This window comes from Mixophyes fleayi, chromosome 5 (genome assembly GCF_038048845.1).
Source record: "Mixophyes fleayi isolate aMixFle1 chromosome 5, aMixFle1.hap1, whole genome shotgun sequence".
In the NCBI taxonomy this organism is placed as follows: Eukaryota; Metazoa; Chordata; class Amphibia; order Anura; family Limnodynastidae; genus Mixophyes; species Mixophyes fleayi.
In genome coordinates this window covers 51303900-51448078 of record NC_134406.1, presented here as the reverse complement: position 1 = coordinate 51448078, position 144179 = coordinate 51303900, and the positions used below count along the sequence as shown (strand labels likewise).

Here is a 144179-nt window from a genome sequence, read left to right as displayed (position 1 = left end):
GATATCTCTGTTCGTCCTTTCCACATGTAGCTAACATGTAGCAGCATACATACAATAACCGATAGTGAGCCAAAGCCCTCTATCGTTATGTAGTGCCTGCATATTCTGCAGCGCTGTACAGAGAATATTTAATCATTCCCGGCCCTGGTAGAGCTTACAATCTATATGCCCTAATCTTCAAGATAGGCAGCAAATATACAGGACAGATGTCTTTAAATATTTAGTTTGGACTGTTGTGTCTACACATGGACACATTTCCTTAAATAAATATTAATTATTATTAATTATAAACATTTGTTTATACAGTGTCAAAATATTAAGCAGTATTTTACAGAGGCTTTTTTTTTATTATTCACATCAGTTCCTGGGGTATATTTACTAAACTGTGGGTTTGAAAAAGTGAAGATGTTGCCTATAGCAACCAATCAGATTCTAGCTTTCATTTATTTAGTACATTTTACAAAATGACAGCTAGAATCTGATTGGTTGCTATAGGCAACATCTCCACTTTTGCAAACCCGCAGTTTAGTAAATATACCCCCCTGTTTCTGTGTAGCTTACAGTCTAAATTCTCCACCAAACAAACAATAATACTAACCTGCCAGTATGATATTTGGATTGTGGGAGAAAGTGGAGCAGCCTCAGGAAACCCATGCAAACATGGGAAGGACATACAAACTCCAAACAGATAGTGAATATAGAAAACGCTTCTCTTATGAAGTCGGTATAGGAGAGAATGTCACAATGGCTTTTTTCAAGCATTAAGAAAGCTCTCTGTTTAAGTTTCAGCCAATTTACAGCAAAAAACACTGAGAGATACTCACTATTTTGACAGAGCCTGGCCTTTGAGGATACCTTATATTTACTAATTTCTAGGTTTTTTTTGCATTCTGAATGGTAAAAATGTGGTTACTTTAAGCCATCTGTAAATTTAATGATTTATGGCATTGATGAGGGTTGGCCTTTAGCTACAGACTGCTGTGTAACATAATTGTTTAAATTAAATTTTCCCTCACTTAGTATTATTATTTATATGTCATCAACATATTACACAGTGCCTTACAGAAACTGTTATAATCAGTCCCTACCTCAGTGAAGCTTATGGTCTAAATTCTCTACCTTAAAAATCACGCTAAGATTGACCTGCCAGTATGTTTTGCACTGTGGGAGGAAACTGGAGTACCTGGGAAAAACACACACAAACAAAAGAAGAATATACAGACACAAGATATAGTGTTGCCTTGTTGGAATGGAACCCATGGCCCTGGAGCTGTAAGGGAGCAATGCCAACCACTGTGCCACCAGACACCCTATATTAAAAATCTGGAAAAAAAATATATAAAAAAAATGTAACAGTTTAACATTGTAATGTATTCATATAATTTATTAGAAGATCTGTTTTAAAGAAATAATACTACAAACGTCTCTAATATTATGGGCACCATTACAAACATACTGTAAGTGGTAGATATCGGTTAGATTGGTCGACCCAATAAACTTATTAAATTACGACCGTGTGAAATTTGCTGAATTAATTTCCCCCATAACTCAAAGTCTGCAGAGAACATTTCCCTGTGTGTCAGTAACTTTTAGGAGAAGAAAAGAACACAAACAATCTACACGAAAGATGGACATTCATGCTCCTGATGTACTCTCCCTCAATCCACCATTATTGGGATCAGTAAATGATACAGTCTGACAGAATTACTAGTTTACTTTAGCATTAAATGAAGGAGAAACACTGGAAAATCTGGTTACACAGTAATGAAAATACCCAGCGGGCACTTTATGAATTTAGTAGACCTGTGTCCAAGGCTAGTGCTTGCTCCACCACCTGTGTGATGAGGGAGGAATGGTGGGGAAACATATATTACAAGGGGGGAGTGGGGAAGGCATATGTGACATATATACTCTCCCACTGTCACACATACTCTCCCACCATTCTCTCCTCGTAACGTGTGCCACGAACCCCTCCCCCTCACTAGGTTCCTACCTGCTGGGGTCTTCATTGGAGGTGAGTTCCAGTTTTCACAGCAGTTCTCTCCTCTGCTGCTTCATGTGGGAATGATCTCTGTGCAGAACACCAGCGACTCCCACTGATGATGTCACCTATGCTCTACCACTGACCGCCCACATCATGGAGTAGCAGCGTGTGTAGTATAATGCAGCACCCTGACCCCGCCTTCACCGGACACTGCAGTAGGTTAAGAGCTCCTGGTACGTGTGGAATGGGAATGTAGCATGAAGCTGGACATATTTTCTGCAAACATTCTAACTATGCCGGAGAGTTCAGGCAGACTCAGGGCAGATGTCAGACTATACTGCTCACTCCTACTTGTTCTTGCAACTTTGACTATCTGCTGCTGATATCTTAACCTCTGTTGCTGCTTGGCCAGATCCTGGAATGTCGGGACCATGTTTGTAAAAGGTATAGATATAGCTATTTACTTCCCGAACTACTGAGGTCCCCACCAAGAGGAAGACGGAAACAAACAATGATACTCACCGGGCAATCGCCATCTCCTCCTGGCGGTCATCTGCAAGAAAGATGGGAGACACAAGACAACCCACTCACAGAGCAATCTACCGGGCTAATATGTACCTCCCACACTAGCTAGCTACAATAACAACAAAACAACAGAGCCCTGGTCCTAATAAAACACGACGTGACCAGACACAGCGCAACTTTTAACTCTTAGCACTAGGTGTAGTGCATTGCCCTAACTCAAATCCCAAAGTTCAAAGACACCAATCACAGAATACAGACGACAGGTAATAACAGATACCAAAAGCTTATCTTTACTGGGGGCCTGGATTCTGGATTCTAAAGGGATAATATCTCAAACAGCAAAAAGTGTCCACCACACAATGGCCAGAAAGGGACAGACCAGGTGCGGTCTCACAGTAACCGAGTACCTCCTGCCTGCCACCAGTCCAAATGCCAATCTGTTCTCCACAGGTCTAGTGCCTGAATTACATGCCCACAGGCTAATATTGTACTTTACTTGACCACAGGCTAATCCTGAAATGTTACTGGTGTCCACACGTTAATCCTGTTTTTAACAAATGTGCCCATATGGGAATGGGAATAAACCTAAATGCCCCGGACCTTATGCCGACTACTGCTGCATGGCCCTAGTGCCTGAAAGATGCCAAGGGCCTTGTGCCCAAAGTGTACATAGAGTGCAGGCATGGGCCTGGAACAGGGGCGCACAAAGGGTCTTACCTGACTCTAGCAGTTTCGTTGGCAGCAGTGGGGATCCATGATAGCTCTATTGTCTTCCCCATGCAGCTTTTTCTGTATCGGAGCTTCATAAGTCTTCTTGTTTGATCAGCTGTCCAGCTCTAGGGTATCCGTCAGTGTCTTTTGTCTTCTATTTTCCTCTTCGTCTGCTTCTTTCTTCTATCTGATGTCTTCTCTGCCAGCTTCTTTCGTCTAACCAGCATCTTCTTTCTTCATCCCGCCACCTTCCGTCTTGAAGGCCGACGGTTCTCCGATGCTTGACACAGATCTCTTTCCGCCGTCGGGCTAAACTTCCACTGCACAAAATGGCTATAAAATAACCGTCGCGTGGGAGTAGAGCGGTAATGTGGCAAACACTGATTGGCTTGCCACAGTGCCAGAAATTCAAATGCCCGGAGGTGAGCCCTAATTGGTTCAACATCCAGGTAACTGATTGGCTAGCAGCAAATTGTTTCTGTTTCACTCTAACCAGTGCAGGGGGACCCTGGAGGAAAGAAGTACTTACTGGCACCGGATCTCTGGACGGGTAAGTTTTATTTTCTTCACCATTGGGCACCAGCTCACACTACTACAACAGTACTGGCCTAATATTGGAATTCACATTACTTCGTGGATCACTATACTACTCAATACTCTCTACTATCAAGAGTAGTACTGGTTGATTTTGGGTACTCTGTTCCAGCATCCATACCTGGTACATCAGTATTGGACAAACCGATATTATCTACATTACCCTTACTTTCCAAACAACTTTGGCACCCCACATCACTCATCCCAAAATGTACATGCACCAAAATTCTTTCACATGCCACTCAGATCTACCACTTGCTCCAAAACATTGCCACATGCTCTCACCCCGTGTATCCCAAAATCCCCACATTCCCCCGTACCACTCAGATCTCCTCACAGACCTCTGTACATCTCCCCACAGACCCCTCCACATCTCCCCTTACACCTCTGCATATCACCCCTCACACCATACTAATCTGCACAACCGGAGCCCGCAGAGGGAGGAGGGAGAAGATGTAATCCAGAATGCACTGCACTACTTCCTCCCCCATCTCTGATTGGCTGTGCAGCGTGACCTCCCTGCAGTGTACAGAGGAGATCACATGACGAGGAAGCCAGATGCTCCTATTCACTCTAATTGCTAATGGAAGCAGCAAGCTGCGGGCGACAGGTGAAGGCTCAGCGGCTGTCTGTTGCCCACCTTTGTGGTAGATAGTATCCTATTGCTGCATTATCATGATCGCTTCTCTGCCTTTTGGCTAAGATCAAGTGTAGTCTCTCTTGCTTTTGTGAAATCATGCTGCATCTGGTTTCTTCTGGCACTAATGGTCCTTTTCAGGGCTTAGCAAATTTGCTATAATCATCTGGCAGAGAAGCAAGACAACGACGAGGAAGATCGACTTCGGGGAAAGAAGTTCTGCTAGATCCTGCCTACTGAAAGAAAACTTCTGGATCAACTCCAGCTGAAGAAGCCTTCTTCTCTTCGGGAGATCCTGCTCTGCTCTTCTCTGCTCAGTGTGAGAAGACATTGGGATCAACCCCAGTGAAAGAAGCACCCCTTCTCAGTGGAAGATCCTGCTCTTCTCTGCCCAGCTAGGAAGAAATCTGCATAGCCCCACCCCCTTGAAGAAGATCGCTCTCCAGACCAGCTTTTCAAGCCTTTCTTCCCCAGGAAGATGGCTTAAACTGCTCCAGCTCTTGCCTCCTCCACTGCTGCAGCTCCTAGGAAGAAGTGTGAAAGGACCCCTGCACCAAAGACTCTCCCTGAGGCCGTAACCTCTGCCTCCACCACTCCAGCTGCTTCAGGACAAGGGAAGCCCAGCCAAGATCCCCCCAGAGAATGGGCTGAAACTTTTGAGAAGAAGATGGTCCTTGAACAAGGCTTCTCGAAGGTTCAGCATCATCAAGTGAATCTTTTACATCACCTTCGCCTCCATAGCAAAAGATACTGGGAGGTGGTGCAGTCTGCAAGACCGGATTCAACATTTGCTCAAATTGTGGGTAACTGTCCCATCTAGAGAGAGGAAATAAGGGTGACAGTCTCCATGAGAAATCCTCATACCCCTGGCAAGGATATCGCTACCTTCTTGAACCGCTTCTGCTCCATGATCAAGGACCCCTCCAAGATCCTGGATTCCTGACAGGCAAGTGGTTCTTCATTGTCAGGCTGAGGATAAACGACTTTGCAACAGATGGTCTTCAACACCTGCCCTCAAGCTTTGCTGATGGCAAGCTTTGCTATGCCATCAGTAAAGCATCCTGAGACCATTCATGTGTGGGGATGCTTCTCAGCCAAAGGAGTGGGCTCACTCACAATTTTGCCTAAGAACACATGAATAAAGAATAGTACCTAAACATCCTCCAAGAGCAACTTCTCCCAACCATCCAAGAACAGTTTGGTGATGAACAATGTAATTTGTAGGATGATAGAGCACCTTGCCATAAGGCAAAAGTAAAAACTAAGTGGCTCGGGATCAAAACATTTAAATTTTGGGTCCCTGGCAAGGAAACTCCCCAGACCCAGAGGTCTTCAAAAAGAAGGTTCAACACTGCAAATATTGACTCTTTGCATAAACTTAATGTAATTGTCAATAAAAGACTTTGACACTTATGAAATGCTTGTAATTTTACTTCAGTATACCATAGCAACATCTGTCAAAATTGTCTAAAAACACTGAAGCAGCAAACTTTGTGAAAACCAATACTTGTGTCATTCTCAAAACTTTTGGCCATGACTGTACAAATAAATATACTTTTTCAATCAAAAATTGATGCATTATCTATTCCAGTATCCATGGTACTCAGGTTGTGTGACAGGATGGGCTTACTGTGCCACCTGGTGTTGGTCTTTGGAGAGGGAGGTCTTACACAGTTATCTGGGTTTTCTTCTTACATCAGTAACCGGCCATTACTGACCACTACTATTGGTGTCACCTGCCACCAAAAACTCGCCGTCTGCAAATGCCAATAACGCACTAATTGTAGGAGTCTCTTTCACTGGCACTTGGAACCGCTTAATTCTGGGTAGCTGGTATACCTGCTGTAGTGCTTCTTGCTGTGGGCTGGCTGGTTTCTCCTGACTGCTTACTTAGCATCACACGCCGGCCCGACGATTCGGCGGGCAGGTCCCGGCTTACCTGGTCAGACTTGCTCTCCGCTGGTCTCCGGCGTGTAGTGCCGCGGTCCCTGGTTAGCGCCATCTTGAAATCAGGTCTGCGCATGTGCAGACCCGTCTTTTGAAGCCTTCTATCCACTTTCATTGGCAGACACCCCCAGTGGCCACAGTATTTAAAGCACCCTTTTTCATTTGTTCACTTGCCAGTTCTTTGTTATCTCTCACCCTAGTTAGACATGTTGCTTCGGGCTCCCTGCAATCCTGCTGCTACCAGTTGCTATACTCTGCTGTACTCTTGTTATTGTGCTTCCAGACATTCCCAGGGCTCTCCTGTTGCTATACTCTGATCCAGCTCCCCTCCTGCCAAGATCCGTGGACCTCAGCATCTAGCAGCCGCAGACTATTGCACACTGTACTCCGTTTATTATGCCTCCAGGCATTACCATAACTATTGTGTATCCTGCAGCACACCACTACCAATTTATATCCTCTCCTCTGTTGTTTCTCCAGTGGGTTTCACTTAGCACCAACTAAGAGAACCGCAAACTGTGGCACAAAAGCAGCTAAGCCCACATCCCCTTGCAGGGGTCACTGGTGAAAACCTTTTGTGTCAGACTCCGCGCCTCCCAGTAGGTGGCGCCAAACTTGGTAAACCCATAAAAGGATTCTCTGACCTCTGAAGGTTCAGGACTAGTGGGCAGAGCGTTGAAACAGAGCCGTAACTTAGAATTCTACTGCCCTAGGCGAGAAAGACAAATGCTGCCCCCCTACCCCTCAATTTTAACCAAATTAACCTAAAATATTCCTAAATTGCGCCCCCCTTCAGCGTTGCGCCCTGGGCGGTCGCCCCTGTCACACAGTCCTAGTTACGGCCCTGTGTTGAAACAGTGATCCTGGGTTCAGCACAGGACAGTGGAGAATGGATTAGAGTGTAAGCTCTTATCTGTTGGTCAAAGGGTACTGCAGGCAATAGGCGTCAGGCAGAATCTTGAACCAGTGATGGTTAATTGTTCTTAAGCTGTCTTTGTAAGGACCGTTACACACTATTTAAAAGTACTAGTGATAATCGAGAAGTACAGATGACAGTGGCGCACGCAGGGGGGGTTTCTGGTTCTCCAGAAACCCCTCCCCTTCGCGAACCAACGGTACTGTACAGCAGCCGCGGCGCTGTCAAGGAAGCGTCCGCGGCAGTGCTGTATTGTAGTATAATACAGCACTGCCGCGGATGCTTCTTGACAGCGCCGCGGCTGCTGTAGAATTCAGACTCGCCGAAATAGAGCTGCAGCTCTCTCTCGCTCTATTTTTTTTTTTGGGGGGGGGGTGGCGGAAACCCCCCCTTCTTAATCCTGCATTCGCCCATGGATGGAATATATTTTCATAAGGAAAACACAATTTTCTTTATACAGTTCTAGCACATAACCTGGCAGGAGGTAATCCAGCCTCCTGCCCCTTTAACCAATCCAGACTGATTCATGCAGCTAGCATGTGAATCAGCCTTGAGGAATTTAACACCTTAAACATTGTTGCTAGTGGCAGGGGGAGTGCACTCCCCCCGTCCACAAACTAACAGGGAGAGGGAAGCTCAGACTCCTCTCCACCCCTGGAGCCACCAAGACTAGGGAGGCAGCTCATCGAGCGCCAGTATGGCTCTTTGCAGACTGGATTCACCAGCATCTCCTAGTTTTGAATCCAGGAGGTGCCATTGAAAGTCCCTCCAGCAGCCACTGCACTGAGGCTGCTTGCGGGGATGACTGTGCGGGAGCAAAAAGCCACAACTAGACCTCCATGGATGGATCTTCAGATCCGTTCCTTGATGATTCCTGGAGTACGCAAAGATGATTTACGCGCATTTTTCAACAAACGGATGTTACGCTCAGTATGCGTGCTTTCATTAATCAAGCCCAAAATTCCTTTGTTCCTTGGTCCTGAAACTGTGGAGACTTTGGGGCACATTTATCATTCATCGGCAGAATTGAGAAATAGTTATCAATCCTTATCGCATGGATAAGGATTGATCTATTTCTCAAATTTATTAAAAATGGAACACAGAAACAGCAGTTCCGAAAAACTGCTGTTTCTGTGATAAAAAAAATCATACTTACCCCCCTCTTCGGGACGCGCTGTCTCTAGGATCTCCTTCACGTCATCTTCGTTCCTCTTCTTCTTTCCATTGCGCATGTGCAGTTCCACAATTCTGCGAGCGGTGAGTGACAGGGAGGGATCATGTGATCCCTCCACACATGCACTGTCCAGCTCTGCTCTTCGGAGCAGAGCTGACAGCATTGGGTTTTTTCATTTCTGATAATGACAAGTTCCCGAAAAAAAATGTTTTTCCGGGACTTGTTAGATTGCGGCCGGGAGCAGTCACCATTCTGTTGAATGGTGACTGCTCCTAAAAACGAAGAGGAATGCAAAGCAGCAGATATCCATGATATCTGCTGCGATGCACCCTTAATAAATTTGCGGAGGACAGGAGGACACCTTAATGACCGGTTAAAAGCACTATCGTGCTTTATTAAATATGCCCCTTTGAGTAAAATGCGCAAATCAAATTAATTTCTGTACTCAGAAGACGTAACTTATTAAATGCTTGTGGATTTGCACAAACTGTCTAAAAGTAATTTGGAAAGAATTATGGGATGGGACAGTGTATTTTCTGTCAGGTTTTATTGTTCTTTGCAATATAATACAATAGAAGTAGCAGAAGAAAATACATTTTTTTTTTTTACTTTAATCAGCAAGGAAAAGAAAGCCATGTTGTCCTCGAAAAAAAAGATTTTTCTTGGGCAAACTATTAAAAAAAATTAATTTATCGTGTGTGAAACTAATGCATCAAATGTAAGTCCTAGTTGGGCAATAGAGTCAATCAACAGATGATGCTGCTTCTCTCCAAATACTTTAGGCAAAGGCATCACGAATATTGCAGGTCATCACGTATTGTGGTGATTGAGGTAAGAGGAGCTCTTGTGGCAGCTTTGTGCACTGCAGCTGTTAATGGGAAGAGCTCTGACGTCCCCTAGATGGGCGTGAGAGGAGTCATTGCTGCTGTCTCCATCTGCAGTGAGAGAGGACAGACGTGTGGTCACCATGAGCACACCGGCTAAAATCATTATCTGCTTGCTGAGAAATGATCTAAGGTTCCATGACAATGAGGTACGGAACGTGGGTGTTTCTGACACCTTGTGCTGTTGTATGTTCCTCTTATTAATTGATAGTCTCTCCTGCTGCAAGTACCCATATTATTTTGTTTACTCAGATTACATCGTAAATGTAAGTCAAGAACTCGAAGTTTGAAACGCAGGACACAGCTGCTGTACGATGTCTGAGCTCAGAGTGCAGTGTTTGCAGAGCTAGTTATACAACGAGTCTCAGTGGGGCTGGTTGTGTAATAAGTGTCTATTAGTGCAAGTATGCATTGGAGGGTTGTGTAAGAGAGGGGTGGAGCTACCTGGTATGCATGTGGATGTTGTTTTATCAACAAGGATTTGTTGTGTCCATGTTAAAATGATCATGGTAATAAAGATTGTAGTTATTACATTATAATGTGCATGATATGGTATAACTGTAAGGAAATGTTTTTGTTAATCTACTTAATAGCTATCAATACTTAAATTTTAAATAAATATATATTTCAGCATACATAATATAGAATTCGTTTTCACAGTATGGGAAAACTAGAGGAAACATTATTTATTTAATTTTTTTACATAGAAAGCAGTGTTGAAATACAATTGCATGATTCAAGGTTTAATGCTTCATCTTGTAGCCAAAGACTATTTCTGCCACATGTCCTAGTTTTCCAGAGTTGTTCAGTCTTTGAACCGATAGCAGATATTAAGGTTTATGTGGATTGCCAGAAACCTTGCACACAGACACTAGTAAAAGTTATAGAGCAGGGGTCCTCAAACTTTTTAAACAGGGCCAGTTCACTGTCCCTCAGACCGTTGGAGGGCCGGACTATTGTAAAAACAAAAACTATCAACAAATTTCTATGCACACTGCATATATCTTATTTTGAAGTGAAGAAACAAAACAGGAACAAATACAATATTTACAATGAAGTAAAGTTAAATCAACAAATTTACCAGTATTTCAATGGGAACTATGGGCCTGCTTTTGGCTAATGAGATGGTCAATGTCTGGTTCCAGTGTATGTGTGCCCAGGGTGTCTGTACCAGTGTGTGTACCAGTGTATCTGTGCCCAGTGTCAGCGTGCCAAGTGTAAGTGTACCCAGTGTGTCTGTACAAGTGTATGCGTGCCCAGTGTGTCTGTACAAGTGTATGCGTGCCTAGTGTGTGTACCAGTGTATGTGTGCCCAGTGTCAGCGTGCCAAGTGTCTGTACTTTTGTATGTGTGACCAGTGTGTGTACCAGTGTAAGTGTGCCCAGTGTGTCTGTACAAGTGTATGCGTGCCCAGTGTGTCTGTACAAGTGTATGCGTGCCCAGGATGCCTGTCCCAGTGTATGTACCAGTATATGTGTGCCCAGTGTAAGTGTGCCCAGTGTGTGTGCGCCTAATGTATATATCAGTGTATGTGTGTCCCTGTATTTCTTGAAAATTACTCACCTTAAGATTCCTAGCTGTTGTACAGGACGGCAGGGCGCAACCACAGGTCAGAAGAAGTGGGCCCCACCGCAGAGTTTGAACAGGAGTGGCCATCAGACATGAGGTAGGGGCTGTGCACTGTATCAATAGACTGCACAGTCCCCACTTTGAAAAGGAAGCAAGGAGAGACTAGGGCGCGCTGCACATTCATTCATTCATTACTTAGGCAAACTCCGCGCCCATCCTCCCGCGTGGTACACCCGCACCAAGCGCTGACGTGCGCGCTGTGTGTACTTGGGGAAAAAAAATGCTTGAGACTGCCTCTTGGCGGCGCTGCAGGGTACCCCTCCCTCCCCGACTGCCGGCACACACGCGGGGGGCCCGGGGCACGTGCCCCCTGTGTCCCCCCCCCTTAATCCGGCCATGCCGGCGGGCCATATAAATGTCCTCAGCGGGCCGCATGTGGCCCACGGGCCGTATTTTGAGGATCCCTGTTATAGAGCATACGACTTTATCAAAGATTATCTGCCATGCTAAGTTTTGGTGACAGACCAAATTGGATCAAAACTGTTGACATACCAATACTAAAAGATGTAATAGTCATGATCTGTAACCTGGTATAAAACAAATGTCTGGGAATGTTGATGGTCTGTTTCCCTCAACAGCATAATTCCATCTGGTATCCAGACAATGATCATCATGTAATAAATACAATGAGGGCGACGTAACCTGGGCAGATCTTCACATGCTAGAATGTGAGAGCCTTTAATCTGCCACAGGTTAAGACCACATGCATTCAATTCCAAGGGCTAAGCTGTTTTAGGTTGTACCTCATGCCTCTGATGTCAGTGGTTCCTACTGAATTAATAACTGTATTAACATGAATACTGTCATCCACAAAAGCGCTGTCTTCACTGAATTATTACATGGGTCTCAGTTTTGCCTATTTGAAGTGTGTGAAGTGTCTATTCAAGCGCTATTGCCACCTAATGTAGCTTAAGTAGGACCAATCGGAAGCAACGATGTCCTTGATTACAGCTTCTCCCCAACTGCCGCCCTTCTGTACGGAGAGGCCACTGGGGATTCGGTGTTGGAAGGAGCATATTGACTGCAGGTTTAGATTTAAACATAATGTACTGTATGTCTACTTTACATTTTTATATTCTTACATTGCAGGGAAGTCTCAGTTTTTTTGCTTTTTTTATTGGAGATAAGCTTTATCAATGATTTTATTGACTAATGAGTTCCTATAAATTGCAGTGTAAAGACAAAGTATTTGTGCATTTATATGCAAAGCCAGTGTTTCCCTATATTTTGCATAAAAACAAAAATGATAATAATTGCATTTGCATGCTTGCCCAGGTACAAATTTGCACCCTATAGCTGTGTTTGCTGCTGTCAATTCCAACGTATGCTATCCCTGAATTGAAGCCGAGGTATACATAATCAAAGGAATTCTTATTTCATGCATACATCGAACAATTGATCAATTAGAGAACAGAGAGAACACAACACCATCTCTTGTGTGTATAGAAACTGTTCTGTATATTACAATCAAGATTACACATTCTTATAGCACTCAGTTTTTCTAACATGCAAAAAAATACCCGGCATCATAAGTCTAAAATAATTGGGGCAATAAATCTGTTATGATTTTAGCCTTGCAAAGGGAATTTCAAAACACTACCAATTAAAATGGTATCTACAATAAACTATTTCTTACCACCTCTTCTCTTATCTACTATTTAAACATGTCCCACATATTCCCTGGAACATTACCACATGCTCATTATTTTTCTTTAATATACATTATATTTGAAGCAATCTTAAAGGCAGAATACAAACTTTTAAATGACTTCTATATTCTAATTCCTCACTTCTAACTGTAAATGACACCCATAGTGGGCACTACACCAGACTAAAACACAGACTTCTCTTTAATGGTAAATGTGTGCATTGTACAATGATTATAGTTAGTTACTTCCTGTGTATTGCAGCTGCTACTGTGGGCTCACATGAATGCAGATCACATCATCCCACTGTATTGCTTTGATCCAAGACACTATTTGGGAACTCATCATTACAACTTTCCCAAGACTGGGCCCCATCGTTTGAAATTCCTGTTAGAAAGTGTAAAGGACTTAAGGGTCACATTGAAGAAAAAAGGAAGGTATGACAACTGTTCTAGACCTTTATTTATATATTGTTATAAATACCCTATCTAAGTTATGTATTCCACATACATCTACTTTATCCCCACCGTGTTGTCATTGCTATTGTATCCACACAGCAATCTGTTATTGAGGAGAGGTCCTCCAGAAGACGTCATCGATGATCTAATCAAGCAAGTGGGTCCAGTGTCAACCGTCGCATTACAAGAGGAAGTATGTATAATATGCTGGATGCAGAATGGTTATCTGATGTCCTGGATTTGTTGTCTTGCATGAGCTTAAGATCTTTTACTTATCGTAAATTCAGACTCTTTGGTGTACTATTAGAGCTATTGTAATAGTGGGCTCTATGTGGTAGTTGCAGTTGTTTATAAACGAGCACAATAGGCAACACCTCTCCTAGTAGACAGAATTGTCCATTAAAGAGAGGAGCCACCTTTCCCTGTGTGTTACCCTGGGGGGGTATAGTGAGAAACTGTCCTGGTAACAATGAGATTACTCTTAATGAGGCCCACATTGGGCACTACAGATGAGTCACCAACGTGATGCACATCTTGTGTGCGCATCGATTGCTAGCCAATACAGAGTTCTATAATACTTTTAGTTTACATTAAGTTTTTTTCTCAGTACTTGCGCTCGCCTGTAACTGAGGAAAGGACACAAAAAGTAATTGTATTATAAAACATTAGAGCATATATGAGCAATAATAAAAGGCAAAATGTTGTACATTGTATTGCCTTGTTATCTTTCCATCGCCGATCTGAATACCCTGATTATATAGCAAAAAATGGAATCACACAGCAACATTAAAACTTGTGTGACTAATATATACTGGTGAAATGACATATAGATTAACTGCTGGATGCATCCTTTATAGTAGTAGGCATTAAGGCAACCTACTTCCATAGACAGGAAACTGTATGTACTGTCGGCTATGCTGGAAACTTTCCTTCAGTCGGCCAGCTAACAGGTGCAAACAATTTCCAGTATCTTGAATGTAAATATCCTTAGTGCAGAATGATGAAAGCCAGATGCATTACACTAAAGAGTAAGCTGTTTATGACTTTTTGTAGCACGCTATCATTGTTTGCATCCAAATTGATAACTTTGTTTTTTCAGGTAACAAAGGAAGAGCTTGATGTTGAGAGATCAATAAAACAAGTCTGTTCCCAGCATGGGGTAAAATATCTAACAATTTGGGGATCCACTTTGTATCACCGCGAGGATCTTCCATTTAGGCATATCTCTAGGTAAATGTTTCAGTATGGCAGGTGGGGCTGTCAAGCCCCTAATATTGAATGAAGTTGTCTTATCACTGTAAGATAGATCATTCTAACTGGGGTCTCCTCCACTGCCAATCTCCCACCGGTTGGTTCTACAGTCTCCCCTATCGGTAGAAAATAACAAATTACATTGTCTCTGCCTAACTGTACACAAACACTCACTATAGGGTGTCCCAACCTTGATTGTGGGTACGCCCTTACCCCAAGTAGAGCTTCTACCCTGCCAAATGTTTTCTGTAAGTGAGTTTTGGGTGCAGGAGCGGGTTTCAAAGATGAAAAACATATAGTTTTAAATATAACTGTGATTACTTGTAAATACTAGCATCAGCCATTCAAATAACACTTTTATTCTGTTTAAATTAAATCTACTTCCATGAATGTGACATGAGACACCTTGGATTTTTTTTGCATAGAAATATCCCTTGTTTTTGCTCGCACCCCATAGAGGTGCGACCAAAAATGAGCGGATATTTTTAATGTGTAAACAGTTAAAATGCGCAGCTGCGATGTTCCAGTGAGTAAGAACCTGCTCTCCCGTACCCATGTGACATTTAGCTCCTGATGGGCAGGTTTGTGTCCAGGTCAGACTGTCATTTCCCTCACCACGTCCTTACTCTACTAGGTCTATGCTTGCATACCCCTCCCTTCCCCTGTGCGCCCATCTAAACATAAGGAGTCTACATAGCACTTACACATTTTCTGTGGAGATGTTTTACACACAAGATCTTACTTTGACACCCAACACTACACCAGGCCCTGTCTGTCCTTCTTCCCGGTGACTTTCTCTTATGTCTTGAAGTTTACCTGATGTCTACACCCAGTTCAGAAAAGCAGTAGAGATACAATGCAAAGTACGGCCAACGCTTCAGATGCCGGAGAAGCTGAAGTCTTTGCCGGGGGGCCTGGAAGAAGGAACTGTCCCGACTGCAGATAATTTGGGGCAGCAAGGTGAGCGCAGTCTCTCAGCTGGTCATTACCCTTCTTGACCAAGACATCCAGGTTACAATTTTAGCTTAAACATACGAAGTTTTTCAATGTAAAAGTAATTTCTACGTTATTATATGCATTATGGTAATTTAAGTGCAAAGTATTTAGATAACCACAGCTAGAATCTTCAATAAAGGAAATATTTGAAATTGCAGATATGCTTCAACCCATAAACATGTATTTACTATTTTATTATGTGTTATTTTAAATTGTAAAACTTGGACAACGCTGTGTTAAGCATCTAGTTGCTTTACTAACGGACTGTTCTCCATGGCTGGCAGATCCTTTATCTGATCCGAGAACTGCTTTTCCCTGCAGTGGTGGTGAAAGTGAGGCCCTACGGAGACTGCAGCATTACTTCTGGGACACAGTAAGTGATAGAAACATGTGAGCGCAGAAGACTGTCCTAATGCACATGGCCATACTCTTCTTCTGTGTCAGGTCTACAGGCAGGAGACAACGGCTATGCAGTGACCTATGTCTGTATCGCGTGCTGTCACAGGGCTCTCCTATTTCCAGCACTCCCAAGTATCATATTCTTTGTTCAGTCCATAATCTGCCAGTTCAGTGAAACAGGTATAGGATCATATTCCTACTATTTCTTTGGCTGCTAAATGGAAATGAAGAGTCTGAGCTCTAGAAAAATCAGTCTAGTTAGCAGTCACAAAAGCCAGGACTGAGAAAATAGGGACATGTGCCTATCCCATGCTGTGCCCATGACCCTTAATAGCGCTAGAAAAGTAGCAGAATGATCCCTGAATGTTGTACTCCAGAGCTGGGAGATATGTCAGGAACGCAATTTAGGTATTATCTTGACATGTATTGTTGCTTAAATATCTGGTTAAACTCTCAAGGAACAAAACATTATTATTATTATTATTACTGATTTGTAAGGCGTCTGCAGAGATAAATGTCTACCAATGTAGATAAAGGGTAAGGAGGGCACTGCACGTGGCACAGCTAAGACAAGAGGAGCGCATGTGGCTCGGTGTGGAGATTGGGACAGTTGTGAGGGTGCATTAGTGTGAGAAGTATAGGCAGGAATGGGGCACATTCTAATAGAGAGATTAGACGCCTTGATATCCAAACTATAGACCTGTGTCCTCTATGGCCTGCCAAGGGATTGGAAATCCTAGTTGCATTTTGAAACATGTTATGCTACCTACAAAGTATGTATACCCACAGGTAGCGGATTATGGTGGGGGTGTGTGGGTCAACCCCCTGGGGCCCATGCTCCAGCTCCATCCACTTATCCATGTCCCCATCTGAACCTGATGAAAAGCTGGGAAAAGTGAGTGCGCGGACTAATAGCTCGGCCCTAGGCCGCGCACATTGCCAAAATTCCTTTTTTTTTTTTAATTTACACAAATTATCTAAATCCAGTAAATTTGATTTAGTGATTTTGCTCAGAAAATAGATATATCTTAAATCTAATTAATCTGTATACACACAGTGCTAAAAAATGTTTTTAATGTAATGGACAATTATAATTCTATATTATCAAATGTGGATGATCTTGTTTCTGAATATTCTTTGCAATTAGATCACGTCATTTAAGATCCTCTATGTGCCACATACAGCGATTGTTGTAACATCCCAGAATAACATTGCACTGGAAGTAAAAAATGAGGGTGTGTGGGCACCTCTTTATAGTTTAGGCTAAATTGCAAGAGGTATTTTCAACATTTGATCATTGATTTAGATGAACTGACTGAAGTTTTGGGATCTCCTCCTTTTTCAGTAAACTTATACAATTATTTATGTTCATCGCGTGCTTTCACATGGCCATTTGGCCCTCTTCCATTTATCTTAAAGATCCGTTAGAAGATGTTGGTTTGTGGCACATTGTGTGATTTTGTCCTCCTAACTCGAGTGATGTGATTGTCGTTTTATCTGCCCTCTCTTCTATTACCACTGTCTCGAGCTGTACTTAATATGTTTGCTCCATTAAGAACTTTGGCAGAGCCTACATCTTTTAAATATCAATGGAATGTTCTCGTAGCTGACCCCTGATCTCATTCACTTTAAAATTATTATAATCTTTATTAGACAGTAATCTGAAAGTCCAGATATGACTGATGTGGTCTATAACTACTTGGAGTTAGCTTATTTCTTTATATGTGTAATTCCATTAAATATTGTCTTGCGGTGACTTTTCTCTTACCTGAGCACTTTTTCATCTTTGGCTTCAGTTTTGGTGTAATGGCTATGGATTTTTACTTTGAGCCTTGTCTTATTTGCTATTCGTTTTTAAAACATTTTACTAAATATAGTTTATGAAACTGTTATATCTTTCTGCATGGTGAAACAATCTTGCCTCAAGAGTTTTCTCATAAGCTCTAGACCAGGCAATATAGTATTTAACTCATTAGATGAACACCACATATTTCCTCTTTTTGCCATCAGAGGGAGCCCTTCGATTTATAATTTGGTCATTTGATTGTAAAAAAAAATTTTCTTTTTTTTATTCTCTACAGAATCTTGTTGCTTCTTATAAAGATACTCGTAATGGACTTATAGGAGTAGATTATTCAACCAAATTCGCTCCATGGTAAGATTCAAACGATATAATGAGAAGAATAATATGAAGATGTAATACAAACTTTGGCTAGCTACCTTATAAAGTTAGCTGTGTTGGTGTCATTACATTTTAAACTCTATTTTTTGTACTTTTCTCTCCACTATTTATTTTAATGGTTGCCCCGTTTTAGTAAATCTACCCCAGTACTACTACAGAAACCACCGTACACCATAGTTGCCTACTCTCCCGGAATACGCCCGCATACTGCCCACGTCGGTGAAGTGGGTGGGGGCAGGGCTATCCACGACATTGATCCCGCCCCCTGTTGTAATAGGCCAAATTTGGTTGTTTAGCAGAAGGATGGGGCCTAATGACTAGCTTTCAGGTTGTTTGACTGACTTCTGGTTTATCTCCTGCTGAGTGTGTAATAGACGTACTGTGCAATGAATTTCCTTAGCTCTCTAACAGCGGACTGTAGTATGTGTCGTATGTGTTTTATTTTACATTCAGTTCAGCAGTTTTTTCTTTGTAAATAAAGCCCAGTGATCACAGCATATTTGTGACCTGACAATATTTATGATCACTGTAAGACTGTAAGATACAAAGGTTTTAAAACCAGTGCAAATTACGTATCTCGTTTTTTTGGTCCAGAAGAAGCTTCTTAAGGTACAAATCCATGTCTCAAACCTACCACAAAATACTCATCAGAATCTAATTTTTATAGTGCTAGTAGTAGTAGTAGTAGCAACAATATATGTCCATCACCCTTTGTTTACCGTCTTTACATGGTTTTTCTTTAACATTAAGAAGATCCTGATTTATGTATTTAATGTGTAGTGTACATGCAGAGCATTTTTATAGTCTCTTACATGTATACACATGTACCATGCTAGACAGTGGCTCGTATACATGTAGGTTTTAATACAAAGGCTGTCGTGTTAGTCATCGCTATTAGTCAGCACTTACACCTGTCCTGTAGCTGGTGCAAACAATACGGCTAAAAAACACATAAAACACATACTTCTAGAGAAACCCAGGACTTGACTTGTCCGCACCCTTATGGTCCCCCCTCAGCGCACCCTTATGGTCCCCCCTCAGCGCACCCTTATGGTCCCCCCTCAGCGCAACCCTTACGGTCCCCCCTCAGCGCAACCCTTACGGTCCCGCCTCAGCGCAACCCTTACGGTCCCCCCTCAGCGCACCCTTACTGCCCCCCCCTCCTCAGCGCACCCTTACTGCCCCCCCTCCTCAGCGCACCCTTACTGTCCCCACTCAGCGCACCCTTACTGTACATTGCCTACGTTCGTCTACCCCCTCCCTCCTCTGTTCCACTCTTGAAGTCCTAGGCAGTCGTAAGTATCATTAGCGTTCTGACAGTAATTGTATATTACGTTCCTTGCCGTCGGGTCTGTTTCTGATGACGCAGGGCTCTTTCATGCAAGATGCGGCACACAGATGGACTTGTCTGAAGCTGATGCAGGCTCTGTGTGATTCTGTATAATAATCGCACCGGGATCCTAAGACAGCTCTGTTCAGTGAGTCTGGTCTTGGTTGGCACCACTACCAGCTGCCACTCTAGGGCATTTAGCAGTCTCAACCACAACACACTGTAGTAACTTTGATGTGAGAATATGCACAATGTATAGGCTTTCCTATGTGAAATGAATGCTTCTTCCTAAATGTAAGGAGTACAAACCATAAAGCCCCTCTCCCTACCCACCCTGGGAATCATACATCAATTACGTTATAAAGATTGATGGCTTGTAATACCAACTCCAGGATACCACATGTCTCATCTCTTACTGTATTTCAGGCTTGCATTGGGCTGTATATCCCCCAGATATATTTTTGAGCAGATCCAGAAATATGAGAGAGAACGAACTGCAAATCAAAGTACATACTGGTAAGGAACAAAGAGCTATTTATTTCTCTTGCTTTATCATAGTTTTTCGTTGTTACTGTGATTATAAATGGTACATCCAGATAATCTGCTACGTGTAGCTTGGTCTTAGTACCTAAGAGAGTTTAGACCTCCGTAGTGGCTCTCGCACTGTATTGGGGTACAGATTATTCCTGCATGAGTACAGGTATTTTAGCCTGTGTCCTTAAAGGCTAATTTCACCCAAGAACTAATCGTAAGCTTTTTACCAATTGTTTCTCCCAATAATCAGGAGTTGTGTAGTTACTATGGAAGAATGCTTCATTCTATTGTATGTACGGTCTGAACCCTTAATCAGGCCCTGAGAAGTAGGATATTTGAAATACAGTTATGATGGTGGGGAAGATGTTTTTCCTATGCACAGCAGACGCCCTATCATTAAAAGTACCCAAACACTGCAATATTTTAATGTTGGCTTTATTGCTAAATGGTCGATTTGGTCACATGTACAGAAGGCCGAATTAGACAGATTGGGGTTGACCCAATTAGTTACGAGGTTAGATAGGAACTTCGCGGCAGGTGTCTACGTGGAATTTTTATGGTTAAAATTTTCACTCCTTGTTGCTCGTACCTCTTAGAGGATTTACCACCCAGGCTTACTACCAATTACTGCTTCAATTACTGCTTCAGGTTCCAGCAACATAGCCAGGAACTATAAGTAATGCTATGTTCAGCTGTACGTCTTGCCCGTTGAGCACAGGAAATCCTGTGATGTCACAATGGTGAGCTCATCATGCACTTTCCCCAGGGTGGTGTAAGGTGTAAGGGAGATCTGTATCAGATCCTCTCGTGTCTATCACCACACACCAGTCTGGTCACATTTAAATAATAAAAAAAAATTGTATTTTTTTTTTTTATTATTTTTTTGTGGTGATTTTCATTCTTTGGTTTTGTTAATTTGGCCTGCCCTTCACTGCTATACATTGCACTAATAATAAAATGATTTATTTATTTCTTTGATACCAAATTAATAAAACAATGTAAAATTTTACTTCACAAGGCAGTAAAATTATTTTCAGTTTAATCAACATATTGCAAAATTGTGTCATGTGGTCTGGTCATGAAGTTGTGAAATAACCTGTTCAGGGAGGTGTTCAAATACATCTGTTTAATATAGTCCCAGCTCCCTGTCCTGAAGGTGTTTGGGGCTAGAAGTAGATTTTTTTTTTTTTTACTTGCACAAATTTCAGGTAATTCATTGTGCAAAACCCTATAGCAACCAATCTTACATTTGTTTTTGAGGTGATCATAATGGGGCAAATCCAACCTACGCAATGAAACCTATTTAATTGAAATTAAATCAACCTGCTTTCTGCAGGCATATGAACGTGATACACTGGAGCATTTAAGATGCTTTGAATTTAATGTTAGGTAGAAAAAAAATAAACACAGCTACTATGCCGAGTCTGGTGATTTTTAAAGTAAACCCAACAGTGGAGGCAGACATTTTGTGGGCTGAACCTACATTCAGATTATCCACTCTCTAGGAACTAATGACCTCATTAAGACATGAGACCGCATTCTGGAGATATTGCCTCAACATAAAATGGCTGCCTCCTGTGTGTGTAGGTGATGGGTCCAATTTGAGAAATTGGCAGTATACGATATAATGGAAGCCAATGTTTCCAAGGTTATTTTTCCCACCAGTTGTAAAATGGCGTTTCATTTCTCTCTAGGGTGGTGTTTGAGCTTTTATGGCGAGATTACTTCCGTTTTGTAGCTCTGAAGTATGGCAGAAGAATATTCTTACTAAGAGGTAATGTGGGATACAAGATGCTTTGATTGGTATATTTCCATACTCGTTTGGAACGATTTTCCATGTACTGGAACAAAATGTCTGTAAATACACTTTTATGCATACTGGGGGGAAATAAACTGAGAAGAACAAGTGTTGATGTTAGTATTATACCACCCGTTATGCAGTGCTATACAGAGAATATTTGTCAAGACAGTTAATTCTGTTACCAGTAAATTGACCAACCAGTATGTTTTGGACTTTGGGAGGAAATTGAGCACCCAGAGGAAACCCACACAAACACGGGTACAACATATGAACTCCATGCAGATAAGGCCATGGCAATCGCAGCACTATGAGGCAGGAATGTAACCACTGAGCCACCATGCTGCCAAGCTGTTTCTCCGTTATCTGCTCTGATAACAACTGCTGTATGTCTACACTTGCTAACATGCTTGTGTATTTTGGAACAACCCCCTCTCTTTATTATGTATTTTCGACCCTTGACCTGAGCGGTAGATTAAAGCTTCTAGCAGGAAGTGTGTAATAAAAGTGACACTGGATTGGACCGGTGTCATACCACTGGTTCATAGTGAATTGGATACATGGCTGCATTCTTATGAGTACTGATGCCACTATATAACTGAAGTATCAAAGTTTGTTCATCTATGCATGGACTCTCATCCCCCCTCCGCCAGCACACACACACTTTATACATGTATCAGAAATAGGTAGACTATTGCTGATTATGATTTATTGGCTATTGTATTTGTATATGTTGCTTATTATGAAAAATGTTTTCTAAGCGTCTTATAGTGACACTTTCAAATATTTAGGCCTTCAGGATAAAACAGTACCTTGGAAGAAAGATTCAAAGTTGTTTGATGCCTGGAAAGGTCAGTGACTCACTTAGCATTCTTCCCCCTCTCACATGCAGATTATAAGAATTGTATGCATTATTTTTGGAATAACTACGTCAAAGCTTGTAACTGACGGCGATCTTGTGCTGTTCCTCATTATAGAAGGCCGCACCGGGGTTCCTTTTGTTGACGCTAACATGCGTGAGCTGGTCATGACTGGTTTTATGTCAAACCGAGGGCGCCAGAACGTGGCCAGTTTTCTCACCAAGGACCTTGGCATTGACTGGAGAATGGGTGCTGAATGGTTTGAATATTTGCTGGTAAGAAAAGAACTGAATTATTACAGAATAAAGTGGGGAGTTCAGTGTTCTACTGGTTTGTAACTACTGGAAGCTTATCCACATTACCTCTATAAGACTTTTCAGCAGTCCGTTATCACTTGATGATGAGTTTTGCTATGTTTACTCAATTAGCCAGGCTCAAGATCTATATTTTTTAGACCATGCCATTAGTTAAGCTAGGTACACACTACAGGGTTTTTGTCCAATAATCTGCTCAACCAGCCGACATACGACCGCTCGTTCGAAAGTCAGTCAGTGTGTGTAGTGACACGATGGTCGAAAGTCTGCCCAAATAGACGACTATCGCCTTATTTGGTTGGTCGTACCGTTCAATATTTTCTGATCAATCACCTAACGATCATGTAGTGTGTATGCACTCATGCTGACGATCTCCATAGAGTTTACAGAGTCGGGCTCTTTTCAGCTGATGTTAGCACTGAATGTCGGAGTGAATAAATGTAGAGAGTGCTGTAGAAGGAATAATTCATTTGTTCCTTCTGTGACAGAATATTTCGTTTCAGAGTCACAGAAGCTAACAAAATTCGTTAGGACATGTGGATAGCTATAACAAGGGGGTTTTAATCAGAGTGACAACGTGACAGTAGTGAATGAATGAATATTGTGCTGTCATTCTCCGGACTAGAGGACCAGATGAAGAGCACAGATCTGAAGGTAAATCGTGTCAGTGTGTTTACATGAATCGTCAGACTGACTGGACCTTCAGTTGTAGGTACAATCGGTTGAGATAGCACGTCGGTCTGAACAATTCTTCAGTGTGTACCCAGTTTTAGTCAATCCTAATACAGCTATCTATTGTTTGATATAAAGTGACAAGTATCAGGCCCTTGGGACCTGGGGAGATACTTACCATAAAACTGTGAATATGAACACTATTGTGCAACAGTTTATCCACACAATGTAACTATGTGTAAATATGGGATTGGAAGGTTTATTACATTGGCTATTACTCCCAGGTGGTCCATTAGACAATATAAGTGATAATCTGAGCTTTAGAAAGGAAAGATTATGCTTTGGAATGGTGCAAACCTTGGAGATCACATTGTTTCTGCCACATTAATTAGATAAATGATACCCGAAAGATATTGAAAGAAGAGAAGTATATTCTAGTAAATATCTCATACCAAGATGTATTTAAAAACATATCCATTTTATTGAAATCCTTTTAAAACCTCAATATTAAAAATCAAAATATAACATGTGTTGTGTGTTAAAATCTATAGGTGTTGGTGTACGAGGGGTTATTAATAATGAAATGATCAATCATTATCTGCATAGTAACCAATTTGATAATGATTCTATTATTGTTTTTTAGAACTAATTTCTATTTGATGTTACTTTTATACTGTATTTCATTATAATAGAATTTATATATTCCCAATTGCATTATATTTATGCCCCACTTTGAATTCTACACTGTGGCTGTTGTCGCTAAAGTAATCAGCTAGCTCAAGCTTACTATGATAAGTCCCAAGTGAGCTCCGGTAACCTTCACAATGATTGTTTAGAATTACTTGTTTCTCTTTCTCTACTGAGGCTGGGTACACACTACAGGCTTTTCAGCCAATTTTCTTGCCAATCACACGATAAATGACCGTTCGGCCCAATATTGCATTAGTGTGTACACTGAAACGATGGTTGTTCCAAAGCTCATTGTATTTGTTCATTTGATTTTTAAACCGGACTAAAAATCTCGTTCAACGATGGAGCGATGTCTTTCCAACTCTACAGTGTGTATGCACTCACTATCAGGATCTCTATAGAGTTTACAGAGTCATGATCTTTTCAGCTGACTGTTATGACAGATGAAGAGTACACATGAAGGGGCATGCTGATTGGGAGGGGGCATGCTGATTGTGCCCCCCTCCCCCCAAGTCGTTGGTAAAATCGTTACTGATGTGGCATCAGGAGAAATTTTCTGTAGTGTGTACCCAGCTTAAGTTCACAAAATAACATCCGACTCTTTTGCATATGGTTTGAGAGACAGAAGTTTCTTAGTTCTTCATATTCTCCCACAGTCATAAATACAGAACAGACAATTTTGGTTAAGCCATAAATTGACCTCTATTGTAGTCATTTTATTGAGGCTTTTTATTCTTCATAAGTATAAGGTATTTGCCGTAATTGAAGCTTTTAGCTTAAATAATTATCCTTATCTGATCCATTCATGCAGGGTCAGCATAAGACGTTAAGCAGTAGGGTGCCACACTTACCAGGGCTCCCCTGCATCCTCTTCTTTTCATTTTTTATATTTATCCCTCTGGTGCAGGCAACATATCTCTATGTTCCAAGTACCTGTATACAGAGCAGGTATCCGAACTAGCACAGAAGTAAAGGAGGGGGCGGAGGGTGCACTATGCATAGTGAAGCCATTTCTGTGTATGCGCCTAGTGTGGAAAATGGGCATCACGGCGCCTGCGCCAACTCAGAGGCTCCTAGCACCGGCTCTGCATTCATGGATAATGATCTCTTTCTAATATTAAAAATGTGACTGTCTTATATTCCGATTACCATACAGTATTTCAGATGTCCATGTATCACGCTAAGCTTGCTGCTATGAACATTGGCCCTGGACTTATTCAGCTGTCTGTGTATGAGTCTTTGTGATCTTTTGCTCCATTACAACGGCAGCCTTTTCTACAACTGTTATGTAGACTTGTGTTCTCTGTTCCAATGGTTTCTTATACTCTTAATGAACTCCACATTAATTCCTCATGTTGCACTGACGAGGATTTCCTCTAATTGGGAATTGTATTTCATAGAGGTACAGAGACGCTGAATTAACATTTTCTTATTTGTACATTGATTTTTCCATGGAGGGGCTTGTACTTTAATTGTAGTTAACTGGAGACATCCAGTGTTTAGTAAATCTCTATATGCGTAGCCCCAATGTAATAAATATACATTTATTTAGGTGTCATTTGCAGATTTATCACTGGTTGATTTCTCATTTTGTTTAAGCTTAGTCTGATCAAGTAAATGTATTCAGGGTGCTAAAGACACACACGATCAGTCTGTGCTATTCGTCTATCAGAATACAGAGTCTGTGCGCCACTAACTTGTCTTATATAAAGCACTAGTTACAGAGGTCTGATTGATTTCAGTCTTTATTATACAAGAGGATAGTGCTCCCATCTAACCTATGCATTCACTTGATCTACTTGTTCATTTCCATATATTTGGATATCATTTATCTAATTACTCTGGCAGAAACTGTGATCTCCATGATGTGCTCCATTCCAAAGGATAACTATGTGTTAATAGATCTGGTACACATCTTGGTACACATTCCAGTGGTCATTAGAACATGTTTGAAGCACCTGACCTTATGTTAATTGTAATATTCATCGTGACCAGTTTTGTCACCGTAAAGCTGCCCATAAATGGTTGGTCTGAGTGCTAAGTAGATCTCTATCCATGTTGGTGTGCAGAGAAATCAGATAGATGCAGGATACCATTATACCTAAATACCTTATATCCTTCTTAAACTGATTAACCATTATGTGACTATAAGTCACATCCATGATGCTGATGACAGGATGGGAACCTCATCTGCTATTCTGAGGCTCGTGAGATTGTCGGTAATTAAAGATTTTTCACAAGCTTTAAATTTATGATGAGAAATGGGGAAGTGGTGTCTCAGCCAGTGCTAAGTGACTGTTAGTTCTGTTTACATACTGCAGTAAAAGTAGGGAACCGATTCTACCTTGCATTCACACGGAGCATTGGATCCATGAGAAACATGAATATCTTGTTACAATAAATAAGGGTGATGCATCTCATACTCCAGTCCCTTTACTGTGCATTATGTTACCTGAGACTGGGGCTCAATATGTGCAGTGAGTGTTCAAATGGCCAAAATTTGCATTGTTTAATGCATAATACAATTTCACATTAAATTAAGCTATAGAATGAGAGCTTGCAGCATACATGTATAGTGATTGCGAGAAGTAGAACACCCTTTGTCATTTTTCACATGTCGTTATGGTACATCATGGAATCAAAAAAGGGGTGAATTAGATTTTTATATACACTTTACGTCATTATGCCTTTTCCCATTGGATCCAACTTGTATTCTTACCACACTTTTCACGTACCAAGAATTTACTAATGTAAACTGCAACATTAATGTTATTAGCTTTGATTTATATAGTGCCAGCGTTTTATGCAGCGCTTCACATAGGTCCCTATCCCAGGGGAGCTTACCATCTAATTCCCTAACACACACACAGGCCCGGATTGGATCTGTTCTAAACTTATGTCAGTAGTGGGAAGTGGAAGCAGACATCACTTCCAATTAAAATGACTATGGACCTGATTCATTAAGGAGAAGAATTTGAGTTTTTTTTACTTAAGTGTTCTGGACAAAACCATGTTGCAATGCGAGGGGTGTAAATTAGTTTATTATTTGGCACATAAGTTAAATACTGGCTGTTTTTTCATGCACACAAATACTTTATAGCTTATTTGTACACTGAAATGTAAAGTTGATATTTGTGTGCTACATGAAAAAACAGTCAGTATTTAACTTATGTGCCAAATAATAAACTAATTTACACCCCTTGCATTGAAACATGGTTTTGTCCAGAAAACTTACTCAAATTCTTAACCAAGTTCCTTTATGAATCAGGCCCTATATTCTTATGTTTTGTTCTGGTTTTTTTGTGTGCTTTATTTTCCCTTTATTGAAATAAATGATGAATGTATAAAATATTCTCGTCAAAGGATTTTACCAAGTTCCTCCTGTGATGGTGCTTGACAATCTCACCACTCCGTACAGGTCTCACTGTTGTTCCCTATAATTCTGCTTATCTCCTACTGTCATTCTTACAGATAGTGATAGACTCTTTCCCAAGATACTTTATTGTGAGATGATTAAGTGACATGGAGATATTTGTGTCTTCATGGTCATATTTCCCTCTCTCTTGCCAGACCTGATCTCTCCTTTAGAGTGCTGGCAAAGAGGAAACCTACACAACACCACAGTTAACTCATAGCCCGCACACAGAGAGAACTTAAAACTACGTGTATGATATACATTCCCTTGTTAGGCACAGTTAAACAATAAAGGTTTACCCCCTAGCTGTACACACAGCCAGCCTAGAGAGAGAATGTAAAACTATGTGTAGAATGTCTCCTACACAATGAAAATGTTTAATGTTACAGTCCATTTACGTCATGTGTGAAATCTCAGAGACCGTCCTTTCATGAGCAGGTCTATTCTTCAATTTTGTAAATTCATATTCCACTGGAACATTTGTGGTGACGACTCCTTCTTCTTTTCTTCTTTTCTTCTTTTTTTTTTTTTTAAAAAACAGGGTTTTCTGTATATACAAACAAAATCCTAATCTGCGCTCCCTAAGAAAGTAAAAATAGAAACAAGCTGCCAAATAGGAGAGCAGAGGAAACCCCAAATTTTATTTTTACTTTCCAGCTCTTTCAGATCTGAATTTGTTCTTTTTTTATTTTTCTATCTGTCCAGAAGCACTTGGAAATTATATGTATTGTTTTTTTGTTTTTAATACATGATTTATTTTATGTTGTGGTTTTATCTTTATTTTTATTTTTGTGTTGTCTTAGCGCCTAGGAGTTCTCTTTTTCTGTTAGGGTTTTCTGTATAATGTACAAATCTGTTCATACCTTCATTGAACCTTGACCCTAAACATGTTACTTTATCTTCCAGCTTCCTTTTGCTACTTTCAGCCATGCTTCACATCATCTGGAAGAATTGATGGTGTTTCTGCATCTATTGGCTGCACCACAGGACGTGCACTCTCCATTGGTCACCATTGTGTTCAGAGAGCTTCCCAGGGCAACAAAAAGAAAGACTTGTGCCGGAAGATACATGGCTGAAAGTACCAAAGGGAAGTTGGAAAACACAGGGAGTACATACAAACGCCTCATAGGTAGGGCCCTGGTAGGAAGCAATGCCACTTATTTAACATACATTGTAGAAAGGCATGCACAAATCAATACCTTTGATTAAAACACAGATAAAAGTACATAAAGCTAGCAATAAAACAAACAAACAGAATATAACCCAATATATTTATTTACCGTTGCATGTGGCATGTCATGGTGGACAATCCGTGTAACTGGTTGGGTGGCTGCCTGCTATCTGAGGACTGGTTTGCATAGAGAAACATGACTGCGTAAATAAGTGTGGCTTCTCCTATGTGTCTAGGTGGACTATGATGTTTGCAGTAATTATGGAAATTGGTTGTACAGCGCTGGACTTGGGAATGACCCGAGAGAAAACAGAAAGTTCAACATGATTAAACAAGGGCTGGATTATGATGGGAATGTATGTATCAAAGTCCTCTATACCCTGCATGATGATTATTTTAGAATCTAACATATAAGAATAGTCTTCTGCAGACCTATATGATCATATATTCTATGGTTTTATACACAAATTACATTCTGCATTTAATCTATTCTAATGTTACATTCAACAAATATGCAGAAACACTGATTTTTAAAATGAACTTATTTTTATTGTTGAACGGGCAAATTATTTACAGCGCAGCTTTTGTTTAGTTTTTAATTTTTTGTTTTGTTTTTATAAATATTTGAGCATTCCATACTCTGCTTTTATATTTTGCACTTTGTTTTAGGTAATTAACAAGTCTATGCAGTTCTCAGATGTTTGCATAGCAGAATCAGAACCAGTTTTGCTTTCTACGTTTAACTAGCCCCAGCCTCTGGCTGTATGCTGAGATTTGTATGCAGTGTCTATACACGCGCTTATTTATAGGATTACAAGATAATTTTACATTTTGAAAAGCTAAAGTTTTTATTTGTTTTTACTTTGATTGAATTCACCCTCTTTCTATAAAGGGCGATTACATCCGACTCTGGGTTACAGAACTGCAGCAGATAAAAGGTGGAGATGCGCACACACCTTGGGCGCTGAGTGCTCCCTCCCTAGCACATGCTAACGTAAGTCTTGGGGAGACCTACCCAGTTCCAATTGTCGTGGCCCCAGAGTGGAGTAGACACATCAACCAGAAGCCGGTAAGTCCCATTGCGGAACCCACCGTCTTGTTACAAGTGTTGAGAACCTGTATAAAGCCATACAGATTCTAAGGGCTAGAGTTACTAAACTGCGGGTTTCAAAAAGTGGGGATGTTGCCTATAGCAACCAATCAGATTCTAGCATTCATTTATTTAGTACTTTCTACAAAATGACAGCTAGAATCTGATTGGTTGATATAGACAACATCCCCACTTTTTCAAACCCACAGCTTAGTAAATCTAGCCCTAAGAGTCTTCTTTTAAATCTGGCCCTAAGAGTCTTCTTTGAGTACCATATCCTGCATATAGGCATTGGGCCAGCGCAGTGGCGCACGCAGGGGGGGTTTCTGGGTCTCCAGAAACCCCCCCCCCCCCTCCGCTAAAAATTGCCCTACATATCGGCACTGTGGTATACAGCAGCCGCGACGCTGTCTAAGAAGCGTCCGTGGCGGTGCGACGCTTCTTTGACAGCGCCGCGGCTGCTGTATACTACAGTGCAGCCGAAACGGAAACCCCCCCTGAAAAGTCCTCTGTGCGCCCCTGCAGCAGCCATACAATTTATAGTATCCCATTTATTTACTTATTTTGGAAGATTTAACAAAGTGCAATGAACAATGCTGGAGATGTTAAATTTTGCAGTCCGCCTAAAAACCAAATGCTGGTCCCTAATACTGGTTACAAGTTGTGTCAGGCGGGGGTATTCTAATTAGCTATGTACCACAAATAAGTACTGAAGATCATTAGTTCATGTATATCTTGTTCATGTGCAACATAAAAAAATAAAAGTAAAAATGTTAAAAACAAATGTGGTCGTAACTAAACCAAAAGTTGGGTCATATATCCATAATAGCAATAGGTTCATGCTGTGCAAAAAATGCTCAATAACAAGGGCGGGGTTTTGAATTAATTTTGCTATTGGCTCAGTTTTCCGATACCTGCGCCAATATCGCTGCGTGTGGCCAGAATAACTACTCTGAGAAGTGGAGCTAATCATTCATTATGTTTGTTTCTTTTGCAAATATCTAGTATTTGGCTGTTGCCTGAATGTTTTACTGCTCTGATACACAGTTCGCAGGCTGCAGTTCACGTCTAAACTCTATTTCAAACTGGTTTATACATGGACACCCAGAGTAATGGGAAAGCAAAAAAGTGTGATTTATAAACTACATTTTATACAGAGGTGTATTTGGCACCACAATCTATCGTCATCCGTGTCTGTCAGTCACTAAACTGTGCTTCTGCTCCTCTGTCAGTGACTTCTTGCTTATCTCCCTTCTTCTCTTCACATCACAACTGTGCCCCTATCACAGGCATCTCTACCCTCACTGATACAATTACACACTGGTCAGTGCCTGCCACAAGGTCAGCACGCTCGCTGAATATAATAATATGGTTAAACCCTAGTCAAACACGCCTTATTGCTGCAACATGGAGTCAATGTAGACTTTAAAATAGTATCCACATGAATTCTTATTGATTCTCTGAATTTTGATGCTGTCTTCTGGTAACTGCTTAAGAGATAACAGCATACCAGTGTGTGTCAAATTATTATTTTTGGGCTGCCCGTTGCCTCACTCAAATATGTTTTAATGAGCAGTGTTTTGTGATGGATCCTGGTAACTTTTTACACTAGAAAGTTTACACTTTGACTGTGTGTGTGTGTGTGTGTGTGCCATGTACGCTTGGACATTTGTATATTTAGAATTTAATTGAAGCATATTGGGCATCAGATTGATACTCATATTATATCATATTATACATCAGATAGAAGTGACAAGCTTTGCTAGCTAGCAGGAATATCCTTGTACCGTAGCACAATGTTTAAGGAACATTCTTTCTTGTTACCAGGAACTCTGTTTAATTTAAATGTCCATCTCTGAAGGTGTTTTGTATGTATGACACTAGCATGTATACAGAAACAAAAACATTGAAGTGTAAAAGCATTGCTATATACGGTAGTTCTTGCAATGTTTGTATAGGTGAACTTCCTCATACCAGGTAATTATGTACGAGCAGTAGTGCTTTCCGATAGTGTGCTAGAGATTTGTAGAACAGACCAGTCATCAGGGCCATTAGTAAGAAGTCAGAAGGGAACTGACTATCTACGTTTTTCAGTTATACAGGAGCACATGTCATGAAATTGGTTGTGATTCCTGATTAGCCTCTTAATTATGTTCTGCTCCTATCCTAGTCCTATATTACATATGGGCAATGTGAGAGTCAGTCAGGAGTCCATGCCTCCCACCCCAGTCATTTTGCCATTGTAAGTTATGCTTGATGATGGCCTACAGTAAATGTTCAGTGGGAGTGGACATTCCTTAGGCCCCACAGAGCACTGTAGCAGCTTCTTGGGTGATTACGGCTAAAGTAATGGAGCTGCCCTTCATCTTTTTATCTAGTTCAAACATATAAATATTTTGTTGAAGGTTTGCAAAGGAAACCTATAGTAACCCTTACTGTAAAATGCAGGTGAGGCAATATATTGTGTAATGTATATATAATTTACTCCTTTAAAGTAATGGTGTTATCTTTTATATTAATAGAGTTTTTTTATTACAGTATGTACCACCAACTAGGAGAGGAAAAGGCCCGTCAAACATACCTAAACAACACAAGAACAGAGGGATAGATTTCTACTTCTCTCGGAATAAAGATGTCTGATTAGAGTATTGGATGGAATTGGGACAGTGCAATTGTTTTCTGTGCTGATGAGTGAACCGGATTTGTGATAAGGGCACATGGGTGTCTAACTTATGTAAACAATAGGCATCTGCCAAAACAACTTAATAAAGAGAACAGGATTAACAGGAAAAATACCTAGAAAATGCCTTGAACACATGAAATGTACTTTCTAAATACTCATTGGAGGTCAGTGCCAAAAAACTGCAGCAGATGAGACCTGAAAAGATGCAATGGATCGTGGATGCATAGAACATCGTTTGGATAGATAAGAAAAAAACAAAAAAGAAACTATATAGCTTTTTTTCATTCAACAACTTCCCTTCATTAGTCAAAATCACATCTTCAACACTGGATGAACATGCCTGTGTGTGGGTTTATGGAATCAGACAAATTGAATGAAGTCGATAAAATTGCTGTAACATACTCAGGGTAAAGTATCTGACATTGCACATACTATGGCTAATGTTGGGTTTTCCTGACAAGCCTGACTCCGTCTCCATTGCTACCTGTTAGTATGATGAGCAGGTGACCACACACAGGCAGAGATCCTCTGATGACCACATTTACCAGCCTGCCTGATAATTATATTCCCAATTTCCATCAGATAAATCTCAGGGTTGATAACAATGTTGTGCTAATATCATATACTTGCCTGGCCAGCAGGACATGTTTAGTGGAAAAAAAAAAAGGTAGAACTTTTCATTTTGTGACGTGGTCTTTCTGTACTTTAACAGACATGTACAAAGTCAATGTGAAGGCAAATCAAACCGTTTCATCTAATGTTCAGTCAAGGTAACTTACACATGAGTGTTATGAACTACTTATTAGGAATACTCTGGACTTTCTACTCTGATTTTGTGTTTTCAAATGTGGGTAAATATGTTTCACTGATATCCAAAAAGAATGTTCACTCATACAGAGATTTAAAGGCACATTCTAACTACAGGGAAAAAAAACCTGCCTTTGCATACAGAGGACCGTGAAATTGATATGCCAGGTGGTTTATATGCTTTGCAAAATAAAATTACTTCTTTTATGCTGCCTTGTCTCGACTCTGCAGTTATTGACCTTAGGTTATATTCAACTTGAGCGCCTTCTACGTGTTTCTGAGACATCATTAGAAACAAGTTTAGTGCGTTCAGTGCTTGGTAAAGAACTACACACCCCATAATCCACTGCTCTGCATGACTGAGCTTCGTATTAGCTGCTGTAAAACATGTCCAAGCACTCCTCTTTAAGAGGGGAAGGTGAACTCTGCATTCAGATTACCAGACAGGATTATATAATGGCTTAAAACGCGAAAGGATCATAGATCACAATTTCATATACAGTGAGCACTAGATACCTCTGTAATCTCAGTGGGCAACTTGGGCTTACTGTACAGTGGTAAATATGATGCATAGCTAGAGAACAGAAGGAGTAGGATAAGGCAAAGTCATTGCAAACATAAATTTGGGCAAATGCTTGTTTTCATTTTAAATGTTTCTTGCTGTCAGCGAAAACTCAACAATCCTAATATAAAAATATTTTAACATGGAATATAATTACACATTTTAGATAAAAAAAAAAACTTACAAGAAATTTGTCACTGACAATAGAGATACTTTGTAAAAAAAAATAATATAAAAATAGGAATTAGGGCAAAATTAAAGAATCAAAATTTTCTAAAATTGTAATAACGTGAGGTTTATTGTACAGATGAGTGTGTGTGCTCATGTTAGACTGTTAGGGACCTAAACACTTCTGTTTATTGGTGTTAGAAAGATAAGTGCTTGTGTTGTCCAAAGTAAATCTATGATCACTTCTAGCTAGAATATGAAAAAATGCTGGTTTTTATTCAGGCTTGTGTAATTACAGTTATCCTAGCTATTAGGACTTGATTAACAAATTAGTGATCATTAGAAGGGATGTGGCCTTGAGGAAGATGAAATAATATAAAGACAGGAAATTTATTTCAGTGATTGCTATAACCATTTATTGAGAAAGTAGAATACACAATTTAAAAGCAGTCGGACCCCAGGGCATTCCCCAAAAAGTTGTGAGATTTTTTAATTCATATTATAGGTTATCCAACATGAAGTAGAATATAATATTTCTACATAGCTGAGGAAACATTGTTCAAGTTTTTCTAATCATTCAATTGCAAGGATGAGGTTTGGGTTTTTGGTCAGGAAACCACTGAACCATATGAGATGTTATCGCAAAAGTTAAAGAATTTAGTGAAAGCATTTCAAAATAAATTTCTTTATCTGACTATTCACCTAATTGTTTCTTTAAAATCATAAGATGCCTTCTAGTAAAATGTGGGAAGTTATAGAAATTTTCTTTAGAGGTATTATACAGTCATGGTAAAAAGTTTTGAGAATGACACAAATATTATTTTTCACAAAGTCTGCTGCTTCAGTTCTTATTATGGCAATTTGCATATACTGCAGAATGTCATGAAGAGTGATCAGATGAATTGCAATTAATTTCAAAGTCCCTCTTTGCCATGACAATGAACTTTATCCCAAAAACATTTCCACTGCATTTCAGCCCTGCCACCAAAAGGCCAGCTGACATCAGGTCAGTGATTCTCTCGTTAACATAGGTGAGCGTGTTGACGAGGACAAGGCTGGAGATCACTCTGTAATGCTGATTGAGTTAGAATAACAGACTGGAATCTTTAAAAGGATGGTGGTGCTTGAAATAATTTTTCAGCTGTTTTTGACTATGGTTATCTGCAAGATAACAGGTGCAGTCATCATTGCTTTGCACGAAAAGGGCTTCACAGGCAAGGATATTGCTGCTCCTAAGATTGCACCTAAATCAACCATTTATCTGATCATCAAGAACTTCAAGGAGAAAAGTTCAATAGTTGTGAAGAAGGCTTCAGGGCGCCCAAGAACATCCAGCAAGTGCCAGGACGTCATCTAAAGTTGATTCAGCTGCGGGATCGGGGCACCACCAGTGCAGAGCTTGCTCAGGAATGGCAGCAGGGAGATGTGAGTGCATCTGCACACACACTGATGCAAAGACTTTTGGAGGATGGCCTGGTGTCAAGAAGGTCCGCAAAGAAACCACTTCTCTGCAGAAAAAAACATCAGGGACTGACTGATATTCTGAAAAAGGTACAGGGATTTGACTGCTGAGGACTGGGGTAAAGTCATTTTCTCTGATGAATCCCCTTTCAGATTGTTTGGGGCATGTAGAAAAACGCTTGTCCAAAGGAGGAAAGGTGAGCGCTACCATCAGTCCTGTGTCATGCCAACAGTAAAGCATCCTGAGACCATTCATGTGTGGGATTGCTTCTCAGCCAAAGGGGTGGACTCACTCACAATTTTGCCTAAGAACACAGCCATGAATAAAGAATGGTACCAAAACATCCTCCAAGAGCAACGTCTCCCAACCATCCAAGAACAGTTTGGTGATGAATAATGTCATTTCCAGGATGATGGAGCACCTTGCCATAAGGCAAAAGTAAAAACTAAGTGGCTCGGGGACTAAAACATCGAACGTTTGGGTACATGGACAGGAGACTCGCCAGACCCAGAGGTCTTCAAAAAGAAGGGTCAACACTGCAAATATTGACTTTTTGCATACACTTAATGTAATTGTCAATAAAACCCTTTCACACTTATGAAATGCTTGTAATTTCACTTCAGTATACCATAGCAACATCTGACAAAAAGGTCTAAAAATACTGAAGCAGCAAACTTTGTGAAAACCAATACTTGTCATTCTCAAAACTTTGGCTCTCCAGGTGTATGAAACTACAAGTCCCAGAATGCCCTGCCAGCTATGGACTGGCTTTCTACTGGCAAAGCATTCTGGGGCTTGTAGTTTCACAACACCTGGAGAGCCACAGGTTGGCCAGGCCTGGCATAGTGTTAACACAAACCTGAATGTTGCCAGCTTTACAGAGGTGGCAGCACTTACTGATAAATGAATTGCACTTGATTAGCAGCACCTGGCTGGAATGACTTTCTTTATATGGAAGCAGTATGGGTGTACTTACTTTTTCACACATGGCTTCTTCATATTGGCTTGTTTTTATGCAGTCTAAAGAATTTTAGGACTTGTTGAGGATTAGATGATTTGTTAATTGTCGAATATATAAAAAAACACAGATTTGAAAGAGGGTGTACTTACTTTTTCACCTGACCGGATTATATGGACAGAAGAATTCTCAGCTACGTATATAAATATTTTACTAGGTGTGTATCTAATGTTAACCACCTAGGGAAATGAGCAGGAGGAGGTGAGGATTGGGATAACAGAAATAATACACTTTCAAACATAGGTTCAGCTATAAACCTCATCAATAAGTTGCTAAAATATACTTGACTGAGAGACAGGTTATGGGTAACGTTAGAAGCACCAGAGGGTTGGCGCTGGAGAAAATTCTCACTGAAACACAAATTACATTTTGTGAGTACAGTATGGTCATCAGCTATCACGTCTCACGGGTGCTAAACAAGTACAAAGACCCTGAGTAGGAAACTACTAAACTCTTTGCAGATCCCTAGCAGCACCTCAAGAGGGTAAGTGGAGTAAATAAACGAGAAGATCATGCATAGCACTTTATCACACTTTTTTATTTCTCCCATCCTGATCTCCTAAATGTGTTTATTAAGTTCTGATTTATCAGTACACACAGTAGTAGTAGTAGCAGCTGAGTCTGGGTTACACCAGGGAATGATCTTTATATAATAAACCTTACACCATATCTTGTCACTATATCCTTATAGCTGAGGAAGTCACAAATCAAAAGATCATGACTGGCTTTAAGGGTGTAGTCTAAAGCTAAGTTGGTTTGTACTCTTATGTGACCATGCTGTTCAATGTGAGTTATTGAACGTTTCTATGGGTCTGATGCTTAATCTTCATTGCATTTCTGTAGATTTCAGGTGGAGGACATCTGAGGAACTGTGAGTGTAAGATTCAGCGGGTGCATATGCATATTGTGGGTAACATAGGACACAAAGTAAAAAAACAATGTTAATCTTCTATACGGAGAGTCTTCTGCTCAACACCCCCCCCCCCCCCCCCCCCACACACACACCAAAAAATAAGACTGCTGTTGGGATTTCAGGTGGCTGGGTTTGACTTTGATATGGATGCCAGTGACCATTCTGGATTTATGCAATTTGGTGAAGCTGGAGAATCCATTCAAATGATCCAGGACTTGTAACTCTATGGAAGGTACCATTACTTGCATTGATTAATTCACAAAAAATCACATTGTAGGGTATTTAGTTATGTGAAAATGCATGTTCGTAAAGCAAATTCTCTCCTATTTAAAGTATGTGACAGATCAGAGTAGATCTGTAAATGTAGCATACAGAGCTGGTGACTCATATCAAATTATATATATATATATATGTATATTAAATGATATATTTGGAGTTAACTGCAGATACAGTTCCTTAATTTTGTTGTAAAGAATTGAAGTCACAAAAGTGCATCTCTGGGGTCGTTTTCTCCCAGATGAATGTGAATTTGAGAGCCTGTGGGGCTCTATCTACCACAAGCTCAGGCCCGGTGCTCCCATTAGGCAAGGTTAGGCACTTGCCTAGGGCGCCGGGCTCTGGAGGGCGCCACAGAATTCTGAAATACTTTAAAACTGTGCGGCGACCGCTGACCATACCTGTCACGGCCGCCGCACAGCATTCAGATGCACGGGGAGGAGGGGGAGAGGCTATTTTGTCACAACCGCCGCCTCTCTGCTCCGTCTCCTCCCCTCCACTTACTAGTGTCAGTGAGTAAAGGGGAGGAGACGGAGCAGAGAGGCGGCGGTGGTGAGACAAGGTAAGGAGAGGAGGGAGGAGGGAGGAGGGAGGAGGGTGGCGATTTTTGCGGGAGGGGGCGGCGATTTTTGCGGGGGGGCGCCGTTTTTTAAAAATGCCTAGGGCGCCGTGGACCCTAGCACCGGCCCTGCACAAGCTCCATGTCTCTAGCAGCTAAAAGTAGAGTTTTTAATAAATCATGGATGTATGGGAGAATTTGTTGTGTTGTTACGGTCTCCTCTGTCCTTCTAATCACTGCACTGTTTCAACATTACCCATCGTCAAAGAAAGCTATTTTTACATGAGGTTGTTGAAACCCATACCCCTCAGAATATAATTAAATCTGGTCACCCTTAAAACTGGTCACCTATAAAGCCCTCGCCATACATCTCAAACCTCATCTTGATATGTTCTCCCTCATGCACTCTTAGGTCTGCCTCTTACCTTTGCCTTCTCTCTGATTATCACCTGTCATTCCCACATCAAAGACTTCTCCCATGCTGCTCCCCACCTGTGGAACCCCCCATCATGTCTGACCAGACTCTTCCCCAGCATTCGAAATTTCAAACACTCTCTCAAAACCTTCCTCTTTACTAAAGCCTGTCCCCCTCCCACCTGATACTGCTCTCACTGGGTACAACCTGCTACTATTCCAATCTCCATCCTAGGCCCATTCCCTTCTCGTCTCTCGGCATTGCCCTATCCTTCTAGTTTGTACTCTCACAAGCAGAGCCCTCCTTAGCCTTTGTTCTCACATCTGCACCTTTTCATCAACTTATCGCTTTGTTCAACCACATAAAAAGTATTATGATTTTTAGTTATCTCCTCTTGCTCTTCAAGTTGGGCTGTGCAGCCTCACAACTCCACATCATCTGCTATTTTAAGAAAGACATAAGTGTATTTATGAATTAAGCTTCAAAGTCTGAAAAGAGGGTTTTTGACAAACAGTGACCTGGGGGTAAATGTATCAAGCTGAGAGTTTTCCGGAGGGTTTGAAAAGTGGAGATGTTGCCTATAGCAACCAATCAGATTCTAGCTATCATTTTGTAGAATGTACTAAATAAATGATAGCTAGAATCTGATTGGGTTTTCAAACCTGCCGGAAAACTCTCAGCTTGATACATTTACCCCCTGATCTTCCTACAGAGAATTGGTTTCTTCGGCATTGGAGGGCAGTGGATATCCCTGGAGCCTGTACTTCTGCATATCTTCTCAACATGCTTTTGCCATCTTGGAATTTCCATGTGAAAATGTGCGTGTAGATTAAAGAATGCCCTAGTTTCTTTGCTATATGTCAACAATGTTAATTGCACACATTTCTGATATTATTCTCTGTAACCACTATACATGGTTATGTCTGTTTTCCTTTACTTTATAAACACAATAAAACATTTTCTATGTTGAAAGAATGCACTAGTTTCTGTTTTGTTTCTCTGCTATTTTGAAGCTATTTTATTGTTAGTGTTAGAATTAGAAATTCTAGTTCGGTTAGTAAGGGCTATGTGCCATTATGTAGCCGCTTAGACTACACAATTTAGCTTTCTTAGAATGCAACCATACAGCTCAGTTGCTGGCTCTGCCCCTTCAAATGCTTGTTTTAATTAAATAGGAAATAATAAACCTGGTTATGTAATTATTTGTTAACCCTGCCCCCCTCTTTCACCCACCAAATGTAACACTGTCCAATGTATGGTAAACAGCCATTCAGAAGATACTCGGCTCCCTGGCATTTAAGCAACAGTTCATTCTCTTTCCACGGCTGACAGTAAGATCATCATTATTTATTTATATAGCGCCACTAATTCCGCAGCACTGTACACTCACATCAGAGCCTGCCCCATTGGCGCGTACAGTCTAAATTCCTTAACATACACACAGACAGACTAGGGTCAATTTGATAGCAGCCAAGCAGTTAATTAGCTAGATCAACAGGTAATCTGATATGGGCAGCACGGTGGCTAAGTGGTTAGCACTTCTGTCACAGTGCTGGGATCATAATTTCAATTCCCGACCATGGCCTTATCTGTGAGGAGTTTGTATGTTCTCCCTGTGTTTGCGTGGGTTTCCTCCGGGTGCTCCGGTTTCCTCCCACACTCCATAAACATACTAGTAGGTTAATTGGCTGCTATCAAAAATTGACCTTAGTCTGTCTCTCTGTGTGTGTGTGTGTTTGTGTGTGTGTGTATTAGGGAATTTAGACTGTAAGCTCCAATGGGGCAGGGACTGATGTGAATGAGTTCTCTGTACAGCGCTGCGGAATCAGTGGCGCTATGTAAATAAATGGAGATGATGATGATAATATGATAGGTAATTAGGTTAGAACTTCTAGGTGATATGCAATGTGTCTCCACAGTAATATGCTGGCTGAGATAATATATATCAATATAAATGTTATTGTATCAAAATGTATCACATACACAGATTGTGTAACACTGCTGATACAATGTGTCAAAATCTTATTGTTTCATGTAAGTGTGAAGTGTCATTCTCTGATGTTATATTGTAATCCTTTGGTTAGTGTATTCAGCCAAATATTGAGTAAAGCCATTCCATTGTATAATCAAGGTAACAGAGACAGTATGTCTAACAGTTAAAGTATCCACTGATAGACCTCTGCTGTAAGGGGGAGGAGTGAGACATTTGACCTTACTCCCTGTGTATACAGCCAAGAATATAGGGAGAGCAGAATGCCAAGAGAGCTATTCTTGCTTGGAGGATCCTGGTGTACAAGACATCAGCGAAAAGGACTCTGCAGAGGCATTGTGGTGCCGCTGGAGGAAACCCTACCAGGTATCCTCACAGGAAGGTAAGTAGAATAGAATGGTGTGATAAGAGACAATGGGGGGAATTCAATTACCGTACTAATGGTAATAGTGCACAGGCTGCGTTACTGTGCACGTGATTTTAACGTGGATTTCTGTAAAAACGAACCATACTAACGGTAGTAATGCACACTATTACTGTAGTAAGGGTAATAGTGCGTGGGCCACGTTACTTTCATAAGTCACGTGGTCAATTAAATTTCCCCCAAAGAAAGTGATTATATGGATATTAATTAGCGTGGCACTTTATTAAAATTGATTAGCCGGGACAGATGCTCTTATAGGATCCTGTGCAGGCAAATAATCTATAGTAAAGTGATCTCAATTATGATCACTTTCCTAGCAGGTTCTTAAGAACTTTGGACAATCAGCGACAAGAAAGAGCATGAAGCCTGCAGGAAGATCCCTCTCCTGTGATGCTCTCCCCATAGAATAGAACAGGGTGATAAATAGGGCATTTTCATAGTCACAAAGGGGCTGGGACTTAAGTAGATATCAGAGATATCTGCTGCGATCCACTAGTAATAAATAGCCTCTTTACTTTAATGCTGTAATGCCCAGAAAACTGTATTTAAACCTCTATGGACGTTCATAAGGAGGTCCCATAGTTTAAAATAACAGCCACATGTCCATGATACCTAAAGAAATGTCATCCTATACATCCTAACAGTAATACAATAGGCTGCATTTATTTTCAAAAGTTTGTCCAGCAAGTAGTGTTTGAATACTGATTTAATAAAATAAATAAATAAATAAATATAGATAGATAGATAGATAGATAGATATAGATATTACTCATATATAGTGTTGAAAAATAAACTCATGTTTATGGTAGTTTATATAGAGAATGAGAAAGGAGCCGCGTCATGCAGCAGTAAAGTTAGTCACAGCCCTGATAAAACTATTGCAACATCTTGGCATTGCTGGTAATAGAGAGTAATACGCAGCACACACAGAGAGACTTCCCTATGTACATCACGACTGCATCATTTCTCAAACAATACTTGAAATTTCTCGCTGACTTCCTGCAATTTGGCACATTCTATTTTACAGATATGGGGGGGGGTAGAAATTCACAAAAATATACACGTAGTTAAAACATACCTTTCCTTCTGTAAGACCCTATATATATTAAACACAACATTAACACAAAGTACACGTGGACAAATTAAAGTGGTCAATGAGTTTATATCCCTTCTTTGTAACATTGCAGTGCCCACACCCCCGCTGGCTGCTAGTGGGCGAGTCTCGCTCGAGTTTCAGTTCAGTGCGTGTAGCTGGGTGAGGTGTTAGTGTTGCTGGAGCTCCCAGTGCTGTCCTGGTCCCGCTGTCTGTGGGAAGTAAACCGGGGTGACTGTAGTTTGAAACCAGTTTGATCTCCAGTGATCTTGGAGTTGCAGAAGTGGCAGAATAATTGTGGATTGTATATTTCCTGCCATTAAGATCTATAAATCCAGCCCTGAGAATGGACTGTCAGCAGCCGGGACACCCTTGATCTGTATGTATGATCACCCCACTGGGTGCTGGATTATTGGGGGGCATCGCTCCAAGCAGCCAACAAGTGAGAGTAAGTACCATAAAACAGACCCCTTATCACTGAAGAGTGTCATATGCAAACTTTTGATCACTGAATCTTTTTTTGGGGAGCATGATATAAAAGATTCTTAAACGTTTTCTATCATGCTTCCTTATTTTTTAACTTTTTATGGTAGGATTATATAGCCCTCTTTTCTGTGCCATGAGTGGCATTACACATACTTTGGTGTGTTTTTTTTTTATTTTTTATAACTATTTATTTTGGAAAATAGCATTAACAAACAAACAAGAATCAGCAATTGGTATATTGCCAAAGAAAAACAACACATTGTCACAGAACAAACAATTGGTTGTGCCAATTGTTCAGGATACTGCAACATTTTCTAAGAATATGAGGTGGGGAAAGAGGGGGGGGGCACTGACATACTTTGGTGTTTATAGTAAATATTTGTGCTTACAGGCATTACGTTAGTGTTCCGTGCTTATTCTTACAATATATTAATCATGCTTTAACACTGATATTTAAATAATTATGTTAGTCAATAGGCCTTTCTGACAAGCATTGCGTCATTTTCAATGTTGCCTGCAGCATTTCATAAACTCCAGTGTTTGTACAATATAATGAGTGTGCATTAAGTACATAGTACAATTTGCTGTAGGGAGTCCTTGAGAACACGCTTCAACTGCAACTGAAAAATGTCAGAAGCTGGTTGCTACAAACAACACTGCCTTTTCTATGCAATTACCTGTAAAAGGGTTATGATAAATGTCCCCCTCTGAGTTGTGCCTAAATCATTTATTTCTAAATCAATTCCCTGGGATTCTTTGCAGTTATATATTTGTGTATTATTTATCATCATCATCATCATTTATTTATATAGCGCCACTAATTCCGCAGCGCTGTACAGAGAACTCATTCACATTCACCTGCCCCATTGGAGCTTACAGTCTAAATTCCCTAACATACACACACACACACACACACACACACACAGAGGGAGACAACCAGAGAGGGAGAGACTAGGGTCAATTTTGATAGCAGCCAATTAACCTACCAGTATGTTTTTGGACTGTGGGAGGAAACCAGAGCACCCGGAGGAAACCCACGTGAACACAGGGAGAACATACAAACTCCACACAGATAAGGCCATGGTCGGTAATCGATCTCATGACCCCAGTGCTGTGAGGCAGAAGTGCTAACCACTAGGCCACTATGCTGCCCTATTTAGCTCCCTAATATTCAACTTTTGCTATGTATTAATCTCTAATGCTTAAGTGATTGGCATGGGTGCATCCAAGTGTTATTGCTTTGTGTCTTTTTGGTGTGTTTGTAGTTTTCAGCATGAATCTTACTGTTCCGAAAAAAATAAATAAGGTTTCAATAAAAATCTTCTAACATTTATTGTCTCTTTTCCCAGGCTTTATGTTTCAACAAATTAAAGCAAACTAAATTGGAAACAAATGTTAAAGTCTGAGTAAACACAGTTCAAAGACTGAGCAGGGATTAAAAATAAATCTGAAACTACAAGTGTGAAGGTTTCCTGGTAGCCCGACAGATCCATGGCTTGTGGGACAAGTTTAGAGGATGTGGACATGTACTCAATTCCACTGGTGGCTTTGAATTATAATACAAGACACAAGCTGTCTTTATACCTAAACCCAGATGCTGTGGTGGCTGCTGGCTGGACTCATCTTGCAGAAGAAATGGAATATGGCTATTTAGAGATAAGGAATTTTGAGAGGGCTCCTAACCCAACCCAAGCACTCCTAGAAGATTGGGAGAAAAAGTGTTCCCGGGCAACTGTTGGAGGATTGCTGGATCTGTTGAAGAAAATTGAGAGGAATGATATTCTTACAGACCTGGTATCCTTAATAGGTATGTAGATCATGATCTGTCACTAGGAAATAAGCTGCCTGCTTTTATTTACTTAAGTCTTTTGTTTTGGTTAAATAGGGGTGAGCACCGCCATAGCATGTTGGTATCACTGTTGTCCTTGGGGATGTACACATTATAGTATTTTACCCTATACACACCAGAAGCACATATTTGTATACATTTTTCATGTGCTTATTCTACGGCACATTAAGTACGTAAGATAAACTCGCCTGAGTAGATGGGAGAAAAGAGGCATGCTACCTTTTGAGAAATGCACCATGCTCACGTCTTACAGGAAGGTTGGGAATGGAGCAATGGCACCCTGTGGGGGGTATTACATAAAAACGTATACAGGTGTTGCCCATAGTTATCAATCAGATTCTGATACCACCTGCCAGCCATGGGGAATAGGGAGCAAGACCCGGGGTCTTGAAGTAGGACTGTTTGGCAAAAGAGAGGGCAGCGTAATAGGATGACAGGATGAATATGAAATGGATAAAGTCTGCATTGGAGCGGAAGCCTCTCTGAAGATGGGGAGATGCCTACACCACCACCTTGGTGACCATCAGAATGCAGAGTTTGTCTAAAGGGATAGACCTCCAGAGGAGTGAGCAGCAATGGAGAAGGTGGGATCCAGGTTTCACTGAGGGCAAGTAGGTTGAAGGAGTCCGAGAGTAAAAGGTGATGGATAGGAGCAAGTTTGTTACAGATCTGGTTTTCCAGAGTGCTCCGGTAATTTGAAGGAACTTAAGAGGAGGGATAAGGTTGAAGGAGCATGGAGACAGGACAATAGTGGCAGGAGTTGGAAAGCAGATGGATAGTGAGAATAGGGCCGGGCGTAGGGATGGGGGCGGAAGTTCGTGCAGCTGGGACAGAAGGTGAGGTAGTGGGTATGGAATGTCGGGGGCTAAGGAGTGGGGAGGTTGTGGAAACTGGTAGGGAAAATAGTGAAGCTATCATCGAGGAAGGGGAGGGGGGGGGGGCAAAGAGGAAATGGGACCAGGTGGAATGGTTATCGGCAGTATAGGAGCGAGAGTATTCGAGGTAGGCAAATGGTGATGGCAGGAGGAAGTTAGTATTATTGGATACCAGAGGTGAGGGAAGAGAGGTGATGGAGAAGGGTAGGAGATGTTGAGAGGAAAACAGAAAAGGTAGGTAAGTCACATGTATATAATGTCAGTGGAAGGGAAAGGAGATGACAGGCCACTTATGGGAGTAGCTGTGGGGTATATTGCTAGAGAGTAGTTAGGCAGGAAGTCGAAGGGTAGTGAATGGAAGGCAACATTTGTAGCTCAGTAAGAAGCTGAAGAGGAGTGAGTGGAAAGCAGGTAACTGACTGATATGTAACTGACTGATATGTAACTGACTGATGTGTGATAGATGTACGATCAGAGAGATAAATGATGTGCGGTTTCTGCAAAATACTTAGTCGGCTCTTTCTATAAATACGCAGCTTTGAAAACCACATTGGCTTTCAGTGAGATTATCTGAAACTAAAGCAGCTAAAGCAGAATCATTGCAGCATTGAAACAAAAACATTTTTCTCTGCATTGTTTATAAAGTAAAATCATATACTACACTAGTGGACGGGTGCCTGGGATGTACTTCCTAATCACATGTCCTTGGATAATATGCAAATTCTGACTGGAAAATCAACAAAAGGGGAAAAGTGACACATTTTATTTCCTGATGATTATAGATCATTAAACACTATTTCAAGCCTGGCATTTTAGAGTCATTGATTTAGTCGAAGGAAATCTTTATCTATAATTTTAGATGCTCAGAAATGAAAGTTTACATTGTTAAATGCCTTTTTATAAAGAATAAATGTAAGCAGGCTTGGACAACCTATTGTTACAGCTAGCGTCCCAAACATGAACTGGTAAACAGGTGAGGTCCGGTAATCGGGCAGAGGTCAGAGCAACAAGCAAACAGGTAAGGTCCAGTATTCAGGCAGAGGTCAGGCCAACAGGCAAGGTCCAATGTTCAGGCAAGGGTCACAACAGGAGTAAGTCGAGGTGAGCAGACTATGCACAGGAACAACCTGGATCAGGTCACCAAAGTGGTGAACTGAAGCTACAACCGGCAGGGAGACTAAGCCTCCCTGCCTTAAATAATGCTGTCAGCCAATAGGAAGACAGCCAGGGAGCGCCTTGAATTCACCACAGGCGGTGAATAATGAATTAACATGCCCCGCACGCATGCACTCAGCCCTGATGCTGGAACGCAGCGAGTCTGGCAGGAGTGTCCTGGCCGTTGCCCAGGCAAACGGGATGCCCTGGCCGGATGTGACGTCCCGGCCGCCTGACAGGACGTGAACAGAAACAGCAGACGAGCTGTTACGAGTAGCGCGGCGACTCGTGACACCAGTACATTTAATTTTATTATTAAAGTAGAATCTATAGCCTCCATAAACACAGTGCACAAGGGCAGTTTTAGCGAAAGGTGCAGCGTCTGTTTTCTTTCTGGTAGCTGGAGAAGAGACACGAGATCACTGATCTCTATGCAATGCTCTTTGGGAAATGGATCACAGAGGAACATGGTGCATACACTGTTTTTCTCTGTGTAAACTCTGTGCATACAAGAGTTTGGCTAGACAGATTACAAAGTGTATTGCATGTGGTTAGGCACACTGAATTCTTTTTCATATGCCTACAGCTTCTCCACCAGACTCAATTTTAAATTTACAAGGAAAAATACTTACTTCGTGTTTTGGAGAATGTGTGCTATTACAACCCTGTATATTCCTGCATGCCTACAACTTTACATATAGATATCAATGTTGCAAATTGCTGTTTATCAACAATGTGTTTATGAACTATAAATCCTTTTAAATTGTTGATGTTCGAGTTTAGCGACCTCAAAGCATATTTAGTACATCTACTGTATGATACAGCTGTATTCACATGTGTACATGTCTGCATGAAGTTAGCCATCTTTGGGGCAGATATACATATTTCAGTATTCACGAGTGTGAAGGACCACAGTGAACTACATATTGATATGATGAACTGAAGTTCACAGTGGTCCTTAGAGACATCCTGTGACATCATCAAACTCCAGCTTTGAAGACCGATACCTGATTGGCTCTGAGCAATCACATGAGATTAGTGTTACAGGATCATGAACCCACTCCCAAGCTAATTTAAATAATGCCTAAAGCACTATTGCAGGTAGTAGAAGACGGGAAGGTAGGGTGTTACTAATTGTACTTTACAGTTGGCATTTTACTCAGACTCTTCTTTTGTTGTTTAGCGGTTTTTTGTTTTTGTTTTTTCATTTTTTTCACTTCTTTTTCATTATTTGCTATTGCATAATTATAATTATGTGTCTGTTTGTCTGCTTTGTATTTTTTTAGATTCAGACTGCAGGAAATATGTAAATAAACAGAGGGAGCGTAGCCAACCACCTCCACTACAAGATGACACCGTGGGCAGCACAGATATCGCGGGTATATGCTTGTATTTATTTTGTCCATATGAGATGAGCTGCTCACATTGGGTGCGGTCATAGTTTGGCACTTTGTTTTGTGTTTTGTTTTGTTTTTTTAAATGTTTTGAAATATGATAATATACAAATATGTAGAAAATAGGTTTAGAAAAACTTCCGTTTCCTCATGACATTTGCCATATTTATTGCACTTGGCCAGGGGACTTGGCAGCAGATGGGGGTCCCTGACTGTAGAGTGTGAGTGTCACGTGATCAACCCACATCCAAATCTGAGACCTCTTCTATGGCCAGGTACAACCATCTGTCACCAAGTCCCCTGGCCAAATGCAACATGTAGTTAATAATACAGGGGATTTCCTTACCATTTAGTATACTGCTTCTACCCTTGTGTCTCTCTGAGGTTGTGGTCCGTTAAAGCGAGAACAGTCTCCTATACGCAAAACAGACAACCATTATATTATCATCACCATTTATTTATATAGCGCCACTAATTCCGCAACGCTGTACAGAGAACTCACTCACATCAGTCCCTGCCCCATTGGGGCTTACAGTCTAAATTCCCTAACATACACACACACACACACACACACACACACTAACTAGGGTCAATTTGTTAGCAGCCAATTATTATATGTGCAGATCCCATATATTGGTGAGAATGCAGCCTATCTATTCACTTGGTTCTAGTGACATTATTGAGTCATGGGGCTCAAAGTGACGTAGTTCATTGATAGGCTGTATTCTTATGAATACATGTTTTGTATTTAGCAAATCACTGCACTTCAATGTAAGACTATTGTTAGATATAGATATATATAGCTATATTTATACTTTTGGCTTCTTCCTAATTCTTGTCACCAGTTTGCAGGAAGTAATGATTTTTGCTTGAGCAGTAGATGATATTTCACATTTACCTACAGGACATGTCCCTGAACAATTTGACGCTTTCATCTGCTACTGTGCCAAGGACATTCAGTTTGTTCAGGAGATGATCAGTCGATTTGAGCAGTCTGAACATAACTTGAAGCTGTGTGTGTTTGACAGAGACGTTCTTCCTGGTACATGTTTGTGGTCTATAACAAGCGAACTTATAGAAAACAGGTAGGTTTTGCATATTTCCACAAATATTATGGTGTTTTTGAACTATAGTGCAAGCCAGGACCATTTGCTTATTACTGAACTTATAGGTTACACCTGCCTGATCATTTGGTGGGTTTGTGTAGTAAATACTGCTGTATAATTTGGGGTTCACATACCTACATATTTTACTTCGCACCCTACGTGATTATTTCTCAAAAACACATCTAGTTATTCCTTAAATGTGCAAAGCTGCAACAAGATAAATATTCACTGTAAGGTGTAAAATAATCGGAGAAACCAATATATATATATATTTTTTAAATTGATTGATGTCTCTTTTGCAGGTGTAAAAAGATGGTGGTAATTATATCGGATGATTACTTGGACAGTATTGAATGTGACTTTCAGACAAAATTTGCTCTCAGCCTTGGGCCAGGTATGTTCTTACATCATTACATCTTAATTAACCACTGGGAGGTATTACAGAGAAATGTAATTGCTGGGGTATGAAATGGTATCTGAAGATGTTTAACTTGTGCTTCTTTATCTTGGTAAAACCGCTCCGTACTACCAGAAGTCTGAAACGTGGGCTCCTGCTGTGCCTTTCACTTCGCTCATGCCCAGAAAAGCTCCTTCTGCAATGTCTTATGTATATGTGTGCAATTTAAAATACTTTAAGATAGAACTCCAAATCTTATAGGATAATAGTTTTGCTGAAAATGGCAATTTGCCAGCTCAGTGGACATTAATGGTTTTTGCACTGAATATTTGATGCAATACAGAATGTTATATCCCTAAGTTTTCCTATTAGTCATCATAGCATGGGGGCTGTGGATTGCTCATTGGAACAAGGGCTCAGACATACGATTTTTGTTCTCTCATTTTAAATACGGTGTTTAACTTTCACTGAATACAGACGTAATGCAGTCAAACTTTCAGAACATTGATCTCTATGTAAGAGGGATGCACAATGTACATGATGTTTTTTTTTTGTTTTTTTTAAAGACTGTGATTGGTAGATGCTATAAGTGTGAACATGCTGCTTTTATCATCTTTAATTCCTTAGAAAACCTCTACACAATGGGCATTTGTTTTAGATAGAGATTAATGACTCCAAAGCTTGTCAGTGTCAAGATAAGTAGAATATCTTCTGAAAATTGTACTGTCTGCAGTATACCGAATTTGCAGAACATAACTGATTTAGAAATGACACAATACTTAGCATCCTGTGCTGTTGGACGTTTCATGATGCCTTTGTGTGTATTGTCCTTGATGCAGGTGCTCGTCAGCGAAGGCTGATTCCAGTGAAATATAAACAGATGACGAGACCGTTTCCCAGCATTCTGCGTTTCCTTACCTTGTGTGACTACACCAACCCCCACATCAAGGGCTGGTTTTGGGACAGGCTCGCCAGGGCTCTGAAGAATAAGTAGCAATGTGATTACAGCGATATACTCCGATGTCCTTTCCATCATATAATTATTTTTATTTATTTTTCGGGGGGGTGGGGGTAAACCCAACTCTACTTGGTGGAAGCTGCTATCAGGTCAAGTTCTCTACATGTATACACACAAACAGACCGGAGCAAGGCAGCTGCTATAGTCTTGTGCACAGATCCCCTGTTTCATGATATGCTTTTTAAAAATCTAGTTTCTTTTACAAATGCTGAGAGTTAGAGGTCAATATCCACACACCAAGTCACTCTCTTCCCTACTAAAGAGCAGTTTCCCATAGCGACAAAGCACGTTTCCTGACTTGCACTAGTTTGGTCAAAGCTATTAGCTGGCTACTTACAGTGGGTTCCTGAATATTGCACCTTATTAATAGATGACAGTGTTTCTTATTGAGATTGTGTTTAAAATCCTAACAGTACATTCCTGCATATACCCCTTCAACAATACTGTAATGAATGTATAGAATGCACAGATGTAAACTCATTTACTTCTGGGAAACTTGAAAAGTTCAATGTAACAGCTCTCTGAGGCACTTAAGTTCTCTGCGTCCTAGAACAGTCATTGAAAACGGCAGAGTGGCTGAGCAATTCCATGCCCTGCATTGTATAGAGTGATAGATTTAATGTATAGGGGGATATATATATATATATATATATATATATATATATCTCCAGAACTCCATGTATATAACAATATATACTACTTTCTCAGTGGCTGCCAGGTGCTTGGATAGCACCGTTACGGCCGTAGGGCAGTTTAGCACACACCACTGCACAAGATCTGTATACATTGTTATATCTTTGCTGCCTATGCAGTGTTACATTTTCAGTGAACGAGGAAAGCGAGGACCTGCTGGTTTCCTGGATTTTACTAGGATGGACCTTACATATCTTATATATGACCTGGCACCCACAATGATGGAAGTGATGTGTGGTTATTTTACTACTTTATATAATCTATAGCACCCAACTTCTCATTATTCACTGCCACTAACTCTTACGACCTGTTCTGCCTATGTATTTTGCTGTAAATTCTTTTCTACGTTGTGCATTTTTTCCTTATTTCTGCATTTATTTCACATGGATCCTTTTAGAGACGTCTATTTTGATTATGCAAATGCATTTTCCCTGTACTTCTATTATTGGCAAATGCTGCCAGGTTTAGTAAATTTAAATGAAATTGTAACTTTGATATGGTGAAATAACAATCTAGTTTGCTGCATTGTACAGGTCTGGCGTTTAAAGGGCTACTAAACATTTTGTGAATAGTTGTAAGTTTTCAATATGGGCACATTCTGAAAAAAATTTACACATTTATTGATTAACAAAAATAAAGGGCGACTTATTTTTTAAAAAATAACTTCTGTACAAATGTTTATTTTTTATGTTTGTATGTATTTTAAAATAAAAAATTAAAAAAAACCAATACTTGTGTCTCTAATATTGATAATGTGACGTTCTCCTAGCCATCTAGTAGATCTGTTGCTTTCTAGTTATTGTGACAGTATCTTTACACATTTTATACATTGTCATTCATGAAAGAGCAATATTATTCATATGATGAATAAACCATTGATCTTTGCATTGGGTAGATGTCACAATTTGGTTCTGACAAGCTAGATATTTTCTTGTACTGTATACAGCAGTGTTTCTCAAATCTGGTCCTCAGGAACCGCTAACGGAGCATGTTTTCCAGGTCTCCAATCAGGATCACATGTGAAAGAATAAGTACCACCTGTGGATCTGTTTATAATGTCAGTCCATAATAAATACACCTGTGCTGGTGTTAGCGGTCCATGAGGAAAGGATGTTAGCGATCCATGAGGAAAGGATATGAAAACAATGGTGTATATTATATACACAGGAGGCTTTTGTGTACTGTGGTTTTTGTACAATCAACAGGAGCTGTGCACACCTCTCTCTATTCATTTGGCTGGTTTCCTCCAAGTCCCCCACTGTTGCTCAGCACTGACATCTGGTGGAGTAGAAAGAGATTTCAGCGCTGCAGGACCCAACGCGTTCTACCTCTTCAAGTAGCTTGGACACAGTGGGGAATGGGGTTGTAGTAGACGTAGCTCCTGTGAATTCGAGATTTCACGATTTGTCCCTGCTAGTTCTTGCCGACTCCTGGTTGGCCATGAATATTTATAATGTGTTAAATGTGGGAGCGGACTCCCATCAAAGCTGTGTCTAATTATTACATGTACACTCCATGCTAGCTATGATATATTTATCATATCATATGAGACATAAGACATAATCAATGGTCTTGGTTATTATATTTACCAAGGTTTCTGAAGGTCTAGGGCTACCCAAAGTGAAAGTCTCCCTCTCACAATCCTGTATATATTTTTTGTTGATCTTATCATCTCCTTTTTTTCAGCCTATAACATTACCCGTTACTTTTTTCTGTTATAATAGTTCTGTTATAAAGTGTTGAGCTGTGACTATCCAGTATATTAGTGACATAGTAGGTCATGTTAAGGGGTTGCATATTATGGAAAACTCATTTTCTCACAGGATTTTATGGGCTTGTTCACCTTGCGAAGTTCTCACACCTTGGGTACAATTCCATTCTGTTGTGGTGTCAGGGTTTTGTACATGAAGCATGAGTGGACCTGAATGTTATAGAATAGATATGGAAGAATTTTTTTTTTTTTATCTGTTTCTCCATACTCTGATGCGCTCATGTATCTAAACTAAGTGGATTATGTAAGGATTGAAATCCCCACAATACTATCAATCCATTGGGAACTCCGTATAGTGGAATATATCTCACAAAGAGCAAATAAACTTGTGTGAACAAACTTTAAACCTAAAAGACACATCAAGCTGTGGGCCCCATTTAGACTCTGGCGCAAATCCAGCTAAAGGGTGTAAATTTGCACCTGGGCAAACAATATTATGATGTAAGGGGTGCAAATGCAATGATTTCTACTTGCAGGGAAAATACTGTCTGCTTTTACATGTAGCACACAAACACTGGTTTAAAGTTAAGCTAGGATGTGCTCCCTTCTCAACTCTAAATTTTTGTCCACATTTTACATTTGACCCATAGTTTTCTCTAGGTGCAAAAATGGACCTTTTGCTATATTTACTCCTAATGTAAGCCCAGTGTGCAAAATAGCTAACCCCTGCCATCTTGATTACTGATTTCTGCTATACATTTCAAGGTACAGTGAACATCATTTTAATAAAAAGTAGCTGGCTGAAGATTTTATAGATCATGCTCATTTTATGTTGACGTGCCCCTTTTTCACCACAGTAACCATAATGGCTACACCTGACCGATATGTAAAGCAATATCCATTTGACTTATAAAAAGAAGCCATATGACTGGTACATATGCTACAAATTGCTATTTCCTTCAATTAGTGCCCTCAACAACCAGAAAGAATGCTTTCTGTACTTCTATGAACTCTCTAACATCCAATTGTCATAAGTGAATGCCAGCTGACAAGTGTGGAATAAGAGGAAAGGCACCCAGTGCTGTGATTTGTAAGAATGCTGGCTGCCTCTCCTATTCTCCAACAGCCGGCTGATCGTTGGAGACCAGAGCAAGGCAACCAGCATGTCTACAACTCAAAGCCCCTGAATTTCTCCTCACTCTGAAGTAGGTTTTCAGTGCAGCCAGATTTTGCACTGGCTGCATGAAAAGAAAATTCTGAAAATCTCATCACAACCTCCATCCAAAATAGGTCCATTAGTCCATTAGGATGGTGTTTGAAGTCTGTATCCGTGAGTACTGATCGTGTGGTGTAGTGATATATTGACGTAATGTCTGTTAGAGCTGCTTTCTGCTGAATGAAACGGAGGGCAACGGCCTTTCTCTGCAGCCGCCAGAAAGTACATACCCCAAAACACAGTATGTTAGACAACTAAGTTGCAAAAATTAAGTACAATACTTTCATTATTGGTAGTAGTTACATATGGCAACTGTGTTCATGCAAACGTGGAATGCTTATTTGAATGCAGCTCCCACAAAATAAAGATCTCCCTAGAACTAGTTATTTGTTTTCTAGCAATAGATATTCTGTTCTTGGGAACATTTTCTCGAAACTCATCACCTGATTCAATGTCTTGCTAGTTTCCATAGAGATAAGATAGTTAGATTTGAATAATAAAAAGTAGAGAAATGTGCTTTGTAATTAGATATTACTTAGTAAAGCCTCCATTATGTTTAACCATGTCGGTAGAACATTGTGAATCAACCAGGCTAAATTGTCACTGAATGTAGGCCATTTGTACCAATTACCTGCTAAGACAGCCCTTCATATATTTCTAGTCTCTTATGAATATTATGAATAATGCATATCAAATAGATGATATTAGGACAAGTTCTGGGGTTGATTAAGTATATTATACACCGTTCAGCAACAACATTAAAACCACCTGCCTAATATTATGTAGGTCCCAAACAGCTCTGACCCGTCGAGGCATGGACTCCACAAGACCAATGACGGTGTCCTGTGGTATCTGGCTCCAAAACCGTAGCAGCAGATCTTTAAATCCTGTAAGTTGAGAGGTGGGGCCTCCATGGCTTGGACTTGTTTTTCCAGTGCATCCCACAGATGATTGATTGGATTGAGATTTTGGTAATTTGGAGGCGAAGTCAGCACCTTGAACTCTTTGTAATGTTTTGCTAACTATCCCTGAACAATTTTTGCATAGTGGCAGGGTGCATTATTCTGCTGAAAGGGACCACTGCCATCAGAGTAAACTGTTGCCATAAAGGGGTGTACCTGATCTACAAAGTTTAGGTAGGTGGTATGTGTCAAAAGAGCATCCACATGAATGCCAGGACCCAAGGTTTCCCAGTAGAACATTGCCCAGAGCATTACACTGCTTGTGCCGGCTTGCCTTCTTCCCATGCCTTCTACCAACTGCTGTTTTCAGATCTCTTCACAGATGTTTTATGGGCTTAACATCTGGACAACTGCTGGTCACTTCAGAACAGTCCAGTATCTTGTCTTGAACCATCTCTGGGTGCTTTTTGAGGAGTGTTTGGGGTCATTGTCCAGCTGGAAGACCTATGACTTTGGACAGAGACCGAGCTTTCTGACACTGGGTTCAACATTACACTCCAGAATTGCCTGGTGATCTCCATATTTCATGTTGCCTTGCACACATTCAAGACACCCAGTGCCAGATGCAGCACAGCAATCTGAAAACTTCACTATTCCTCCTCCATGCTTCACTTTAGGGAAGGTGTGCTTTCAAAGCTTAATTTTGGTTTTCCTAAACATATAGATGATGGATGTGATTCAACAAAAAGCCTTAACTAGATCTCATCTGTCCACTGGATATTCTCCCATAAGGAATTTGGCTTGTTCAGGGGTCTTTTGGCAATTGATCATGGTGCTTTCTTCACCATTCAAACATTCCTGTGCTGCAATCATCAACCAGGTCTTCTCCTGCAGTCACGTTCCCAATAACATTACGTGCGGTGGAAATGGGAACATCAAGTTTCCTGGAGATTGATATGTAGACTTGAGATTGTCCATGGAACACTCTATGCATATGGTAGGATCTTGCACATATCTACAAACAAATAAATGAAACACTTGACAAATGTTTATACTCCTCTAATGAGTGTAGTTGGGTAATGAGCACTCAGCGAAATATAAACGGAAGGAACTCTTACTCTAATCTTTGCCTGTAAGTCATAGCGTTCAGTCCTCCCGATACTTCCCGGCGAGTCCGCCTGTGAAATGGGGCTCTTTCCTAAGTTTTGCCTTCCTTAGTAGTATCTCTTAGCCTTCGTTCCATATTTTTACCCAGAACTGTATCTGAATTCTGAAATCTGTCATTAAAGCTTAATTTAACTATAAATCATTTGATATAACAGGCAGTGTGGAATCCAGACATTCTATGCAAAGCCAAAGGTAGAAATAGTTGATTTCAACTTTCGTGTAAACAACCTTCTTTTTCAGATTGTGTATTTCATACTTAAATACCTAAAGACCACCAAATCATTGTATATTTTTCCTGTCACATATCAATTGCAAAAAATATATATGTTTATTTGTAAACGTATTGCAGGAAAACAAGATAAACAAGCCGGAACTATGAGATTGCTGCACTGTGAAAATTAGCTTTGTTACAAATATTCCTACAGCACACGGACAATTCTACACCCAGACAGTAGGGGGCGATTTATATCTATCTAATACTAGTGTTCGACGTCTTGCCCACATCAAACATGGCATCCGGTGACGTAATTATAGATAAGCGACAGTCTCATGCTTCTCACGGCTTAAGGCTTTCAAAGGTAAGCAGATCAATGGCTAACTGGGGTTCGTAAGGAAATCAAATCCACCAATGGCGTGTCTACGCGCTTACGTCACTACATAACCTCTCACCACTCCGTCTGGCCGGATGGAGCGGCCATCTTGAGAGGGGCAGTGAAGACGTTTGTATCATTTTAAACTTCCTTTGTATTATGAAAAAGTTAATAAACTATTTATACATTCTGCAGGTGTAAGATGAAGAAACGTAAATTCAAATTCTTTACCTAAAATTTTCATGTCTCGTTTTCCTACAAAAAACATCACTCTCAAATCCGACGTGCAAATCAAAGTAACAGACATAGGAAGCTTGTACCCTTTCTGCTGCTGTGGAACTACAGGTACCAGCATGCACTGCTTGCAGTTCTCTGAAAGCCTGGAACTTGTGGTTCCACAACTGCTGGAAAGTCACATGCTGCTTAAATTATCAGAATTGTGCATCATTTATTTGAAAATACAATTGCTATTTAGGGTGTCATTTTTAATTATTTGCAATCTTGTAAAGTACTTTGAACTAACAGTTTCAGATATTTGTTAAGAAAAGACAATTGCATTATGATTTGTGGTCAGTTATGTCAGAATGGTCTGATTTGCCAAACACAGCAGGCATGGGCACCTTCACATATAGGAGATTCAGTTTGTCGCATGGTCTCTCGGGAACGTCGGAGACACCTTGCGTCAGAGGTTTTTACAGAAATTTCCGCTCATTTTTTCTCATGCCCCATAGAGGAGCACAGAAATATGAGCGGAGATTCCTAGCCTAATGGCTGAGACTCAGCGCAGCGGACAATGCGGTGATGTCCGCATGCCTCACCGCTGGTAATTGAATCGTCCCGATAGTAACCAACTAGATTCTATGGGGGGTATTCAATTGTTAGCGAGATCCGCTAAAATCCCGCGCTCGAAAAATACCGTTAATACGGTAATATTGCGCGTAAATACCATTAATACGGTAATTTACTCGCTGGATTGCAGCGCTGCGAGCTGAAATCCAGCAAGATATTACCGTATTAACGGTAATATTTTTAGAGTGCAGGATTACTGCACATTAATTTATTCTGATTATAAATGAGGAGGGAGTTCTGTTGTTGGGGAGCAGCATTTGAAAGTCTTGGTGGTAAATGTATCAAGCTGTGAGTTTCCAAATTGTTTGAAAAGTAGAGATGTTGCCTATAGCAACCAGTCAGATTCCAGTTATCATTTATTTAATACATTCTACAAAATGACAGCTAGAATCTGATTGGTTGCTATAGGCAACATCTCCACATTTTCAAATCCACTGGAACTCTCAGCTTGATACATTTACCCTCTGGAGTGAGAGATGGTTATCAGAGAGAGGGAGAGGCATTGGTCAGAGACAGAACAAAAAGGGCGAGAGGAGGTGTATTTTGTGACTGGTTCACTGCTGAATAGAGGAGAGGAGCTTTGAAGATGAGGGGGAGTAGCTTGAATTGAATTCTGAAGGTAATGGGGAGCTAGTGTAGGGATTTGTAGAGTGGTGCAGCGGAATCAGTCTCACCGCAGCATTTCCGACAGATTGTAGAGAGAAAGATGGGTGAAGGGAAGGACAGATACCTGGAGGTTGTGGTAGTCAAAGTGGGAGATAATGGGTAAGGGTTTTGCTAATGTCCTTAGTGAAGAAGGCAATGTTTCAAAGCAGAAGGTAACAAAACAGCGCAAGGGAATGGATGTGTGAATTGATTTGAAGCTGAAGGCAGAGTCAAGGACGACATTAAGGCAATGGGCTTGGGGAAGAGGGGAGAGTGTAATGTCAACTGTGATGGAGACTTAAGGAGTGGTAGTAGGGACGGACTTAGCCTTTTTGTTTTTTAGGGAGAGAGCGATTTAGCATAGCCAAGCCCCTTCTTCGTTCTGACTGGTTGGCCCTGCCCCCTGCTTTGGTCGAACCTCTCAGCTGTCATGCAAGGCTATGTAGTGTGCTGCTGGGTGTGATCGTGGCAATCCCCCTGAATCCGCCACTGACTGATAGTGACACTAGAAAGAGAGAAGATACAGAGCTCTGCTGAGATGCTAATAGGCAGTTGGACACATGGGATAACAGAGAAGGAGAGAGGGGGGGTTGATGAAGATTTGTGTGTCATCTGCATAGAGCTGGTAGTGGAAGCAGAAGGACTGTATTAGTTCACCAAGAGAAGAGTTAGAAAGAGAAAGGCAGCGGGCCGTGAACAGAGCCTTGTGGGACCACAACAGGTCATTATAATAAAAAGATGGATACATTTGTAGTAGAGCAAATCAAAGTTGGAGCTAGAATTTCTACATTGGCAGTATGTGAGAACTGTTGCAGGTGGTGGGTCTGAAACACCAAATATTATGTGTATTGGCTGGAACTGTCTCGTCTAGGGTTCCAGTGAGTGTAGTGTTGTAGAAAGAGACTGCAGCATTAGGGCGGGACAGTGTAGAAATGGAAGAGAGGAGTTGTTCAAGTGAGGCCGAGAAGAGGATCATGTCAGGTTAGGTGGTGATGTGTGCGCAGGGATGGGGGTGCAGAGGAGGGGGGCAGGAGGAAAGATGATGAAGAAGGAAAGGAGGTTGTGGTCAGAGAGTGAGAAGACTAAGCTGGAGATGGCACAAAGTTAAAGTTCAAGAACACTAATTTCAGGGCATGTCCATTGCAATGGGTGGGAAATGATGTGCAGCCTGGGGACAATAGTAGTTGCGTGTACTCTGAGCCCATAGGCCTGGAACTTGATCACACAGTAATATTTATATATGTATATTTATATATGTCTATTCATCAATCATAATATCAATTACTTTCTTTTATCTTTTTTATATATGCGCATACAATTGCTTGACTCAAAGTTGATTTTTATTTCAACATTTTAAAGCACTTGATCGCTTTGACCACTGTTTGCACTTGCCTGGTCCAATGTGATAGGCCATGTCCCTTTTTGTGCACAAGAAATCAAATATGGTGAACAGATGAATACAGTTCAAATAGTGTGTCATTGAAACATATTTAAACAGAATGCGACCTACTATGTAACCTAGTGGTTCCCAAAATTTTTCAGTTTGTGGCACCCTTAGAGTCTCCATAATTTTTTCAAGGCACCCCTCCAAAATAATTACCGAACAGTCCCATTTTAAGTAGTTGGGCCAAATTAACGTAATAAGTATTTAGGTCAGGACAGAAATACTTAGTAAGTTGTTTGCAAAAATAATACACATAAATCCAAGGGGAAAAAATATTTTTATATATTTTTTTAAATTATATTTTTGTCAAAGAATAATTTACAGCTAATATTAAGAGGAATAAGATCAAACAAAATAAAACAACATGTACAAAAATCATCACACTGTGCGCCCCTTCACGATCACAAGGTGCCCCGTTCCTCCTCACACTCTGTGCGCCCCTTCATCCACACACTTTGTGCCCTCCTCCATCCTCACACTCTGTGCGCCCCTTCATCCTCACACTCTGTGCCCTCCTCCATCCTCACACTCTGTGCACCACTTCATCCACACACTTTGTGCACCTTCATCCTCACACTCTGTGCCCTCCTCCATCCTCACACTCTGTGCCCTCCTTCATCCTCACACTCTGTGCCCTCCTCCATCCTCACACTCTGTGCCCTCCTTCATCCTCACACTCTGTGCCCTCCTCCATCCTCACACTCTGTGCGCCACTTCATCCACACACTATGTGCCCTCCTTCATCCTCACACTCTGTGCCCTCCTTCATCCACACACTCTGTGCCCTCCTTCATCCACACACTATGTGCCCTCCTTCATCCTCACACTCTGTGCCCTCCTTCATCCACACACTCTGTGCCCTCCTTCATCCACTTCATCCACACACTCTGTGCGCCACTTCATCCACACACTATGTGCGCCACTTCATCCACACACTATGTGCCCTCCTTCATCCACACACTCTGTGCACCTTCATCCTCACACTCTGTGCCCTCCTCCATCCTCACACTCTGTGCGCCCCTTCATCCACACACTTTGTGCACCTTCATCCTCACACTCTGTGCCCTCCTCCATCCTCACACTCTGTGCGCCCCTTCATCCACACACTCTGTGCACCTTCATCCACACACTCTGTGCCCTCCTCCATCCTCACACTCTGTGCGCCACTTCATCCACACACTCTGTGCCCTCCTTCATCCTCACACTCTGTGCACCTTCATCCTCACACTCTGTGCCCTCCTCCATCCTCACACTCTGTGCGCCACTTCATCCACACACTCTGTGCCCTCCTTCATCCTCACACTCTGTGCACCTTCATCCTCGCACTCTGTGCCCTCCTCCATCCTCACACTCTGTGCGCCCCTTCATCCACACACTCTGTGCGCCACTTCATCCACACACTATGTGCCCTCCTTCATCCACACACTCTGTGCCCTCCTTCATCCACACACTCTGTGCCCTCCTTCATCCACACACTATGTGCCCTCCTTCATCCTCACACTCTGTGCACCTTCATCCTCACACTCTGTGCCCTCCTCCATCCTCACACTCTGTGCGCCCCTTCATCCACACACTTTGTGCACCTTCATCCTCACACTCTGTGCCCTCCTCCATCCTCACACTCTGTGCGCCCCTTCATCCACACACTCTGTGCGCCACTTCATCCACACACTATGTGCCCTCCTTCATCCACACACTCTGTGCCCTCCTTCATCCTCACACTCTGTGCCCTCCTTCATCCACTTCATCCGCACACTCTGTGCCCTTCTTCATCCACACACTCTGTGTGTTCCTTCATCTACACACTCTGTGTGCTCCTTCATCCACACACTCTGTGCCCTCCTTCATCCAGACACTCTGTGCCCTCCTTCATCCAGACACTCTGTGCCCTCCTTCATCCAGACACTCTGTGCCCTCCTTCATCCGCACACTCTGTGCCCTCCTTCATCCACACACTCTGTGTGTTCCTTCATCTACACACTCTGTGTGCTCCTTCATCCACACACTCTGTGCTCCTTCATCCACACACTCTGTGCGCCACTTCATCCACACACTCTGTGCCCTCTTTCATCCATACACTCTGTGCCCTCCTTCATCCACACACTCTGTTCCCTCCTTCATCCTCACACTCTGTGTCCCCTTCATTCTCACACTCTGTGTCCCCTTCATCCACACACTCTGTGCACCTTCACACACTATGTACCCCTCTTCATCCATGCTCTGCCCCTCTTCATCCTTACTCTGCCCCTCTTCATCCTTACTCTGCCCCTCTTCATCCTTACTCTGCCGCTCAATTGCTGTTTTCTATCACCATTCCCCCCCTTTCTTTTACTTACCATACTTGGCCTCCTTTCTTCTATTTCTTCTGTCTTCTTACCAATCCAGCGGCGCCTGGGACCCAGCATCTTCCTCTCTCCTGACACTTCTCACTGAATATGTCGGACGTGACGCCCGACATTCAGTGAGAAGCGAGGAAGGGCGCCACGGGATTGGTAAGTTTTTGTTGTTTTTTTATCTTCCTGGCCGCGGCACCCCTGTGACAGCGCCGTGGGACCCCTGGGAGCCGTGGTGCAGACTTTGGGAACCGCTGATGTAACCTATTCACAAAAGATATAGGTGGTGGTCATAGCTATCATCTTTATTTATTTTTTAAACTGAGACACCCCTGTGCTTCACTACCCCCATGCTTAATATTGTGCTGGCCTGACAATGCTGGAAGAACAGAGATGCTGAATTAACTTGTCACTTGTGGATTTCAGTTTCTCCTTTATTGCCAAATCAGCCTGTGCAAAAGTCAGAATTGTGTCCCTGGCTCTGTAAGCACAGGTATGGGGCGTATGTATCTTAAGTTTTCCTGGTTCCTCTGATTTCCACAGCCAGCTACTGAAACAGGCCAGCCATGACTGTTAGATTATTGTGGGGGGACGACCTGTAAAGGTGGGTAAGAGAGTAATGAGCATAGTTGGTATACAAATATGTGAGCTGTCTGACATATAGTTCTATTAACACTAAGCTGGCCATGTGGCACTCACACTTAATCAACTTGCCCATCACTGGTTTAAAGCATAAAATTGGTCTAAAATCTTAGAGCACTGATTCCCATAATTTCTTTGGAATCAGTATTTCACAGTTACTTATGGGTTTTCATATTTACTTATTGGTAAGTGTTCTCTTATTGATTATTATATATTTAGATTTAACTTGGACTAAAAAGAGTTAGAAATTTAGAACATCACTGTTCAGTGAGGATCATTTTACACTCATAATATCATAGAAAAAGATGTGCGTAAATAAAGGGTATTTACATGTAAGTGTTGAGAAGTATATAGTCTTATGCCCCACAATAGCGTAGAAAAAATGTAGAGATGTGCACACCGGGAAGTCACACTTCAATGCAAAAAACACAGCTAAGGAGCCTGGAATATGGTGAAACACACAATGTTTATTGCTGGAAGGTACAAACTGGATGGTGTAGGAATGAAGATTGCAGGGAGATGCAGAAAGCAAATACCAGGAATACAGCTGATGCAGGTAATATGAAGAGATCCCAGGGAACGGTTGAACCAGGAGCACAGTAGGGAACAACATGGAACAGCAACAACAATGACCAACAACAGGAGAGGAAGAGAGGCAGGTAGGGAACACCTAGATGCAAGAGATAATTAGTGAGACTGGTTACTCCCTAGTAATAACAAAGGAAAAGGCACAATAGCAGCACCTCTGGTGTACAGAGGTACTGCCAGAGAACATAATAAAACAAGTCCAAGGTCCTGGAGGCAAGAGCTGCCAATAAGCAGCATGCAATGCAGAGGACTGTAGGCAGATCCTGACAGTACCACCCTCCACTTTAGGGCGGATTCCATATGCCTGTATTACCAGAAGCGATTAAAATCATAGAAAACATAGTCCACAATGGGGGGGTCTTGCAGAGAAGCCCTTGTCCACGGGTGGGAAGGCGAAAGAAGACATGCCAGAGCGACGTTGAAGTACTACAGACCCTCCTGTACTCTTTCGCCCTCTCTTTTTGCGGGATCTCCTCAGGATAGGAGCCTGAACCAACTTGGTGGAGCACAAAGGTAGTTCTTGAACTTAAGGGATGGATGATACTACCGGATGCACAGATGTTTCGTTAGATGACATTACAGAAGATGGAGTAAACTTGCAAATTACTGTCTCAACAAAGAGTTACAAGTCCGATAGGATAGGATGGTTAGTCTCTATATAGGAGTTTACCAATTCCATGGCTTCCCCTCTAAAGTGAGATGTCAAAAACACTACCTGTCTCTTTGGGTCACTAACGAGACTAGGTACAGAGGAAATATATGAAGCACCAAATCTCAGAAGAGAACTAAGTTGGGAAAGGTGCCCCTCAAAGATAGTTGACGGCTCAGGCTAGTGACCCTCGGCATGCGATGGCTCGGGCTGAAGACCCTCGACAGGAGATGGCTCGGACTGGGCAGACTTGGAGAAGGGCCCGGACTGGGCGGATGACTTGGAGAAGGGCCTGGACTGGGCTGACGACTTGGCAGGAGGCCCGGACTAGGCCGACGACTTGGCAGGAGATCCGGCTCTGGACAGCACAGTGAGAAGCCTCAGAGCGGGCAGCACTGAGTGTTAACTCGGGCTGAACCTCGGCATGTGTCAACTCGGTCTAAACCGCGGCAAGCGTCAACTCGGTCTGAACCACGGCAAGCGTCAACTCGGGCTGAATCGAATTGGGGGGCAACTTGGGCTGAACCGAATTGGGGCGGCAACTCGGTCTGAACTGTCAGCAATGTTTCTGGAGAGGATTGGAGGGACAGGACCCTCTCTGGAGCTTCCTGTAGAGGAGGCACCCTCTCGGAAGCAGGCTGTAGCTCTGGAACTGGATGCAGCGACTGGTGACTCTGAACTGAAGGCAGTGGCTGGCGACTCTGAACTGGAGGCAGCGGCTGGCGACTGAACTGGAGGCAGCGGCTGGCGACTCTGAACTGGAGGCAGGGGCTGAAGACTTGGGTGCAGAGGCAGTGGCTGAAGACTCGGGTGCAGAGGCAGATCATCATCATCATCATCATTTATTTATATAGCACCACTAATTCCGCAGCGCTGTACAGAGAACTCATTCACATCAGTCCCTACCCCATTGGAGCTTACAGTCTAAATTCCCTTATATAGACACACAGTCACACACAGACAGACAGAGAGGGAGACAGACAGACAGAGCCAAGGGTCAATTTTTGATTGCAACCAATTAACCTACCAGTATGTCTTTGGAGTGTGGGAGGAAACCGGAGCACCCGGAGGAAACCCACACAAACACAAGGAGAACATACAAACTCCACACAGATAAGGCCATGGTCGGGAATCAAACTCATGACCCCAGTGCTGTGAGGCAGAAGTGCTAACCACTACGCCACTGTGCTGCCCAATTTGGGTGCAGAGGCAGTGGCTGAAGACTCGGGTGCAGAGGCAGATGCTGGAAGCTCAAGAACGGAGACAATGGCAGGAGACTCAGGACTGGAGACAATGGCAGGAGACTCAGGACTGGAAGCTGAGGCTGGCACCTCGGAAATAGAGGGAGAAGCTGGTACCTTGGAACAGGGGGCAGAGGATGGCGACTCAGAACTGCATTACACCTTGGAACTGGAGGCAGAGACTGGCGCCGCAGGACTGGATAGCAACTCTGGACAGGCGCCAGGAGCTGGCACCTTGGGACAAGCGGCCGAAACTGGCATCTCGAAACAGGCAGCTGGAACTGGCACCTGTGGACTGGTGGTAGAGACTGGACTTTCGAGACAAGCAGCTGGAACTGGCATCTTGAGACTAACAGTCGAAACTGGCGCCTCAGGACAGGCGGCTGGAACTGGCACCTCTGGACTGGCGGCAGAGACTGGCATCTCAAGAAAGGCAGCTGGAACTGGCGCCGCAGGACAGGCAGCTGGAACTGGCAGGCTAGGCCCCATTCCAGGGAGCAGAACAGGCTGTAATGTGGGAACAGAAAGTGAAGCAAATCCAGAATGAGGAGGGGAATAAACAGAAGATGGTTCTGTAGGTTGTCGCGGTCTGCGGAGAGGACAGTCTCTTGAAAAAAATGTATATTACTGGCACAGTAGAGATATAGTTTATTAGTTCCTCTGTGCCACCACTCCTCTTCGGTCAGATGGGAGCGTGGACCACCTGTGAACCTGGAGTTTGTTACACCAGTTCTTGGTAAACAGTAAATTTGTAGCAGCACTATTAAAAGATGATGTTTGCACTGATTCAGCAGCAGAGATGGTTGGTTGAGGCAAATCAACAGTATTAGAATTGTAAGAAACAAAATATGACAGTCTCCTGAATGGGTCCATAAGTAAGGCAGAAAACTGAGCCAGCTGAGATTATAATAAAAAATGATATCTGCTTGTAGAGTCTGTAGCTGAGGTAGCTCAGAGATTTGTAAAGCAGATATGTAGCAAGAGGGGACAAATGAAAAACAACTGTAGAAGGAGTCCCAGGGGAAAATCTGAAGAAGGAAGGCAGGTATAAGTAGGTAACACCCGGGTGCAGGAGATAATTAGTGAGACAGGTTAACCCCTAGTAATAACAAAGGAAAAGACACCATAGCAGAACCTCTGGTGTATAGAGGTACTGCCAGATAACATAAAACAAATCCAAAGTCCTGGAGGCAGGAGCTGCCAATAAACAGCATGCGATGCGCAGGGCTGCAGGCAGATCCTGACATGTGGCTTGACAGTGGTCATAGTAAATGCTAAAGTCTCATTACGCTCTTTGTATACAATGTAATTAACTGTCATATAAGTTGCATTTTCTATATAAAATAATTGTGTATTGTTGCACAAGCCCACCAGCACCCACAAATATATTCCACTGCTGATGCATACACTTCTAATTGTGTTACAATTACATAAAATTTCCCTTATTGTACTCAGCCTATACTTATCCTCCCCTGTTCTACCTCTCCAGGTGTATAGAGGTGCAAGACAACGATTTGTAAAAGACTATATATGGATGTATGCGGTTACATTTTTGTTGCATATGCGCAGTATAGAAATGTGTAACTTAAGCAACAAAAAACTGATATATGCGTATCTGTAAATGAGCCCCATCATGTGTTTTCTTCATGCACAATGCCTTACATAGACCTTATGTGGGTACAGCTCGAGTGGATCACATAGAGAGCTTTCAACACTATTTATCATCTGTACTGAATTTTGTACCTTTATTAGGCTGGGTACACACTACAGTGTTTTCAGTCAATTATCGGGCCATTCACCCAATAAACAAACGTTCAGCCCAATATTGCATTAGTCTGTATACTTAAATGATAAACGATAAACGTTCCAATGCACCAACCACCGGTTGATTTGCTTGTTCACCAGAACTAAAAATCTCGTTCAGCTACGGAACAACGTCCTTCCAATCCTGCAGTGTTTGTGCACTCACGATGAGGATCTCCATAGAGTTTACAGAGTCATGATCTTTTCAGCCGACAATTAGGACAGATGAAGAGCACAGATCTGAAGGTAAGTCTTGTAAAACATGTATAGTGTGTACGCATGAATCAGCATGCTGATCGGGACTTTTTTTTATGATTTGAGTAGCTATTTGTATTGCGTAATGTTTTGTTCTCATTGCTGTGTCCCAGTCTTTCAGCATAATTTTCATATTTTTAGGCATACAGTGATTACATTAAAATTATAATCCAAATCAGTAATACAAAGCCCTTAATAAACTTGAGTGGTTATAATGTTTTTTTTCTTCTTTTATTTCCCTCCTGTTTACACATGGTTTACAAACTGTGCACCTGGATCACCGACTAGATTCACATATAGTCCTAAACTTAGGACTTCCCTACCTGTCTGCCAGTTCAGCTAAATTACTTAATGTCACATAAAGTATTATACAAACACCTAATATATTTAGTACTTCTCAACTTATCTGTTTCACTGAACATAATTTCAGCTATAGATCATATATACATCATCTCCTTGTATTATAAATACAAGGAAAAACATGCAGGTGGCTCTGTGACCCCGCCCAAGGTAGCCCACTACGGGACCATCCTGGGGCAGATGCCATCTGCCCAGCCGGCCCATGCCCCCAAAATGTGATGTACTACTAATTACTGTAGTAGTACATCACATTTGTATGGAATTTTATCTGAAATGTAGCAAGGCTGGTACACTTCCAGTGAATAACCTGAGATAACAGAGAATACAATACAACATTCCATTTCTTCTACATCAAACAAACCACTTTATAAGCCTAAACAAATAACTGATATGTTTGTGGAATACTATTCCCACCTATACAACCTTGAAGATAATCAACAAACTATTATAGTGCCAACTTCAGATAAGCGTTTTCTTCTGTTAATCTTCCATCTTTGTTTAAATTCTCTATGGACTAAATCAGAAATACTTGTTTATTGCTTAAAACTTGATAAAGTCCATAGGCCAGATATACTAATAAATCCAGATTCCGGGTGGGTTTTCCGGACTCCCAGGAGTATATGGCAGTCTTCCGCATCTGCCCACTTTTTAGTAAAGTGGGCAGAATTAGGTCGAAAATGCCGCGATTCTCCGGGAATCGCGGCATTTGGCCCCGCCTCCCGCTGTAAAATGATGCGTTTTCGTCATTACGTCACGGCGGGTCCAAAATGACGCGATTTGCGGATCCCCGCCCCCCGCATGCCCACCTCTCCCCGGCAGCTCCCGGATGCCAACTAGAAGTTGGCAAGTATGAGCTATATATGAAATTAACCTTGCAAAAATATGGCTTTTCTGACCCTTTCATATATTCTATTCTGAACTTATATTTCACTTCTTCAGCTACTGTAATATCTCAGAATTTAGCTCTAAATCTTTTCATATTATTAATAATATAAGCGAGGGTTGTCCTCTCTCCCCTTTAACGGCAGTGAAGTCTATACTTTAAGTGATTAGAGATAATCCCTTAATTAAGGGAACACTTATTAGAGACTTACTTATTTTCAGATACTGGGGGCCTGATTCATTAAGGCATGCAAAACAAAAGTATTGTTAGTTTTAGAAATGCACGTAATTCAGACATACACAAGCGGATCTGAGGAAGCATTTCTCGTTGAATACAGGTGTAAGTACGCTTTGCATATAAGGCACTTGCTGTATTGAGACAGACACAACAAACTGATGGATACGTATAATGCATATATTGACTCTAAAGTCCCAGCAGACCGCACAGAAAAAAATAAAAATCCAAGATCTATAAAAGATATATAAATAACATTATACGAGTATGACTATGGGATGGAGAAACCGATTCCCTGATCTAATATCACGCTGGCTGACCACCCACGGGTGCCTTCCTATGTCAGGGAAGTCTACCCAGTACCTTCTAGGATTCATATAGTCACTCAGGCAAATGCAGTTACAAAAATACAACAGTACATTTATATTCATACAAACAACACTAGTATATTATGTACACACAGTAAATAAATGCCAGGCAGGTTTACCACATCATCTGTCCCTTACCCCAATAGCTTATAGAGTTATAGTCACCTGGCTGTCCAGACTTCACGACCCATGGATCTCTCTCAGCTGCATATATAGACTCTAGTAGAGAATGACAACTCAAAAACTAGATCTTGTACCTTTTCATGAATGAAATCCCAGACTGAACACCCCCACTCCCCTGAAGTGGCTCCTTATATATTGGGTTTAATTTCCACAGTCTTTCCCCTCCCTGGGCAAACCCCTGGGTCTATTCTTCTTAACCATTGGTCAATGCTGGACTAGGGGGAGTTGGAGAGGGCAGTGAAGATGAGCTGTCCTTCCACAGAACCTCCCCTGTTAGATGGCCTGTCTGAACTAGCCTGGTGAGAACAATGGACATTAGTTTTCCCACTCCAGCACCTGGCAACCTGATCCCTACCCATAATCCCCCTAACTTAGATTGTACGCTCCTCTGAGCAGGGCCATCTCTCCTCCTGTTTCCACCACTTCTAACTCTGCTCTCCAGCTACTTAGCCCTCCTCCTCGAGGGTCCTCCACCCCACGTCCACTCTCGCTCCCTCCTCCCCCCTGGGGGTCTCCCTGTCTTCCGCGCCCTCCTTCTTGGGCCCCGTCGTTTGCGGATCCTCCCTCCCCCTTCCCCGCCCTCTCTAGCTGTGCATTGAGCGTACTGAGTTGCTGTGTTTACTGTACTGTGCTGTCTCCCATTGTATTGTGATTTTGTTTGTCTCTGTACGGCGCTGCGGATGCCTTGTGGCACCTTATAAATAAATATTAATAATAATAATAATAATAATAATAATAACTTCACTTTAAAGACAATGAATAACCTTACTGCATGTCATCAATATACAATCTACTTTATAAAAGCCTAGTGGCGTGTGTCTGTGTGTGAAAAAAAAACAACCAAGCTGCAGCGCCACCTGCTGGGCGAAGTTATACACTGACCTACTAAATTCTTAGTGTGTGTGTGAAAAAAAACTCAGGAAGAGCTGAAATTTGGTATACTAAGATGTTTTTAATTTGTTAATTTAATTTGTTAATTGTTAAAAGTGTTTATAAAGATTTTAAAAATATATATATATATTTCTTGAAGGAGAAGTGACAGTTGGGAGTGGTTGGTGGTTGCCGGGGGTGACAGTGGGGAGTGGTCGGTGGTTGCCAGGGGTGACATTGCGAGAGGAGTGTGATACTCAGGACCGCTGAGAGAGATCCCTGTGTCTGGATAGACATCTGGATAGATGTGGCGATAAAGATGAAGGATGAGGTGATGGAGAAAAATTATGAGGTGGTGACATGTGGACAAAACCACGTTAAAAAAGGGTGCTTACGTCGGGAAGTAACGCTCTTCCCCTGAGGAGGCCTGGCCTAGCCCCAAATGCATGACAAGAACCTTTTTAACACCTTAAGTAGCTTGATTTGACTAGAATGCATGAGTATCATGCACGGGTTAACTTGTACACAATATACATATTTACACTGAGCTACAGTGTCCCCTTAGCCACATGTTATTAGACAATGCAGTTGTAGTCTGGTGAGCTGGGGAACAAAAGCATGGGCTATAAAAAGTACTTGCTATAATCCACATTATGTGAGAAACGAGAAACAGAATGGTCACAGGGTTATCACACTCGTTTTGTCACACTAGGCAGCGAGCTTGGGTGGGATTTATGGTCATATTATCAACAGAGATAGAAATGTCAGGTATGCTCTTGTTGTTGGGTTGGAATATTATTAACTCTGTTTTAGAAAGATTAAGTTTGAGTTGGCGAGAGGACATCCAAGATGATATGGCAGAAAGACAGTCAGTTACACGGGACAACACAGATGTCGAGAGATCAGGAGAGGATAGATAGATTTGGGTATCATCCGTATAGAGATGATACTGAAAGCCAAAGGAACTTATTAGATTTTCAAGAGAAACGGTATAGATAGAGAACAGCAGAAGACCTCGCACTGAGCCTTGTGGTACTCCAACTGATAAAGGAAGGTGGCCCCAGAGAAATTAACAGTGAAAGAGCGATTAGAAAGGTAGGATGAGTACCAGGATAGAACAGTGTCTTGAAGACCTAGGGATTGCAGCGTTTATATGAGCAGAGAGTGGTCAACGGTGTCAAATGCATCCGAGCGATCCAGGAGAATTAGTAGAGAGTAATGGTGTTTAGTTTTAGCAGTGATCAGATCATTGACAACCTTAGTCAACGCAGTCTCTGTGGTGTGTTGAGAACGAAAGCCGGACTGAAGAGGATCCAACAGGTTGTTTGCAGAAAGAAAGCGTGTGAGGCAACTGTAGGCAAGTTTCTCTAGAAGCTTGGAGGGGCACGGGAGCTGAGAGATGGGATGGTAATTTGAGAGAGAGTATGGGTCGGAATCTTGTTTTTTTAGAATAGGAGTAATCACTGCATGCTTGTATAGTGATGGAAAGATGCCAGTAGAGAGTGAGAGATTACAGATTTTAGTTAGAGGTGAAATGAGCACAGGAGACAGGGATCTACCAATTTGCGAGGGAATAGGATCAAGAGGACAGGAGGTAGAGTAGAAAGATAAGAAGAGAGTAGAAATTTCCTCCTCATTTGTGTGGTCAAAATGAAGATTGAGTGTCAGAGGGTAGCGGGAAGGAATTGAGCTGATTGCTTGTCGAGGAAGAGGATACCATTTTTAGTCTGATCTTATCAATCTTGTCCTTGAAGTAGGAAGCAAGATCCTGAGCACTGATAGTATATGAGGGTTTGGGGTGGGAGGATTGAGAACATATTTAAATGTATTGAAAAGGCGTTTAGGGTTATAAGCCTGAGTATAGATAAGAGATTGGAAGTATGTTTGTTTTGCAGTGTCCAGAGCATTTCGATAGGAGCGTTAGACAGAAGTATATGTGAAGAAGTCATTAGAGGTGCGATATTTGCGCCAGTGACGTTCTGCTTTACAGTAAAGTTTTTGAAGATTTTGTGTTGCTTTAGTGTGCCACGGTTGACATCGAAGTCGACGTGTAGTATGTAGTGTCGCTGGAGCCCCTTGATTAAGGGTCGTTGCTAAGGTTTGGTGAAAATTGGGTACTGCCATCTCAGGGGAGGAGAATGTAGAGATAGGGGAGAGAAGGTGTTGGAGAGGTGGAAAATTGTTGAAGATTAATGGAATTAAGATTTCTGCGGGTATGAGGAGGCTTGGTAGATTTAGACAGTAGAGAGGTTAGAGCAGTGGGGGTGATTGTGTAGCTGATAAGGTGCTAAGAAAATTAGAAACTGAGCATAGTCTAGAGAAAACAAGATCAAGGCAGTTGCCATCCTGATGAGTAGATGATTCAATCCACTGGGAGAGGTCAAGTGAGGAGGTTAGAGAGAGTAGTTTGGAAGCAGCTTTAGACGGTAGGCTATCAATGGGGATGTTGAAATCACCCATGATGATGGTGGGGATGTCTGAAGATAAGAAGTGAGGGAGCCATGCAGAGAAATCCTCAATAAATTGTTGGTGTGCTCCAGGGGGACGAAAGATCACTGCAACACGTAAAGAGAATGTATTAAAAATGCGAATAGCATGTACTTCAAAAGATGTGAACGTGAGTGATGGGACATTTGGTAGAACTGTAAATGTGCACTGTGGGGAGAGAAGTAGTCCATCCCCACCTCCTTGTCTGCCTCCTGGTCTGGGGGTGTGGGTGAGATGGAGGTCACCATGTGAAAGGGCTGCAGGTGAGGCAGTGTCTGATTGCATGAGCCATGTTTCTTTTATTGCCAGAAGGTTGAGTTTTTTTGAGAGGAAGAGATCATGAATGGAGGTAAGTTTGTTACAAACAGAGCGTGCATTCCAAAGGGCACATTTAAAGGACTTTAGAAGAGAGGGGAGACAGGTGATGTGTTTGAGGTTTGATATAGAGCGGTAGTGCTCTGATGTATGTGTCTGTGAGGAGTGTGGGGGACCTGGATTAGGTGATATATCACCAGCTAATAGAAGCAAAGAGAGAGAAGAGGATTGTAAGATGTGTGACCTTTTATTTTCTGGCGACAGGTGGAGGCTGTACTTGTTAGAGATAATAAATAGGACAACAGTTAATGGGTGTTAACTAGAGGTGAGTGGAGTAATGCAGGTTTAATGTGGACAAATGTTTGTGTTGGAGGAGGGGTGAAAGAGGACACAGTCCTAAAGATAATGCCATGAAAAGAGACCAAGAAAAGCAATTTGTTAAACATTGTGATAAAAGGAGTAAAAGCAAAAAATTTTGTGGATTTTAAATAATTACCTATTTGCAGTGTTCCGTATAGATAGACAAGTAATGCAGAAATAGGCTGTGGCAGATGTAGCTTATTCCTGGAAGTAAAATGAAGTCAAATGTAGTCCAATGTTTGTCCAACTGTGTTGTCTAACTGTGCATTTTCTTACACTTTGTGAGAAAACCCATTTAGTGTAGAAAACACACACACATATGTCTCACCCCACATACCTCACCCCATAGACTGAAATGATCTACTGAACATCTTTTCTCCCCAAGGCTGGAATGAAGGATATGAGATTACACTTGTTCTTTGATCTTACGTCCTATACTACATCTAATGAATGATTCTTTACTACATACTACTTTCCACATATTGCACAAACTTGTTAGACCTTTTTACTGGATCTTGCATATTATGTGTATTAACTTTTTTTAGTCAAGTAAAACCTCTTGTTCACTTTTTGACATTTGTAGTGTATTGATTTTAAAAGTTGTATCATATACTGTTCTTTATTAAATTGATTTTATTATGTATCACATATTGTGGTTGTTTTATGTATACTATATGTAACCATCATTTTTATACAGATATTTTTTAATATTAAATATCCTAAAGGAAATTTATAACAAGCCGTAACAATTTTTATGTGTGTATGAAGGTTGTATGGCACACCAGGCATGTACGTGATGGAACCTTAGTTAAGTTGACTGCCGCTGTTTCCGGTTAGATGTTCTTCATTCGTCCCTATTAGAACAACGGTCCTATTGTTTACTATACTACTATTACCTACCCCCATTTCCTATACACAGCTCTATGTGCAGAGCCTTCTTTGTGGGCCTGGCAGTGATGCCGCATAGTGAAACTACTGTTAAGAGAACTTTTTCTTTCCATACCTGCATCCCATACCTTGAATGGAATGGGGAAATAAGAATTGTGCTTTCCCTACCAGCCGCAACGACTAGGCATCCTGCTTGGATGACCAGGATTCCAGATAAGCACAAATTCATTATATGTTTGTGAGTGTATTCATTAATACTTTATGTTAAATAGTTGCATAAAATACTTCACAATGTTGTTGTTTATCCCTGTTTTCGGAGATAAACAGAGTGGACCTGGAGCAATACAGCGTTAAGGATTGATACCTATTTCTATCTGGTATGAACACGCACTAGTATTTTTGGTATTTCACTATTTATATGAGAAATACTACACTGGTCATTTGTCTTTCTGTTTTTGGTATTCACGTTCAGTCATAAGATCCAGTGATCACTGTTTCCATGGTGACTCGGAATATATAGATGTGCCCTGTTCATCCATATATCCGGTACGCATATAATTAAACACCTTGTTGGTAATCTATACCTAATTACTACACTATTAGGTGTCCTGTTCCTTCTCTTCCATTTTTTTTTTTTTTCATTTCTTTTTTTTTGCCGGACCTACCACCCAGCTCTTTGAAGGACAACAGTCGCCTTTTACAAGTGTTCTATGGTGTATACTTTAAGAACTGTTAATTAAGTGTAATATTGGGATGACCACCATTTCTTTATTGCTATATATGTTTATAATAGAAAAAAAAGTACTCAATTATTGTCACCTGTTAATAATACAGTCATTAATAAAAGACAAGTTCTTTCACCCCTCCCCCCATGAAATAAATTTTTCAGGATGTCATGGATGCCTACTGTACATACAATGCATTTTTACAGTTGTTCCTGATTGAAACCACATGTTCTAGCATACATATGCCACTGTCATCACTATCAATCGGCACTTACACCTGACCTGTAGCTGGTGCAAGTGAATAGCATTAGTGGCCATGCCTTGCACTACAAAGTTTGTTTTCAAATCCTCACAGCGTATATTGAGAAAGTGAAATTAGCAGAGAGTATTTCACTTTTCTGGTCTCATGATCATAAACCACAAACTCTGAGGGTCTGTTTCTGGAATAAACAACACTATAGAATACAAGGGATTAATTTAAACCACAGAGTTCTGTTTTGTTAAACCATGTGACTTGCTCTTTTCAAAGATGATATGGTGAAAAAAATGGTTCTTTAGAGTAGTAAAACAACAATTTTGGATTCAAAGAATTTTGGCGAGAACAGAGACTTTTCATATATTTCGATACAAAAATCAGGACGTTTGCTGATAGGAAAATAAATGATAAGAGAAACAATAAATAAAGTAATTTAAAGTGGCCTATAGCCTTAAAATGACAATTGTTTAACTTCAGCAGTGTCAGTCATCTCTATTAATGTTGTGAAGAGGCGTAGGTCAGACCTACCTTGCTAGGTCAGAGGCAGATAGGAGGGTGCGAGAGGGAGTGTATCTTGTGAGGAGGTCAGTGATGTATGAAGAGGAGAGTGTGGTGAGGGCTTTGAAGGTGCAGGGTTCTCCCCAGAAAATTTTGCCAGTCAGGCGACATTAAGAAGTAGGTAGGGGAGTTATTGCCCACACCTGCCAGGACTGATTAGACTGGTGGTCAGTGGTCTAACACACACTGCTGGCTGTAGTGCTTACATAGTGCCTGTTCGAATACAATGGTTTATTCAAAACAATGGTTTATTCTATTATAACAGGAATCTGTTGGGCTCCAAGAGTCGGGTGGTGAGTAACAACAGCCGGGTGGAGCACCCAGAAAATATGTGCTGGGGAGAACACTGAGGTGAAAAGCTTGAATTGAATTCAGGAGGACATATGGAGTCAGTGTAGGGATTTGCATATTGATGCAGCAAGAAAGGAAGATCAGTCTCACCAGGGTGTTTAGTACAGTAGAGTGTAGAGGGAAAAGATGAGTTTGGGGATGGCCAGATAGTAGGAGGTTGCAGTAATAAAGGTGGGAGATAAATAGAAAATGGATAAGGGTTTTGGCATTGTCCCGAGTGAGAAAAGGGTGTATACTGCCAATGTTTCTAAGGAGGAGGAGACAAGGCTGCACAAGTGACTGGATGTGGGGAGTGATGCTGAGGGCAAATTCAATGATGACAAAAAAGCATCAGGCTTGGGGAACGGGAAAGTGTGATACAGTGACGGAACTACCATTGGTGCGGTGCCTCCCCGCTTCTCTGCACCAGGGCTCACAGCTCGCTAGTTCCGCCTCTGGTGTAATGTTGTCAGTCGTGAGGGAGATTAGAAGAGGGACATAGAGCTTTATTTTGTAACTATTTTGTATAATCACTGTAAGTTTTTATCAGCATATATTTAATAAATTCTGTGACTGTTACCGATGCCAAACGCTTTGCTTCCAAATTAGACCGCGGTCTAATTTAGTTTTAGTACTGTTTCAGGCTTTCAGTAGAACTTCTCTAAATTGTGTTTTAATATCAAAGGTTAACTGAAGCCCAAGGTTTTTTTTAGAACCTTAGAAGTTGGTGGTGGTAGCTTAAGTGCATTTAAATAGTGAAGACATGCCAAGTTTTAAATGCACCTAAGGAAATATGGATCATTCCAACACTAGGGTACATCTATTAATTAAAAAGGAAAGTAACATACCTACATAATTTTGCAGAAAATAACTGAGATAATCAGTATGTCTTATATGTGTAAAGGAAGTATTAGGGTATTTCCAAAACTTGAAGCATCATGCCTAAAATAAACTAAACTACATTAAAAAAAAATTGTCTCTGGTATTTCCTTCTCCGAACGGTCAGGATGTGATCATATTAGCTCCTTTATTTTTCTGTTTCTGCAATTTTCTGGAAAGTATCATACCTACATTTTTAAAAAATATTTATTTTTTACTAGAGGTTACTGTTTTGTCATTAATGACTATGGGCCTGATTCATTAAGGATCTTAACTTGAGAAACTTCTTATTTCAGTCTCCTGGAGTTTTCTGTTTTGCACATAAGTTAAATACTGCCTGTTTTTTCATGTAGCATGTAGACTGAAATAAGACGTTTCTCAAGTTAAGATCCTTAAGGAATCAGGCCCTATATTATTAACAGGTAACATAATTACATTTTTCTTTTCTGTGCGTTCTTTTGGGACTTTATATTCATCTATATGGACAAAAATATCTGGCCATACCTGTTTATTATTGAATTGAGGTGTTTCAATCAGACCCGTTACCAGAACAAGAGCAACTCAGCCATGAAGCGGAAGACCACTTAATATCACAGAGCGGGGTCAACGACTGCTAAGGCGCATGGTGCATAAAAGTTGCCAACGCTCTGCTGATTCCATATCTTAAGAGTTCTGAACTTCCACTGGCATTAATGTAGGCCAAAAAACTGTGCGACGGGAGCTTAATGGAATGGGTTTCCATAGCCGAGCAGCTGCATGCAAGCCTCACATCACCAAGACCAATGCTAATCGTCGAATGGAGTAGTGTAAATCACACCGACACTGGACTGTGGAGAAGTGGAAACGTGTTCTGTGGAGTGATTAATCACACTTCTCGGTTTGGCAGTCAGATGGGCGAGTCTGAGACTACCTGACTGTATTATGCCAACTGTGAAGTTTGGTGGAGGAGGGATAATGGTATGGGGCTGTTTTTCAGGGTTTGGGCTAGGCCCCTTATCTCCAGTGAAGGGCAATAATAATGCTTTAGCATACCAAGTCATTTTGGACAAAGCTATGCTTCCAACTTTGTGGCAACAGTTTGGTGAATGCCCTTTTCTATTCCAACTGTCAAAGTCATATAATTGGATGAAAAAAAGTATATTGGTTAATATTGTTTTATAGTGCGATTGCACTCAGTATGCCACGCTACACGGGGCATGGCGCTATCACGCGGTAAAATACGCACGCACATACTCGCACTACAACATTTAGTTATTTATATATTTCAGATTTATTAAGGTTCCAATCCACATTCATTTATTAGTAAAATGTATTAGATTGTATATTTATTCATATATAATACTGTAGTAAAGGTTTTTATGGTTCAGGTGTTTTAAAAGATAAAGAGTTTGGTCTCATATTACAGCTTATTTCACCAGCATTAACCCGGTGTGGACGGAATAGCGATCGCATCTAGCGATTGCAAGATACAAGCAATTTGAGATTAATGCTAAATAAAAATACTTTTGTGTGGGTCAGTTTGAACTGGTCATTCAGAGTCAAATCATGGGAACAATAGGGTGGGGGATGTTCCCCTCACCCTCTGTAAGGATCAAATAAACTGACTTATAACTTGCAAGGAACTGGAATGCCATTAAGCCAGGACCAATGAAGACCTTACTAAGTTTTATCTGGACAAGTATATACAAGCATGCTGGTTTTTGGTCTCTCTCTCTCTCTTTGAAGCTGGAAATGTGACCGCATGGCTGCATTCATTGAACCTGAGTGAAACCTATAAGGAAGATGTAATGTATTCAGTGTTTTTATACTTTCCTGCTTTAATTTAACATCTTTAATAGCTATCATGTATCGGCTATATTGTACATATTTATTGAACTGCTAAACAAATTGCTTTTGCTAAATAAATTGCTTGCGCTTCGGCAACACAATACAATCGCTTGGGCAATGCTTATTTGAAAAAGATAGAATTACTTTAATACAACACAACTGTGCCCCAGTGCACAAAGCAAGGAATGCAAAGACATGGTTTCATGAGTTTGGTGTGGAAGAACTTGACTGGCCCACATCTCAACCCCATCGAACACCTTTGGGATGAACTGGAACGGAGATTGCGAGCCAGGCCTTCATGTCCAGCATCAGTGCCTGACTTTATAAATGCTCTACAGAATGAATGGGCACAAATTCCCACAGAAACACTCCAACATCTTGTGGAAAACCTTCCAAGAAGAGTGGAATCTGTCATCGCTGCACAAAGAGAACCAACTCCATATTAAAGTATATGTATTTGAATACAATGTCATTATAGTTCCTGTTGGTGTAATGGTCAAGCTTCTGAAAACTTTTGTCCATATAGTGTATGTATTGGATTTATACTGCAGTGTATTGTACGTTTTAGTAGAGCGTACCTAGACCCATATTCATCAACAGACTTATCTTTACATCCACTGCTTGTTGAATACGGATGTGCATATGCCAGATTTATGTGCATATATAAAGAAACGCACAATACATTCTTTTTGCGTGCATTAATGAATCAGGCCCACAATGAATAATGTTTCCTAACAGATGTCAGTACTGGGGGGCTCACTTTTCAGGGACAAGTAGCGCAAGGCAATTGGTCACAGTCCGAGAGAAGTAGTCACGTAAATGCCTTATAAATAAGAGCAGTATGGAAGCAGTTCTATTCTTCACTTGTATCTTTATCTAAGAGGGAAGTATCTAAGAATATTCTCAGACAGCAGTGGTATCCTTCATAAATAAGCAATGGGGCTCCAGAAGCCAGACCTAGATGGTGGAACTAGCAAAGATCATGTCCTGGGCGAAGAGAACTCTGAAGTTACTCTCAGCGTTACATGTAGTAAGAAAACAGAATTTGTTAGTAGATTACTTTAAACAAAACCTGATTAATCCAAGAGGTTCAGGATGTGTTCCAGCTATTGATAACAATGTTCAGCCTTCCAGTGAACATCATGGTGACAAGAATTGCGAAAGTTCCCAGGTTTTTCGCTCGCCACATGGATCTAGAATCAGAGGGAACAGGTGCTCTGATGGTTTCACTGGCATTTCCTCTTATCACTTGCATGCTAAGAAAGATCCAGCTTGAAAGAGCAGAAGTAATGGCAATTCTTCTATTCATGGAACATCCTTGCCTCTTCAGTCATATTTACTGCACCAAGGCCCAATTCTTCATCTAAATCCAGGGAGGCTGTCTTTGAGGATGTGGAGAATGAGTAGGAGTTGCTCAGGAGAAAGGGAGTATCAGAACAGGTAATCAATACCCTGTTACAGGCAAGTAATTCTTCCGATACTAATTCCAGGATTTAGAAAAACCTAATTGCATTATGTAGCTCTAGGTTAAATTCCACAGCTCCTTGACTTCCTCCAGGATGGTTTTGTTAAAGGTCTTGCTACATCCACACTTAAAGTGTCTTACATTGAGTGTATTCTTACATTGAGTGTATGTGAATTACCAAGTTAGCCTCACAAGATTTGCTTGTTCAATTCTTCAAGCAGCAAAGATGATTCTTCCCTCCATCAGGACCTTCTTGGCCTCATGGGATCTTGAATTAGTGCTAAATGTATTGATGTCTGACTATTAAAGAGCCACAGCAAAATGTTTTGTTGAAATGGATGACACTGAAAGGGGTTTTCCTGATAGCATTTCCTTCTGTTTGCAGAGTTGTTGAGTTGGCTTTATAGTACAAAGAGCCTTTTCTTAATGTGTATATAGATAAGGTAGTGCTTACAGCTAATCCAGAATCTCAAGCTAAGGTCGTGTCTATGTTCCACATTAATCTTGTTTGAAAATGAAGGGAAACTGTACTCACTAGATTTGGTAAGAACAATCTCCATCTACCTGTCTAGGACCGAAACACTCAGAACAATAACAGTTCTTTGTGCTTACAGCTGGACCTAGAGGAGGTTATGCTTCTCCTTAATAGACCATCACCAAATGCGGCAGACTTATAACACTTAATGGCATTTATGGAGATTTTTGTAAAAAAGGCTATTGCTCATCATTACATAAGAATTGACTATAAAAGGCTGGAGTTCCCTATCTTCTCAGTCTCAGTCCACCAGAGCCATAACCGCACAAATACAGTTCCGATAGATAGTCATGGCCAAATGTTTTTAGAATGACAAGTATTGGTTTTCACAAAGTTTGCAGCTTCAATGGTTTTAGACCTTTTTGTCAGATGTTGCTATGGTATATTGAAATAAAAATTGCAAGCAGGTCAGAGGCTTTTATTGAAAATTACATAGAGTTTATGCAGAGTCAGTATTTGCAGTGTTGACCCTTCTTTTTGAAGACCTCTGCAAATTGTGAGTGAGCCCACTCCCTTGGCTTAAAAGCAACCCACACATGAAAGGTTCTATACTGTTGGCATGACACAGGACTGATGGTAGCGATCACCTTTCCTTCTCCGGACAAGCTCTTTTCCACATGCCCCCAATCTGAAACGGGATTCATCAAAGAAAATGACTTCACCCCAGTTCTCAATCAGTCCAATCCCTGTACCTTTTGCAGACTATCAGTCTATCTCTGGTGTTTTTTCTGGAGAGAAGTGGCTTCTTTGTTGGCCTTTTTGACACCAGGCCATCCTCCAAAAGTCTTTGCATCGCTGTGCGTGCAGATGCACTCACACTTGCCTGCTGCCATTCATGAGCAAGATCTGTACTGGTGGTGCCCGGATCCCGCAGCTGAATCAACTTTACGAAACGGTCCTGGCGCTTGCTGGACGTTCTTGGGCGCCCTGAAACCTTCACAACTTTTGAACTTCTCTCCTTGAAGTTCTTGATGATCTGATAAATGGTTGATTTAGGTGCAATCTTACTATCAGCAATATACTTGCCTGTGAAGCACTTTTCGTGCAAAGCAATGATGACTGCACGTGTTACCTTGCAGATAACCATGGTTAACAAAGGTAGAAAAATGATTTTAAGCACCACCCTCCTTTTAAAGCTTCCAGTCTGTTATTCTAACTCAGTCAGCATGACAGTGATCTCCAGCCTTGTCCTTGTCAACAACCTCACCTGTGTTAACGAGAGAATCACTGACCTGATGTCAGCTGGTCCTTATGTGGCGGGGCTGAAATGCAGTGGAAATGTTCTTTTTGGGATAAAGTTCATTGTCATGGCAAAGAGGGACTTTGAAATTAATTGCATTTCATCTGATCAATCTTCACAACATTCTGGAGCAAATTGCCATCATAAAAACTGAGGCAGCAGACTTTGTGAAAAATAATACTTGTGTCATTCTCAAAACTTTTTGCCATGACTGTAGATAGTGCCAGCATAGTCTGCAGCATTTTACAATTGGGACCACACAAAGTAATATGTCTGGAATCTGGATAGTAACAGACCATGGGGTAAATGTATCAAGCTGAGAGTTTTTTTGAAAAACCAATCAGATTCTAACTATCATTTATTTAGCAAATTCTACAATGACTGCTAGTATCTGATTGGTTGCTATAGGCAACATCTCCACTTTTCAAACCCGCCAAAAAACTCTCAGCTTGATACATTTACACCTATGTGTGTATATATATATATATATATTATAATATCTCTAAACTATCTGCACAGTACCATGGAAATGTCCCCATTTTTTTTTTATATTGACTGTACCATTTTGCATATAAGATACAACTTTCATTTCGCTGTTTTGGCTGTGTTGTTTTTTTTTTTAAAGAGGGATATTTAAACGAGAAAACCAGACATTTTGCCCCTATTCAGCGACCATGGCATGATATAAGTTGTAGTATAATAAGATCTGAACTGCTTAGCAGCAAAGTGTCCCTAGAAATTATACGCAAAATACGCAACAAAGGGATTAAAACCTATTAATATACCATGGTGCCTTCTGGTGGCAAACAGACCGTTGTGTGACGGATAAGTGTAAATTATCGGACTGGGCGAAGCAGGGAAATTAGGGACCTTCAGGCAATTGTTTTGTGTTTCCTCTCAGCAAACGCAGAATTCCTAATTTGCTGTGTGGTGAGGTCAGAGCTGCCACACTCAAGATGGCGGCGGCGAGCGGACGCCGTCGCGCTGTGACGTCACGCGGCCCTTGGCACGGCAGGCCGGGCAGGGGAAAGGCAAAGTTTGGCAATGTGAGTGCTGTAGAAGAAGTGAGAGTGAGACACTGGGGAGGGGGAGAACACACATCGACCTCCGGGAACTGCCCTCATCATCTGGCTGTGGAGCCTACCCCACACGTGGATTATATCCCCCCCAGCCACAGACACTAATAGCTGCTGAGTCCGACAGTCATCATATACCCCTCTACGGAGGCAAGAGTCATGACAGAGCCGGACCTCAGCTCCTTGCCATGGTCCATCAACAGAGATGACTATGAGCTGAAGGAGGTGATCGGTGAGTACTGGATGTGGATACATTAGTATGTAGGCTGATAAGGCAGAGCTATATCAGTCCCGCATGGCCTGCTCATCGCTGGCTCTCAACAAATGGATACAGTTACTACTACATTACTATGTTTTATATAGGATAACAAGCCCTTCGTAATCTAGGAACCGCTCCACCTTTCACATGGTGTTATAAGAGCTCTACTGTGTGACAGATGACCTGGCACCGGCAGGTTGTGTGTGTGTGTGCTTGGAGTTGTCAGACAGTGCAGTTGTGGCAGATTGTTGGCCTGTGTGTGAGCAGCAACACTGTGGGGTGTGACAGTCAGTGTGTGCTACAGATCTGTAATAAGGGGTTTGCTTCGATGTGTGTATTTATTATATACAACACAGATTCAATGTGATCTAACAACCTGGACCTGTTAAGAGCTGGGCCAAGGAGTGGCAAAGGTGTGAGTTTGGCACATGATGAATGTGCTCACAGTTGCTTATGGTACAAGTTGTATTTGCTATTACATGGTATGTTTCTTGTTTTTGTGTTGACAGAGGGATTTTATTCGTTGGCATTGATTTTATTCATGTATTTATTTTGCCAGTTTAAATATGAAATTGAAGAAGGGTGCTAGAAGATGTGGGTGTGCTAGCTCATGTAATTAGGATAGCACACATTGTGTGTGAGAGAACTGTCATGGTATAGACAAGTTGTATGAAAACAGAATGATGTGACTTGATAGGTGCTATTGAAAGTATAATATATGGTACAATGAGACCTTACACATTGTTTGTGTTGAAGGGTTGAGATTTTAAATAAGGAAACTAGACACTGTTGATAGAATTTTGTGGTGGGACACATTACATTTCTTTTGTGTGTAAATGGTAAATATATAGACATCGGAGTTTGCAGAGGTGCCTTATGTCTGTGGCATGTTAGTGGTAAAATAAACTGTTTGATATGACATTTAGAGGTGGCAAATTTGTATGTGATAAGGATTGCAGTGCCTGTGCTTGAGGTCTGTGTTTCTGTAGTCGAAAAAAGATAAAGTCCTGGTTATATTGTGTATGTGAAGTTTTATGTATGGGACATGTCTAGTTTTGCTTCCTGGTAGGCTGTTTTCAAACACAGCAAATAAAATGCAAGATGACATTAGTACTCCTGCTCGACACCACTTTTTTTGTTGTCATACTACTACTGTTTTCTGGCCAGAGTTGTTGTTGTTTTTTTCTGATAAGCTGTTATTTATATTGTTTTAAGACTATTATCTTGTAAAGACAAACTCTCTGTAAAACAAATCTTTAAGTACTGTCTAAATTGTGTTTTATGATTCTAAGCATTAACCATTTCTCCTTATTCTCTTTTGTTGGCCTCTCCTTTGCATTCCCAGTTTTTATGCAGTTATTTCACATATTTTCTATTCCATTTGTTCTTTATTCCAGCTCCATTTTCTATTCCAGCCTCTCACTTTGACTTTGCTTCTCTCCCTTCCACACCCCCTCTCTATTCCTTCATATCGGTGTGATCTAAGTTTCGTGGCCTGACACTTGCTCATTTACAAACATTCTCTATTACATTATTAAATGATTATATTTGTTTGAAGAAAGCCTCACCCTATCTATTATTGTACAATTAATATTGTTGTCCTTGGGAACATGGGATAGTATTGGTTATGGTTATTCATTTAAACATTACATATAATTGAACCTGAAGTGATGACTATTTTATATCTTATTTGTCATTAAGCTGCTTGTTCAGTTGGGAGGAGGTTAATTATTTCTCCAGATTTCATTAATAACTTTCTCTTCCTGCCCTCTGTGGTAAGTCTCCTTACACAGCTATTATCATTCTCTACCTACTACAATTTTTTTTTCCATTCAATTCTCAAATAATCCCCCTCCCTTCCCTAAACCTTCCCTGGCTTGTTACAACTATTAACTTGAACCTTGGTCAATGGTTCCTCAGCATTTTGGTGGGAAAGGTCTGATAATCCCCTTTCTAATGTCATAACATACATCGATGTTAAAATACAACACTTACTTGACCAATCATATATATAATCTCTCAACTATCTCATTCTGTGTTCGCATCTATAACAGCAGTGGACAAAATAATGTAGAATTCAGGATCAGGATTTTTTTTTTTAGTTTCTAGGCTCCTGGCATTTGTGCAGTCCTGGTATATAATGTAATACAAGCACACTGATTTAGCACAAAATATACGCACTGGCAAGTATTCACACAGATTATATTTGTGGAGCTGGGTATTTTAACTGCACAGCATATCTTCTGCCATTACCTTTCTTTGCCATTGGAAGACAGATGAGTTTGAGTCAGGGAGTGGAGAGTTGCTGGTCATTTCTCCTCATGGCTTGTACAATGTTTCTCTATTGGCTGCACTATAAAACAAATATTGTTGTCTGCGCTATGTTGTTGTGTGCTTGTAACCGAGTTATTAATGGTAATTGGTAGTTTGATTATATTCAACATCACAGGAATGATACAAAATACATAAATTATTCATTGACTCAGATAAATGAACTGGCTTTTTATTTATTAACCTGTGACTTTGGGATTAAATTGATAGCTTAAATGAGTTCTATTTTTTTGTGTGACTTGCATAATATAATAACAAGTAAATATTAACATTAAGCATGTAGAAACGTGTTCAATCTTGTCTTTCGTTTTTAGCCACAGAGGTAGCGTATCTGTCATATTTTTTGATCTGGTATTAAATGCATTCAAGGAAACTTGCTGTGCACAGCACATTACTAGATAGCCTACAGAGGGAAAGTCTACTCTCTAGTAATTGTATGTTGGACATGACTCAAACCAGAATATTAAATATTTATTTATTATAGTTTATTTGTACAGTCCACATCAGTCCATGACCCATTGGAGCTTACAGTCTAAAGTCCCTACTACACAAACACACACATACTCATTAGGGTACATTTTTGTCCGCAGATAATTAACCTACTAGAATGTTTATGGACTGTGGGAGTAAACCAGAACACCTGGAGGAAACCCATGGAAGTGCGGGGAGTACATATACATTATGTTGGTACTTTTGGTGTATGTGACATTATCCTTCCTAGAGAATATCCATCAGATGACTGTGGTGGAAAATCCTCTCTGTCTCAGTCCATAATGGCGATTTGTGTGTAGGAGTACAGCTCTCGCTGCAGTAATAGTGCAGACTTAGGAGATACTGTACCTGTGACCTCTACACGGGAAGAAGTTCTGATTCCCCAACTCATGCTGGTATAATATTGTAACAGAGGCCCCATTCTGGTGCATTATGGTGAATTAGCCACAGACTTGTATAACATGGTCATGATTTTGGCTGTGCACTATATAGTTGCTTACATGTAATGCGGTCATTGAGTATAATCTGCTATGTTAGTGCCAGACAAATCCCAGGTGGCCAATACTGCTGGTGACTAAATATTGGATTCATTTCTATTGATGTCAATGGATATATTTTTTTCCTCTGGCTCCTTTAAAACATCCTGTTAGCTCCTAGATTTGACTGACTTGCTCCTGAATACTACATTGTTTTGTTCGCTCCTGTACTGTTATTCAATCAGTGGATTTGTCTAACCTATATACTCTCTTCCAAAATACTTTTTACATGTAGCCCGTACATTATATGTTATAAAATAGCTGGCTTCTAATATTTAGCTCAGACTCCTCTAACTTTTAGTGATATTTGTCCAAGCCTGGTACAGATTAAAGGTAATCACTGAGAAGGGCTTTGTTTATTGGAATTTACCTTGCCTTTGGGGATTGAAGGCCCTAAACCCGAAAATCACACTGTCATAGCGCAAGCAGTTTGAAACAAGCCGGAATCCATGCGAGTCTAAAAATACGCCATCATTATCATTAATATATGGAAGGATTTACTTTAAATAACCTCTTACCCTAAACTTCTTATTTTTCATTGTGTTAAAATACTATTAATGTATGTTTTTTTTTTTGTCAGCTTCCAGAACTCCGTACGGTTGCCATTAATTTTCCCCTCCTACCTGTAACTCCTTGGGTGTTATTTCAAAGCGATCTTGTCAATTTTATATAGTTGTGATAATCCTCCCACAAAACAGTATATTGAGGTGTGTCTTTTGATGTATGTGATATTATTGGAGTCCAGAAAATATGACCGTGAAACATGTAGTGCTCACAGTAGGCCCAGAGGGTTAGCATACAACTGTGTCTAGCATATACATCCCCCTCTGATAGAGCAAAATTAAGCATAATATTTAAGGTTATAATCCCTTTAATACACAATTTTATGTTTTTCACTTTTGTCAGTGCCTGACATTTTCACTGAGCAACATTAGATATATTGCGGTTTCTGGTGATATCTGAAATTACTTAGGTGATGATATAAAAGACAATCGTTATATATGCAATAAATGGGAAGACTGGTAATTTTTTGCAGCAAATGTGGTAACCTTTCCTAGCAATTATATGCTCAGGACACCTGTAGGGTGTTTAAAGAAATGTTAGAAACTATAGTAATGGCAGCAAACTAATTTTTAGCAGATTATCTATATGTTGTGGTATCAAGGCTTCTCTTCCTTTTTCTGAGGAGGTTATATAACCAGGAGTGACTGTCTGATGCAGATTTAGTGAAGCTATGTCTGTCCAGCTGTTGTGGAACTATCAGTCCCAGCATGCTTCGTTAGTCTTTGGCTGTTGGGTCTTGCTGGGAATCACTGTTAGCCTACCTATGATGTAAGGTGAAGAATAGAGAAGACTCACTTTCTTTGAAGTTTACAGTTTGCACCCTATGAAAACCATTTCCAAAATATGACACATCCTGCTTTTTCTACTTCTCATTATTGCAGCTTGGATTGTTTGTTTTGCACACAATGTTATTGTTTTGTTGTAGTTTCACAGTGTGGATTTGTGTGTACAGAGTGAGCCAGTGTGTCACTGTTTGTAAATGCATTTCCCACACACACTCCCTCAGTGTGCATTCTTCATAGACCTTGCTTTTGGTTACTTAAAGAGGAAGTGCATGGAAAATAAAGTTTAAGCACTTAGTGTCCAGGTTCCAGCGCTGGTCCCTGGTGCATCAGAGATAGATGTTCTCTCACAGCAAGGAGCATTAAACCTTAGTTCCACAGGCAGAAAAGCTCCCTTTTTATGTCAATGCCTGAAACTGATGAGGGCTGTAAATCAGCATTATCTATGTCAGATTTCTCATTAAAGCTCTTTCAAGTCTCATCAAATGCATACGGTGGGCAAATATTGACATCAATTTTACAACCCCTGCATAACAGCCATTTTTTTGCTGATCATGTAAATATCTCTTCACTTGAATAGCTTGTCATTGTGGCTGTCAGGAAGTTGCAGTACAGAGTATGTCATACAATATAAATCATTAAGACATAATTGAATTTTTTTTTGCTGGCGCCTAACTTTTGGGAGTCCTTTCTATTGATCTCTGTGGGTACAGATTTTCCCTGGTTCCTAAAAAGTTCATGCTGAGTCCTAGACTTATTGGCTCCTAAACTGTACGTTATTTTGCCCTGCAGTACTGTAACCCATAGCAACCCATCAGCAAGCTGTAATACACAACTCCCAGTGATGTCTTTGTTTTTGAATCTGATTATTTGGAGGGGTTACTGATACAAGAGTAGCGCCAGAGACCTATGTTGTGCAATTACTCTGTTCTGCTCCCCTATTTGTCATGGGAGGGGGCAATACTAGATGTTTTGAGAAATTGAAATAGGACTTTCCCAAACAATCAGATGAGTTTTAGCCATAGATGCTGCCTTCTGTACCTCAATCTGTAATTTCCATAACACACTGCATGAAACCACTAAGATACTTACAGAAGGTCTGTCTCACTTGGTCAGATTCAATAAAATACACTCAGACAGATGCCCCGAATATCATATAGGAGAGTCCCTCCTTCCCCCCCATCTAATCTGGACTTTCATTTTTGCTGGTGGCATTTGGAAAACGGTTAGTTGGTTTTATTTGTGGATTGCTGGGACTGCCCATACTGCTTGATCCTTTGCCTCTTACACCAGGGTGTATATTTACTAAACTGAGGGATTGAAACAGGGGAGATGTTGCCTATAACAGCAAATCAGTACATGCTACAATATGACAGCTAGAATCAAAGTAAATGATAACTAGAATCTGGTTGCTATAGGCAACATCTCCACTGTTTCAAACCCGCAGTTTAGTAAATATACCCCTAAGACTTGTTGATGAGACAGTACTCACAAGGGCTGAGAGCCAACGACTTCGGTTTCTGTATTTAAGTAATAATTTGCTACTTTGGAAGGAGTCTTATCCAGCCTTGCACATATTAGTAGCGTTGTGCCACTGTATATATTAATTTATTATAATACAACATGAAGTGTCCTTTAACCACCTTCTTGTTTAATTTTGGTGGTTCTTCATCCATTAAACAGTATTTAACATTACATAAGGTTCATTGGACGTCCTACCCCTTTGGTTGCACTTTTTCACATTTAGTAATAACATTGCTGACTGACTTTTACTATGTTGATTAATGTTTGAGCTTCTTGCACTGTAATTTGGTTCTCTTCCTATTTTGTCATTTGCACTTACCTTCTGTTATTTTGCATTGTGAAGCTATTTTTGTTGCGCTTATGACAGTAATTTCACATCTGAATGCCATTTTTTTTTTTTCAACAGACTTTATGTATTATGAAGTATTGTTTAGCTTCTAAAGCTGAAGGCGAGACCGATGTCTGGTTTCTGCAGCCGCCTTCCCTTTTAGGTGCCATTTCATATTTTCCCATAGGGAAGAAATACCTATTGGATGCTTATCCATTATCCATAAAGTCCATGGGCAACTCTGGGATTTCCAGATTACTCTTTCTGATGCATTGGTGCTATATAATTTGATTTAAAGAAGTATTTTAAATGCCATGATGCTATAATCACAGTATTAGAAGTGGTGAATTCATGTTGGGGAATGCAATGTACTTGGTCTACCTAGAGACTTTGTATAGGGGTACCCATGTCATTTAGGGTGGGAGACCTTGATCCTCCTTTTGCAAATCTCTGCTGTACTACTTACTAAGCTATATATTTTGTTACTATCCTTTTGTTATGTACCACTTATTCAGCAGTGATATAATTTTGTGTAATATGCCAGTACCCCTATTACTACATTGATTAACTCGAATATATATTGTATGCCCCTGCATAGAGTGGCTGATTTTACATGTTGGTGATGCTCACCTGGTATCTGTCAGCCCCCTCATAATTGCATCATAAAGTCCTTGAAATGACCAAATTCTTTAAGACATTTATATTTAATGGCTGCTTCCTATAAACAGCTTGATTATTTTTTTTTTTTTTGTCCCCCTATCCCCCTTTAAGCGGATGGAAAATCTAGAAAAAAAACACTGATGCCTACTGTCGCTGCACAGAAGGGTTTTTTCTGGTACAGGGGGTGGGTGCAACACACCTTTCAATGGTCCTTGTTCTCTCCTTTCTGAGTCCCCTGGCACATTTCCAGCACGGCTCCCATGACAGAGATCGCAGCAGAATATCAATAAGGCTCAGAATTCAGGCCCCTTTGGAAGCAGAGAATCTCAGGAATTTCCTCAATGTGGGGCGGGGCTTCCTCTCTATGAATTCATGCATTTCAGTGGAGCACAGTGGCTGAGTTTGACTTCATCTTAAGAATTCAGAGTTGACAAGACCCCTGACTTAACCATTTAGATGCCATGGCTTGCAGCCAACCCTCCACATCTTTGAAAAAAAATTGGACAAAAAAGTAAACCGGCTATTGATGCTTTATCGATCTTTATGTCTTAAAAGTAATTTAAAGGGCACTAACCTCAAAATTATTTTTTTTTTATTAGCATTATGTGCAGAAAAGTACATTTGGAAATCCATTTTTTTTTTTTTACATTTGTGTTCTGTCTATGGATGAAGACGTGTCTGTGGGAGATAGTGAGAGTGTATACACAGAGCAGACAGCCATGAATGGTTCTCAGTGGTTCCTCCTTCTGCTTCCTTATTCCATATCTCCCATCCTCCTCTCCTCCGAAACAAAGGTCTGATAAGAACATAAGATCATTGTATCTGCAGCAAGGAAGAGGAGAGGTGCATATGGAGTTGGGGAGCAGGAATTATTAGCACACACGTATAAATGTCTTATCTTTATAAGATAAAAAGAACAGAGGGTGCGGTGCTTTAAATAGGTTGATTCATTGCTGTTTGTAGTAGGCTCTGTCACAGAACATGTAGCCTTTCTATGCACATTTTTATACAAGGATATTTCTTTATTATACTGTTAGATTTATCTTATGGAGCAGCTTAAATCTCTTCTAAGATCAAGTGCAGTACTGTCCTAGAGGAGTAAAGCTGGGTACACACTACAGAAAAATCCTCCTGATGTGATATCTTTAACCAATGACTGAAAGCCCCAATCAGATTCATGTGTACACACTTACATGATTTACCTCCAGGTCTGTGATCATCTGTCATAACCATCGGCTGAAAAGATCGTGTCTCTGTAAACTCTATGGCGATCTGCCTACACTGCTGGTCTACACTGCAGTGTATACAGTGCATACACACTGCAGAATTTGCCCGACGATGTTCCATCGTTTATAGATATTTGTAGTCCGGTTATAAAATCAAATGAAACGATACCATGTGCCTTGGTACGGGAATACATGACCGTGGGAGCGTACACACACACTTGTTTGTCCTGGCCTTTTGGCTGGGTAGATACATTGTTACCAATCTGTCCGAAAGGCTGGGGCCATATTCTTGGTCACTTATTTATCGTTTTACTTTTCTCACCAATTGTCACTTCCACTTATTTTTTTGTTTGCTTTTTTTCCCACTTGGATTGGAGGGGTGCAGTTGACCCTTATGGGCTCCACTCTCAGAGATCTAGGGGAGGTGGTGTGTTCCCTGCGGCTCCCACCTGCCTGAAACCTCTGAGGATCCCCCTTCAGGGAAGGAGAGCGAAAGATTTAGTCTCTGGGTGAAGCCTCGGTGGATCTCGGGGGAATGGGACCCTCCTAGCCTTGCGGTGAAGGAGGTTCTGAAGACCCTTGTTCCCTGTAAAGCCTTATGTTCCAAGGTGGTCGGGGATAGAGGGGCCCTTTCTCTTTTTAGGAGAGCCCGAAGTACTGCAACCCAGAGTAACTTTTTATGTGTTTGAGCTCTACAATTTAATCATCTGATACATGTTTTTTACTGTGTTTTTAAACAAATAGAGAGGAAGGCTTTGCACCATGGAAGGGCCTCTGTCTGCATTTGATTCTAGATGCTGATTAGTCCCATGCAGATCAGGTAATTGGGAAAGTAAAGCTGCAGGCAGACCATACGTCTGACACTGTTGAGAGGAGCCTAATAGGATGGCTGATGACTAGAAGCATACCGGACTTGGATCTTATGAACTTTAAATCTGATTATAGTGTGCTATACACACAAACTCTGTCTTTATTTGAAACCGGTTCTCTGCAGTTACAGCTCCCAAGCTCAGCATTCTAACGCTCTGTGTTCCTGCAGCCAGAACTGGGCTATAGTGAAACACTACTGGGCCTGCTGTAACATCACATGGTTTCATAATGCAGTACCTCACCAGGAAGCAGCGGGCTGCCATTCACATCACTGCCAGGTGTGGAGGTGGCAGAAGGGAACATGCTCCAGTCACCAGGGCATGGTAGCCCCTAGAAGGTTAATATATACAGGATATCTGGTAGTTATTGTCACTACAAAGTACAGATATGAAATTTTATTATGTAGAGTGTTTGGGATTTAGATCTTTTTCTCTGTATGTTGGAGCACAATGCTTAAAATAGACTAAAATACATTTAAAAAATGACCACTGTCTTTCCACACACACTGGCATTCCCTTCAACATTTCTGGGCAGATCTTGTTCTAGTAACTGTAAGAAGAAAGGGGTTTAAGTCTGTGGAAATGACATTTGCAAACAGCAGCAATAATTAACTTCTTTTTCTTTCTAATAGTAGTTTCAGGTTAACAGGTTTCTGGATATGAGAATCCATACATGCAGGTACACAATATATGGATGTGAAGTTAGCAATGAGATCCTCAATTCTCTGCATATTTGAGTTTATTGACATAGTAAGAAGGGCTCATACTTGCTTGGCCATTGATTACTATGTAACGGCTTACAAGGTGGCCCTTATATCATGGGAGTGGTAAAATATGGCTTGGCTTTACAATGCAATAATATTCAAATGTATCTAGAAATACCATTGGGGAATTATAAGTTATTAAGTAGTGCATCAATATATTGTTTTGTTACTAAGCTGTTTTTGACATTTGCAATGTAAATTTGTCATGTGTTCAGCAGTGCAGTAGAGGTTACTGTGGGTAGGGTCATAAACTGGATAAAATATAGTTTGAGAATGGTGGCGTTACCCTTTATCGTATGCACACAAACACTGAATATTTCTGTCTTTGTGGAATTGCCTAAGTTTAACCCGATTCCAGAAATGACTCACTAGGGGACCAGCATTCACGTGATTTAACCTGCCCCCCTCCCCTCACTTGGTGCTGCTTACTTGCGCCTGCGCAGTTCTAGTGTTTGCGATGTCACATAATGAGCACACTGCAGTCATGCAATCTTTATAGATTAATGATTGTTGAGATGATGTCATTCTAGCAGCTTGACTATATACAAAAATCTGTTTGGACAATGTAAACATTTCATATACTTCAAAAAGGTAAGGTGTGGACCCCTGAACAATGGTATCTTGTCCTCCACTAATTTAAGGGTTTTTCAAATGGGAAGGCTCACCTGTTGAAGCAATGAAATTATCATAGAACTAGGCTTATTCCGCTAAATTTTAGAATACCTTTTATTCACTGTTGATGTGAAGCATGTAGGGTATTGCTAGGTCTAAACAATATTGAGTTTAATCCTTCTGTGCTGGATAGAAATGACCGTCAATCTATTTGTTTTCATACATAGTTAAACCATGATTTATTTTGTATTTTATAATATTGTAATTTTTACTGGAAGGCTGTTTGTTCGGAAACCTGTAGTTTACCAGCAGTGTAGAGGATTGTTTGACCAGGCGCCAGGTAATCATTGTGCCTAAAAACTGGGCCATAGTGCCTGACCACTAGGGAACAGCGCTCCCTGAGTGAATCAGTAGAGGGAGCAGAGAGACTTTTGATGAAGATAGTAGTGAGAGGAAGAAGTGGACTGTGGTGACAATAGAAAGATGGAAAAGAGTTAGGATGTGGATTGTAGTGTAATGCCTGTAAGATTAGTTGTGGTTTGTTTTTTTTAGTAATATTTTTACATCCTGCTTACTGATCACATTGTAAATGTTTCCAAATTCTGTGTCCTCTCTGGTATCTTATCTACGTTTTCACTTTAGATAAACTGAGTAGATACATTGAATGATAGGATCATGCTTTCAGGAAGTGATCTTTCACATTAAAAGAAATAAAGAATATTTACAAAACTGCTTGGTGTCCTAAACACTGCTTCAGCTCCTGAGGTGCTTTCAGGCTATGTTAATGCCTTTAATGCTCTGTAGTTTTGACATTCTGATAAAACCTTACAGTGCTGCAGGGAGTTTGCATAATTTAACTAGTGGAACTCCAGCTTTAATATGTTGTTTGTAGCTGCAGGGAGCAGTAATGCTGTTTTCTGTGAGTTCAGCAATCATTATTTTTATTCCACATCACATGCCCGGCCCTCCTCCTCCTCTTTCCTCTGTGTTCTTTCACAAACCCGTACTTGTGGATAGTCAGCAGCACATATAAGAATGTATATCTGACGTATATGTTGGACTGCAAACCTACTCTGCTTTCTGCTCCTTGCAGACCGTTGATATCAGTCCTGTCATGTGGGTTGGGTTAGAACCCTCCGTTCCAATGAATACAATGACTGTGTACATTTCAGTACAAGTCAGTATAAGATGGAGTACAGCTCGGGGCACCTTGTGAATAAAAAATGATGTTAGTGAAAGAAAGAAGGGTGCTGTTAGGGGACTTAAATATGAGATTAAGTGCATTGATGTTCTCATGTTAATATCTCTAGCGTAACTCTTTACCTGCCTGAGCACCACACTAAAGGAGGAGTGCGCAACATTGGAAAAAAAAGACAATAGTTGGAGCACTTAGCAAATGATGTAACTAAATATTTGGAAGTAGGCGTAGTGTGGCTTGATATACCTGTAAATACCAAAATGTGTATGTAACTTACCTAGGGCTATATAGTTCTATGGGCAAAGATGAACAAAGTAATAATGCAGTCACCAAGTTTTTGGGTACTTTCCACAGATCACTTGGAGGAAAAAAAAAAAAATCAAAGAACTTGCTGGTTTATTAGAAATAATTATGCCAAGCCCTACAGTCCGCATACAGTGCACAAGTGCCGCAGAGGAAGAGCTTGGTGTTTCTCAACTGGTCTGCAGTGCAGCTGCTGTTCTTACTGATGACTATGAAATAAATCATACTCTGTGCTTGAGTGGATGTGCTGAGAATCACATATGAATGTCAGGCACTATATACAAGCCTGGCCTTAGAAACATAACCTAGTATACACACTTCCACTAATGCGTATATACAGTGCATATATTCATATATATCATTCATATTTCATCCCTTACAATAATTAGCATTTAATTAAACTTCTAAAAATGCATTATTTAAATACTTCCTGCACACAAGGCCCATATACATGTTATATGAACCATTGAGTGCATGTTTAAGGTGTCTTCTACGCTTATTCAGCAGTGCTTTGTGTGGGTATATGGTCAAAGAATAAACAGAAAGTGTCCCATACTTTGACAAGGTGTGTCTATATGTAACGTTAAGTTATTCGTAGAGTCACCGGTTCCCTATGCTATATCCGAAGCCTGATTGATTTCTTCTCAGGAGCAGGTTGTAATGAGCAGATGAAACTGGATGTGTAATGACTCACTAAAACACCATCTACTGACTTGAAGGAATTCATCTAGAAAATGTTACAATTCTGGCTTCCTTCATCTGTTTAAGACAGGTATTGCAGTAAGATTGCGTTTGCAGACAAACATTGGTTTTGCACAATTAAGCAACTGATCTCTCATGAGATGTTTTTCTTCTTGTACTGGAAGAGGTAAAATGATATATGTGGTATTGTTTCCCCTAGTGCGAGTTATACAGATGTTTGAAGTCTCCATGGAATTCTTTTACTATATAAAGGCACAAGGCTGCTTTTGCTACAGTCCTTTTTTAGTTATTTTGCCAATTAATATCAGTGGTGCACTGTGGGGTTAAAAATATGTATTTCTCTAACTCACCCTGGACAAGTAATGAAGGGGTTAACTTAGCTTTGCTGACATATCAACTGTCTTTTTGCCATGGTCAGGCACCCTACAGTTGAGTATGTCATGTCTCATAGGGTTGCTATAGCTAGTGACTGAGCTTCTCGGCACCATTATCAGATCACGTGTCGGATAGAGAATTATGAGTGTCCATACTGAATTTCGAGCACATAGAGCTATTTTTTCAAATAAGAAAAATGTCCACATCAAAACAATTTCTTTTATCATTCCTATTTGAGCAAGTCCCTGTGCATATTTATATTTTTGGGAAAATGAACTACGCCTAATACTTCAAACAGAAAGGTTTACTGGTGAGAAAAAGATAGAATGGAGTAGTGCCCCAAATAATCAACATTTTATAGTGATGTTTCATATATACAAATAGGTAAATGTATAGTTTGTATAATAATTTCTAGCTATTCCTGAATAGTCTATGAATTACACCCTGATGTGAATTTTCCACCTATTCACATATATGTTGCCTTTCTGAGTGACTTCAGAGGAAGGGTGGCAAGGGCCCTCCTTTTTTAAAACCATTTTACCTGGAGACTAATTCTGATTGGTGGTATGATCCATATTTCTGCATTATCCTGCAACAGGGATAAGAAATTGAGAATGATTTTTTGTTTCTGTATTTTCTACCTTTTATTTTAAGAAGATGGTTTGCATAATATTGTAATTTTATCTTATTTTTTATATAGTTTAAACATTGTGACTATTCTGCCATATTAATTTGTACTTAATTATGTTCTGCGCCTGTGTTCTTACTGAATTCATGTGCTGATTAAGTTTGGTCATTTATAACATTACGTAACTGAAATACGGGGTATTGGTTGGTTAATGATATTGCTGATTTGTGTTTGTTTTAATTTTAGTTTGAGATAGGTCATGGAGCCACCAAAAGCTTTCTGTAAGAGTTCTGCTCTTGAAACAGATCTTGGTGGTGGCAGTATTTTGGAATTAATAGAGAGCTTGTGATTTAAAAAGGGCATTGTGATCATTGTTACCCATCCCAGATGGGTTTGTTGTGATTAACCCTTTGCCTCACACACGTCATGAAGGCTCAGATGATTACTGTTAATGACATGCACTTAGAGAGAATTCATATTGAGGTAAATTACATTTACAATTATTCAAAGGCAAACCATAGTCTGCTATTACATTGAACATTTTGCTCACACACAATGGAGACAGCCAATTTTTGGCTAGACCAATATTCCTTTGTGTATTAAATCCTCAAGTCTTCAATAATATCACTAGTTTCTAGTGAATTGTTAAGCTGGGTACACACTGAAATTTTTTTCCGACCGACGTGCTATCTCAAGCGATTATACCTACGACTGAGGGTCCGATCAGTCTGACGATTCATGTATACACACTGACACGATTTACCTTCAGATCTGTGCTCTTCATCTGGTCCTTTATCTGGTCCTCTAGTCCGGAGAATGACAGCACAATATTCATTCATTCATTCATTCATTCATTCACTACTGTCACATTGTCATACTGATTAAAACCGCCTTGTTATAGTTATCCACATGTCCTAACGAAATTCGTTAGCTTCTGTGACTCTGAAACAAAATATACTGTCTCAGAATGAACAAATAAATTATTCCTTCTACAGCACTCTCTACATTTATTCACTCTGACATTTAGTGCTAATATCGGCTGAAAAGACCCCGACTCTGTAAACTCTATGGAGGTCGTCAGCATGAGTGCATACACACTACATGATCGTTAGGTGATTGATCAGAAAATATTGAACGGTACAACCAACCAAATGAGGCGACAATCGTCCATTTGGGCAGACTTTCGACCATCGTGTCACTGCACACACTGACTTTCAAACGAGCGGTCGTATGTCGGCTGGTTGAGCCGATTATTGGACAAAACCCTGTAGTGTGTACCCAGCTTTAGGACTGCAGTCTGATAAACATTAGTTCAGTCTACAAAATGGCTGCTTCTACCGTGAGTAGGAGACAGTAAAGCTAGGTACACAGTACCGTTTTTTCAACCAATTATGCCAATCACATGATAAATGACTGTTAGGTTCAATATCGCATTAGTGTGTACACTCTCACAATCCTGTTTTATTTTGTCAAAGCACATCATATTGTTTGATTCGATTTTATAAACTAGCTAAAAATCTAATTCAGTGATGGAACGATGTCGGGCAATTGTGGAAGTTTGTACGCACTCACGACCAGCAGTGTAAGCAGATCTTCTTAGAGTGTAGTCACAATCTTTTCCGGAGATGATAATGACATGATGATCTCTGATCTAAAGGTAAATCATGTAGGTGTGTACAAATGAACGGCATGATCATTAGATTTTCAGTCGTTGGTAAAATTGTTACAGAAATCGCACCTGCGGTAATTTTCTGTATTGTGTACCCAGCTTTACTCAAGTGTAAGATGTGTTTCACTTCTGAAATCTCACTTAAGGTAAACAGTAGAATGTGGAGGCCTAATCAGGGCCCATCAGGTCTAGTTAATTAATGTATCTATCTTTTAAACCATGATAAACCAATAATAATTGATGTAAGCACACAACAAAGAAGCTGTTTATTTAGAATTTTTTTTCACTATTACTAAAATCCAGACAGTCGAGTTCCAGGATTTACAGTTTGATTTTAACCAAATAGTTGTACTCGAGCTTTCAGCAAAATTCTGAAATTACATGTGTAAGTATTTCTTATTATGAAGTGTAGACTTAGTCGGTATAAGTAATAACTTCTAGGGTTTTACAGATACTAAAAATACAATTTCAAGTATACGCAGTTAATGCGCTTCTCTTCTGGTAACTAATGCCAGAAAAACGCATAAACCCCCCCATTAAACATTGTTTGGTTTCTTATAGCCACATTCCCACGAATAATTTTAGCTTTTTACCATGTCAACATCTATTTCTGTTGCTATCAGCACAATAGTTTGTATTGGTAAAAAATGGAAAGCACATAGGAAATGTGTACGAACACATCACTAAAACGAGTTATTTCCCAATGCTTATGTGTGATTGTTCCCATAATAAGACTGGAAAACAGGTGATCACTATTGTATTGCAGCACTAAATACATTGTCACCCTGTATTAAGAATGAACTTAGGGCTAGATTTACTAAGCTGCGGGTTTGAAAAAGTGGGGATGTTGCCTATAGCAACCAATCAGATTCTAGCTGTCATTTTGTAGAAAGCACTAAATAAATGAAAGCTAGAATCTGATTGGTTGCTATTGGCAACATCCCCACTTTTTCAAACCCGCAGCTTAGTCAATCTAGCTCCTAGTGTTTATTACATATCTGATGTGCCATGCTCCAGTGTTGCACCTGTTCTTTAAGCTGGTTCTGAAGCGCTGCAGCCATAACTCGCTGTCCTATTGATTTCTGCTACGGCAGTCCTAGCATCGCAGTGCTAAGTGGAGGGCAGTTTGGTTTGCACTTACTGGTCTGCGGGTTGCTGCTACTCACCTCCAACTCCTGGCAGTCTCCACCAATGGGTCTTGGGATTACAAGCATTCATTACAAGCATTCATTTTATTTTTACTACTCTGCACCGCACTGATGAGTTTCAGCAGGGATAGCATATGTAACAAGTTGGTAAGAGATGCAACTTAGTTTATTTTCCTTTTATTTTTTTGTAAGCTACTTCTGCTCACACCCGCACAGGGGGTTTAACTCACCACTCAGACACTAATGTTTAGTGAACCCCAGCGATCACTGGCAAGTTTTGTACTTGGTCTAGTCTCAGTCCATGTTTTTCGTAGCTTTTAGAGTATTCTGTTTGTCTTATTAGGTTTCCACATGCTGTTTATTGTAAGCAGCTAATGAAAACAAAATGTATTCATTGCCACAAAGGTTTCAGTGTGAGCTGAGGGCATCTCTTCTTCCACTCAAAGTCAGATATTGGTTAAAGGGCATTTAAAAGTCATTTTGTAACAATGACAAATCTATATGCAAACATTTTGTAGCCATAACGTTACTTAACCAATTAATGACCTCACGACCAAGCCAAATTTTTATTTTTGTGTTGGAAATAATTAAAGCTTTGTTTGGTAGATTAACTTTTATATTGTTATATTTGGGTTAGATAGTGTTTTATTTTGATAGACTAGTTTAGTAATTATTTTTCTAAATACATTTTCTTTTCTTTTCACTTAATATTTATATTTAAATTAAAGCTCTGAAGAATTCAGTGTAGATTGGATCTATTAAAACTGTTTGTACTAGATCCAGTTGACCGCAATCCTATAGTGCTTGTATTCAGGAGAGACCCGATACAGGATCTTTACTGTTCCACTTTAATGAAGTTTCAATCCAGTATTCATGTGAAGGAAATAAATTGAGAGTTCAGCATTGCCCACCTCACATTGATATGCAAATGTTATCTAGATCTCCAAATTTACGTTATCAGCGCTGAGCAACAAATATTTTATTCTGAGCTTGCAAATAAGCCCCTCCAAAAGAATAGGGGAATCCTGCAAATTGAAGCTAAAATGTAAATCATAGGGTTCAAAACTCAAATTTTGTTGTAGTTGTTTATAAACAAACGATAATCATACCTCATAACTATCTCTATTTTCAATCCCAAATGATCTGTCTATTGCTCCTGTTTTTGCGCTAACTTATGGTTACATAGGGCCTGTCTCCCACTTAAGTGGGAATTCATTGGAAACCTGGAAGGACTAAATGGAGGGAAGGACTTTCTGAGAGAGCTTCTAAAGACCTTGTACAGCTCGATTAAGAAGGAGAAGTTACAGTGGACAATAAATGAAGAAGAGCTCAGGAGATCACTTTCAGAACTTGTGGATCTGAACCCTAAACACCAGCTTCCACATTGTGTATTTGGCTATGTGTAACAGAATGTAGTTATCTGTCCTGTGTGACTCTGTACTTTGATATCAGCCTTGGTGAGTGCGGACATCTATGAACCGCAAGTAAGCCATGCATCTCTTTCTGCAAACCTGTAAGTGTCCATCTGGGGAAATGTATAACAATGGAAGAAAGCGGGTTGGTAGGTTGTTTGCAGACGATGCCCAGTTCCAGAGCAAAGGTGATGATGGCGCGGATTTCTTTTTCTGTGTAAAAATACATGACCATTGTCCAGGTGCAGGGACACAAAGGCATGATTAGAGGGAGATCTTCTGAGATTATAACCGCTTCGTTCTCAGTTACTGATACTAAGAATAAGATCACAGCTGCTGCACGGTGGTTGAGTGTCAAGGTAGAGAACCAAGTATTCTGCTTGTGATTATAGCTTCGTAGCATGGAATATAAACTACAGATGGAGGCCTCCAACCACAATCCAATCTAGGCCACCTAGATATTGTGTCAATAAATATTACAGATCATCAGTGCATCATTTTATTATGATGATTTAGATTGAATGCTGCTTATTTTGTTTTACAGTAGAATGAACACATTATGTTATATATGTTGATTTGCTTCTGCAGCAAGTTGTTGACCATAGAAAGCTCTTGAGTCCCAGATTAAAGGGACCAGCATGATATTTGCCCAATTACCCCTTATAAGGTGGAGGCTATGTGTAAACTCGGGGAGTTGTCTGGTAACATTTTGCCAGCATGGACATATGTTTGGCCTTTTTTAGGCCCAGCCATATGCCTCTATAATGCTGTCACTTTTATCCCTTTTCACTAGAAACTGCCCTATACTATTTGTGAGCGGATGATCATATGCAGTAAAACTGACTGGAGAAATCTAGGAAGAAACCAAAGAATTATATAAAAGAGAAGATAAATAATGGCAACTGTACTGAACATATTATTCAGCAACTGAAATATCGTCTTGGAAAAGATGGCCAAATCCTAGTCCTCTGAAAATGCACAGTTGTGTTTTCATGCTGTTGGGAAATATTTTTACTTTAAGTGTTGTACTCTGCATGTGAGAAATACATTTTGTAAATAACTTCTTTCAATTGTGCTTAAACGAAATATTTATTCTTTGCTTTGGTTGCCATAGAAATCTCCACACCAGAGTGGTCAAACTGCCCTTTACATAGCTTTTTGTTAACTGCTATTCTTGTCAATGCAGATGCGCTAAAATATTACTTTTTTTAAAAAAAAATAATTGGCCTCATTTAGGTCACGCACTCGATGTGTGCCTGGTGTTTTGAGACACAGAAAATATGAAAAAGGTGTCACATCAAAATCCAACATCTTGCAATTTCAGTGAATTCAACTTTTCAGTTTTTGATCACCAGACAACAGCTCTTGAAAGATCATTTGAAAGAGTAGACTATCCTCGTTCAAATGAAGGGGCTCCATAGGTTCTTGGAGCCAGGATGGTGGAGATCTGGGCATTAGAGATCAGGGGCTCCTTTGTTTTCTGTAGTGTAGGGTATGATTGTTTGGTGATCACCAAACGATAACTACCAAAGGGCTGCATCATTTGAAAGCGGGAACTCCCCTTTTTCAAATGAAGGTGCCTTTGGGTTTATTGAAGCCAGCATCAGGGAGATCCTTCCTCATCCTTCTTAATGATTTCTGCAGTGTGGGGCTCATATATGATCACCAGGCAAGTTCTAGTGGGGCATATTATTTGACGGCATCTACTCCCCTCATGCAAATGAAGGTGTCCCTGAGTACGTGGGTGCCAGGATCAGGAAGGTAGAGCACTTTTAGTGTGTTCCTGTGATTGAGTATATAGATTGTAAGCTCCACTCTGAATGATTAAATATTCCCTGTAAACCGCTGCGTAATATGTAGGCGCTATATAAATGTTCTTCAAGAAAAATAATTTGTTGCAGTGAAAAATTTAAGCATGCATTTTTGTGTTTTGGAGCTCGGGGAAGGTGTTGTGTACATACATTTGGGGTATTGTTGCTAATGTGATCTTTGCCATGGAAATATATCTTGCTCGCATTGGAAGCAGCGTTCTGTTCTTTAGTTTAGCTAGAGATTTTAACCATTTTTATTTCAATATGCATTAAAACATTTGCATATCCATTAAGTATTATTATTTACAACCAAAAATGTAGTAGGATTGCATAACAGTTAGAGTTTGATTGTCAAGAATGAATTATATTTGATACTTTTCCAGCAGTTTTATTGGTTACCTGATCGATAGGGTTAGTCCTAATGAAGAACCAGAGTCTATATACATTGGTCTATGTGCACATGATGTATGTAGCTTTCAGCTGCATACATGTTAACCAATTTTCTGAGACTGAGGGGACTACTATAAAATCCTGATTGATCTATTGACTTGTGGTGTAAGAATTCTCTTTAAGTGCTCCTGTTATGCTTAGACAATCAATATTCTGGTGCATGAATCATGAGTATGACTCCTGCTAATTAGTTTAATTCTCTTTATGTTTCTGACATAGCAAAAGCTAATTTTTGTATTAGTGTGTGATATATTGCTAGAGCTCATGAATGCATCTTATATTATCTGTGTTTGCAGAGTAACAAGGGCTTTTAACCAAGGGGGCTGTCATGACAGGCTGTATATCTCATGGGACTTAGTTTGTGTCATTCTAGAGGAATATCTGAACTGGGATTTCTGGATTCTGGGATGAAAACGTGTCTATTGTATATTTAGAACCTTAAAAAACAAAACAAAAACACATTGTTTGAGATGTTAGTTGTGTTCATGTTATTACCGCAGCATGTGCATAACCCATGTTGGAAAAAAACAGAAAACATAGGTTCATTGAGTCCTACCTGTGTAATTGTGTTGATACAGAGGACAACAAAACAAAACCCATTTAATCTCACAGGGCGGAAAATTCCTCCTTGACCATAAAAATGGCAATCTGATTAAGTGCCTGGATCAATCTCTCCCATCATTATAATTATAGCTTGTAAGAAAGGCATTGGTGCAGCTTTTAGATTATTTTAGTTATTTGAAAATAAACCTAATTTTTCTGGACTTCTATTGTGATTTAACTTTTGCCATTACCTTTACTAATAAGATTGCCCACCCCTGACCCCATTATATTTCTCCTATGTCCTTTTTACAGAGAGGTTCCTAAAACTGTATCTTACATTGAAGATGTGGCCTTAGTAATTAATACAATGGTAACATTTAGATCCTGTGTAGTATTCCCCTTTTTTTATGCTTTTCAAGGTTTTATTTGCCTTTACAAACGCTGCCTTGCACTGTGCTGCTTCTCAGTTTTTTTCTCATTTTATGTCATTAGTATGTTAGTAGCATCGTTATTACCGCAGCCTGTAAAGTATAACGAAAAGTATTTTTTTTCTGATTTTTGAGAACTTCATGTACATTAAGGTTTCTTTTGCCTATGAGGATAGTGTTTTGTGGCAATCTGTCTTTTTCCATTTATTTTTTATTTTTGACTGCTAGGCTATTCAAGACTTTTAAAAAGTGAAAGTAAACACCAAGCGGTGTCTTTTTTTGGTGATTTTTTTTTGTTAGGATAAGAGCACCTATTGCAATCATTCTTCAAAACTAGGTCTACAACAGGCCTGTCCAACCTATGGCCCTCCAGGTGTTGTGAAACTACAAGTCCCAGCATGCCCTTCCAGCTATCAACTGGTTGTCTACCAGCAAAGCATGCTGGGGCTTGTAGTTTCACAACACCTGGAGGGCCGCAGGTTGGACAGGCCTGGTCTACAAGATGAAGTGGGTGGGACTAGAGGAACCTGTAGCCAATCGGAGTGTTAGAATGTTAACAGCAGCACAGATGTTTTCCTTGTTGGCCAGCTCCTGTGTATACACCTGTCATCCATTTAATGTGGGAGACAACCTGAGCATTTAAACTAACAGCACCACATGCGGCTCCAGCAGCCGGTGCTGGGAAGAATTGTGATCTCCAATATGAAAATGAATGAATCTAACTTGTTGTTTTCTCCGTTGCCACTACTGGTATAATAGCAATTGGTGGCAGTTCCCCTACCAAACAAGGTGGCATATGATTGGTTGTGGGTCACAACTAATCTTATACAGCCCTCTCTGCAGGTCACTGCACCACCTCTTTTCAAAAATGCCATTGTTAGGTTTCAATAGTAGCATCTACAAAGGAGGGTGTACAGGCCCTCTACCGGGCTCCCTAATTCAATACAAGCTTTTTTTTTTCTACTTTTAAAAAAATTTTTTTTGTGTTTGCTGCTTGCTAAAGTGTATAAATGTGCAGACAGTGGGGGACAGCAATGTATTACATACAGTTCTCAACTATTTTGAAAGTGAGAATAATCAGAGACAATATAGTATTTCACTAATTGACCATATTAAATATCTATCCCTGGGCTATTGGCAAAGGAATGATTTAATTGAGACATTGATATTTGCGAGTAGATGAACCAGTAAAGTTAGATAGGGCAGGGCATACAAAACATGCTTAAGAGCAACTAGGTGAGAATCCTCTAGCTATATCCACATTCGTCAGCCTTTTTATCTGCATCTTCTTTTAGAGTCACAAAAGTGAAATATGTTGTACCTAAATTACATATTGTATATACTGTTTTAAATGTTGCTAGTTTTATTGATATATAGATATATATATATATTTATATATAATATATATATATATATATATATATATATATATATAAATATTATATATATATATATATATATATATATATATATATATATATATATATATATATATATATAAATATTATATATATATAAATATTATATATATATATAAATATTATATATATATATAAATATTATATATATATATATATATATATATATATATATATATATATATATATATATATATATATATATATATATTTATTTATATATAATATGCACACACACATATGTACAGTCTTATTGTTAGGTTGTTAAAGGACTTGGCAGAGCACTTAAACACTATTACAGAATACGCTCATTTGCACCCAATGGGTTAATATAGTTTACAGTATTTTTTTCCAGTTGATTAATTTTTTTATTTTTTTTTTTAGAAACAACTTTATTATACTTTTGTCTCTTTTCCCTTATTGTGTTTTTATCCCATATCTGTCAACATAATGAAATGATATTCTAGGACACCTTGCTGCAGAGCATGTAAACTTAAGCTGACAAAACCATGCTTTACTATTGCAGCCAGTATTGGGGATCTGGTTATATATCGCAGCATGTGTGGCCCCAAACTGACTGCACTACCAGATAATGGTCCTATTAAAGATGCCCACTATTGATCGCGTGAATTCAGGAGTGATCTGGCTTCATAGCCTGAGACGTGGTTGAATGATGCTGTCACAAAACTCAGGTTTTTTAATAAATATTAGCTTGGAAAGCCCAGATAGTGAGAACTGTATCTGATATCCAGGATAGAAAAAACATGAACATTTTCCATCTTTAAAACCTGGAACAAAATAATAAGGATGAGTTGGTAAAGAAGTAATCCTACTGCAGTGACTGATAATAGGATGCAGACATAGGTGAATATAGCTGGATATTTCCACATATCCTGCAGAAGGCAATAAGCACCTTTGTGACCTTTGTGACTTACACCAGGAGGCGGAGCCAGTTTACTATCATGACTCATATTGACAGTATTTCATGATGGATTTTTTAACAATCCATGAGATAAAGACACACCTAGATAAGTGGAACTTATCGCACAGGCACACATGTTATAGAGCCGTTTGGATTCATCTTTATCAAGGGTGCCATTAATTCTGAAGCCTGCTGTGTGGGAGGGTGTCTATGTATATAAAGAGAACCTGCAATTCCGAAGGGCCTCGGATTGTTAGACTGCTTTATTATTATTATTATTATTATTATTATTATTATTATTATTATTATTATTTATTATTATTATCTGACTTATAAGGCGCCACAAAGGGTCCACAGCGCCGTACATTACATATACAGAAAACGGAGAACCAAGTCACAACATGATGCAAAAATATATACAAACACAGGTGACGGGATAAAGCAAATAAGGTGGTACTAACTGGGGGAGAGAGCCAGGACAAGGAAGTTATGAGGACGACTGCATAATTCATTAAAGACATTTCTATATGTGCTGTTTGTAAATTAATAATTTTGGAGATGTGGCCTTTTCATTTTGCATGCTCCAATTTATTTGGCAATAAGAGTCAGGAGAGGATAATTTTTAACTGACATAAGTGATTTTTAAATGATTTGCATTGTGTTTTTTTGTTTTTTTTTATTATTATTATTATTATTATTATTATTATTATTATTATATTTTAAATCCAACAATTGAGTTTATTCTGTCATACTATATAAATGTATATAATTTATTAGGTCTGTTCGGAAGTCTGTTGTGTTCTCTTGAGGTTTTTTTTTAAGGAAAGTGACAAATACCTTTATTTGAATAGTTACTTATTATTTCTTTAAGTTGTTTGTTTTTTTTTTCCCCTCCAAAAGTGTTCTTGAAATATTTTTTTTTTATTAAAGTAGATTCTGCACCTGAATTTTTTCCCCTTTTTATTTTTATTGTTATAGTCTGTGTCATGACTTGATGAGTGGGTAAGGAGACGAGCAGGATGCCACAGACTGAGACCAGAAGGAGCAGTGTAGCTCAATAGCGCAGGGTCCCAATGTGAGACCACTATCAAACTGTCGCCCACTTTGAGAGAGATCAGTCAGAAAATGCTCAGACTGTAGAACTTATGTCAGTCATTTTTTTAGTTACACATATACATGCAAATTATCATGGAATGACCAGGAGATTTATAGTACTTATTTATTCTCACGGCCATCCAGAGTTACCCCCGTTTTTGGTGTTTGTATATGTTCAGTAGTTATGTACTGTGATTGCTGTCCTGAAGGAGAAGCCTTCTGTATCATGGGTGGTAGTGCACATATATATGTATGTATATATTCAGTAGTTATGTACTGTGATTGCTGTCCTGAAGGAGAAGCCTTCTGTATCATGGGTGGTAGTGCACATATATATGTATGTATATATTCAGTAGTTATGTACCGTGATTGCTGTCCTTAAGGAGAAGCCTTCTGTATCATGGGTGGTAGTGCACATATATATGTATGTATATATTCAGTAGTTATGTACCGTGATTGCTGTCCTTAAGGAGAAGCCTTCTGTATCATGGGTGGTAGTGCACAGATATATGTATGTATATATTTAGTAGTTATGTACTGCTGTATCATGGGTGGTAGTCCACAGATATATGTATGTATGTATGTATGTATATATTTAGTACTTATGTACTGCTGTATCATGAGTGGTAGTGCACAGATATATGTATGTATGTATATATTTAGTAGTTATGTACTGCTGTATCATGGCTGGTAGTGCACAGATATATGTATGTATATATTCAGTAGTTATGTACCGTGATTGCTGTCCTGAAGGAGAAGCCTTCTGTATCATGGGTGGTAGTGCACAGATATATATATGTATGTATATATTTAGTAGTTATGTACTGCTGTATCATGGGTGGTAGTGCACAGATATATATATGTATGTATATGTTCAGTAGTTATGTACCGTGATTGCTGTCCTGAAGGAGAAGCCTTCTGTATCAAGGGTGGTAGTGCACAGATATATGTATGTATATATTTAGTAGTTATGTACTGCTGTATCATGGCTGGTAGTGCACAGATATATGTATGTATATATTCAGTAGTTATGTACTGCTGTATCATGGCTGGTAGTGCACAGATATATGTATGTATATATTCAGTAGTTATGTACTGCTGTATCATGGGTGGTAGTGCACAGATATATGTATGTATATATTCAGTAGTTATGTACTGATGTATCATGGGTGGTAGTGCACAGATGCTCTCCTGATGTACATCCAGCAGCCAGTCAGAGGTCTCCGCAGCTCTGACACTTGCTCTCTATCACCAATGGTTGGGCTCGATGTCTAAGTAGAGGAATGGGAGAAGGGCAGCAAGGGGGCTGCATTGATTTTTGCTTAATAATTAACTATACCCACAGATTTGATAAATTTCAATCCATTATTTATTCATTAGAGAGTGGTTGTAGATAGGAGAGGTATGTAGATGACCTTTATTAAGATAAAAATCCCTTTAATCGATACACAGATATGCCATTGAACATGTTTTTGTGTATTCTGTAATTGATTGCTTATTGAAATGTCACAACTAATGGTCTCCATTGTATTGTTTCTGTGCTACAGGAAGTGGGGCAACAGCTGTGGTCCAAGCCGCTTACTGCATGCCCAAGAAAGAGAAGGTGGCCATCAAGAGGATCAATCTAGAAAAATGTCAGACCAGCATGGATGAACTACTGGTAATATTCATGATCATGATGTTTTCATTCCCTGCCTACGTGGAACCTTCACACAGTAGAGTCATCCAGTTTGTGGTCTGAACCATGATCTCCTGAATAGAAGTCTGGTCTTATGATCATTGGTCAGACAGTGCCTCAGGATGTCACCACTTCCTAGTGAATAGAGAGGCTACTTACTGGTTAAGCCCACAAGATGGATGTCTCCACTATGTAGACCTATTTTAAAGGAACAATATTACATATATTTAATGTGTTGTTGAGTTTGCCTTCTAACTAACATGTTATAGATAATTGTTTTGCTGTTGACCTGTAGTGTTTGTCAGGTGTCAGAACTCGGATGCGTGGTAATTAAATATTTGTGTATTTGATACGTTTTCTTGCTGTTTTGCTTCCATACTATACAGATGTTTTTGACCCGCCTGACAAACCCAGTCTCCTCATTTGAATGATATGTTTACTTTATGATATCCGTTCAAAAGTGTCACTTGGGTGCAGGAATGTTTTTGGCTAAGCTGTAATTCTTATGGTTTTATGAAGCTGAAGCTGGCTCCCAACCACCAGATTAATTGGTTTCTTTGTCCGATGGCTGAAACGCTTCCTGTGTGAGGCTGGTCAGGGAGGGGAGTGCCTGTACTATTGTTTCAGAGACCTCTCGCTCTTGCTGTCCTGCATGCCATCTAAATCAAATGGATTAAAGCGAATGGAATGTGATGCTATTTATTATTCATAGGGCTTGTGATTCACGCCTGGCAGTCACTGTTTACAACTGCTCATCAAACAGCTGATGATTCGTTTTTATTGTGTGCGATCTGCGACTGTGTGGTGAACCCCCTCACTGCCTTCACAAGCGGCGCAGTCACAGGTTATGGTCCTTTCAAGTACCACGTAAGAGGAGGGAAAAACTGTTTATTATTTTGTGGTTCTTTAGAACCTCTGTAGCCCACGCTGAGTACAAATTTACCACACACAGACAGAAAAGTAACCACATTCCATTCCCATTGTGGCTGTATGAGCACAGTGGGAAATAATAAAACAATGTTTTTGTATCTAGATGACTAAAGTATACATGTGAAATGGAAATATGAAACTTTAATATCTTGGCAAAATATAGTACGTGAAGTGAAAATGCTACTATTACAAAAATGACAGAAACACCCATTATAGAATTTTTAAAATATTGTTTTTAGGCTTATCTGCAATATTAAGTCCAGACCTGATTGGTTAAACTTAATAAACCAAAGGAGGCTAATATTGGTATATTGTTCAGTATATCTTGCTGCCTGCACAGTGGATCATGTGCGCTATCTGCCTGCAGTATGTGTGTTCTCCCTGTGTCCTATAGGTACCTGAGTTTATTCTCAGGTTACAGGGCCATTCCAACCAAAACTGAAATATATAGTCCCACCCTGCCGTAGGCCGCTTAGATAATACAGTTCATGCTGCGTACAGGCGGGTGTGTCATCAAATCGTAGTATGTAAAAATATATCAATTTTGTTTTAGGTGGAAAAGACCTTTACAGTACTCCCTAAATTCCTTCACGTTTCCATTTCCCTGAGATCTTGGAATGTTATGTGACTGTACACAGAGAGAGTCTGTTCATACCATGTTCTGAATGGGGGAAGCAATGGACTCGAAAGGCTGCCATGTTAACGGTTTATTTCAGTGGGAAACTACCGTCATAAAGATGATTAGTTTCAATTAAATAGTCTATCAATTTAGACAGTGTTCTGTATATGTGGTTTTACAAATACAGTGTGGAATGGTAAAGCAAAAGAAAACTATGATTGTATTAAAGGAACTTTGCACTTCTGCAAATGGATTTCTATTTGTCACAATTTTGCTTATCTATAGGTTTCACTAAGGATGAATTTCTATTTAAAGAAGTAGAGTATTTTTAAATTATTCCCAAACCTCCCATGTTACGTGATCAAACCTTTCTAGAAAAATAAGTGCCCTTCTCTTAGTAAAATCTTTAACCGTTGATGTAGAGTGTAAAGCTCTTCATAAATGCAGAGATTGGTAGTTTTATGCCAAATTAGCCCAAAATAGCGGCTTGTGTGAACCCAAAGCTGCCAGTAGCCCAGGTCAGAATTTTCATGGAATTCCTGGCATCTAATGATTGCCATTTACCAACCGCATTAATTAGTCTATGCAATGTAATCCCTTCACCTAAGCCCCAAGAGACTAAATCTGGCCAAAGTTAGCCACACATTAGGACAGCTTCAGCTTTTTTATTTATACAGTAGAGTTATACATTCTAGTTTACTAGGGAGCCACAAGTAGATTTTTTGGGCTAAAGGTTTTTGAAATTGCTTGAATAATCTTTCAACCTCTGCAGAAAATAAAATTGAGCATGCAGCCTCGATGGCGTAATAGGTTTGCTCCTCCATATTATCAAGCAAAATTACCTTTATTAGCTCTTTCTGGACATTACACATTTGCCTTATGTAAAACATTTTTTATAGAAAAATGAAAAAATATTCATATGTTTTATTATCTTTCACGTTATGTATCTTTCTTCTTTGCTGCCATGATTCATTTTGTTTAAGCATCTGAAAGCATTAACTAATAACATGACTTTGCTAAGGAATAGAAGGTAAAAATTAATTGGCAGATATTCCTTTATAAAGTATCAGAAGCACCTGGGTTACTATGTGAGTTCTGAGAAAAGTAAACTATTGAGTGATTCCTCCTGTCTTCATCACAATTAGAAAAACATCCCAATGGCTAAAAGCTGTCCCTACAGGACAAAAGGTTATAATAACTAAGCATGACATAACTTTCCTTTATTTAGTAGCAATATATTATGCAGTACTGTATAGACAGGGAGAACAATTTTAATCATACCACGAATAACAATACAGTTACACACTGACACAGTTAGCGGGTCACTGGTCCTGCTCTTCTGCATAATTTCACCTGCACAGAGAGCTAAGGAGACTGCATGCCAGTGACTAATACTCAGGCTTTTAAACCTGAGTGATATAAAACAGAGAAGCACTATGATCATAAATAACATTTTAAAAATAGCAACTGTCAACAAAGGGGTATAACAGCTGGGCTGATTTAGTTAAAAGTAAACACTTCTGTTATTTTGTGTATATTGTTTGGTTTGCAACAAACAGACTTTGATATATGTTTATATTTGTCAGGGATAGCCGCCTCTAACTCCCTGATTTTAATATCTTATCATATGTTCAAACAGTCACTGAATAAATCACCTCTATTTTGCCAGGACACCGCTCCTGACCACCTTTACCTGTCACAAACCGCACTCTGCGCACTAGTGATTTGGAAACTTACTGTAAGGGAACACAAAGGATCCCAGTCTCTCCTCAACTGCCACCAGCTATGTATAAGGCCCGTAGCAAACCTATGACTTAATTACCCAATTGCGCACACTCTGCGCTCTATTAGCTAAAAGAGTTAACGCTTCCGACACTGGTATTTAAAGGGATAACACAGCCAAGCACTCAACCTCTTCTAAACAGGCAGTGAGTTTGTTTAGAGCAATAAGGCCAGCACTTACTAAATTTTTAGATTTAATATACAAAAAGTACAATGCTTACAGGTAATAAAGATGACAAAATATACAGAAAAACAGATTTAAACATAAAAAGACAAACTTCAGAATATAAACTTACATACGAGTTGTATACTCTGCACCAAGGGAAATTGGCTTGGAAGATGGACAGCTTATCAATGTTGATTGATTTCCCAAAAGTCAGACCATTTCTTGGAAATGGTTTCATCTTTTTAAAGACACTTTTCCACCTTTCTCTTCCTACTCGGATGTGGTCTCCAGGGGGGAGGGGCTGTGACCGTTTTAAAACGACATTGTACATCTTCTCTGTTTTAAGACCCATTGGTGAAAAGTAGCATAACTTTCCTGGGGAGTGTCACACATACCCAATTTTATTATCCATAAAATCAATACAACTTTACCAGTTTATTGATACCAAACATATATAGGTTGAGGGAAATTGTTGAGCTGATACTCATTTCCTCACCGTCCCTGCATGACAGACAGCTTTGTATGATGTATGGGTTGCCCGTTATCATGTTATTTATGAATATGTGCTTGATCAATAATTATATTGGTTTTAAGTGACATTTTGGAAACGGAATTATATTTTCCTCTATGAAATATAGCAAGCCCTCATGCGGTCTCCTGCTACCAGTGGTTCCCTAGCATCTCACCTAGGCCAGAATGTAGATCATCCCTGGGGGCCTTTGAAACTGCTCAGCTTCCCCTAAACTAAAGTTGACGCTGTTATCGTTTAACACAGGGGTGTGCAGAGCCACAGAATAAACACAGGTACTGGCCACACATTTTACACCTTGGCTTACAGAGAAGCTAAAATTATGAATGTATTCATTTGATATACACTATTTGCAATGCAGTTATGATTATGCTTTATTCCATACAGTTATGTTATTTGTTAATCCTTATAACTATAATTCCTCCCTGTTCACTACAATTTTGAAGTTTGTGCTCTTTTAAAGGGCAATTGCATCTGAAAATTAAAAGTGACTCATGCAGATAAAATATGGTGTTCAGTGTAATTTTGTCAGTCCACTGCTGACAGTGTCCTTATAAGATCATCATCATCATCTAATTCCGCAGCGCTGTACAGAGAACTCTCTCACATCAGTCCCTTTGGAGCTTAGTCTAAATTCCCTAACATACACACACATAGACAGAGAGACTAGGGTCACTTTTATAGCAGCCAATTAAACTACTAGTATGTTTTTGGAGCATGGGAGGAAATCGGAGCACCTGGAGGCAACCCACACAAACATGGGGAGAACATACAAACTCCACACAGATAAGGCCATGGTCGGGAACCGAACTCATGAGCCCAGTGCTGTGAAGCAGAAGTGCTAACCCCTAAGCCACCGTGCTGTCCGTTAAGATCTGATACATGTCAAAAAGTTGAAATTTCAGTCTGTTAAGCTGCTGTGACATCACTGTCTCTGTCTGTGTATGAATCCACATAGTGCTTTTATGCAGAGCAAGTCTGAATTTTGAGTAAATTATTCAGATCTGTAATACACCGCTTTATATTTATAGTAGAGTTTAAGGTACTATTTAAAATTTTAATGCTAAAGGTTCATGAGATTTATCCTGCTTAGTACAGTCCAGAAAGAGGAGTCCACTTGTCTTGGTGAGCCGTCCAGCAGTCTAGTTGTTCACACCTTGTAGTTGTAATTACAGGGGTTAATTATGAGGAGTTTTTCTTGGCATGCGTCCTTTGTCAGGTGAAAACCCAGCTTCCTATTTTAGGAAAATTCCTCAGTTGAGTAGATTGATCTGTACAAGCTCCACACATACCAGAAAGATCTCCGGCATTATTCGGCAGTATTCATCAATGCTATATAGAGTTTAAAAAATAATTCCTGTTGCGATGATGAAAGGGAAATGGTATTCCCAATGCAGTTATGTTATGTCCCTAAAAATATCCCTTACATTACTGTGAGGAGCACATATGACTAACCTGTGCATGAGTACTTTGCAAAGTCTTTTCCCGCTTAAACCTCCTATACTGTTCAGAAAGTAACGGCAGCTATTTTGTGTTAACACTCATCTGTTTAGTAACGTTGGCTCAATTCTCCTAAATGAGTGACGATCACACTGTTACGCTAATGATAAAGAACAAACTTCATGCCTCAGTAATGCCTCTAGCTCCCAGTGAATTGACAGGCTGATTTCTCCTCAGTATTGACTTTGCACATAAAATGGCTGACTCCACTGCCTGCTGTTTTAGATTAGTGCATATAAGAATTTCAACTTAAAGACGTTCTTCTGAGATGAGCAGTATTAATGTCAAGTTAAATTAATTTTAAAAATGAAATGTTTTATTCAAAGTTATTGCTTTCCACGTGCGTATTGCTTAGTAATGACATTTAGATACTATGTTTTGTCAATCTTTTCTTATGAGGCTCAGTTTTATTGAGGAGTCCATTCATGCTGCTTCCTTTGAATTATCCATACTATTTTTGTGCTGCTTCAGCTGGTTAAATTACTTAATTGAATAACTTGTTATGCAGAAATGCAGTGTATGTATTCACACAGGGATGGGGCTAGTGATGTCACAGCAGCTGAACTAACTGCAGCTTAAGCTATTTTACCTGCATTAGATCCAATCAGTACACTCTACTAAGGTTGTGGGTGATCTACAGCTTTCTGTAATGGTTTGGGAGGGTAATACTTTACTTTTTAACAAAGCCGCAGTGGAATGTTCGGCCATGTTGACTGACTGGATCATTGTCCAACTTGGACACACATGGAAATTTCACTTGTTCCAGCCCATTGTCACTTACTCAAGCGACTGGTTCACTTCACAATTGACCAATAAAGGTAATTTTCAAGCACAAATTGACCAATATAGGTAATTTTCAAACACTCCAGGTAATGATGTGGCTGATTTTGATTGGATTACTATTGGGGTGTTAATTCTGAAGCCATATGTTGCAATATCTGGCCATTTACCTGATATATCAGAATGTGCTTCCAACTTAAGCCTTTCACTGCTATCAATGTTGGCCTGACGTTAATGACTGTCCCAACACTTAAGATGTCAGCAATGTAAATTCCCAGCTATCCCTCAGATCAGTTATTCCCACTCATATTACATTTTAAATCTAATACAAAAAGTACAATGCTTATAGGTTATAAAAACAATTAATAAAAGATGGCAGAACACACATATCAAAACAGATTGAAAAATAAAAATGACAATGTTTCAGAATATAAACTTACATGCGAGTTATATAATCTGCACCAAGGGAAATTGGCTTGGAAGATGGACAGCTTATCGATGTGGATTGATTTCCCGAAAGTCTGACAATTTCTTTGAAATCGTTCTCATCTTTTCAAATACACTTTTTTTTTACACCTTTCCCCTCCTCCAGGGGTTGTGGTCTCCAGAGGGGGCCAGTGATACCGTTTACAACCACAACTTCTTCCCTGATTTAATACCCAATTCTAAAATGTGACCCAACTTTGGTGTAGAGTGTCACACAGACCCAATTGTATTATTAATAAATTCAATACAAATGTAGGAATTTATAGATGCCAAACAGCAGAGGCTTTATCAGCTGAAATTACACTGATTTCCTCTCCTTCTCAGCTTTATTTGACATATGGGCTGCCCTTCATCATGCTATTTATGAATATGTGGTTGCTCACTAATTATATATATATATATATATATATATATATATATATATATATATATATATATATATATATATTGTAAGTTTCATCACCCCATGGCAATGAAATGCCTCAAGACTAGTTTGTTACATCTTAGGTGGGCCAGGAGTTGCTTCTAATCTAATACAATATATTGGACACTCGACCAGCCAAAAATCTACACTCAGTGTGTGTCCTGTTTGTTTGTTTTTTTTGTGTTTTTTTTTATTTTTATATACTTTAGTATTTTTTTTTTTTGTTCACCGATTAGGGAAAGTTTGGCTGTACATTTTATGTTCTTTGTCTTTCTCGTGATTAGCTCACTAGGGATCCTGAGCAAGACGGGTTGGACTTTAAGTCCTTTTTGTGTTTTCTTCCAATCTAATTAGCTCTGTAACTGCAAGATGAGAATAATATTGAATTGCAAATTTCTTTTGACAGAAAGTTTGAAAGTCTGCAGCTGCTCATTGAGCATAAGATGAAAAACTGGTTAATTAGATCAGTATAACTATTCAAGTGTTCTTGGCAGAAAGTATAAAAATAAAAATATCGGGTCTTTCACGTGTAGAGAATTTTTATCTTTGTTGGGCTGAATTAGCCCAGAAAGATTTCTGGGAGTTTACACACGTGTACATTTCATACTAGCTTACTTGGTCTATTGTATTTATACTGAAGGAGCTCTTTAAAGTCTCTGCACAGTGTGTGGACAGACATTTTGTGGCTTGAAGCAATTTTTATGAGAATGGAGCCTATCGGTTCAATTGGAACCAGTGATCTCACTGAGGCAGTTTGGCTCAGCTCACGAAAAGCTGCTTCTTAGTAAACTGATAGGCTTCATTCTTATGAATATTGGTTCAGCTAGCAAAGTAGCTTTGTCAGTGAAGCCATTTGTTCCTGCTGAACTGACATTATTGATAATGAAGCATATCTGCATCCAACCTTCTCCACCTTATTTATGTTTATTATCATACTTGTTACATTTTTGTTTTTCTCCCTCCAGGAAGTGCAGAGAGGGGCGGAACGCTGTTAACGCAACATTTTGGCTATGCTCCCCTGCGACGCAATGAAACATTTGCCTCATTTCGCTGTGGGTTGTGGCCAAAATGATTCTGTGCTTACTACTAGCTGTGCTGTATACTGAATTGTGGCAGGGTTTGGACTTCACAGTAATCCGGGATGGAGGCTACAGGACAATATAGTATTATAGTGGGTGCCTTTCCTTGGTGATTTGCTGGTATTCTCGGTGGTAGTCATTTTTACGAAGACGAGAATTGCGACATTAATTACACCCACAGTAATATGTCGATGAGTAAAATCCCGGCATGGAGCAAATACAGACTTGACATAAAAGCAACTGACAACATTTCAGACACGCCGCATTTAAATTCCAATAGCAGAAAATGCCGCCAGTTACATTGCCAATATTAAAGGGGCCATGCCAGGACCCGGTGACTTTAACCCTTTTTTGGATTATACAGGCTCTGTGTGTACTATTGGTGTAATTAGTGTTGCAATTCTCGTCTTCGGAAACACGTACCCCATCTGGTATTTTTACTGATCAGTTCTCAGCTCATATCCATTCTGTGTACAACGCTGCCTGTCTGCAACAGAGACACTTATGAATTGACTGTGTTTATGTTCAGACTATAATAACTCGTAGCAGCCGTAATATGTCCTCCATGGTTTTATGATGCCGCACTGTCATTTTGACAACACTTTTATATTAGCAGTATCGGAAAACGGATAACGGTCATTCTGCAGCCGATCAATACTTGTAATCTCATTTATTTTCTGCTGTCAGAGTCATTTAAAAGTGTGACAGGTTATCTTGTTCTGAGGTACGACATGGCTGATCTTTTAATCTCGAATTTTGTCTGTGCTAAAGCCGTGTTAATAAAGTACCTCTTCAAATGTACCGTTCAGTTACGTTTTTGCTCCACTTACTTTTTGGCATTTAAGTTCTATTTGCCTATTTTTCACTCTGCTTTTTCTCTTCTCAGAAAGAAATCCAGGCGATGAGTCAATGTCATCACCCCAACATTGTGTCTTACTATACCTCGTTTGTGGTTAAGGATGAGCTCTGGCTAGTAATGAAGTTGATGAGTGGAGGTGAGATATAGAAGATTCTCAAGATATTGAGGTCACTTTATAATTCCATGAACTTTATATGACAAATTATATTTGATGGAAGTCGTGGGTGTTACCTACAGGCTTAGCAGACGTTCTAGGGTCACTTTAGAGCCACCCAGCTGCCGGGCTCTGTGTAGTTGTCACCCATGTTGTTGTGGGGCACTGTCCCCTCTGCGAATCCTGCGGTCAGCTGGGTGCTGAAGGAGTTTCCAGCTGTGACTGCCGGCAATGCTATAACGCAATGTGAGGCACTCTAGTGCGCCAACATTAAATACTACTCAGAGGAGAAGGGTACACTGGCGTTCCCTTATCCCCGAAGCAGGAAGTGCAGATATATCTATGCAACCCAAATCTCCTGCACATTGTTAATGGTTGTGAACAAGAGGAGTCATGTAATCCACAATCCTTGACTAATAAGACTTGTGTTCCTGTTCACGTTGGTCATACTTTATGTACTCTACAGCGTTTGGTCATTGTGCTGAATGTCTGAGGTTTAAATGCTGAGTTGGGCTCTATTACACCATAACTATATTAAACTGATCTGTGCAAATCATTTCCATTAAGGTTTCTTAACCCTCAACGTACTCCTTCAATGAACAACAGGTGCTGTGCACAGTTGCCAAAAGATCTTGGCCTCCAGGCTCCAAGTTTTAAAGTTATTCATGGAATCCTTTGATCCTGAAAATGCTTTCCCCTATTTTTATTTAATTTATTCTAAATAACCAGTTGCACGTGATCATTTCTTCTGTTTTATATGCTGGGTGTATTACTGTATAAGATAACATTTGTGCAAGGTGTCTCAACTGTATATATCCATGTACAAGTTAGTATAGCACCACTAGGTCCGCAGTTTCTTTTATAGCTAACTGGGTAAAATACATGGAGCAGTTTACAATAAATTTAAATAAAACAAGTGCTCAAAAAAAATGAAGTGACAGAGCAACCTGAAGAGAGTTGACCCTACTCCAAAGATCCAAGTTTAATTAGACATAGGGGAGAGGCTGGAACACAGGTTGACAAAGCAATACATGCAGTGAAGATAAGATTTCATGGTACACAGAATTAGGCAGTTGATCATATGTGTGCAGAAAGGATAGAATTGTGTTTTGGTTATGCCTGTTGGTCATGTCATGTTGGGATGTAGGCAAGCATGGGTCTAACACACGGGAGTCTTCTGAGCATGAGTGGGGTTCGGGGCGTGCACAGTGAACTACCCTTGGGCTTTCAGAAGAGCAGTGTGAGAACTTCTAGGGAATGGGCCAGCATCATGCGCTCCCTCCACTGCTCCAGATACAAGTGTGTGGCAAATAACTTTGTTTGGTTACCTAGACTATGCATGTTAAATTTATTTAATTGAAAATGTCCCACAACAATACAGTTATGTTATAGCAGGAATTTATTATTACAATTTCTGACCAAGGGGAAAAGCTGCACAGATTGTGGACCGTTGGGGCCATTCTGTGGCATCTCGAATCCCCAGTTTCTTGGCAAACAGTGAAGCCTCCCCCACACACTCTTTTTAAAAATTCTATCAGGTGGCCACTTTTTGAGTGTCCCCAGCTAATGAAACACATACATTTAGAGGCGGGTGACTTTGCACCCCATCCCCAACCCATATAAAATATACCAAAGTACTTTTTTTTTTGTTTTAATTAGAAATGACTCCGTTCATTGTGGCAGTTATGTGACCATGCCTGTATACCAACAGAATTTTCCTGACTTTGCAGGTTCCGTCTTGGATATCATCAAACATATAATAGCAAAAGGAGAGCATAAGAATGGGGTACTGGATGAGCCAAGCATTGCCACCATGCTGAGAGAAGTTCTGGAAGGGCTTGAATACCTGCATAAAAATGGGCAGATCCATAGGTATGTGCTATTGCTTGGCTGTGTGTCTGAGAATAGTTGTATCCTGTGTAACTGCTGTCTATCTTTGGACAAGCCCTGCTATGTATGCACACCGCCTCTATAATGTGTTGTCAGAATGCAGCCACATTGACATTACCTGATCTGGTGAGAGAAGAGATCGGCAGCCACAACTCATCCTAGCAGTTCAAGTATTTAGTATGGGGGTTTGGTGGTGTTCGTCATAACTGAAAAGAGGATTGTAGTTTAGGTCTGTTCAGTCAAGTACCTCCTTCACTATATACATACTGATGGGCTGTAACCTGTGAGTTTCCTATCCAAGAGGATATAGGGACAGGTCCATAAATAGCATGGATTGTGTAAAAATGCACACCCCTTTTACATGTTTTTGGAGCTGCCTCCTTCCCTGATTGTCTGGAGGTCCTAGTCGTCTACCAACCACGTCACAGTAGCCCACCTGCAAGTACCACTGAAGTTCTTGCATCTTGACTAACTTCAAGGAATTAGAGAAATATTAAATTGCAAGCTTTCCACTCCCACCTCATCTACAGTCTAACTCCACTGAGTGTGGAAGAGAGATGAGGGGTTCAGGACACATGCCAGGAGTGGACAGGGATAAGTGCTTTATTTATTAATTTCCTTCTAGCTCTTACAAACCACTGCCTGGTTTGTCTCCCCTTGATCAGATTTTCTGGAACATCCCACATCCATTAGCAAGTGGCATGGTCATATTTATAATATTAAACTAGATTTGCAGCGAGTACATGGAGTTTTGACCAAGGACGGGAAAAGGTGTTGTGTTCCTTTGCAAAATCCCAAGTGCCTCTTCAGAGGATGTAAGTGTCCAATTAACGCTCTTTCAACACAAATGTCTATACACACTCAAACACAATGGAAATGTAGCACAGTAATTCCAGGTTGAGTTGGCTTGCATAAAGACACTGATCGTTTGCACTATTTTGATGAATTCAGGAGTCCTCTTTATTGGGAGCAGTGCTGAAGACATGGAGCCCTTTCAGGAAAGGCTCATGGTGGCAATATGTGGGTATTAAGTACTGTTGACCCTGTATTCATCTAAATAGTGCCATCAAGAAGTGTCTTTATGCACACTCAACTCATAATTACTCTCCAAATACTGCCGTCCATCTCCGCAGACGGAGTCTGGGAGATTTATGCTGGTGGAAATATCTTGCGTAAGCTTTTTAGTGGAAACACTGTTACCTTGTTGTAGTGAAAGGAATGAATTACATCACTAAATGCTCGGTACACCGATCTGCTTTGGGTGTGAACACAACAACTGTAAAACATGCATCTCCTCACTTCGAGGCTGGAGTGTGTATTTCTTGCAGACATTATGTGTGACAGCAGAGAGGGGAAGTTAAACGCACAGGAAACATCTATTAGGTATTACTGACCATGGATTGTGGGTATGATGGTCCGTGATGATGGCTGAACCTCTCTAGACATGTACTGAATGGAATGCTGGGTGTATTCATCTATTTTATATAACTTATATAAATTTTACACAACTCTATAAACAGACTTTTTCAGGCACCTTTTTGCTGCCTAATCAAACTTTTAATCTCCTTTTTTGTGCCTGGGATACAGGGAGAGAGGGATTGTTGTCTAAGGTCCAATGATTGAAAGTGTGATTCAACCATGGTCTCTAACAACTTAGGTGCTGATCATATCAGATTGACACTATCACTACACACAGTGGAAGCAATTATTTTGTTAGCTGAACCAGACATTATGACAGTGGTGCTTATTAATTCACTAGGTATGAGTGACCTGATTGGATCTACCCATAATATTGGTGCATCCAGTCTCACTGTGTAGGTGACAGGTCTGCTTTAGTCGTCTGTTGTTATAATGAAATAGTTTTATCAGATTTTTGGATAGGTTGAAAAGCTTCTGCGAATGGTCTATGGATCTTTAAGAGAAAGTTCTCAGTTGGAAGGTAGGTATGGTGTTAAGGGGATATGCATTCTGCAATTTTGCCTTTGAATTAGATTTCCAACCCCAATCAACTTCTGAACATGATTCATTCAGATATCAACTGGGGTGGCTGGTAAATCTGGTCGGGTGATGACCACATCTGACTGTGTATGCTGTATGCCTTCATTGTCTGACCACGCAAACAATGCTTCCCATGATCCACCTGTTTACCCAGAATGCAGCTGGTCAGATCTGTGTGTACAATGGGGCAGTGCCCATATCGACCAGTCATTGGACACCTTTAGTAGCTCCATCCTGTCAGATGTCCTATGACGTGTTTAGACTAATATTTCCTTTTATTGAATTAAGTCTTGCTAGTAACATGATATGAATCCCTCCCTAACCTGTGCAGTATTTACTTTCCTCTTCAGTTAAAATAGATGTATTGTGCATGACACACCTGAACTGTGAGTTAATTCAGAGATATGGGTGTGTGAAAGTTTCTTCAGATACGCCCCACTTGAGAACTGGAGCAATTATATGTATTATATTCTATTATGTGTGGAGAATAAATTCTTTTAATCGAGTTGGGTTTTTTTTTTGGTTTTTTTTGGTTTTTTGTTTTGTTTAATTTTTTTAAACCTTAGAGGTGTTTTTTTTTTTTTATTTTCTGGATGAGTCGGTAAGCCTGGCTGAGTCATTAAAGATGTTACTGAGTACTAACAAAAATAATGCTTTGAGTGCATACCAAATTTGTAGAGGGACATAGAGGCTGTCTACTCACAGAGCAGATACACATATGATAGGCTGAACATGTATTGATGACATGCAGCCTGTCTGTTTACTCAGAACTAGTGACCTTACTATTGTGGTTTCTAATCATACTAAGAAAATGTAATAGACGTATAATAATTATTTTATTAAATTTGTTTATCTGCAGAGATGTAAAAGCTGGAAATATACTTCTGGGTGAAGATGGCTCTGTGCAGATAGCAGGTAAGGCTTTGTCTGTATGTAACATTCGCTGCTTGCGATTAGGAGAGTTCAATCTATAGGACATGCAATAAGCAGGTGTGTTCTAGAGATGTTTATCTGGTAAACCATGTCATTTCTATAGTATATATTAGATGTATATTTACCGTAATTATTGGATATATTCTCAAACTTAGACACTACAACTACTGGGAGTGAGTTGGCCTCAAAATGGCTGTAAAATTATAATTTCATGCCCCTTTCCCAGCTGTACAGGCACAGGCGGTCATAAGTGCCAGAATCACCCGAGTCTGCATTGTAGCATAGACGTGCACCCACTTTCTGGCCATGTGTACAGCGATTTTACACAGGATGGGCTAGCTGGCTCGACGGGCTAGCTGGACGCGACGGGCTAGCTGGGCGCGATGGGCTAGCTGGGCGCGATGGGCTAGCTGGGCGCGATGGGCTAGCTGGGCGCGATGGGCTAGCTGGGCGCGACGGGCTAGCTGGGCGCGACGGGCTAGCTGGGCGCGACGGGCTAGCTGGGCGCGACGGGCTAGCTGGGCGCGATGGGCTAGCTGGACGCGCTGGGCTAGCTGGGCGCGCTGGGCTAGCTGGGCGCGCTGGGCTAGCTGGGCGCGATGGGCTAGCTGGGCGCGATGGGCTAGCTGGGCGCGATGGGCTAGCTGGGCGCGATGGGCTAGCTGGGCGCGATGGGCTAGCTGGGCGCGCTGGGCTAGCTGGACGCGATGGGCTAGCTGGGCGCGATGGGCTAGCTGGGCGCGATGGGCTAGCTGGACGCGACGGGCTAGCTGGGCTAGCTGGGCTAGCTGGACGCGATGGGCTAGCTGGACGCGATGGGCTAGCTGGCGCGCTGGACGCGATGGGCTGTTTGTATTTAAGCATTTACAGAACAAGTAAATGCATTATTGAACATTAACATACATCAGTGCATTAATAACTGAAGTAACTGAGCAGTTAAGTTATGTCTAGCATGCTCACCATTCTATTTTTTTTCTGTCTAAAAATCTGAATAGGAAGACCACATATCTGTCTTGCTTTACTAGTTATGCCACTTCACATTTGTTAGAAAGTAACTGACTGCTACGCTTTGCTAATGGACCTTAATAAGCAGTCTTTTACTGATTGACAGAGAGATGTATGTGAGGAAGTAAAGAAGTTTGCAATCTCTATTTACTTTTTAAACAAAGATGCAGAAAAAAGCTTTGTCTCATTCATGACCTTTTTTTAGTTTCTGGGTTCAAATATTTTTTACATATAAAGAGACAACAATCCATTGTTTAGTTATCTACCAATCATGATGTACAAACTTTTTTTTTTTTTTAGAATGTGCAGATAATTCCATTCACTTAAGGAAAGTGTAATGTGGACAAGATCAGCAGAATCTAATCTAGAATAAACTCCAAATAATTCACCTATAGAAATAAAGTGGGTTTTTACGTATTATCTTGGGGCTCCACATAGATGTAGATTAAAAGTACATAATACCTAGTGATACTTATTGGAGATATTCTGTTGCTGTGTCTTTGCCTTTTTTTTGCAAGCAGAGCGTAATATGAGGGATGACTGGAAGCTTTGATGGTTCAGCAAGTAATTCATTACACCTCATCTCTTGTGTTAGGGAGCAACATGAATAGCCCAAACTGTTCCCCCTGAAGGTGTTAATGTGCAGTGTGGTCTGCACTGTGGGATACATTGACTTGTGATTAAAGATGTTAGTGGGCGTTTATACTTCAAGGACTGTGAATCTATAGACAAGAGGCAGCATTGTACTGTCCGTTGCCACCTTTATGCAGCCTATGGCTCTTGTTGTGGAACTACAAATTCCAGCATGAAATGCTTAGTTAGCGGTATCTGAGAGTTGAGAAGGTAAAACCAAAACAGTAGAGATGGGTGCATGTTACACTGAAGAAACAAACTGCAGTCTGTGACTTACATAGACTTAGGCTCTGTGGAGCCTTTCTTTAACCTGTGGAATAATTACACAACAAGCTGCTATCTGCCAGTGGTATTGTAAAGTGAAGCTAATGGGATAATCCATCAAGTTCAGATGGAGGAAAATAATATTCTAGCTGCATGCCATGCTGAATATGTTTACCACGTAATGAGAAAGATGGCGGCGTCCGCGCTTCCTGGGTTCTGGTTGCTTCTCACTGTATCATTTTTATACTGTAAAAATAAAAAAACATTTGTATGAGCAAATACAGCGGTATCTATGACCATTCTAAGGCACAAAAGTATTATATCGGACATAGTAAACATTTTTTCTCTCAAATATCACTTCATAGCACAAAGCAAATATCTACATTTTATAACTAAATACTTTGCATATTTAAACATACTTGTGATTAAAAACTACTTCCATTTTAGAATCCTAGAAAAGAGTTCTAGGTCACTGAGGGGTAAGAGGTGGCCCGTGGGGTGTGCTTTACGCCCCCACCTGCATTCTTCCCGTATACAGCTTACCCGCAGGCTCTACATAGCAGGTTAGATTGTACCTGGACGGTGGTACGGTCATCTGACCAACTGGTGTCCTGATCTCCTAATGTGATCTAATAACTAACTCTGTGCAGAGGTACTTGTGGGAGTGAATACCCTGTTCTAGGCTTAAATTATATACAATTATATATAAATGAAAGAAGAATTCCTAATTTGCTCCTCTATTAAATCTTTTACGCTGTTTCAGACTTTGGTGTCAGCGCGTTTCTAGCCACAGGGGGCGATATCACAAGGAATAAAGTGAGAAAGACCTTTGTGGGCACGCCCTGCTGGATGGCACCAGAGGTCATGGAGCAGGTAATGCCAGGAACAATGGACGTCTTGTTTTCTGAGAAACAAGAGGATTAGGGAATAAATCACTTGTGTGGAAATGAGTCACTGTGAGTGTGTAGGTTATTTCTCATTGTGTGTGAACCTTCTGAAGTAACAACAACACCTTTGCAGCATATAAGAACTTTACACTTTTCAAAATTTAGTTTAATTCTGGGATCTCTGGTACTTGAGCTCTTCCACAATCTGTCCCCTCACTTGTGTCACGTATGCATTCTGTCATGGAAAATCTTTAAAAATGACTAATCCTTAAAGGCACCCCAGCAGGGTGGTTTGCCTCCATCTTCTCCTATAACGGAATTAATAACACTATAGGCAGTGCCATCGTCCTCATGAGTGGATACTCCCTATAGTATGTAGTTTTATCAGTCGTATGAGGGGATTCTCTTCACTGATTATCTATTGCCTTCCAACACACTTTCTAAATGAGTTATGTGACACAAGTTGTGGTGGGGAACATACTCTTTTTAATTTTGGGAAAACACATCTACAAATGCTACTATAGTGAAAGATTGGGAGTTTGGATTTGTATTTCAGATTATACATTAGAATGTAAATATCTTATGTAAATGTGTATTTTCTGTGCCTGTTTTAGGTCAGAGGGTATGATTTCAAGGCAGACATCTGGAGTTTTGGTATCACTGCTATTGAACTAGCGACTGGCGCAGCTCCTTACCATAAATACCCTCCAATGAAGGTAGGTCATATATAATATACTGTGTGTGTGTGTGTGTGTGTATGTATATATGTGTGACTGATAAGTTTGACTCATTGTCTCATAAGTACGTTAACATGGAGGTAAAATTAATACATTTCCCAATAAAAGACTAGCCCTGACATCCAATGAAAGCCAAGAGTGAGTTGTTTTTTAAGACTATTTTGCTAGATTTAGGTTCCCTTTAATGTCGCTGAGTTTAATGTGATCATTTTATAGGTATTAATGTTGACGCTTCAGAATGACCCCCCGACTCTAGAGACAGGTGTACAGGATAAGGAAATACTGAAGAAATATGGCAAGTCTTTTAGGAAGATGATCTCCTCGTGCCTTCAAAAAGACCCAGAGAAAAGGTAATCCTTACCAAGCCTTTGTTACTTTACAAGGGATGTGATTTATGTGAGGATCGGCACAGATAACTGGGTAATGTATGAAAGCTGCTCTGACATTGCTCCGTTTCCCATGCACAGTGGGGGCAGCTACTCTAAGAACACAGGCTGTCCATTCACTAGTAACCACTGACTTCGCTGAGGTTTTAGAAGTTGAGAGGCTGCATTCTTATAAATATTGATTGTTTTGCCTCATAAATGAACTCCATCATGCTTCATGCCATAGTAAATTGCTTTCTCACAAATGTTTGATTACACCAGAAAATGGCTGCCTCCACCGTGTGTAGACGACTGTGCACTGTAACGTATTCTTATCCATAAAAGCAATGGTATTAATGAAATTACATGTAACATTGGTAAGTTTGAATAGAACCTGTCATGTTTGGTTTTATTAGTGGTTTTCATGATGCCTAGTGTATAATGTGTATGAAATACCTCCACCTAGAAACTGTGATTTAAGAAGCCATATGCCCTGGAGCAAGAATTCTACAGACTGTGAGACTCCAGACTTACATATAGCTCGCTGTGCTCTCTTACAAGTGGAGGGGTGTTTTTCTGTACGCTTAGAATATCATTTAGAGTTTGGAAAAATCTAACTAGGGAGCAAATTTGTACCTGGACAAACCATGTTGTGATGCAGACACATTTTTTGTGCATGCAGGGATAATGCAGCCTGCTTTTACATGTAGTGCAGAAATACTGGGCTACTTTATTTACACTGATTTAGAGTTGAGTTAGGAAGCGCTCCCTCTGAACTCAAAATTTACCGGCTCACTATAAATTTGTCCTTGCTGCAGCACAAAATGGGTTTGTCAAGTTGCAACATTGCTCCCTCTAGCTGGATTTATAATAACTCTAGTGCACTATATAAACCACTAAGAAAAGCAAAAGTAACAGGGCCATTGATGAGGGGCAACAAACAAGTTTTGACATGAAAAGAACATTTGCAATTAGGAAAGTATTTGTTGTGTGACAGCTCATTCTATTCTAGAACTTCAGTCATCAGTACCTGCCAGTTGTTTATATAAATACAGTCTATGACAAGGAAGAGCAGATCTGGAGACACTGTCCATTGGCATAGGGTTCTCTCTGTAATAACACCCCCCCCCCCCTCTTCCCGTTTTTACAGGTTGTAGCAGATTCAGTGTCTCCAAAAATTGTCACTCTGTCTCCATATATGTAATGGCTTGACTCTGTTTTGTGTCCCCATGACCTCCTAATCTACCTTCACATATTCGCACATGCTCTTTAAAGAGAAGGTGATAGTTATTTAGAAAATTAGATTTATTTCTACAGACCAAGACACTGTGAGCATCCATAAAACTCCTCAACACTGCCCCCTATTGGAAGCCAGTAAGATTACTATAATATATTATGAGAGAAAGTTGTCTATAAGAGATACCTGTCTATTCTGTCAGTGCTGTCAGCAGAACATTGTAAAACCTGGGAGTGCAGTGTCAGATATTGTCATGTTGATGTTGTCCTGGAAGGTTCCTACTGAGTTAAGGATAGTTATGCGGATAAGCACTACCTGCATGGTCTATGAACATTGCTAATGGCACTATACAATTATATGTTTATTGCATATGTTTGTTCAATTATATTCCAATTAGGAAGGTTGCACTAATGAGACAACACTAAAATGATATGTGAGAGCACTGTCACACATTGTGCTATTTGTTCAGTTACTGCATGCCTAGTGCAACATGGCTTACACCAAAATGACTCTTGTCCCTCTGTGTTTGACACGCTGTATTGCTAAGTATTACACTATGCTGTTAAGTGACAGCTCTGCTTAGAAAGGGTAGATGAAAGTACAACTGGACTTTAAAATGTAATACATATATGAATATATATGCATATATGAAGTGTGTATGTAACATTGTTTATTCCGTGTTAGGTCAGCTTTGCTAAAGTTGAATTAGAAATTGTTCCTACCTTCCACGTTTTTAGGGCGTTCTCCTAAAAGGATCTGATGCAGAACAAAACCATTCAAGTTACAAAGCTAGCATGTGTGAGAGCCTGTGGTGGGGTTAGTGGCTCTGTGTATGAAGTCACCAATCTGCATGCATGGTGCTGATGGATAGAACAAGCGGCTGTACCTCTGTAATCAAATGTAAAAACATCCGTTAGTTCAGGTATATTATTTAGCTCAGTAATAGACTTTCACTTAAATGTCAAAAAGGGGCTTTCTATGTGCTTTATGTACCTGAACATTCCAGAATGAATCATTATACATCATGTATAATCTCTACTAAAACAGATGTGAATAGATATAATAAATCCTACTTAAATAATGTATTTCTTTTTGCAGGCCAACAGCAGCAGAACTTCTGAAGCACAAATTTTTCCAGAAAGCGAAGGTACGTTATACTGATCCGTGGCGCCACACCCGGAATGTTTCTGGATAGTTCAGCTGTAAACATCAAGCTATAATTACTATCAACTGTGAGCAGGGTGTGAGTTGCTTTATTGTATCAAACTTTACAGATTCCTCCTACATGAAGGATCAGCTATTTACTTACAGCTATTTCACACTAAAAATAGTCTAACTCCTAGCTAGTGTGTGTACCATGTTCTGACAGCTCCTATAAATGATCAGCTTCTGACAGCTCCTATAAATGATCAGCTTCTGACAGCTTGTATATTTCTGTTTGATATTATGGCAATAAGACTTAAATTTGCATACTGGTATATTACTATTATGTACTCGAGTGCTAGTGAAAGTAGTCAAACTCCTATGAGCTCATTGGATTGTATTATACTACTATAATACTAGCAACTATTTAGCTTTTTTTTTTAACTTTCCTTTATATCCCTTTGTTGCCATCACCGTGCAATATATTTTGCCAGTGGAAAGGGTTATCCTTCTCTGCATTTAAACAAAGACTAGTTCAAGTGGACATCCTGCTAAGTTTTGGGAGCCTCACTTCTTAGATCCTGCCTCTGCCAAAGAGTCGCACAAAACGCATTGATTAACAAAATAGTAAATAATAGTGTGTCTGTCTGTATGTATGTTAGGGAATTTAGACTGCAAGCCCCAATGGGGCAGGGACTGATGTGAGTGAGTTCTCTGTACAGCGCTGCGGAATTAGTGGCGCTATATAAATAAATGAAGACGAACGACAAGAATACATTTTATGTTTAATATTTCACCTGCAATTGATTTAGGAGCTTCACTAGGGTGTTTGTGTGGTGAAGTACCAGAGTAGTAGTCCTGCAGCAGCAGCGATGCTCTGTACTGCATGCAACCGTAGGGTTCCGACAGGCTTTACTCCTACAAAAAACAAAACGAATTCTGAGAAAAACGAGAACAATATAAAGAGACTTACCTGAACACCGAAGCTCCAGGTCTCTGATGGGAGCAGCATGCTGACAGCCAGTCATTCCCAAGACACAGGACTCTGGCACCTCAGTTTGACGTCACTGCGACTTACATCAGAGGTAATTTAAAGCAGCAATGTCTGGACCCCGCAGGTTGTGTTTAAACACTTAACCTGCGGGGTCTAGACATTGCCGACATTTGCAGACATTGCTTCGGTGTTCAGTTAACTCCCTTTATATTGTGTTCGTTTGTCTTAGAATTCGTTTTTTTGTAGGAGTAAAGCCTGTCGGAATTTTCAGCATCGTAAATACGATTACTACCACAGCAACTGTAGTAGGCTAGTAACACAGAGTAATTAGTAAAGCAGTTATATGCTATCAGTATCATTAATGCCCAGTAATAAGCCACCAGTGGTAGTGCTCAATAATATGCCAGCAGTAACCGTAATTCCCATAAACCTCTTGCATTAGTAATGCCCAGTAAAATGCCAGCAGTAGTATTAGTACAGATTAACAGTAATGCTCATTAAAAAGCAACCTGTAGTAACGAGTAATAAAATGCTAGAGGAAAAAGTATTGACCAGTAATAAGCCAATAGTAACAGTAACTCCATTAATATACCACTTGTATTCGTAATGCCCAATAAAATGTGAAAAGTAGTAGTGCTAAGTAACTTGCCAGCTGCTGTTACCTCTCTTCAGCCCCCCACAACCTGCAGGTGGTGGTCCCTCCCTCCAGTCAACCCCCCCCCCCCCCCAAACACCTCCAAGGCAACTCCCATCCAGGTGCTCTTCCCTCTCCAACCGCGGCCCACGCCCCCCTCCCACATGGGTGCTCTTCCGTGTCTCTCCCCCCCTCATGGTGCACCCCCCTTCCCCCCTGGTGTTCTTCCGACTCTCTACCCCCCTCCCCCTTATGCTCCTCCCTCTTCACCCCCTCCCCCATCTTCCCATCTGCTCTTCCTTCTTCCCCCCTACCTGCTCCGGTTACTGATATCAAGTTGTTTTTGCAATATCTTGTGCTCACTGTTGGAAACTGATCCTTTGTTCTGGTTTCTAGAACAAAGAATTCTTACAGGAGAAGATGCTGCAAAGAGCCCCGACCATCACAGAAAGAGCCAAAAAGGTGAGAGATGTTTCATGAAAGCGGATGAGCTAGAGCGGATGAAGATGGTCCCACAGAATCTCACAACATGTTACATACTGAAGGAATTTGTTCTTCATCGAAAATATAAAGAGAAATCAATATATGTAATTATTTGGGAAAGCAATATACACCTGTAGTTATTAAATAATACTAAGGTTATAGCCAAGGAAATGCCCATTAGTTATAAGCAGCATACAGTGCACACAGATGATCTCTGAGAGCCGACCTATGGTTTGCTTACGTATGTACAACCAGTGCTAATATTACTATGGGAAATGATCATTTCCTGAGGGTTTGCAGCTCTGAATCCCATGTTAAAATATATATATGTGTTGTCATTATGTTGACAAGGAGGCTGTCTCCCCAATCCCTCTTTCCATTTGTCTAGATCAATGGGAAAAAGTGTTACGTACAGTCAGTGGAGGGCGATGAAGTCTGTCTGTGTTCACCACTGGCTGCATATAGTGATACATGTTCTGGTTTTACTCTGTTCTGCAAATGATGTGACAATTTGATTTTATCACCTTGCTATCTTTATTAATAACTGCATTCTAACATACATCATGTGGTATTTGTTTTCCTCTATAATGAGCAACATGTTTATAAACTCTTTCAGCCATGTCTGGAATTCAGATAAACGCAGAGAGCGCAATGGGGATTTCGCTCATTATTTTCGGTCATGACAAGGTCATTACAGTTAGAAACAGTCTTGGTTGTCAGTGCTATCGTATCTCTAAAGCAAAATAGCAGTGCCATTTGGTGTTCAGGATTTTAATATTTATACCACATTGTAATTGCGTGCAGAGTTGGCAGTGTGACTTAATTGCCTGTCACTCGGATCTTGCTAATAAGAGATTTATGTTGTGTTTTTGTTCACTCGTTTATCTGAGTGTTGATGAGTCTTCACTGCAGCCTGAAGTCCATTAGTATGGCTTTCAGTGGTTCATTAGCCTGTGTGTAGAAGATCTTTCTAAATAAAGTAACACCGTAATTGGTACGTAAGTGGTTCCAGTAGTCTATAATCTCCTACGAATATGAGAGATTATAGGAATCGGAACAAAGAAGAAAACATAAATAGGTTACATCCCGCTACAGTACTTCTGGTAATACAAACACTGTTGACCGACTCATTTTCCTATGGTATTATCTACATACCTCACATAGTTACAGGTTTAGGAATGAGGACGCCAAGATCATCCAGCTTAAGTAAGGTATTTGGCCAGTGGAGGCAGTGCAGGCAGCCATTTTGTGGCCTGAACCAATCTTAGTGAGCTCAGATGCTGTATTCTCATGGAGTCACATGCTCCTAGGCTGCAGAGGCTGCATTCTCATGAAGATTGGTTCATCCCACAAAATGGCTGCCTCCATTGTGTGTAGGCCACGGGCACTCTTTGAAAGGCTAGTTAAGAATTAAATAAATGATTAAAGTCCTAATAATGTTATATTAAACAAAGACTAATCTTGGTCTGGGGTGCCCACTGAGGCAGTTGCCATCTAGCAAATGGTTTTATTATTGAAGTGGCATTTTCTACTCCCAGGTTCGGAGAGTTCCAGGATCGAGTGGTCGGCTTCATAAAACTGAAGATGGAGGCTGGGAATGGAGCGACGATGAGCTGGACGAGGAAAGCGAGGAGGGAAAAGCAGCTGTATTACAACTTAGGGTGAGTGGGCAGATGCTAATGTTATTGGTCTTTACAAAACAACAAAGGTGCCATTAGCAATGTGGTCAACAATGTCCATTTAGTGCAATGATATTTCCAGCCATGGTCTCCTCTATAAACCTGAAGTAAAGAGGGATCAAATCACTGTTTTGTTAGGTAGTAATAATGAGAATTCTATCGTTGTACAAGTAAATTTTATATGGACTCCCGTCTGTTCCAGTTTTAGCCGGACAGTATGTTTTTGACAATATAAATCTCAAAGCGGCTCCTGGTGATTATCAGTTACATAGAGAGCTAGTGGCAGTAGCATATTATACTGTTTTACTGTTTGCCGTCCAAAATTAAACATGAGCCTTTATGGACTGATGATCAGATTGTATGTGAGACACTACTTTCTGCTTAATAAACCTGTTATCCTGATGAAGGTGGTTTAGACTGAATCTTATGCTCAAGGTTAATTTAAACTGAAAGGTGAACAAATGTCTTATCTGCTTTGTGTATCTTTCGTAGTGTGCTCATGGAAAAACCTGGGCAAGGTGTATTTATTATTATACACTTGTTTCCTCATATAGAATGTCATAGAAATACTGTGCAACTAAACTTCTATTTGTTTTTCAGTCTCCACGTGTGAAAGAGTCTTTACAAAACTCCGAGGTGAGTAGCAGTAGTTAGTATGTTCTGCAATGCACAAGGGGGGTGATGCTATGGAAATAGTTGTGGAAATAATCAAAATAGTTTTGCAGGAAAGGACTGCAGCCGGTATCAGATGGATGTGCATTTATATGAATAAGTATGAGGAATATGCATGTATTCCCTCATCAAACTTCATTTTAGGGCTTATTACTCTACAGTGGTCATTGGGTATACTACACTGTCTGGGAATGGAGACTTTCCTGATTTAGAATCTACTTATCTACTTACCTCAATGTTTCATGATATTATGTTTACTTGTTAAAAGCTATAATATATTATATTGACTGGCCTGCTTAAAACCTGTAGGTGGCTGTAAACTGTACAGTGTGATTTATACAGTCTGTGTAATACCTGTACAATGCTGTAAGGTGTACAATGTGATTTATACAGTCGCTATAAGACCTGTACAATTCTGTAAGGTGTACAGTGTGATTTATACAGTCTGTATAATACCTGTACAATGCTGTGAGGTGTACAGTGTGATTTATACAGTCTGTAGAAGACCTGTACAATGCTGTAAGGTGTACAGTGTGATTTATACAGTCTGTATAATACCTGTACAATACTGTGAGGTGTACAGTGTGATTTATACAGTCTGTATAATACCTGTACAATGCTGTGAGGTGTACAGTGTGATTTATACAGTCTGTATAATACCTGTACAATGCTGTGAGGTGTACAATGTGATGTATACAGTCTGTATAATACCTGTACAATACTGTGAGGTGTACAGTGTGATTTATACCATCTGTATAAGACCTGTATAATGCTGTAAGGTGTACAATGTGATTTATACAGTCTATATAACTCCTGTACAATGCTATACTGAGTATATACAGCTCACTAATGTTTCCTCCTCTGCGGGTTGATGCTTGAGTCCTCTAATAAATACACACACACACACACGAGAAATCTATATTCGTTAGGAACTGTTGATCTACAGGAACATGTTCGGACTTTTATGAGACTAGATGCATAGAGACCTGCAGCTAATCTCCCTGTGTTTGTGCTGTAGCTGTTTCCTCCAGCAGAGCAAAGTTCCACCTTTCTCCAGACTCCAGCACAGCCCACAGCAAATCTACCTCAATCATCTGGCCAAGCTCCGCCTTCCCAAGTGTCTGTGCCCGTCCCAGCTTCTGGACAGGTAAATAACAAACAGGACACCCACCAGGGGAGGAAGATTGACCAAAATTTGGGGAAAAGCAAAGTATATATGTCTGTCTTGCTATCATTAGCCTTTTAGTTACAGAGGTTTCCACTTACAGAAAAGACTCCATTTATATAGAGGTGCTAGCACTTTGCCCAATGTACCTTCTTTATATGGAGCTTAGATTATCAAAATTGTAGGACTTGGTGAGGACTGGATGATTGTTGCCTGTGTCCTGATATGTAAGTAATATATATTGTCTTTTATTTCTGCAGGCTACCCCCGCAGCTCCTGTGCCTCCTACTGCAGAAGAAGTTAAAGCTGTTATCAGTTTAGTATTACGATTAAGGTAGTTATTATTGTTTATATTTTAACCATCAGTAGCCTAAAGTAACCTGCTTATCAATTATAGGGGTCCAATAGGTCTGAGCTTTACATAAATCTTTCACACCCACGTTGTGTACTGGAAGTAAAGGAGAGCCATTGGCTATTTTCTATATAGAGTATTAGCTCTGTACAAATTGTTGTTCAGTAAACCCAAGTTTGCATTATGTAATTGGAAAATTATATAGCTGTTATTGAAGCAAACATGAATTTTGTTTGAACGCTTCTCCCTGTTGATGTATTGCCCAAACCTGTAGCAGTAACACTTGTAGGTTATAACAGACAGACTTGCAGGAATACTAAAAGATAATTAAAAGTAATGCAATTTGTATCAAATATTGTCTGTTTTCTTATAGACCACAAATTATAGCCAGAATAGAAGCTGAGATGTAAAACTTTGTAACATTGGGCATTGAGGTTCTTTAACAAATGACTGCAGAACTCCGCTGTGGTGGTTGTACGTGGTGCAATGTCATTAGGGGGGCAAATTGTACAGATCGGCTATTCTCAAAGGCTTCAAGCATGCCCTTAAGACCAATTTCTTTATTCAAGCCTATAGGCCTTCCTCCTAGCTCCCTTTTACTCCTACTCCCCCCCCCTCCCCCCCATTGATACCACATTATTTCCTTTAGAATGTAAGCTCTCATGAACAGGCCCCTCCTTGTCTTCTCCTCTTACTATTCCCTCCCTCTCTGTACCTCTTGACCTTCTTTCCTAGCCCTGTATTCTTAAGCTCAGGCCTACTTCATACTGGTCATTACCATCACTCTCACTCACTGTCCCGCAAATAATCTGATCTGCGGTAGCGTAATATTTGTTTGTTCACAATGTCTGGTCTTTCTTATTTTGTTCTAATGTGATATGGATCACTGCTTTCTGTATACATGTACACCAGCGTTGCGGACCTTTTGTGGCAACTTTTAAATAAAAGCAATAATAATAATAATTTGACTGTCCAGCGGAATAACTTATGCACATGAGGCCCATACATATAGTGTCGTCACTGATGGATGATGATGAAATTGTCGGCCAAACTCATTTTTAATCAATGAAAATCCAATCAAATTTTGAACGTTGTTGGTACTGTAGGTCATACAAACTATGACGTCAGACCAGCTTGTTAGCAAACAACCACATAAGTGTAGAGTTTGTGGCTAGTTTTGCAGCTAGAATACTGAACAATACTTTTTTTATGCCTTGTCTTCAAACCACAGAGCTTTTTTACATGTTCATCAAAAACATGTATTTAGCTTAAATTCTGGTGTTATAAATACATGTGATGAACTCATGAAAGGGTCACTGTGTATATTTAAAACAATATGAAAGAATATAAAATATATAATATGGGAATGTTTACCCTTTTGTAACTAAAGCGTGTGGTTTCTCTGCAGATATTTTTAAAATGTGTTTATACACGTGTGATAGGGCTCATAGAGCAATTCATGTTATCTTAAAATTTATTTAAAAAAAAAAAAGTTGTATTCCTATAAAATACATCTTATTTAAGTATTCTTATTTTGAAAATAGCTTGACAATCATTCTATTAGCTTTGTCCCTGCTATGAGCAAAAGCTTACAGTATACAGCCGCCTTCAACATCATCCTCTTCGTCATCCATCGTAATCATCATTTATCTATATAGCACCAATAATTCTGCAGCGCTATATAGAGAATATTGCTAACTCACATCAGTCCCTGCCCCATTGGAGCTTACAGTCTAAATTCCCTAACACACACAAACACACACACACAGAGACAGAGACTAAGGTCAATTTAATAATAGCCAATTAACCTACTAGTATCTTTTTGGATTGTGGGAGGAAACCGGAGCACCCGGAGGACGCCCACGCAAACACGGGGAGAACATGCATACGCCACACAGATAAGGCCATGGTGAGGAATCAAACTCATGACCGCAGTGCTGTGAGGCAGAAGTGCTAACTACTGAGCCACCGTGCTTCCATTGAGGTCTGCAGTCAAACAAAAATGTCTGCCCCTTAATATTTCTACTAAATATGGCAGCTGTGTACATAAAATGAAGGTCATTATAGTAATGTTTTTTGATACTTCCCTGCACAGGCTTTTCATAGTGGGCTGCATTTTATCACACGGATTTGTCCTTATGCGCTTGTCATTCGTCAGCCTGACTGAAACACAGCAGAAGCTGATGAGAAGTCTGCAGAATATTACATGTCGTTATGTTTCAGCTTTAAATAGCAAGTCAGTGCTTTATAAAACACTCTCACTTGTATATTTGTATTATTCATATAAACTTTTTAATTGTTTCCTCAGAAACACAAAGAGAGAACTGAATGATATTCGGTTTGAGTTTACTCCTGGAAGAGGTGAGAGTTTTTTTATTTTTTTAATAAAATTCATTCTTTAAACAGTAAAAATGAAGTTGATGTATTAGTTGGATCATACATACCCTCTCTAGTAGCTGGTCATGGTGCCGACTCATCGTCACATTACTTTATTATTTGGGCATAAAAAAAATCTTTAAAAGAGGTTTCTTTTACTCAAATTTAAGGTGTTATCTTGAAAAATCATAACCACAGGGGAATATGGTATGCTTTGAATTTTATATGCATATACATGTATTTTTTATATTATTCTTTAAAACCCAGACAGTTTGCAACAAATTGTACATCTTTTTATATCTGTGTGTCTAACATAATAATAGTAAGAAATGGCCGCCAGTCTCATTTGTGAAGGTTCTGCATTGTCTTTGGTTGGAAGCTCAGAGAAGTTTTCTGTGATCGGGTAAAAGGACCTTTCCCAGAGTAATGGCAGACTAGGTGGCTGTATCAGACTGCAACAGTTTTCCAGCTACAAGACCATTGTGTCCTGAAATATTACATTCTTGCTAAATGATGCATTACGTTAGGTGGAAATCAGTGGCGTCTAAAACACCTATGTGCTATGGCACTCCTTAGTACTAACATCCTGCTCCAGACAACCGAGTAAGGAGATATTTATAGTTGCACAATGCCGCATGACTTGATCATTGTCTCGGCTGACTAGGCCAGGCATGGGAATGAAACGCACCACACAGTAAATGGAGAACATCACGACACTATGGATCCTTGTGTGAGTGCGGAATTCTGCTTCATTCATACTGGTTATCATTTATATTTGTTGTACCATTGTGCTAAATGGAGGGCTGTACAATAGTTTGCCACCACTACCCCCTAAAGAACTATGCGTATAAAGTACACCAGCAGCTTAATACATAGTCACTTGGTGCTTGAAACAGGCCGGGTGATTAGAGGAGAGCATTGTGGGACAGGTACAAGCATTGGGGACCAGAGTAGATCTGGGGAGCAGTACCTTCATAATTAATAAAAAAACAAAAAAACCCCCCAAAAAAACAACAAGATTGTACTATTGCATTGAACTCCACCAGAAACTAATTATACCGTGGAGTTCGTATTTAACATTATATCTAATGTTATTGATCTTGCTGTACAGAAGGGTCCTTCATTGGACTTACTGATAGGACGGCTGCTGTCATACCTCTATGATTGAAGCCTTTATCACAAATGGGTTTTGCTTGGTAAGCCCCTGAAACCCTTTACAATATATTTGTGCATGTCAATAAGAACACCTTCACATACAACAGTATACATTTAGGTTTGGTGATCATTTTATAAATTCTCTCCCTTGTATTATTCCCAGTCTTTACAGTTCGTCCTCTAGTGTTCCTGATTAGTTTGTAGCAACTCATGTTCCACTTGCTGGGACAAAAGGGTTAATGTAGTCTTGTTTATTTAAATCAGTCTGGGAATTATAGCAAATAAATGAAGAGCAGTTCCTCATTTAACTTTCCTCATATTTTACAGGTATAGTAGAAACTTTTCAGTACCGGACTGAAAGCAATGTCTGTTTTTCAGATACAGCCGATGGTGTGTCCCAAGAACTTGTGTCAGCAGGCCTTGTAGATGGAAGAGACGTAGTAATAGGTAATCATTGTTTTTATAAAGGATTGCGTTCCAGTCTTTTGAAGTAATCTACAGTGCTTAGTTTGATATGTTCTGCGTGTAAGATGTGCAGCTACTAGATCTGAGCTTTTTCAGTGATTGTGACATTTTACCCCAGATATATTTAATAACTACAAGTGTTTGGTGACTTGTGGTTATAAAAGAGTAACAATGATATTTTAAAGGCTGACAACACCTCAGGATTAAATGTGTAATACAAGCTCTAAGGGCCTGTTTTTGCAAATATATCCCCTATCCTATCTATAAATGTTGGCTATAAATTCGCTCTAGTACCATGTATATAGCACTTACCTCCCCTAAAGCTCCTTCCACTTGGTGGGCCGGCCGTAGATGGTCCTTTCTCTATGGCCGGCACTTCTGCTGCATCACAAACTGATGTCCCCAGGTTTGAACAGAGGAGCACAAATCATCAACATTTATTTATATAACGCCAGCAAATTCTGTAGCGCTTTACAATTGTGATTGATTTTTACACTATTTTCAAATCCTTTGACTGCAGCAAAATGACACGGCAGTGGGCCGCCTGTAGACACGGCAGTGGGCCGCCTGTAGACACGGCAGTGGGCCGCCTGTAGACACGGCAGTGGGCCGCCTGTAGACACGGCAGTGGGCCGCCTGTAGACACGGCAGTGGGCCGCCTGTAGACACGGCAGTGGGCCGCCTGTAGACACGGCAGTGGGCCGCCTGTAGACACGGCAGTGGGCCGCCTGTAGACACGGCAGTGGGCCGCCTGTAGACACGGCAGTGGGCCGCCTGTAGACACGGCAGTGGGCCGCCTGTAGACACGGCAGTGGGCCGCCTGTAGACACGGCAGTGGGCCGCCTGTAGACACGGCAGTGGGCCGCCTGTAGACACGACACTACTGACCCAACAAAAATGTCAAGAGAGGCCAGTACTAAGGTTCATCCCTGAGCGCTCATACCCCTGGATGGTTGTACAGCTGCCTGTTGTGAATTGCTCTGTCCTCCCTTCACCAAGAGTTGAATTCCACATTGAGGATAGTCCTCAAAATAGTGATGAGTAGATCACTATGAGGACCACACTCATTGTACTTCAAACACTGGAGGGACCCTGTATACAACAGGCTACATTTTTGGTCTGTCCACAGGAGTCCCAGTTTATACACCACAGCGGGAGATTGTAAGACTGTGATGTCACCTTTTGGAATTAGTACCGGTATCTCTACAGTTTATTTTCTATTATCTTGCACATACAATTAACTCTATACATTAATGAAAAGGTGCTGAAATTAGCTATATTTAGACAATTTATCAGCAATTTGCTTATTACACATCCGTTGTTCAGAACATATATGCACCTAAGTTGTCACTTTGTTTGCCTGTGGTTTCAATGTCTTTAGCTTGTGTAGCTAGGCAATGTTTTGATCATTTGAATTGTTTGATGCCCGTGTTACTTTATTTTATTTATATACCAGTAATAATGTTGTGTTACCTTATCTTACATGTTTTACCATCTGTTCCATGTGATCGTATGCCATTTGTTTTGTGATGCCCTCAGTGTACAGCGCTGCATAATATGTTTATAATAAAGGGCAATAATAATAGTGAATATTGTTACCCCATTGTGATGAGCGGTACAAAATGAGTCCCCAACTTTCTATAATTCAGTGTACAAGAGGCGATTTAATATGTTTAACTGATAGCCCCATGTACAGGGATCTGGCCTATGCAGTCCATCCATCCTTCTATTTCCAACATGTTCTCTGCTCTCAGTTGCAGCCAATTTACAGAAGATTGTGGAAGAACCACAGACTAACAGATCCGTCACCTTCAAGTTGGTATGTGAAAAATGACTCATCGGACAGGTTTTGTAGACGCAGTTTTTCTGTATTATCCAGCTTATGGGTAGATTTCTGAAACCTAAAAAGGCAAAGTAGTGTTTGCTATAGGAACCAATCAGATTCTAGCTATAATTTTCCAGAATGTATTAGATAAATGATAGAATGTGATTGGTTGCTATAGCACCTCTACTCTTCCCTTGTGAAGGTGCGATAAATCAACCCCTTAGAGTCCTTTTCCTGACATCCAGCAAACACACATAATGAAGCGGTCATATACAGTAACTAATAAATTGCATTTAACATTAAAATGAATTACAATTAAAAAGTTGTTTAAAAGTATGTTGTTGTATTTTAATCTGTAGAACATTGTTTTCTACAGTATTTCTCTCATTTAGTTCAATACAGATTTGTTTTTTTTGTTTTAAATTTAACCATGCCATAGGTTTTATTTTTTTAATTTATGCCAATTTTTCAAAAAATGACTTTGGAGTTTTAGAAGTTAATATAAACGTCACCCATATCATATATGTTAACTTACAAAACTTAAAAATAACTTCAATATGGTGTAAGTATTTACAGAACAAGACTTGCAGCTAAAGTAACTTTTTAAGTCTCTTTCACTCAATTTTTGGTATACCTCCTTTTTATACATGAACACCCATTGTCTGATTCATTTCTGTAGGAGGTACATTACAGTGTGTATACATTGTGTTTTCTTCAGCTTACGCAAACTAATTTATTTCTGTGGTCAGAGTGCCTAGTTACATGCTAGTGCTACACCACAACATTTAGCTCGCATATTGTTTAAGTATTTTAATAAAATAACACCTAATAATAAAATAAAAAACCTCTAAGTGCATTAAAATGCATCAGAGAAAACATAAATCAGTATATAAAATCTATTTCTATGCTGAATAGTACTTCATATAATGTTTTTAATTTAAATGGAAAAATATATGTAATGCTGACCATATACCATAACCAAGGTGACAGCCAGGAGAAGGTTAAAGGGAACTGTGGCCATTGGATAACCTTCATCATCCTTGCCTTGGCCACCTAATCGTCTTTATCAGCAATTACCCAGTTCTCTCTTAGACATTGATGATAGCTGTCCTACGGGTAACTGTGTAGAAAATAAGGTGTTGCCTATAGGTAGGAACCAATCAGATGTCTGCTCCAATTTTCTAAACTATGGTAGCAAAATACCAATTACAGTTTCATTGTTTGCTGATGTCCCATTCTACAAGGAGGGAGGGTTGTTAAGGTGTGAGGGGGGGGGGGGGATATAATTGCTATAGTGGAGTCCTCCTTTAAGTCTGAAATGCCTAGATATAGAAGTATGTCTTTTATTGGCACCTTATGAAGTCTAATTCTTTTTGTTTTTCTATTTTTTTTCTCTCCAGGCCTCTGGGGTGGATCCTTCTGACATTCCAGATGATGGAAAACTCATAGGATTTGCACAGCTCAGTATCAGCTAAACTGCCATTATAGAAGCTGCTTCTTAATGAAACCTTCATCTTCATCTTTCTAATGCTTCTCTTGGCCTAAAGAACCACTACTGCCAAAGAATCAAACTCTGGCTTGTTTCAGGGCTGTAACAACATGTATTACTTTTTCTCTTGTCTAACAAATGTCTCTTACTTAGTGTAACAAGATTTACACTGAGGGATTAGAGCTTTGTAACGGAGACCAACAATGTTTCAGCACATGATTAATTTGGGTTTCTTTTTATTTTCATGTTAGATGTGCTAGTTGACTTCTTTAGTGCTAATGGGGACACCAGTAAAACGCGTTGGTTGTGCCTTTGTCACTGTAGAGGTTCAGCTTGTACTTCTCATACCTGTTTGTTACTGTTGCCTTATTTGAGAATACTACTGAGTATGGAACTATGGGTTTCTACCACTCCTAAACACTCAAGGCAAAAGAGAAGTGAATTTTGGGATCTGATTTTTATTGGCTTTAATTTAAAGTGAACAGAAAAGAGTCTAAATAAAAACATAATGATTTGAGTCTGTTCTTCTGTCTTAGCTTGTTACTTAAATAAAGATTGGCAATTTTTTTTAATCCGGGATGATTTTAAAAACTTTCCATTTATAACACGGCTGTTGGTGATGTAGATTTTCAAAGGGGCATCATTTTCCACCTATAGTAACTCAAGGAGGAATATATACGTATCATTTGTCTGCAAAAGTTTTCTGTAAATTTCATAATCATCTACTCATTATGGGACA

At 40.2% G+C, this 144179-nt stretch overlaps 3 protein-coding genes across 5 annotated transcripts; all 3 read left to right on the top strand.

The window, feature by feature from the left end:
• The first annotated feature begins 9373 nt into the window (after positions 1-9373).
• Positions 9374-33509, top strand: LOC142158313 (cryptochrome DASH). Of its 3 annotated transcripts, XM_075212179.1 has the most exons (14): positions 9378-9521; positions 12912-13084; positions 13205-13298; positions 14205-14335; positions 15168-15316; positions 15637-15725; positions 17833-17906; positions 19690-19779; positions 21492-21571; positions 22387-22446; positions 22573-22730; positions 28954-29073; positions 29610-29786; positions 32346-33509. In XM_075212179.1, exons 1-14 carry the CDS (start codon positions 9456-9458, stop codon positions 32445-32447), a joined length of 1563 nt encoding a protein of 520 aa, XP_075068280.1. In that variant the 5' UTR covers positions 9378-9455; the 3' UTR covers positions 32448-33509. The 3 variants fall into 3 exon arrangements, with proteins under 3 accessions (XP_075068281.1, XP_075068282.1, XP_075068280.1); XM_075212180.1 differs by lacking the exons at positions 28954-29073; positions 29610-29786; positions 32346-33509 and adding an exon at positions 28453-28947 and having other exon boundaries at positions 9374-9521; XM_075212181.1 differs by lacking the exons at positions 28954-29073; positions 29610-29786 and having other exon boundaries at positions 9375-9521.
• An 8904-nt stretch (positions 33510-42413) lies between these two features.
• MYD88 (MYD88 innate immune signal transduction adaptor) lies at positions 42414-51879 on the top strand. Its single transcript, XM_075212178.1, has 6 exons — positions 42414-42625; positions 44013-44470; positions 47829-47921; positions 48841-49021; positions 49345-49436; positions 50279-51879. Exons 2-6 carry the CDS (start codon positions 44155-44157, stop codon positions 50431-50433), a joined length of 837 nt encoding a protein of 278 aa, XP_075068279.1. The 5' UTR covers positions 42414-42625; positions 44013-44154; the 3' UTR covers positions 50434-51879.
• A 31062-nt stretch (positions 51880-82941) lies between these two features.
• OXSR1 (oxidative stress responsive kinase 1) lies at positions 82942-143957 on the top strand. The gene is made up of 18 exons (XM_075212177.1): positions 82942-83256; positions 109621-109733; positions 118933-119041; positions 120790-120931; positions 123807-123862; positions 126546-126655; positions 127284-127385; positions 127623-127756; positions 130107-130155; positions 132176-132241; positions 133801-133923; positions 134542-134577; positions 135632-135760; positions 136039-136112; positions 138439-138491; positions 140040-140108; positions 141881-141945; positions 143352-143957. The coding sequence occupies exons 1-18, from the start codon at positions 83184-83186 to the stop codon at positions 143424-143426; spliced, it is 1578 nt and encodes a 525-aa protein (XP_075068278.1). The 5' UTR covers positions 82942-83183; the 3' UTR covers positions 143427-143957.
• The last annotated feature ends 222 nt before the right edge of the window (positions 143958-144179 follow it).

Coding starts and splice junctions, on each gene's coding strand:
- LOC142158313 (XM_075212179.1), top strand. CDS start 9,456: ATGAGCACACCGGCTAAAATCATTATCTGCTTGCTGAGAAATGATCTA. Junction 9,522..12,911: donor TAAGGTTCCATGACAATGAG/GTACGGAACGTG, acceptor TGTGTATTGCAG/CTGCTACTGTGGGCTCACAT. Junction 17,907..19,689: donor TCAACCAAATTCGCTCCATG/GTAAGATTCAAA, acceptor ACTGTATTTCAG/GCTTGCATTGGGCTGTATAT.
- MYD88 (XM_075212178.1), top strand. CDS start 44,155: ATGGCTTGTGGGACAAGTTTAGAGGATGTGGACATGTACTCAATTCCA. Junction 49,022..49,344: donor AGCGAACTTATAGAAAACAG/GTAGGTTTTGCA, acceptor TCTCTTTTGCAG/GTGTAAAAAGATGGTGGTAA. Junction 49,437..50,278: donor TGCTCTCAGCCTTGGGCCAG/GTATGTTCTTAC, acceptor TCCTTGATGCAG/GTGCTCGTCAGCGAAGGCTG.
- OXSR1 (XM_075212177.1), top strand. CDS start 83,184: ATGACAGAGCCGGACCTCAGCTCCTTGCCATGGTCCATCAACAGAGAT. Junction 127,757..130,106: donor CAAAAAGACCCAGAGAAAAG/GTAATCCTTACC, acceptor TTCTTTTTGCAG/GCCAACAGCAGCAGAACTTC. Junction 132,242..133,800: donor TCACAGAAAGAGCCAAAAAG/GTGAGAGATGTT, acceptor TTCTACTCCCAG/GTTCGGAGAGTTCCAGGATC.